At 38.7% G+C, this 144,179-nt stretch overlaps 1 protein-coding gene and 1 pseudogene across 2 annotated transcripts; both read right to left on the reverse strand.

The window, feature by feature from the left end:
• Window positions 1-14,859: 14,859 nt before the first annotated feature.
• LOC118705140 (CD2 associated protein) lies at window positions 14,860-119,647 on the reverse strand. Of its 2 annotated transcripts, XM_036413472.2 has the most exons (18): window positions 119,432-119,647; window positions 98,900-99,060; window positions 84,682-84,835; window positions 72,568-72,668; window positions 68,779-68,899; window positions 62,200-62,387; window positions 54,673-54,751; window positions 54,184-54,278; window positions 53,084-53,188; window positions 48,655-48,691; window positions 47,020-47,082; window positions 35,967-36,132; window positions 35,459-35,601; window positions 29,140-29,252; window positions 28,343-28,444; window positions 26,167-26,348; window positions 22,236-22,299; window positions 14,860-17,787 (listed from the first exon to the last, which is right to left on the reverse strand). In XM_036413472.2, exons 1-18 carry the CDS (start codon window positions 119,433-119,435, stop codon window positions 17,746-17,748), a joined length of 1,920 nt encoding a protein of 639 aa, XP_036269365.1. In that variant the 5' UTR covers window positions 119,436-119,647; the 3' UTR covers window positions 14,860-17,745. The 2 variants fall into 2 exon arrangements, with proteins under 2 accessions (XP_036269365.1, XP_036269366.1); XM_036413473.1 differs by lacking the exons at window positions 98,900-99,060; window positions 119,432-119,647 and adding an exon at window positions 92,050-92,337.
• Window positions 119,648-142,881: 23,234 nt separating this feature from the next.
• On the reverse strand, window positions 142,882-143,605 carry LOC118706005 (annotated as a pseudogene).
• Between the last annotated feature and the right edge of the window lie 574 nt (window positions 143,606-144,179).

Below are 144,179 nucleotides of genomic sequence, written 5' to 3' on the forward strand. Positions count from 1 at the left end.
TTTCTTCTCTAGTCTCAGTTTCCCTATTCCACTTGCCCAGGAATTGTCCTTGCTTCTTATTATCCCATCTCAGTACTGCAGGGTTGACAAATGTCTCCAACAAATTAATATATTTGAGCATGTTTCATTCTTAGTATAAAAATTTTATTGAAAAAATTACCTTTAATTTTACTTCAGTGTCTGATTCTGGTTATCTCCAGACTCAAAATTCTAGATCCTAGTGACTGTATGGTATGATTAAGGGCTAGAATAGAGGAGAATGAGATCAGCTATTTTAAGCTAGAATGAAGATAATACTGTTAAACAAAGTCTCCAATTACAGTTGTGCAGCTTTCCCTAGAGGTACTTAGGGCCAGATTAGTAATGAGACTGAAAACTCTTCCATGAAACAAAGATCTTAAAAGCGACCTAAATGATAGCTCAGAACGACCAACTTTTAAAACCTCCCAGTTTTATGACAGAAAATACTCTGATACCCATAACACATTACCCTAATTTTAGAGCCTCTAAAATAACAACAGCATTTGAAAACTTATGGGCCAATCCCTGAGCTAAGAACTTTACATTCAATATAACTTGGTCTGCAGAACACCCTGCATAAGGTAGACACTAACATTTATACCTTTTATGGACTAAGAAACAGTTACATAATCCAATCATGAGAAGAGTAATTTAGTAGAACCCAGACTGAAACCCAGAAAGTATAATTTTCTTTGGACAAAGAAAATGTGAAATAGAAACAGAAGCATAAAGCATCAGAGCTCCAAATGCAGCAGCAAACCGCTCCTTGCTGACAGACTACCACAGAAAGACTTGGAGATCAAACTTCTGGGAGGAAGACAGACAGAGCTTAGGAATTAGGTGCAGGAGCTGCAGTCAATATGACTTTTTATGTTTTAAAAAATGTGTAATGAGAAATGGAGTTAATCTAAGTAAAATTTATCAGTATTACATTTTCTGGTTTTTCTCTTCTGTTTCACTACTGGATGCTCTTGTCCTAAGTGTCACAGAGCCTTCTTTAAAAATATCTCCAAATCCAATCCCTCAAATTTTCTTTGGCTGTGTCACTGATCCAAGTGCAATTTCATTCCCATTCCCCTGAGACGGGAAAGACAAGGTGGGCCCAAAACAAACAGTTTCTGAAAGAATAACTTGTTTTTGTTTTTAATTAATCCTCACCAAAGATATTTTTTCCATTGACTTTTAGAGAGTGGAAGGGTAAGGAGAAAGAGAGAGAGAAAGAGAGAAACAGTGATGTGACACATTGATTGGTTGCCTTTTGCATGTACCCCAATCTGGGGCCAGGGTTGAGCGGAGTAAGTGTCCTTGATTGGAAGTGAACCCTGGACCCTTCAGTTTGCAGGCCAGCACTCTAGCCACGGAGCCAAACTGGCTAGGGTAATTTGTTTTTGAAGAATGACACCTAACATCCTGAAAATCTTGATACTCCCCCTTCCACAGTGTTTCTATTCTATGCCTCCTAATAAAAAATGTCAAATAAAAATAATAAATTAAATTAAATGAGTATTAACATATCCAAAAGAGTAAGATGTACTTTATACCAATGATTTTGTGGATGCTGTGTAAAACGAGAACAATTTAGGTATTTTTAATTAGTAAGTGCTAATTAAGAAATCCAAGAAGTCATAATATATAAGATCCTTATGGCAGCTGGTCCAATTTACAGCTTTGGACAAAGAAAATATGAAATAGGAGACTGAAGCATTAAAGAGGTAAAGTTGACCGTTTTAAGAAGTTGAATGACTCCATCTGATCAAAGTTAGGATGAGTTTCCAAATATGAGAACTGATAATATTAGCAAGTGTTTTTTTAATTTAGAAAGTCAACAGTTCAAGATCTGTCATTTTAAATCATGGATGAAGTGATGTAAGCCTACATTTGACGCAGTCCGTGAAATTTTACATTATAATGGTAAAAAATACTTCTAAAATCTGAACATTAGAGGAGTAAGACAGTTTTTTCTACCTGCTTCCTTAGTGTAAGGTTTGAGGCGCAGGAAACTGACCTCCAAGAAGTTTTAGAGTAAAGTTTATTCCCCAGTAATGAGCGGGACTCATTACGGAGGTAGAGAAATCAGAATTGAAGGAGTTGGGAGAAAGGATGGACCCAGCAGGGCTGCCACCTGGACGTGGAGGACCAGCAGCACTTGGCTGGTCTGGGGGTCTTTTTAAGGGGAGGAACAGGAAAGGGTTGGACCCAGGGCAGAACAAAAGGGGTGGGCTCCAGGACACTTTGGCATGAGCTGATTGATGGCTCAATGTCTTGGAGATGTCTCTGTGACAGATGCCAGTAATGTCATAACTCCGCCCACCAGTTGGGAAGAGGGAGAACCTTATATTCCAGACTCTTTGATTATATTTTTAAAAATTGAAAGTCTGGGCAGGTTTCAGGGGCTTTGCAGATGCTTGCATCGGCTCTGGGCTTCCCCCAGCCTCGACCTAACACTCAGTAGCAAAGGTTCTTATTCAGAGGCCTCCATGAGTCTATGAACAGCCCCAGGGAAAACTGTGTGGATATTTTTTTCAGTTTACTTTTTCTGTGTAAAAGCAGCACAGCTTGTACCAGATTCTCAAAGGGCCTTGAAATCTAAACAATTAAGTTATTGAGTAAATCATCCACAAAAAATTGCAATAACATTTCAAAGAGGGGGTGAGGAATGGGAAACATTACAGAATATCAATTCATTCAACTGAGAATCAGTTGAAGTTTATCAGTAAGAATAACAATGGGCAAGAATAAAAGCAGTACTGAAGTGAAGTCAGAGGAATGGCTGCATGAGAGAGCCCTTCGATTTTTCTTCTCAAAGTCTCAACAATTTGAACAGCTAGCTCCTCAACAAAAGCAACCCACAAAGGCACCCGGGGGATCAGAGAACCGCCTATGGAAACATTCACAGGTGGTCACATGGGAACAAATGGGGGCGGCAAGAAGGGAGAAGGGCTGAGAGTGGAGGTGAGAGGAGACAAGGCTGAGGTGATCCTGGGACGCAGCCCTATGGCGCAGAGCGCTCTGAGGGCCTCCGTCCGGAGAGGGCAGGAAATCGGTGGTGGCAGGGCTTCCTTCAGCAGGGAGGAGCAGAGAGATTCGGTGGGCACTCCTGCAGGAGTGAGCAGCCTGAGCTGCGGCTGAGCCCAGAGATTTGGGCAAAGACACAGCACAAAGGTGCAGCTGCGGTTGCTGGGGAGTGCGCATTCCAGAAAGAGGAACAGCGCCGATAGCTCTGCTGGCCTGCAGCCTCCTGGGATTGCAGCATGTTATCTGCAAACCTGAGAACTGGAACTACAGAATCACACGTCCCCCTGAATAAAGGGTGCACTCTGGGATGGTGCCAGGGTCGGGGCTCAGGGGGGACCCCAGGGAGGTCTGAGGTCACCATTACTGAAGGGCAAAATGACTAAGAAGCTGACCAGTTCTTCCAGCGTATCCCATCCCCAGACATCTCTGTTGCACCAATAGCAGCTTCTGGCTGCAGGGACTCACTGGGATTTCACAGAGCTAAAAACTTGTTATTTGGCGCCACCTACTGGAAGTTAATAGAAAGACAATTTTGTATTAATCTGCTAGAGAAGTGCCCAGACAAGTAATCCATCAATTACCAAAAATATAAAAAGGTAGCCAGGCAGCTCAGAAAGAATATGACTCTCCAGAGAACATGCTTAAGGACATGGAAATATGTAAGTGACAGAATTCAAGATCGCAGTTCTGAAAATACTCAAGATGAGGGAAAAAAAATACAGACAGGCAAGTTAATGTTTTCAGAAAACAAATTATTGAACAAAATGAGTACTTTACCAAACAAATTGAAACTTTAAAAAGAACAAAACAGAGCCCTGATTGGTATCCCCAATGGTTAGAGCGCCGGCCTGTGCACTGAAGGGTGGTGGTTCAATTCCCGGTCAAGGGCATGTACCTGGGTTGCAGGTTGGATCCCCAGAGTACGTGTGGGAGGCAACCAATTGATGTGTCTCTCTCATCTCTCTCTCTCTCTCTCTCTCTCTCTCTCTCTCTCTCTCTCTCTCTCTCTCTCCTCTCTCTCTGTCTCTCTCTCTCTCTTTCTCTTCCTCCTTCCCTCTCTCCCTCCGTCCCTTCCTCCCTCCCTCTCTCCTCCCCCCTTTCCCTCCCTTCTACATTCTCTAAAAATCAATGGAAAATATCCTAGGTTAGGATTTAAAAAGAAGAACCAAACAGAAATTCTGGAGGATAAATCAATATCCAAAGAGGCCTTCTCTAAGGCATATTGCATTAAAATTGTCAAAAATTAATGACAAAGAAAGAATTTTCAAGGTAGCCAGGGAAAAAAAGGAAGCAACCAACAAAGAAAAGCCAATCAGGTTATCATCAGTCTTCTCAATGGAAGTTCTACAAGTCAGAAGAGAGTGGAACCAAATATTCAAATTACTGAAAGAGAGAAATTACCAGCCACAAATAATATATCCAATAAGGTTACCTATAAGAATGTAGGACAAATAAAGACTTTTCCAGACATATAGAATTTGTCACCAGAATTTATCACCAGAAGACAAATTTGTCACCAAAAGACTTACATTGCAGGAAATACTCAAGGATGTTATTCTACTTGAAACAAAGAACAAAAGATCATAACACTATGAGTATGATTGCCATCAGACTTATAGCATAAACAGGGATAATTTCTGACAACAAAAACATAAACTGGGAGGGATAAAAGTCTGAATTTGCAAAGGAGGGTGGAGGTCAGATTATTCAAAATAAAAAGGACTGCTGAATATGTAACTTTCTTTTTTATAAATCTAATAGTAACCACATACACATATCGACACACACACAAACAAAACTGAGACATTTGGCATAGAAAAGAGGAAACAGAGAAAAGAAGTATGGAACACTATCAAACAAAAATAGCAGACAAAACACAAAGGAAAAGAACAAATCCTTTGTTTTCTGGAGGCACAAAGTTACCAGAAAACAAAAGACAAAATGGCTAGAGGAATCCTCATACATCAGTAATTACCCTAAATGTAAATGGACTGAATTCACCATTAAAGAGGCACAGAGAAGATTGGATAACAACAAAACAAAACACACAACAAAACCTCAAACATATGGCTGCCTTCAGGAGACACATCGAAGCTGCAAAGACAAAGGTAGATTCAAAGTAAAAGGGTGGAAAATGATTCACCAAGCAAATAACATCCACAGAAAAGCTGGTGTAGCCATACTTATATCTAACAAAACAGCTTTCACGATAACAAAATTAATAAGAGGCAAAGATGGACATTTTATAATGACAAAGGGAACACTACATCAAGAAGATATAACACTTCTTAAATATGCACCCAATCATGGAGCACCAAAATATGTAAAGCAACTACTAACAGAATTGAAAGGAGAAACAGACCAAAGCACAATCATAGTGGGGGACCTTAACACTCCATTGACTGCTCTTGACAGATCATCCAAACACAAAATCAACAAATATTGGCCTTAAATATGACAGTTAGGTCGAGGTGGGGGGTAGGGAGGGGGGGAGGGAAAGCCCAGAGCCCATGCAAGCATCTGCAAGGTGGATGGTGACAAAGATAGCTGGCTAGCTGGCACCTTCCTAGGGCCTTCCTAGACCCCTGGCCCAAGGCAGGAATTCCACACCTCTCATGCCCCTCACCCTCCCCTCACTAAACAGCTGTATAAAAGAAGTACCTATGCCACTTTTTGGCGCTAACTTCCCTGGCCCACCCTCGGACCAGTGAGTTTCGGATTAAAACCTCCCTCCTGCCAAAACCGGTTTGGCTCAGTGGTAGATCATCGGTCTGTGGACTGAAAGGTCCCCGGTTCAATTCCGGTCAAGGGCATGTACATTGGTTGCGGGCACATCCCCGGTGGGGGGTGTGCAAGAGGCAGCTGGTTGATGTTTCTCTCTCACCAACATTTCTAGCTCTCTATTCCTCTCTCCTCCTCTCTGTAAGAAATCAATAAAAATATATTTAAAAACAAACAAACAAAAAAAAAACCTCCCTCCTTTTTTAATCACCTGGACTCTGTGTCTTGCTTCTGCGTAGCAAACCTCTCAGGTGGAACCTTACAGACACACTAGACCAAGTGGACATGAGTGACATCTACAGAGCCTTTCATCCCAGAACATCGGATTATACACATGCTTCTCCCGTGCACATGGAACACTCCCAAGGACAGGCCATAAGCTAGGTCACAAAACTAGCCTCATCAAATTCAAGAGTTTTGAAATTATAGCATCAAACAAACAACCCGGCCAGGGCCCAATAAATTTAATTTCAAAATAAATACAATTTTTAAAAAATAACATTCATTAACCACTCTCCCCCCACCCCTTACCCCCAACACACACACACACACACACACACACACACACACACACACTCACACAGTACTTACCATGGCTGAAATGGCAGTGGCAGGCCTGGAGGTGACTGCACTGCTCCTCGGAGGAGTGGGGGTGTCTGTTCTGGCTGGTGTTGCCACAGCCCCCAGCGGTGTGCGGGGCAGTAGTTGTGGTCCATTGTGTGGGGCCTGGGGCTGAGGCACCTGGGGCTGCTGGAGTGGTCAATTCAGATAGATGACAACACCCACTCCGGGAAGGGGCCTCACTGCTCTGGGAAGAGCAGGACAGCACCTTGTCCCTGTCACAGCCGCAGCTCAATGGCAAGGAGCTGGGTCAGTTTTGGGACGTGGCCGCCCTGAATGGCCTGTGCTGTGACTGAGTCCACAGAGCTCTGGGGCCCCTGATGGCCCTGAAGCTGGGGCTAAGTCTCCTCTGGTCCCCACACCCTAGGATGGCAGCCTTCTCAGTGCCTGGAGATGGGGCAGGCGCAGAAGGCCAAGGACGCCAGGAGCAGAAGTCCTTCATCCTAAATAGTGGATGAACATCACTCCTATTCTCCTGTCCCTTATGATGGGGGAGGGACAGATCCCAGGGTCCAAGAGGGTGGAGGTGGTCTGTGCAGGGCTTGGTCCAGTCAATACTCTTTCATCAAGGGACTCCCTTCTGCCCAGAGCACTGAGTCCTGGGTCTTCCCAAGAGGGATTCCCTGTAGCCTCAAAGGCTTCCCAATGGATGGAATCTAAGCTCCTGGGCCCCATGGAACTTCTGTCCCGTCATCCCTACCCCCCGCCCCTCTTCACACACACACACACACACACACACACACACACACACACACAGCTCTGCAGTCTGGGAACATGCCAGCTCTCTCCAGCCTCTGGGCCTTTGTTCTCAGTTCTCACCTTGCCTTCCCAACCTGGCTAGCCAGTCCCCTGCCTCCTAGATGATCTAACTCCGTGGGCGGCAAAACCAAGGCTCACGAGCCACATTTGGCCCCTGGAGTGTGGCTCTTCCACAAAACACCACGGCCTGGGCGAGTCTATTTTGAAGAAGTGGCATTAGAAGAAGTTTAAGTTTAAAAAATGTGCTTCTCAAAAGAAATTTCAGCTGAAACCGGTTTGGCTCAGTGGTAGAGCGTCGGTCTGCGGACTAAAAGGTCCCGGGTTTGATTCCGGTCAAGGGCATGTACCTTGGTTGTGGGCACATTCCCAGTAGGGGGTGTGCAAGAGGCAGCTGATCGATGATTCTCTCTCATCGACGTTTCTAGCTCTCTATCTCTCTCCCTTCCTCACTGTAAAAAATCAATAAAAAGTATATATATATTAAAAAAGAAATTTCAATCGTTATACTGTTGATAGTTGGCTCTGTTGACTGAGTGTGCCAACCATAGATGTAACTCATCAGAAACACTCCTGTCTCCCTGTCCTGTGGTCACAGAGCAGGCCTGGGCTGGCCTGGCCCTGGACACTGGGCTCCACTCCTCCTAGAATCCTGCCCCCGGGCCCTGATCTGCCTTGTCTTTTCCCTGTTCAGGACGCCAGGGGCGCCGGAGGTTTCACTGTGTCATTTCACGTCTCTAGGCCCCTGCACACAGTATGCCTTACGCCTAGGTCAACCCTCCATCTCATTTGCTGGCCAACTCTTTGTCCTCAGTCATGGCTCAACCCAACTGTCTCCTGAGAAAGTCTCCTCCAAAGCCTGAGGTGAAACTGAGTAGCCCTCCTTCTGCACACATTCCCCTCGTGCTCATGCTGTAATGCTGGAAGCCGATTCTTCCCCTCTGACGTCATCTTCACCAGGGTGGAAACCTGCCCTGTCTTGTCCATCTTGCTCTAGCCTAATGTCAAATTGGTTCACGTCCCTTTTCTTTTCCATTGGCCTCCACTGCAGCCTGAATGGACTCCGCCCACCTCTACCCAGAGCCTCCCCTGGCTGACTCATCCTTGTCTCCAACTGTCTCCTCCACTGTCTCACCTTGCATGACCACCCTGGGCTAGACCACCATGATACATGGTACACAAGACTGACACCATCTCATCACTTATTTTTATTCCCTAACCCCCATCCCCACCCCTTTAGCAACTATCAGCTCATCTACACTAATAAAAGAGTAAGATGCAAATTGACTGTACCTTCAAGACGCCCATAGCCAATCAGGTGTATGCAAATTAACCTAACAAATATGGCAGGCTCATTTGCATATGCAGGCACTAAGAGGCTGAGGGTGGGGTGGGAAGCTTGTGTTGTTGCCATGGCGATGGCACAGGCATTCTGCACCACCCCAGCCGCTCTGGCCCTCTGGGCAGTGTGGGAAGGTGGAAAGGCGGCTTGGGCCAGAGCGAAGGCGGTGCCAGCAGCCAGGGGAAGGAAGGCCCATTCTTGCAGGAATCTCTGTGCCTCAGGCCTTTAGTCATTTAGAATTCAGTTCAAATGTCACCTCTTCAGAGAAGCATTCCCTAATTTGGCAGCCACCATTTACGTACCCACGGTCATTCTATCTTCTTTGTTGCCAAAAATCTACATTTGATAATTTAAAATGATTTTTTTTCACCCATTGTGGCCACTTTTCTTTTCTGGTCATCGACTTAGATATAGAAATATGACCATTTGTGTTCGATGAATTTTAGGCAGAAGTTGGCTGAAGAGGACTGAACTTCTAAGAAAATTTTTTCCCCTGATAAAATGAGAGACCAACTCTAGAAAAAAGGCTACCTTGACCCTCTTCTCCTTATTTCTTCCTCATTTCTGACTTTCAAATCTGTAAAGGAATGTAATATCTGCAGCTACAGCAACCATCTTGCAACCATGAAGCATCAAGCCTGAGGAAAAGGCCCAAATGTTGAGGGTAGGGGAGCAAAAGGATGAAAAGCCTTGGTTCTTAATGACACCACTAAATGACTGAGCCCACCTTGGGATCAATAACCTCTGGGCTTTTATTTTTTTATTTTTATTTTTTAAAAAAATATATTTTATTATTTTGTACAGAGAGGAAGGGAGAGAGATAGAGAGCTAGAAACATCGACGAGAGAGTCATCGACCAGCTGCCTCTTGCACACCCCCCACTGGGGATATGCCCGCAACCAAGGTACATGCCCTTGACCGGAATCGAACCCGGGACCTTTCAGTCCCCAAGCCAACGCTCTATCCACTGAGCCAAACCGGTCTCGGCAATAACCTCTGGGCTTTTAAAATAAAACATTAATGCTCCTAAGTCTTGTGCCCCCCGTGAGGTCTTCTACAATATTACTTGTCGCCAAAGTATTATAGTTTAATTGATACTTCTAACACCCTGTCAATGGCGGCATCCCCGTCATTCTCTCTCACATCCCACTTACTTTTTACCTATGTAACTGGTCAAAATGATCATGCTTGGAAAGGTTATTGGTTAATTTTATTCCCCAAGGATTATGGGGGCAGAAATTTAGTCAATTTCATTACTGCTGTATTTCTGTGACCTGACATAGTATTTCAGATTAATGCCTGACACCTTGAGGGAGCTCAATGAATGTGCTATAGAAGTGCTCAGAGGAATGAATACCTCTGGTGACAACTCTGCTTCTTGTCCATCTCACAACAGATTGTGAGTTCCTATAGGTCAGAGACCCAGATTTCATTATTTTATTTCCCCAAATCTAACAGACTGCTCGGCATATAGCAGGCAAATAATATTTTATGAATGGATACACATGCTTTCTGGATCCCTTCTTCAATAACCACCTTTCTACTGAAGATACAACTTCTGAGCATCCAATACTGAACACCTTGAATTCTAGACTATCATTTCATGAGAGTTGAACTTACAAGAAAATTTTATGATAGAGTCTTAAATTGGCAAAAAATCACAGAGATTGGCATTGTAGGCCAAACGTCTAAATGAAACACTTCCAGTAACACAGAGCTGATCACCTCAGGAGAAAGGGCTTACAATGAGGTTGGAAATACATAAAATGTGAGTGGGCTCAGAGAACCCAGATGGCAGCATAGCTAACCGCAGGTACTCACCACCTCCCACAACCACATCCATATTACAACTAAAAAACAGAACAATCATCACCAAGAACCACCTGACATCTGGCTGACTGGAAGTCCCACAATTAGAGAAGTAAAGAAGAAAGCATATTCTTCCTGGTAGGAGGGGCAAAGACCCCCAACGGGCTGGTCTGTCACCCACGTGCGACATTTTTTAATCGGGAGGGATATCACCAAAGCCCCCTGTAAGAAATGGGGGTGCCAGCTGCACACCAGCCCCCCAGCCCAGGGTTCCAGAGCTGGAAAGAGAAGTCCCTGTAAATGTGGGCTCTAAAAACCAGCGGGGATTGTGGCCGAGTGACATGTAAACTGGAGTCCCAGGTGCTCTTCTTAAAGGGTGGGTCCACGTATGAACTTATAGTTTCACTTTCCCTAAACTCCAGCTCCAGGTGGCGGCTTTGGGGGAGTTCAGGGACATACAGGCAGGAACTCAGGGGCAGCTTCCTCGCTATCAGGGATCGCACAGGGGTCATTTTTCCTGCGCTGGGACTTCCCCCACCAGAGGGCCGAGTGGTAGCCACATCTGAGCTTCCACCACCGTGGCCCACACTGATGGCTCCACCCTGGGGATACTTTCAACAATAAGTATTTTTTTTTAAAATGCGAGAGGGCTCAAATAGGCCTCTTTGTGATAGGCAGCTATTGTCAAGCTGTTATCTCTTCATCTTGTTTTTGAAACCTGACCCTGAAAGAAATGCCTTTTCCATGACTTCACACAGGCAGCTGAACTTGGCAAAGATACAATTACCATATTTCATTGATTATAAGATGCTCATTGTTTTATGGACCAATTGATTAAAAAAAAATGCTGACAAACTCTGAAACTGCTAGAAAACTATGGAACAATATTAGAAGGCATTCCAATGTCGGCGTACATCTTAGATTTGACCAACATAAAACATGGTCATTTGGGTGTTTTATAAAATTAATACAGAATTCCAGAGCCCTCCATGCAGTTGGGCAATCCTTCTGTGGTTCACCAGCAGGCTCGTTTTCCCATGATCCTGGATGACTGAAGGCATACGTTTGATCTCTTCAAAGTGCTGGTAGAACTTCTCCCCACCCCTCACATTATCAATGTCACCTCACATTTTGCAGAGAAAATAGAAACCATCCGATGTAAACCCTATCCACTCTCACCTTCAGGCCCACATACCTACCTGCATGCATCCCCACCTTCTCTGCCTTCCCTCCTGTCATCTTAGAGCAGTGTTTCCCAAAGTGTGGTACGCGTTCCTCAGGGGAACGGGAAGAGTTTGGTGGGGATATGCACTGCACCATGCTTAGCTGCGTGCGCCTAATTCTACGTTCTCATGCGTACGAGGGGTACTCAGCATTGCAAAAATTATAGAAGGGGTACACATATGTCAAAAGTTTGGGAAACACTGTCTTAGAGGAACTGTCTGTCTTGTCAAAACTCATCCCTTCCCAAGAGCTGTTCCCTTCTCCCCGCACTTCCCCGAGGACAGCATTCTTTAAGACTTGTACTCCCCGCTTCATCACTCTCTCCCTGACAAGGCATCATTCCATTAACATTCAAATATGTTCAAATAGCTTCCTTCTTCAAACAAAACCAAAACCAAAAGTAACCCTTAGTTTCTACTGACTCTGACCCGTCTTACTCCTTGCTAAGCTTCCCAATTCTAACCACCTATCTTCCAATCTGATGTCACCTGCAAGCGAAGCAAATGTTTACCAGTTTATCAACTCCTGGATCAGTGATCAGAGCGAGCCTCACACGCCCACCACAGGGACTGAGACGACTCTCACTAACGACAGCTCTGGAGCGGAGGGCAGAGGGCGTTATTGATGGCGATGGGAAGATTACCAGTGTGGACGTCCATGCAAAGGCGTGGGCACTAGCACAAAACGCGCCCACCTCTGCTCTAAACATGGGTGCGCATCACTGTGTGAACTCTCACATGTGAAATAAATGGGGCGTGAAGTCACAGGCTGCAGGACATGAGCTGTGTGACAAAGCCAAAGGCAAGGTGTGTTTTCTGGAACAGAGAGGCCCGCCGGGAGGTGTCACTGGAGAAGAGCCCCTCCCCAGGGGCCTCACCTGGAAGCCTCCACTCAGACGTTGCCTAGCAACAGCTCACCGGCATCTGATCCTTAGCTACTCCCCCATCGTGATTCCTAGACAATTGGCCGCATTGTCTGATGGCGCTGGACGCTTTGGGCAGAGCGACCAGGTCAGTCCTATGACCCGCAGGAATGGCCATTCCCTGGGGCAAGTGGGCGGCTGAGTGGCTTCTTTCACACACAGCTCTAACTTCACAGAGGGACTGATGGAGGATCAGAAAAAGAGCAAGACACCTGACTTGAAGGAGGTGGGAGCCACTCAGGCAATGCTAAGAGCAGAGAATGAGGGACCTGAAACTCTCTGTGGTGACCCAGAACAGAAGCATGAAGCGTCAGAGCTCCGAATGCAGCAGCAAACGGCTCATTGCTGACAGACTACAACAGAAAGACTTGGAGATCAAACTTCTGAGAGGAAGACAGAGCTAAGGCACAAGGTGCAGAAGCTGCAGTCAGCCTGTAGTCAGGAAATTCTGGAGCTGGGTTGTACCGTCACCCCGGCATCACCTTCACTGGTGATGACATCAACGCTAAGGCTACTGCTGCTTACAAAGACTTAGACATCAAACTTCTGAGAGGAAGACAGATGGTTCTAAAGAATAAGTTGTAGAAGCTGCAGTCAGCCACTCAGTCAGGAAATTCGTGGCGCAAGGGTGGGGCTGGGGTGGCTAGTGGGGGACTGGGGTAATGTAGCCGGTCAGCTGAGCACGTACTAGAGCAGGCACAGCACCGCACCGCACCGGACTCGTCCTGTGCTTCCACACCTGCACCTGTGTCCCTCCCCGCCCCCTCCGCCCTGAGCCCTGCCATCGTGTCTGGTCACTGGCAGGAGTCGGGCAACGGATGCTGGAGCAGGCATAGCACCGCCACCGCAGCGATGTCCCTGGCTCCACCACCTTCAGCCCGCCACACTCACCTGGCTCCCCTCCATGCTGCAGCTGTGGCTGGCATGTGCCCGCCTGAGAGCAGGGGCTAGTGGGGCGCACAGCACCAGGATGTGGCACAGAGGGCAGGCGGAACTCAGAGGCGCTCAGGATCACCTTTTGACTACCTCAGCAGGTACCAGAGCAGGCACAGCACCACTGCCCCCCACTTCTACCTCAGCTGCCAGCTATTCCAGTAATCTTGACTTTTGCCCCCAAACTGAGCTGAACCGTGTTGCACCAAGGCCTGAAAGCTTCACAGTGGCGTCTTACTCCTTTTCTGAGACTCAGGTCTCACAGTGGATTTCTAGAAAGCCTGGAGCCATGTACGTGGCACATTGTCAATAAGAGGACATAGTCCCAATGTCTTCCGGACTCTCCGTGTTGTATTTACCAGGATTTCCAGTTGTAAGTTCAGAAACCCACGTTGATGAGCATGTTTATGCTTAAGGAACCTAGCAATGCATGGGTAGTTGGGGCTCATGAATGATTTGTAATCAGTTTAAAAATCCTTGTGGATTGTTTGCATCTCTGTATGCTTTATTAATTCTTTCTAATCAGCTTTTTCCAGGTGGCAGAAGAATGTAACTGCAGAGAGCTCCCATGCTGAGTCTAACTCTTTATATTTCAAATGTTTTAAATCTCAAAGTCTCTAAGACAATAACACAATTTGGGCACAGCCCTCTCCCCCTTCTGCCAATCACTGGGTGGCCAGAAAGGTGGGATCTGTGAGATGGAAGCAGCTCTGTTGTGAAGATAATACAAATGAAAGGGGTATTTCCCCCCCAAAAGGCAGTACTAGGCCTCCTTTCCCTTAACTGTATCCATCTTTGTAAAATGCTTTTGAGAAGAGTTTTGAGAGGGTCCCATTAAAAAAACAAAAAACAAAAAAAAAACCTCCATGCCAAGCACTTTATAAGGTACTTTATATAAATCACTCAAATTCCCCCAATATTCCTGTGACATAGAAAACATCATCTCACAGTTCTAGGTGAAAAAACAGACTCACAAATGTTTAGTAAACACCACACAGATCTAGAACTCTTAATGCTTTCATTTTACTATTTATATGGTTTGTTTTATTTTTTTATTTTTATTTTTTAATATATTTTATTGATTTTGTACAGAGAGGAAGGGAGACAGAGAGTTAGAAACATCGATGAGTCATCGATCAGCCGCCTCCTGCACACCCCCCACCGGGGATATGCCTGCAACCAAGGCACATGCCCTTGACTGGAATCGAACCCGGGTCCCCTCAGTCCCCAAGCCGACACTCTATCCACTGAGCCAAACCGGCCTCGGCTATATGGTTTCTTTTATTTACAAAACTGAAATATAAAATAATTTTCACTGTACTCAACACTAAGCATATGCTGTTAATTAAAAAATAATCAAGAGACTACACGACTGGCAATAGTATTTTTTATTAATTTTTCTTTTTAAAGGAGAAGCACGCTTTTTTTTTTTTTCTTTACAGCACCTGGAAACAAGTCAATAAGTTTTGAGTTTCTGAGTTTATATATATATTTTTTTTCCACCCTCCACGGAATGTTAGCATATCACACCACCAAACAGCGTTACATAATAGTTATGTAAGCAATCATTACCAAAGGTAAGTTGGGCAAAAACAAGGGTAAAATTTCATGGTTAAAAATATTCATAGCAGCAACTTCTAAAAGATGATTTTATTAAATCAAGTCATTGCACTTGGTCATTTTATTGCTATAGCAAAACAAGGCCATGAAGTTTATAACACTTCTCATTTCTGGTTTCAACTGATTGTCTCATTCCGCTTGTGCATTTCAAGTTTAAATGCAAGCATAAAATGTTTACCAACACCCAGAGAGCACTTGAGCTTGGTTTCAATGATCACAGTAAGAAGCATATAAAAAAGAATTATCTGTTACTCCAGGCCCACTTTCCTTTCTCCTATCTTCAGACTTAGAATTTCTGAAGGAGCTTCAGAATTAAATTCTGTAAAGGAGCTTTGTGGCCACATATACGTGCACACACATACTACTTCTAATACTGAAGCACAATTAGGAAATTAGTAATATCATGTGTTTCAAAGAACAGCAACCTGAACGATACATTCACAAATAACTTGGCAATGACAGATTCTGTGCTACTCACCCGTCTGTCATTTATGCTCTCAGAGCAAATAATAATGTTTTACCCCCAAGTAAAGGCTGTTATTATTACACACCACTTTGTGTTATAAACTTTATGAATAGGCATTAACAAAATTCCCATATCAGGAACAAATACTGGTAGATTACTAGATTTAAGTAACCAGTTTTCCCTTTGAGTATGAGATTGTTTGGTTTTCTCTATTTTTTGGTCAAAGGTAGAAAAATAGAAAGCACTTTAATTGTTTTTCTATTCTGATTGAGGAAATTTATAAGCAAACATTTGAAATGTATTTCTGGACTCATGACCATCTTGCCTTTATGTGAGAAAATGAACAACAGAAACTTTAACAATAGCCTGAAGTCTGCTGGAAATTTCCCCACCCCATTATTAAGGGGAGGAGGAGTCACTTACAGACTTTTTTTCAGACAGAAAGCTGAGGATGATTTCTAGGACACACTGTTTATATTTCTACTTGAGGACTTTCATTAAAAGAAAATAAGGTGTAACTTATTTAACAAGAAGGAAGTCATCCATTTGACAAGTCATTTAAAAACTTTAGAACAGGAATAAACAATTTTGTTCAGTAATGAACCTCATCAGTAGAGCCCAAGGACTTTAAAGAGTTAAAACATACATATTCAACACAATTAGGTTTGCTCCAAACACTCATGTAAGTTGTGAATCTAATATGAAGTAATTATGAATTGGAATTTCTACTGTTTTCAGCTTTAGTTATTTTATTTGAAATGTGACAAAATTAATACAAGATTTCAGAATTATAAGATCAAAACTTTAAAGAAAAAATATTGGTTTGATGCTTTAAAATAACACAAAAAGGAAGCATGATAGAGGGTACTCAAAATCTAAGTCATTTGCAATAAAAAAATCTTAAAATCTAAATTATTTTGCAAATGAAGAATGTTAAATTTCTACTTTTATTACAAAAACGGACATTTTCAGACTACACATGTAATACTTTAAAATATCCAACTGTTCATAAATGACTTTGAAGGAACTGCTAATTCATCCATTTTGTGAAAATGCATTTTTGATATGGTCAACTATATTTGGTTTTAAATAAGCTACAATTTAATGATATATTAACTTCTTTTTATGAAGTTGCTTCCTAAATCACAGTCCAAAATATTTCCACCTCTTAGTTCAGTCTATTAGGTCAATTAAACATTGTAAAGATTTAGCATTTACATAATGATAACTTGTCAAAGTATGAAACCTCACACTGAACTTCTGAAAGTTTTGAGTTTTGTTTACAATAATTAACTATCAGAGGAAGGGGCAATAAAGGATTAAATCATAAGATTATGAAATGGGTAACAGAGAAGCCTGTAAAATAATCAGAAAAGCACAGTAATAAGGCTGGTGTTTGCATATCATGTATGTGCTATAGTTTCTAGGCACAACACGTTAAGGGTTAAATTGACATTTTTACTTCTTTACACCCAATGAATTTAAAATATAGCTCGTATTTTTCCAAATATATTTAACAATCCAATATACCTTAACTAAATTCCTTTTATAAATCCTATAGTGCAAGCAATATAAAATATTCTAAAAGCAGAAGAAATTGTTTTGATTGATTCATTAGATATTACTATATGCATGGGTGAGTAATCTGGATACAGCTAGAAAACTCCTATTACATCACCCAGAATATAAACAGCACTGCAAACAAACAGGCACAACAGTGTCTCCTGGGTAAGAAGCTAAAAGTGAAAGAAAAAAATACATATTTATATATATATATACACACACAAAGTACATATCCCCTAAGTATAATGTAGTTACTATCGTTACTATAAAGCTAATTTGTCCCTCTCAAATAGTATATTTTACAGATTATTTGTAAAGATATCACCATATTTATAGTATAGATCTCTTTAAAAATAATGTTTCAATAAAAAAAAAAAAAACTATTGTGAATTTTCCTTTTTATACAGATTCAGTAGTATTTTCAAGCAAACTAAAAAAGAAGTTTGCAATCCCAGCACGTAAGAAGTAAGGCCTCTTTTCCCCTCATATTGGCAAAGCAAAATATATAAAAAAATTCACCCTCCCTCTACTTTTCTCTAGATATTATAGTTCATATACTCATATTTCTTTACCACAACATTAGCATTTGTTATTTTTAAGTAACCAGTCAATTGAAGTTCATAGTGTTGCCTCTGAGTCCCATTTCATTATAAATACTGGGTCTGTGCCTCTTCAAGAAGTCAGGACAGCTTTTTTCAGCTTCTCTATTTCTACCTAAAATACAAAACATAAATTGAGCAGCAGAGACAATATTTTTACCCTAGTCAAGTTTTTTCATTTTATCATATGCCATTAAGATCTGGTCATACTTTCAAGTTTACAGATGCTGATTTCCAGTCTAAATCCAATTTCCAATGGTGTTTATAAAGTTCAACAGAAGAAAATATCACCATGCAAGTTCCTAAATGGCAGGCAATAACAACACAAAGGCAACTACAGTTGTTTCAGCCAGAAGGTTAAGCCATGTGAGTATTTAGAAGAACTGTAAGAAAATCAGCCCCACAAAGAACAAGGATTTTTGAAAACAAATTAAGAACTTATACACAGATCTTTAACTAAAGGGACAGTATAGAACAACAACAACAACAACAAAACAACAACAATATATATATATATATATGCATGCACTAGTTTAGTTCTCTTTTTCATGTACAACCAATGTGATGTTGGTAAAATCACTTAACCTCACTTGGTCTCAATTTCTGTATCTGCAAATAACATCTTCTAGATTGTTATCTTTAAACCCCAGAAATGCATTTAAGATTCAATGTATTGGAAATATTTTGACCTGTAGGCAGACTCTATCCTTCCATTAACAGAAGTTCACAATTGAGAAACTTAAGGAAATTTGAAAACTTCACTAAATTATCACAATAACTACAGTTATGTAATTTTGACATATTACAACCAACTAAATTGAGGCTCGAAGAGATTAAATACTATGCCAATGGTTCCATGCTAGTAAGTGACAGAGAACTTGTACTGATAAATTCTAAGGCCCTAAAGCACCATTTTTATATTCTCTTTACATTGATATATTTTGATCATCTTTGACCTTTCTTGGCATGTGGAAATATTTAGGCCTCACTATCTCCTGATAGCATCATCCCTCTACCCAAAAGTGCACGTCATAACGACTGGTTGACCAATGGACTGTCTGCCCCCTGGTTGTCACATTATAGTGAGCGGTTGAATGGCCTTAGCATGTCATTAGCATATTACATTTTGATTGGTTGGATGGCCAAACAGACAACAAGACACTTAGCATATTAAACTTTTATTATATATGATGAGCAATTTTTGTCAGTAAAAAACTGGAATTCAATATCTCCAAGGGATTCTAACCATTCAAGAATGGTTTGTTGCCCAGCCAATGTGGCTCAGTGGTTAAGCATCAGGAGGTCACAGTTTGATTCCCAGTTAGGGTGCATGCCTGGGTTGTGGGCTCAATCCCCAGTGGGGGATGGGATGGGCAGGAGGCAGTCAATTAACGATTCTCTCTCATCATTGATGTTTCTATCTCTCTCCCTCTCCCTTCCTCTCTAAAGTCAATAAAAATATGTTTAAAAGAAGAAAAGAAAAAGAATGGTTTGTTAATTCCAGGATCTTTCTTGATATTATTACTCAACTAATATGATTATTATACATTTTAGCAGTATTGGATTGGGAAAATTCTTAGTCTTTAGACTGGACGAAGACAACATTGCTCAATGGTCTGCCTAATGTGGTATTATTGTTTCTAGTCCAAAGATACATTAACCAACCATACCAATTTTAATGGGAGAGCATACACAGAAATGGGGGGGGGGGGGAACCAAAAAACAAACATTGATGGAAGAGAGTAGAGGGTGGAAAAAATAATCCCATATGCAGTCAGTAATATTCCTGAAAGACTGCATAAGTTTAGATATTAGGCAAATTCTTAAATTGCTGTAGTTTCTCTCATCTAGTTCCTTTATGTTCATTATTCATATATAGCGCTATATAATGCTAACTTCATAGTAGCTCAAAGTACTACTTTTAATTATCGGGGAAATAAAATTTCTCCTCTAAACAGATGATTCTAAAACTCAAATGCCTAAAGAAGAGTGCTTTTACAAATAGAAGTAAAAACTTTCCCCATTAGGGAAAAAACAAACAGCACAAGTCACTGAGTGGCTAATAGCTGATTTGGCTAAAAATATTGAGTCAAAGAACTTTCTTCAAAAAAACAAAGAGTTCAGGCCCTGGCTGGGTAGCTCAGTTGTTTAGAGCGTCGCTCCAATACACCAAGGTTGCAGGTTCGATTTCTGATCAGGGCACATACAAGAAGCAATAAATAAGTGAACAACAAATCAACATCTCTCTCTCTCAAATCAATTAAAAAAAACCACAGTTCATTTGACTTTGATTTTTGTAATTTTTTTTACATATCATATATTGAGACTCGATACTGTATTAGTTCCTCTTACCTATTATCTTATTTTCACATATGAATATAAATGTGTTTGTATAAAATGTAAGGAATAAAAATAAAAACAAAACATTTTAAAATTTCTCACTTTCTACATTTTACACACTGGGAATCTAAGACCTTTTTAGCATGTATCTTCTAACATCAATTTGACAAAAGTTGACTTGCTAATATAATATGTACATAGCACTGTGCTAGAAGCTATGGGCAAAGATGAAACAGACATAGATCCTGTCTCCAACAGTCTTCTAGCTAAAAGGTAGGCAAAAAGAAGTATATAATGCAATGATGATAAGATAAAATTAATCTAATAAAATTAAAGTATATGAACTTGGAGAAACATAAATTAATCTTAATCAGAAAAGACTGGTACCAACTTAAGGTGACTGAGCCGGGCCCTGAGAATCTGGAGAACTTGGGCATGAGAAGATGAGACCAAAGGAAAATACAACAGGCATAAAAATTCAGATGATTAACTGTAAGGGACTATGGAGGATCAGCAAGGATTAGATTTAGATGGCGATACACTAGAGCTAATCTCGCTATTCATGGGCTCAGAGAAGCAAGAGGTAATGTACAGAAAGGAGAATCAAGGACAGTCCTGAGGGAGCACCTCACTTAACAGCACAAGAAAGGAAGAGATGGAAAAGTTAAAGATAAAAATTCAAGATCATAAAAACACAAGCAAATCCTTGAAAGAGTGGCAATGTCAAAATGGGAAATGCCATGGAAACTGCAGACACTTTGGAATTGCCATTAGTAAACCAAAAATGCCAGGGGTGAATTCAATGCCAGGACTGAATTAAAGGTGAAGAATTAGAGACTGCTAATGCATGCATTTTCTTCTTCTTCTTCAATAAATGAATCCCAAATGAAAAGAGAAAACTACAGTGGATACAGAGGGTATCAGAACATGAAAGGGGGCTTTTCTTTGTTTTACTTAGACTGAAAAAAGAAAGAAAAAAAAAAGTGTTTTCATGAAGAGCCAGTAAAGGGAATATCTATATATATTTAAAAGCCTAATATGCTAAGTGTTTGACCATTCATTCAACTAGTCTTTAAGAAATGCACTGACCACCAGAGGACAGATGCTCCGATGGGTAGATTATCTTGCTGCTGGAGTTCAGCTGATTGGGATTGGGCGAGACAGGCTGAACACGCCCTGGAGTCCTCCGGTGGTCCCACCCCAATCCCAATTGTCTAGTATCATGTAAGAGTAAAAACAGAGTTTTGATAATTGACTAAATACCTTCACATATAATACCTCAACAACCAAAACCAAATAAAGCTAAGTGACTTCCTCAAGTTCAAACTGTATAACTTAATCCCTATGAGTGAAGATTCTGAAGTCTGGCTGCCTTTGTTAAAAATTTCAGCTCCACCAGTGACTTAATCATTCTAATCCTGTTTCTTCATCCTTAAAATGAGAACAATAATCCTACAAGTTGTTATGTGTGTTCAATGAGACAATGTACAGGAAGTGTTAAGCCTGACTGACCCATGGTTTAGAACTGGAAATCATGAGAAGCCAAAAGAGGAGCGCAAGTTTTTAATGGCAAGTCCACCTCCTCTCCATGTCTCAGTGCTAACAGAAGAAATGGGTAAGTATAATGAGGCAAGGAAAAAGTTGAGAAAAGTATGAACAGAGAATGGAATGAGCCTCTGAAAAAAGGCAGGACACACTTTCTCTGAAGAAGACAAATGAAGGCCAAAGTCAGTGAGGATGGGGAAAAAGTTACGGAAGACAAAGAAAACAAGTGAAATTGTCAGTCATCAGCACAGTGAAGATGATGACATTAACTCTCAGTGAGAAATTCAAGTCAGCAAATCAATAGCCATCCCATTACCATCACCACTACCAGCTTTGCCCCCAGCAAAAGCTGGGAGAAAAAAGAGAACTCAGCTCCAGTAAGAAGCAATGTTGAGTGCAAAAGATTTAGAAGTAGACACTCTTAAGAGGTCAGAACCATGCTCTACCCATGTGCCTCATGCTCCACCAATGAGAGGTAGTGCAAACAGCATGTGCTCCAACACAATGGGATGTGATAGGGAGTCAACAAGAGGTAAATTAAATGGCTACAAGCAGCAGGGAGTGTCCAGCTGAAGTAACATAGCATCACTGTAGTGGAAGCAATCACAAAGTTGGGATGGAAAAAAACACGTCTACTTTGTCCTGCCTGCAATCTTAAGGCTGGCAGAAATGAGTTACCTCTAGATTGCTTCTCATTGCCTTCTCTTCTTCCAAATCTTTTCGTAGTTTTTCCAGTTCTTTCCTAAAAACAAAGTCATTATTACTGTTGAGGCTTTCAATTAAAATATACATTTGACTAATGTTACCAGTCTCTGTGTTGCCTGACATCCCAAAACATGGGGAAACTTTTTAAAGTAAAGAGCCAAGTTAATTGAGAAAAATTTCAAAATCTCTATGTGGAATGGTTCAGTATAAGAGGTAATATTCAAAAAAACATGGCACAAGTACCTGAGAATAAAAATAAATTTTTAAGTGAATTCAGAACAGCTCATGACAAAATAAATAATAACTTGTTTTTAGAAGCAATCTCCCACATTCAGTTAACATGCATTTCCCAGGCCTAAACAATTTGGTAAAACAAATGTCAAAATGTGCCCCAGTATAAGGCAAATTATAGTTTATTAAATAAGATAACCTTTTCTCTTCTCTATTTTTTAAATTAAACATTATATTAAAATCCCAAAACCAAATATACAAAATAACTTCAGCCAACAATCCTTCTTCTTTAACTCATGTGTTCATTTTGCTATGTCCTATCTACCTTTTCATAGTCATTTTTCCTTCCACACATCTCAGTATATATTGTATATGTGTCTTTTTCACAAAGTATTTTACACAACATTTCCACGTTGCTAAAATTTTCATATTTCTGATGACTGCTGTTCATTATTCAAATATTCAAGTTTTTTATTTGGCTATAGTTGTTTTTTTGGGGGGAACAAAGGAAATAGGAGGAATAGAAACTTTATTTAACATCATGAACATATCAATAGATCAAATTTCTAAACCAAAAAGTGCAGATATTATCAGCTTCTTGATATACTAGGAAAATTATCTTTAAGAGTATTGTAGAAATAGCTTAAGAAAACTGAAAATTTTCATGAAGAATATATGAAAAAAAAGGAAGTTTTAAATTATATAATATCAAAACTAATTTCTTCTGTGGTTTCAATGATTATAAAGCTATATATATTGTGATTACATTTTCTAATTTTTAAAATATTTAATTCATATTTATCTAAAGTTAAGTTTGATATGTGATATAAAATGTACTTCTAAGCTATTTAACTTCCTATTTTGATAGTTTTCATTAAATAAAATAATGCTTCTTTTGTCCAACTATTCTGAATTTATTATACATTTAATTTATATCTAAGTTAGGATCTACTCCTAGAATACTTGTCCTGTTCTCTATATCTATACTTAAAATACTGTTACATTATTCTATTTGCTTTTTATTTTGATAATTTAGTACCACTTTCACATCTTGATTGCTTTTCAAAAACAGATTTACAAATATAAGCTTTTTACATAGCATTGTTTTCTTTTTACAAGAATAAGATCAAACTACACATTTTGTCCTGTAACTTTTCTACTGAAAAAATAAACTAGTGATGTATTCCTCCACCATCACTCTTTGCATGGCAATCTCCCTCAGTTTTTTAATGACTTTTTCTATGCATTTGTGGTTTTAATATTGAATGCATAAAGTCTATGTTTTTATAAACTATAAAGATATAATTAACAAAGCAAAAAGCTAAGAACTCCAAGTCAGCTTAGGAAATAAAATATATACCACCAGTACCTCTGAAACCCAAAAGTGCCACCCCCTCCTCAATCCCATTTCTCCCCTCCCCTTTATAGGATGAGTTTTATAGTATTTACTAGAGGCCCAGGGCACAAAATGTGTGCATGGGAGTGGGATGGTGGGGGCAGGGGCAGTGGGATCGGGCCCAAACGGGCAGCCAGACATCCCTCTAACAATCCAGGGCTGCTGGCTCCCAACCACTCACCTGCCTGCCTTCCTGATTGCCCCTAACTGCTTCTGCCTGCCAGCCTGATCATCCCCTAACCACTCCCCTGCCAGCCTAATCAATGCCCAACTGCTCCCCTACCAGCCTGGTTGCCCCAAACTGGCCTCCCCTGCCGGCTCAGTGTCAACCCTAAGTATCCTCCCCTGCAGGCCTGGTCCCTCCAACTGTCTTCCCCTGCTAACCTGGTTGCCCCCAAATGCCCTTCCTTGCAGGCCTGGTCCTTCCCAACTGCCCTCCCCTGCTGGCCTGATTGCCCATAACTTCCCTCCCGTGCAGGCCTGATTGCCCACAACTGCCCTGCCCTGCTGACCATCTGTAGTGGCCATCTTTGACCACACGGGGGCAACCATCTTGTTTATTGGAATGATGGTTAATTTGCATATTAGGCTTTTCTTATATAGGTTTGTTCTTTTCTTTCTAATTCTGTTACACATATAAATATATCATAAAACAAAATACTGTCTGACGCTGTATGTTTTTCAACTTTATGTAAATACTGTATGTATGTCTCTAAATTACTTCCCCCCCACAACATTTCTTAGATTAATTCATGTTGACACATGTAGCCATAATTCATTTATTTTGATCACTGTACATGGTACAGTACTTCTCTGTATCAATATACATACATATATGAGATATATCAATATACATACACACACATATATATATCCCATATTGATAGAGAAAAGTACTGTACAGTATACAGTGATATATTGATAGAGAAAAGTACTGTACAGTATACAGTGATATATTGATAGAGAAAAGTACTGTACAGTATACAGTGATAAAAAGAAATATATATATATATATATATATATATATATATATATACACACACACACACACACACTCTACTATGATGCTCTTCTTCAGTTTAAATCACTGCCATTCATTTCATTTTTCAAGTAGAAGACTTCTAAAATATATCATGTTTAAAAATAAATATACATCATAAATATTTTATTAATTTTAGAGCTTATTTAAGAGCACCTACAGGAAATTTGTATATGTAATTATGAGTTCATTAAGCACACCTGGTATCAAAAATATAAAATGTCAAAATCAACAAATCAGGAGGGCTCTTGGGTACATGGGTGGTACTCAGTAAGTATTTCCTAAATGAAATAACTTACAGTTAATAATGTGCATATTACAGAATCTGTGAAAAAATTGCTGAATTCAGAAGAGATAAACTGAAGGATTCAAGAAAGAGCCATAATATATCAAATTACAAATATTCTCTTTATATGATTATATATGCATAAAGTATTATTTAAGTAGATGCTCAAGATAAATTTTTATTTGTATCAAGAGATGTTTACAAAAATGCTCTGCAAACTACAAATACATCCTATTATTCATCTTAATATTGTTTTTATTAAAGAACCCAATGCCAGCTGAGTATTGGGGGAGAAATTGTACATTCAGGCTCAGAGGTAACATGGTTTCTGGAGGGGACTTTTACACCAGATTCCAGATTCAAGGAAATGGTTGTAGAGGCTACAGGAGACAGTGAGAAAGGAAAAGAGCACCTGACCTTTTATCCTCACTTCAGTTAGATAGCTGATCTTTGATCTAACTACTGGGCTTTTGCAGAAAATGTTCTTAACTTTCACTGAGGGTATGTGTCAACATATACCATTCTCAAAAACTTTCAGAGGTAACAGATGGGTCCTTAGAGACCACCTATCCCCACCCATTTCTTTTATAAACATGCAGTTTGACTCTAGCAGAAACAGCGATCAAAGTCTCTGAGAAATAAACATACAAAAAGATATACCCAGATCCAACATATAATATGGTTTTCCTAATTTTTTGTTTAATTAACTCCTGATTTGGGCCAGTAAATTTCTAGCTTTAAATGATAGGTAGGCTTGTACCTTTCTTATAATTGGGCTACTTGGACAAGTTTTCTAATTCAAGTTTGTTGTTTTTTTGCCAAGAGGAGATAAGCACTATTAATGGAAATTTCTTTGAAAATAATACTTGTTGATATCAATAACTTGGAATACTTCGTCTGATTTGGAAGAATTCTTTACACAAGTGTCAAGTAGTATCCAAAGGCTCCTTACCCGTGCTCTTTTTTCAGTGCTTCCACAATGCACAGCAGCTCAATCATCTCAGCTTTAATTTCATCCAGGGAATTTTTTTTCCCATCATCTGCTTCTAATTTAGCTTTGATTTCTAATGGAGTTAAAAAACTAGCTGCATTTGGTTTTGAAGGACTTGAAGGTGTTGAAAGGTACAGAGATGGCTGAAAATACAATAGAAATCATTGTGAATTTATTTGTATTCAGATTTAATATTACATTTAAATCCAAAAGGTTTTTATAGCAAGGAGACAAATAAAGCAATATGGCAAGATAAATAGTAAATTTGGAATACTAAAAGTAGTCTGGTATTCACAACTGGAAAACACTACACTAAAAAATGAACTTGCAAATCATTAAGGTATTTTTGTGAGAAATACCAAGGATTTTGTTTTCTTAAAAAAAAAATACATTAGATTTACATTATGAATAGTTTGCCTCGTGGACTATCTAGAAGCAAGAATATACAGTCCCTCCCTTCTGCAGTTTTCCATTATGCACTTTTTACCTGCAGTCAACCTCGGTCTGAAAATATTTCTTTTCCATCTTAAAATATTAAATAAGCAATTCCAGAGATAACAATTCCTGTTTTAAATTGTAGGCCATTCTGAGTAGTGTGATTAAATCTCGAGTTGTCTCATTCTGTCCTGCCCAGAATGTGAATTATCTGTTTGTCCTGGGGTCCAAGTGGCTTATAGACTACTTGACTGTTAGTCACTTGTCACTTAGTAGCCATCTTGGTTATCAGATCAACTTGTCCTGGCAATTGATATGCTAAAGAGAAGTCATTGATGCTTCCCCAAAGGAAAAAGATATGTATGCATGTACGTATTAAATATAAAATTATATATATTGGGGGGGGGGGAGATCTGGAAACAAAATCACCACAGATAATGGGAGAAAATGACCTTCTTAAATATGATTCCATAGTGGTAATACTCCTTTAAATAATAACGGGAGGCCCAGTACATGAAAATTCATGCACTGGAGGGGGCATCCCTCAGCCTGGCCTGCCCCCTCTCATAGTCCGGGAGCCCTCAGGAGACCAGGTGATCAGGGGAAGGTGATGCCCAATCACAGTTCTGCTGCTGCCACTGCCAGCAGCACAAGCCTTGGCTGGCCTGGTTATCTGAACCTTGGGCAACCCTGGGCAACTGAGCAGCCGCCATCCGAGGCTTGCCTGTGCCTTGGGCCAGTGCTGGGTGGCTAGGGTGCTGAGGGGTCTGGGGGACTCGAGGTAGGCATGGAGTGGCAGGGCCTGGCCTTGTTGTGTACCTGCTGCCCCAGTGGGGCTGAGGGGACTGGGTGCCACCATCTTGGAAGGTGTGGCAGTCAATTAGCATATCCCTCCTTATTGGCTATGAGCACTGCCATCTTTGTTTTATTTATTTACTTTTTAAATATTTTTATTGATTTTTTACAGAGAGGAAGGGAAAGGAATAGTTAGAAATATCAATGAGAGACATTGATCAGCTGCCTCCTGCACACCAGCCACTGGGGATGTGCCCACAACCAAGGTACATGTCCTTGACCAGAATTGAACCTAGGACCCTTCAGTCTGCAGGGTGACGTTCCATCCACTGAGCTAAACCAGTCAGGGCAGAACCACCGTCTTTGAGTGCAGGGAAGTCAATTAGCATATTCCCTCCTATTGGCTGTGAGTGCCACCATCTTTGTGATGGTATGTGGGTCCATTAGCATATTCCCTCTTTATTAGATAGGATATCTAGAGTTTAGAAAAAGGTCTTATCATAAAATAGATGGGAGAAACCATATATTCTACTACTCATTCCAGTGCTTATTATGGTACCAAGCATCAAGCTAGATAAGAAGCAAACATGTGAATGCTTCTCCCCTAATGAGTTTATGTTTCATGAAAGTAAAATAAATGTATAGATCTATGCCTTAACAAGTAGAAAACATATTCATTTAAAATAAATGTGAGGTCTTCTAAAAAAAAAAAAAAGATCTGCAGAGAATAGTGTGACAATTTAACAGTTCAATTTTTTTTTAGCAAGTATTATTTTATTTCTTGGCAGAAGAAATATTTCTTAAAGGACACTTCAAATTACACAGCTCTGATGTTTAAAAAGAATCTTACACAATATATAAACCTTAGACCACAACGACAGTATATAAATCTTGGACCACACCTCACCTTTGGAGAGTTGCAAGAATCCTTTTTAAATTCAGATGGCTTTATGTTGGCACTATCTTCTTCTTTGGGTGACTTCAAGATTTTTTCTGGGCTTTGAGTTGGCTAGATGATTTTTTTTTTTTTAATCAAGAAACAGAAAACACCAAAGTAGGAAAAGTTAGTACTTGATAATAAAATAAATAACTTTTATCTCTGTTCTCAGCACTAATGTTCCATTATTATTAACAGGATGTTACATAATTTCAAGCTGAAGAGTCACTTGCATAGCTTGAGGGAAAAACAGGTTCCCTCTCAGTGGTAAAAAGTTCTCTAGTTAAAGATATGTACTTAAAAACGATATATTAGCACTAAAGTATTACTAGTATCCCAAGTAATATATAAAAAGCATAAAAGGAAGTTCCACATTTATATACCAGGACTAGTACTATATAAATCACTTCCTACTTCAAGGAGAAAGATGTTTTCTATCTTTCCTAAAATGTATATATGTACCACTCAATTCTAATTATTGTTGTTGGTCAGGCAGATTATACAATACACCGTGTCCTTTTTTTGAGTGCTCTGTGGTTATGGTCTCAGGACTCTCTACTTCTGATTCTGGAACCTTCCATTCCCAGCTCTTTAAATGAGCAAGACACATTCCCCACATCTTAAATACAACATGTACCACTTGAGTACAACAGCTATCTTCCTGTTTTTCAAACTTTAGTAAAGCTATAGAGCCTCCCTCAATCTTATCTTCAGAAGGACTCTGGAGCTGCTAAATTCCTCGTTTTACAACAGTAAGTGTAACTCACAGAATGCCCGCCATTGAAGCGGCCAGGCAACCTTCTTCCAGGCATCTTCGGTCTGTTTGCAGTGAGATGTAGTAAGTTTTCTGAGGAAGCTATGTCATCAAAATTCACAATATCTGGAGAATAAAATTCAATGTATACAATAAGAGATAACTGTGCATTTTGAAAAGTAAAAAATATTTCTGGATTTTTAGCAAACTTTAAATGAAAGAACTCACAAGTTGACCTGTGCTTTTCATATGCATTTAGAAAACAACACTCACCCTTAGAAAACAAACATCCTCTTCACCTGATACATTTTATAGCATAAGGCTTTAGTAACAATATAAAGTTCATGCTTTTAACAGACTTAGACCAGAGCAAAAAGTTCTTGAAAGATATAAATCTGTACACAAGCTGTTGTTGCATTAAAAAAACCTATCATCTTAAGTTCTTCCTTATAAAAAATAATTTATTTCAACTCATAATTACTGTATCATATAATAAAAACAAAAGCTTTGTTTTAAACTTCAGGTAGTATCCTGATATTCAAATTTTAAGGACTCAACTATATCTGGGACCCACACTGCTATTTTCCAGTTGCTTTTTGTAAAGTGAAAACACAATTTAATGTGTTTGATATGTATGTATGTACACACTATATTAAAACTAGGATGCACACTGTTTATAGTTTACTGCATTTCTACAGAGACATCAGCATGTTTAGAAGTTACAAGGTAGTTATAAACATAAGGCAGATGGGAAATCAAGGAAAAATCCTACATAGATCATCCACTAGTTTCCCCACCTTCAAAGGCTAGCTGACCTTAGATCCAATAACAGGTGTAAAGAGAAATCTAGTAACTCATATTCCTGAAACAATAGTGTATAATGCCTTTTTCTAAATGATCCAGAAAACCTTCTTAAAGGAGCTGGTCTTTAATTTTGAAACACAGGTATCTATAAGTATACAAAAATCTTAAGGGTAATTCCAGATACTTCCACTGTCAATATTATTTTCCTTAAGACCAAATTATAAACTAGGGATATTAACCACAGTCAAGATTCTTGAAATGGCAGATTTCTTTGGCCTAGTCTTCCAGGTATAGAATCATTCTTCATGTTTTCGTTACCTGAATGTTTATACACTTCTGTAAAATATTTAGATGCCCCACCTCAGTTATACTATTTTATAATAGAATCTAAAGATTCTAATCATTACTGTCCTCAGCTTATTCATCAACTTTTATATTCAAAATAATTCATTTAGATTTTTTTTTAAAGAGATGAAGAAAAAAGGGATAAGGCAGAGAAAGTTAGGTATCACTTTTTGGCAATATGTAATTTATGACACCTAAACGTCTGTTGACCACTTTATTCTTCTCACCTTCACATTCTGGGATTCTATTCTGGATTCTATTTTACATCTAGTCACTAGGTCAATATGTCACAACAGGCAATCTAAAGTGCTTGGTTTAATTATTGTCTTGAGTAAAATAATTGTCTATAAGTATAAAATAAAATAAAACAAAACAAACAATAATAAACAGTGGTTTTAATGTAAAAGTCATTATACAGTGTGTGTGTGTGTGTGTGTGTGTGTGTGTATATCACTTTATCTGTAAATGTCACCCACAAAGCAAATATATATTTATTTTTATTTTTATTTTTTTAATATTTTTTAAATGTTAAAAATATACTGTAGTTTAAGGGGTGAAAAAATATTTTTTACACTGATGTATACTGATAACCTAAAAAAAACCCACCTTGAAAAGTACAATCTAATCATTTTGGTCCCTGGAGATTATTTTCAAATGCATATTGAAGCAACTTGCAGAAAGAAAAAGAAATAAACAGAAAACCATAGAAAGGGATGAAGATAAATGAAACTGAAAGAGTAAATAAAAGGTAAATTATACATCATGCTCATGTAAAAAAAAAAAAAATGGCCTTTTATGTGTCTAATTTTGGGCTACAACAGCAAGATAAATGATTTTACTATTCTAAAACTTTCTCAGGTCCTCCATTGAAGCCATTCGGTTAGTAAAATAAAATAGTGCACATCTTGGACTCATGATATATTAAACACTTTTCAATTTCCCTGAGTAATAACAATAGATTTAGACTGTCCATGTGGCATAAAAGGCATGACAACCACTTAATTCTTGCAATCACATTGTCACTCTGCCAGCCATTTAAATTTCTAAATACTGCCTAAGACGACATGGAGTTTTTAAAAATCTCAATGAAATATCAGATTGGGGGAGAAAGTAAACTGATTTTTATTGTTTTCAAGTAAACAAAAAACTTTTATCAAAAAATATCTTAAACTGACCAGGAAAATTTTTCTAACATGAATTTCATTTTATTTTAAAATGGAAAACCAAAGGGTTAGAATAGACAGACAAACATGTACACTTTTAGTAAAGTTACACAAAAAAAGAAAATTAATCAATGTGCACCACCTATTTATAGTGAATATAATATTTTGATTTCTTTTATAAATTGTTATCTTACCAAAATGGAGAAAGGTAGAATAATTTTCTGACACGTAAGAAGGGAAACATGGCAAACAGGCTAGGAAACAAAATCTGGAAAGAAAAGTCAAGGATAGAAATGTCTAGAAAAAAGACTAAACCAAAAATTTATTTTACAAAGCAGGAAAAAGAAACAGTTGCAGAACGAATAGAATTAGCTCAATATTTAGCACATACCTATTACAAATAATCTAAACTTACATAAGATTTGTCCTGGATTTTAGATTTTTTCTTTTGTTTTTCAAAGGGAAAATTATGATGGGTATAAATTTCTATATATATATTTAATATAGCTGTTACTAAAATTAAACTACCTTTTAGTCAAGGTTTAGTCTTCAGCATATAGTAAATATGAGAAAATTTTAATTCTATGATCTAATAAAAACTTTAAAATATTTCAATAAAAAATGCAACTTAGTATAACACTTGAAATCTCATATATATATAAATAAATGAAAATTCAATAATATCTTATATTCTCTAGAATGACATCAAGGAAATTATTAGAAGATACAAATTTTAACCCAAGAATTTACCACAGAAAAGCAATTTAAAAAGATAAAAAATACACCGTGGCCCGTGTATCTCATTGGTTAGAGAATGGCCCTGCATACAAAAGGGTTGCAGTTTCGATCCCCAGCCTCAGTTGGGGTGTGTGCAGGAGACAACCAATCACTGTGTCTCTCTTATATCTCTCTCTCCCTTTCTGTCTCTCTCTCACTCTATTTTATCCCTTCTCTTCCAGTGTATCGAAAAGTCAATGAAAAAAAATATCATGGGGTTCGGATTAATAACAACAAAAAAGATTAAAATGCTACACTCTTAAGAATACTTCATCATCTGTGCTTTTGACATAATTACTTTACCACTACATTTTCTATTTTAAAACTAATTGTAAACTGTCTGGAAAATTATTTAGATCACATAAAGTTTATGATTAACCAGTAGTGGCAGCGAGATTATCCAAACCAATTTTTTAATGAAGTGTTTGAAAAAGCAATTAAAACATGGTTGTAACAGCTCTACAATTTGTAGTACTATTTTATATCATATATGAGGATATATATATAAACTTTTCAAAAGAAAAATAAAACCTAATTGGCTGCTTTGGAATGTTTTTCTTACATGTACAAAAGTCAGAGTCTGTACTTATATACATACATGTGTTTTATATGCCTTTATATACAGGAAAATCCTATCTGAGAGGAGGATCAGGAATTTACATCCTTCCTAGATAGGAGCAGAAACAGAATGAGATGGGATTAACAATGGAAGAGGGGAGCAGAAAGGAAATAATTTTTTATACCAACTTCCATGTTAGGCATTCTAGTATCATAGAAATTTTGGGCTGTTCAATTGTTACTTAAGCAAGAAAATATATTTATAGAAGAAATATGCCAAAAATGACCATCAACTAATAATTTACAACCCACTTTCTACTCTGTCATTTCACTTGAAATTATTTATTACTTTACATCATAATGAAACTCTAAGATTTTTGTATTTTTTACAACTGTCTGAAACTTGTTAAAGGGCTGTATTTGATGCAGAACAGTTTCTGAAGAAGAGGTAAAACATCTTATTAAAAGAAAATAAGAAATAGCCTGAGTTATGGTCTGAGACCATAGGCTACTGTCACCAACTGTGCCTTTTATGTTGATACACTACTTATGCCTACAATAGTACTGCATAAGTAGTGTATCAAATACTACTTCTTAGTAAATATCTGCCACTTAAGATGAACTCAATTTCCAAAATTTATATTTTCTGAACTTTACAGGGTATAAGTGTGGTACACCTAGGGCAGCCTGATACTTTATCCCTGAAAGAATAAAGGACAGCAGCTTGAAAGTCAGCTCTTAGTTTCTTGACCATATACAAATCTCAGCATCTCTAAGTTACTCCCTTATTCATTTGATAAAGAAAGAAAACAGAAAATTTCAAACCCTGTTCCACAAAGCCTCTGGTTTTTAATGAAGGACTGAATAATGGCTATGGATGTAAGATAAGAATTGGGACCAAAAACAAGGCAAAAAGCAGAACTTTTCAACTACCAATACTTTCACACTGTTACACATAATTTTTATTAGAAATGTAGCAAAGGAAACAGAATTTACTGGTGATCATATATAGAAAAAGTTTGGAAAACTAAAAATGTTTTTTATTTACTTAAATTTTTTTTTGTGCAATTTTCATGACCTTGAGACAACCAAATGATGAAAAATATTCAAGAATGATACAAAGTAACAGAAAAATAGAGACTATAGAAGCTCTACATATTACTTCTTCAGCTCCCAAAATGACTCATTAAAATTTAAGACTTCTGATAAAGGTCGAAGATAATTGTGGAAATTAAAAAAGGTAATGTCCATGGAGTTTTGTTTTCCAGAGTTAAAACTGTGCACTTCATCTTTATTTCTCCAACTATGACTTTTGAAAACACATTTTTAGTTGTATTTTACATCAAACAGAAAACAAGTAAGAACTGATAGAATCATATTTTCACCACTAACCTCAACAGAAAGGAGTATTTTGAAAAACACAGAGAATTTTACTTTATTTAACTAACAGTGAATATGAATAATTTTCATCAGATAAACCATACTGAACATATTTGAGTAAATGGCTCTAAAATAGAACCAACATCTTAAATTCCAGAAATTATTAATGAATATGGCTTCATCCAGAGCAGGCAGGATCCAAAATACATGATAAAAGGATCGATAAGACACTTCCACAATTAAAAAACTGTGGGAGGCCATGTTAGGTCAGAGCTTTGGTATTGGCAAACTGAAGAGGAAAGACAAATAAAATCATCTGAAGAATTTTTAAAATTAATAAATAGTACATTTTCCAATATAGTGACAAAATAAAAATCTAAGTATAACTAACCTTCAGTTTATATTAACACTGAAACTAAAAATATATTTAAAATATTAAAATTTAAAAAAATATTTCACAGAGCATTTAGTATAAATATGATTTAAAAAGTTCCCTTCTGGTTTATGTGCTATTGAACATCTGATGTACCTTTAGCTTACTCTGTTTAGATGTACCATAGAAAAATTAGTATTTGCCTCTTACAATTACTGTAAAATAAGAACATATCTGAGAAAGTGCTTTGAAAATGTATAAAAACTAAAAACAAATTCAAAGTACTATACAAAAACCATTACCACAAGTGTACAATGTTTCAATAGTGACACTTTTGACTTGTATCAAGACTTCCTGTTCAAGTGTTCCATTTTAGAACTAAAATGGATAAAAGACTAGAAACTAATAAAGATGATTAATAGGCTGAAAAAGTCAGTCTAAAACTTAATGAACATCATTTACCTAAAGAAGTAAAGACTGCTGATATGTAGAGAGTAAGTCACAAAAAGCCTATTGGTCTGAATAGAAAAGTATATTGGTTTTAAGTAGAAAATAAAAAATATTTTAAAATGTGATCTAGTGCTAGCATTGAAGTCTTTATTTTTAAACTTCTAAAACTAAAACATTTTCAGATCTGTGTGACTTAAGTGGTGTGGTCATCTATTCTGAAGAGTCAGATGACAAATGAATGAACTCTTAATCGCCACCTCAGTCCTCTGGCCAATAAGAAAGTTTATGTGAATCATAAATATCCTGCCCATTTATCTTCTTTTATGTTTTTCTATTTTGGCTTCATAGATTTAAAACAAATTTTAATTAAATTCCACTGTATCTGTCCACACATAAATTGTGTATACAAATTTATTTAAATTGTTTCTGAAAATTATACTGGCAACTTTTAAAATGTACCACCTTTCTACATGTTAACTTACCTGTTTCTTTAAAGCTCCTAACTGTAAATGAATCTAGATCTACTGATTTTGGTCTAAGTGGTGACTGTTCAGAATCTAACTTTGGTTTTGATACTGGTTCAGTTTCAAATTTTGATGAAATGGTAGGCACTTCCCCATTAATTCTGAAATGAGAAAATCAAACAGAGGCAAAAATCACTTGTATGTAAAATATGACCATTTTTTAACATTTTAATTTAATGATATTAAGATGTTATAGCATAATACTGATTTTTCTTTCTGTTCTATAAAATGATTTCCATAAATATTGACTTCTACCTTAAAACTAATCCCAATAAATTCAGAAATGTAAAAACAGCTTAATATGAGTATATTCACTGAATATAAGTGTGAATATAAGATTAATATTTAATAGAGAATTATTAAAAATCTATAGAAAAATATGAAAACAAAATACTTTAAAATTTTCTTTGAGATTTAGAAAGGCATTGATGTTAAAGACAGGTAAATTAATTAGCTTAAATCGTACCTGGCTACAGGTGGTAGTGGAGGAACTGGTTTCTCAGGTCGCTTTGGGTACACTGTTCCAGAAGATCTCAATAAATTATTGGCTTTGGTGGGTGGAGTAGGCTTCTTGGGTGGAACTTGTGGAGCAGCTGGTTTAGAAGGTTTCTGGTCCAGAATGGATTTCTCATCTGATTATTTAAAAATAGTTAACAAGTTATTAACAATGGGAACTGTTTAGGTTTTTCTATGGCTTAAAGCTAATACCAGGCTGGGAAAGTGTGAAACAGAGCGCATGCACACTCTTTTATGTTTTAAAGGTATAATAAGCCTAAATAACTTTTAAAAAGTTTACTTTGCTGGGGTAAGGGCCCCCAAATAAGCTCTGATATATAAATGCTACCTGGTTCTTATTGTCTTCTCAGCATCCTTTGCTCTTAGGGGTGGTATTCCACTTAAATATAATTTTACGCTAAGCTGAGAACAAGATTATTAAGTCGATCAGATCACTTAGTAAAAATAAAGTAGGGGGAGCTGAAAATGAGTACGAATCCTAGTGCCATTTAACATAATTATTTTGAAATAATCACAATGACAAAGAAAAAAAATCAAATGTTAGAGAAACTGATGCTAGGCTGATTAAGCAAAGATAAGAAAATTACATGCTATATTTATAATTCTCGCTGTGGTATTAGAAATTTTATTGACATTTCATTTACTAACTCTATGAAATAAATGTGAAAATATTTATTGGACAAAACAGCATTGAGGGCATTTTTAAAGAACGTTAAGAAAAACAATTTTATCACTAAAAGTGCATAGTATTAACTCAATTCCTTGGATCATTTGAAATAAACTTAGTCTATTAAAGCCCTGGTCATCCAAACTTAAATTTCTATAAAAACAGTTAAATAGATGTTTAATAAAAAATGTTAAAGGATAGCAAATAGAAGTTCACTGATTAAGTGAATATACACACTTCTCTTAACAGATAATATTCATGGAAAGCAAATGTAACAAAAGTAAGACTCACTCATCATCCCTGGTATATCTGTGATTAAATCAACTATAGTATACTGATTTATTATACAGGGCATCCCAAAAATGTATTATAATTTGAATGATTATAAAGTCAGTGTTTATTAATATAAAGTCCATTTTTAAAATTTAAAAAAATCTACAGAAATTTTTTTGTCAATGCCTGTTTTGTTTCCTTTTTTAATTTTATTATTATTTTTAAATATATATATTTTATTGATTTTGTACAGAGAGGAAGGGAGAGAGATAGAGAGTTAGAAACATCGATGAGAGAGAATCATCGATCATCTGACTCTTGCATACCCCCCACTGGGGATGTGCCCGCATCCAAGGTATATGCCCTTGACCGGAATTGAACCCGGGACCCTTCAGTCCCCAAGCCGACGCTCTATCCATTGAGCCAAACTGGTTTCGGCTTAATGCCTGTTTTCAAACTGATGACCATTCTGATCCAGGAACTGCTGATAACACGAAGCAATGAAATCACAGACATTAAGAATAATTTCCTTTGGTATTTGTGCGCCCTCAATTCGTCGACTGTTGCTGGTTTTGTACCGTAACAAAACCAGTATGAGTATGATAGTTTGTATACATAAAAGGATACATACTATCTTTTATGTATCCCCATTAAAAAAAAAAAAAAAAGTCTAGTGGCACTTTAGGATAAATTGTCTTTGTTCAAAGCTTAGTCTGGCTTCACCCATTATTTCAAATTAAACCCTGAAAGGAATAAAAAGTGAGTTAGCTGCTTTTAAAATGTGTACACATTTTTTTGGGATCCCCTATATAATTAATATATGATGGCAATGTATTTGTGTACTCGATTTTAATTCAGGTAAAACTTACTTAAAATTAACCACATTAAAGTGAACAAGTCAGTGCCATTTAATATATTCACAATGTTTTACAACCACCATGTCTACCTACCTCTAAAACCCTCCCATCTCCCAAAAAGAAAACGTTGTTTTCCTTAATCATTCACTCCCTTTTCCCTCTACCCAGCCCCTAGAAACCACCAAGCTGCCTCCTACCTCTATAGATTTACTTGTTCTATATATACACGGAATCATACAGTACGTGACCTTTTTTGTCTGGCTTAATTCATGTAGCATAATAATGTTTTCGAGGTTCATCCTCACTATAGCAGGTATCACTATTTTCTTTCTTTTTCTGACTGAATAGTATCCATGAATATAGCATAATCCATTCATTTATAGAAAGACATTTGGGTTGTTTCCACCTTTTGGCTATTGTGAGCCGTGCTGCTATGAACATCTGTGTACAAGTATTTGTTTGAATACATGTTTCCAATTCTTTTTGGTATATATCTATGAGGAATGGCTAAAACATATGGTAATTTTGTTTAATTTTTTGAAGAACTACCAAAAATTTTCACAGCAACTGTAACATTTTATAGTTTTATCAGCAATATACGTGGTTTAATTTCAGCATATTCTTGCTAACATTGCTTTTTCCATTTTTTAATACTATAGTCATCCCTGCAAATGTGAAGTGGTAGCTCGTTGTGGTTTGGTTTTCATTTCCCTAATGACTAATGACATTGAACATCTTGTCATGTGCTTGTAAGCCATTTGTGTGTCTCCTTTAGAAAAATGTCATGTTACCTTGTCATTGTCAACATTGTTGTAACCACACAAGGGTAACCAATTTAGAAGATAAAGTAGACACGAAGGCAGGCAGAATGGCGAGAGAGAGAGAGAGAGAGAGAGAGAGAGAGAGAGAGAGAGAGAGAGAGATTATCCAAGTTTATCATAAATTATAGAGTTCAGGGTAAGGGAGGTCAGATGACCCCTACTTCTGGACTTCTAATTACCTAAGACTGTTTCCCTATTGTTTAAGTAAGTTTGAATGAGGATTTTTATTATCTTTACTTTTAAATTGTCCAACATTTTTTTAATCCATACCATCACTACATCTACCTAAATAGCATGAGAACAAAGTTTCAGAAAAACATATATCTAAACAGGTCATACCATTGTTTAAATTATACAATAAATATTGTACTGGGTATCTACATACATTATATACCTACTGTACAAGGAACTACAGAACCAATGTCAAATAAGATTTAGACACAAACACACACACACTCCCTAAACCTGTGTCCTTATGAAGTTTAGTCACGTGAGAAAAAAAACACAACAAACTAAACTAATAGGTGACATATGACAATGAGTTATACCTACTTTTAGATAAGAGTAATTAAAAAAATTAATTCAAGGTGACATAAGCTGGATATTATAACTGAAACCTGAAAAATAAAATAGCCATAAAAAGTTTCTGAAAGGAATATAAGAGAGAGAGGATTCCAGGGAAAGAGTACTATACCATGTAATTATGAAAAAAAGAAACTGGTATTCTCTACACATGATATAGTGGTGGACTGTACTACACTCAGTGATCAAGAAAATTCAACAGAAGCCCAAGTTCACTCAAAACTTGCAAGGCTAGGCTAAGGCTAAAGTAATCAAGAAAGTCTGCTTTTGAGGAAAAAAAATATTATACACTGGATATTTCTCCCAAATGCAATAGGAAGCATTCAAACACATTAAGTTGATGTGTTATATACAAAATACACATATTCGAGGGAAAATACACACACACTATTTATTTCCATAGTATAAATTCTGAAATCCTTATTACTACTTTAAATCCTTTTTGGAGCAGGGCAAAATATAAACAAACTAGAGGTTTGATGCATGAAATTTGTGCAAGAGGCTCAGCCCTTGCAGCCCCAGCTTCATCTGAAGGTTGTCTGGCTGTCAGTCTAATTAGCATATTACACTTTTATTATTATAGACCAGAGGCCCAGTGCACAAAATTCCTGCAGGGGTGTGTGTGAGCCCCTCAGCCTAGCCTGCACACTCTCCAATCTGGGACCCTGGTGGGACTGGGCCTAAATGGGCAGTTGGATATCCCTCTCACAATCCAGGACTGCTGGCTCCCAATCTCTCGCCTGCCTGCCTGATTGCCCCTAACTGCTGCTGCCTGCCAGCCTGATCACACCCTAACCACTACTCTGCCAGCCCGATCGATGCCTAACTGCTCCCCTGCCAGCCCAATTGCCCCTAACTGCCCTCCCTTGCCAGCCTGGTTGCCCCTAATTGTCTCCCCTGCAGTATGGTCGCTCCCAACTGCCCTCCCCTGCAGGCCTGGCCACTCCCAACTGCCCTCCTCTGTCAGCCCGGTCACCCCCAACTGCCCTCCCTTGCAGGCCTGGTCCCTCCCAACTGCCCTCCCCTGCTGGCCTGATCACCCACAACTGCCCTCCCCTGCCAACCATCTTGTGGCAATCATCTTGTATCTACATGGGGGTGGCCATCTTGTGTGTTGGAGTGATGGTCAATTTGCATCGTACCTCTTTATTCGATAGGATAGTTAATTACAGGCTCCATCCCATTCTTTCACGAACTACACAAATGGTTCTCAATTTTGTCTTCAGATTAAGAATCATGTTATATATGCTAATGATGGTACCTGAGCCCTACCATATAAAATTCTGTAGAGTAACCTAGGCATCAACATTTTTTCATTGAGAACAACTGTACCAAAGCTACCTTTCTAGCTTAGTTCCTCAAAATTCCTCCTAGGTGTCCGTAGCCATTTCCTGAATATGCTATGGTTTCTCTCATTCTTTTCATATTCTCTTTTTGTACAATCACCTTTGCTTTCCTAGCCAACACATTCTGCTCATTTTCCAAGTCTCTGCATAATCACAACACAGTAGTTAATGTCTATTAACTATTCAACTAGCAATGGTCAGAATATTTAAAAAAAGGAACTTTTAAATCTTCCTAGTACTTAGCAGAAGCAAATTGCCTCATACATAACTGATTGAATTTATGTTATATGTTTAGCACTTGTTAAGTCTGTTTCAGGTATGCTTATAAATGAAGAATATAGTTTGACATATCCTAAGAGGTCAAGATTATTTTTAAATTCAATCTGGAGAAAGAAATTAAGAGTTATCAAAATGTTCTTTGTATAACATTAGAGATAAGTATCATTTCCTTTTTGGTAAGCATGCTAAATATGTAATACAATAGAGTCCTGCCACAGCTCTCAACTCAATGTCTACTAGTATGTACTACAGATTGTGTTACAAATTAAAAGACACATCCAATAATAAATGACCTTAAATGAGTCTGGTAATGTTTTGTTTAGAATCAACTGAAAAATAAGAAGGCTGACCCCAACTTCTCAAACAGAGAAGAAATGCTCCTCAAGGAACAGTGAGCAGATTCACTGCCTCTAATAATAAAAATGTGGAAACAAGCGAGGGTTTAGCAGCGTATTCTGTTCTTGCTGTGAACGTGTCTGGGGCCTTGGGGAGGACATGCTAAAGGTTACCATTTAACTGATTTTTATAAGCCTGACTAGAGGCCTGGTGCATGACATTCATGCACTAGGAGGTGAGAGGGGTAGAGGAGCCCCTCAGCCTGGCCTGCACCCTTCAGTAGGGGATGTCCTACTGAGGGCTTATCGGACATCCTTAGCACTGCCGTGGAGGTGGGAGAGGCTCCCACGAGGCTCCCACCACTGCTGCTGTGCTCCGCAGCTCTCAGCCCAGCTTGTAACTGAGCGGTGCTCCCCCTGTGGAGCACACTGACCACCAGGGGGCAGCTCCTGCATTGAGCATCTGACCCTGGTGCTCAGTACGCATCATAGGGATCAGTCCTTCCACCATTTAGTCAATTTGCATATTACCCTTTTATTATATAGGATAGAGCTTTTGTTGTATCCTATCATATACCTCCCTGCCTAGCACCCCAAAATAACATCTGTTCATCCCTTCCTGTCATACATATTTCATGCCAACGATGAGACAGTACACCAAGAATGAAATAAACTACTGATAGGTATGTCTAGGAAAACTTTCCCAAAAAGTAAGAGAAAAACTTAAACTCCAAAGTGCTGACAGTACTAGTCTTCTGAGTCATAGTATTACTGGCATTCAAGGTACCTCTGAGAAAATCAACAGCATAAAACTGCTACGTAGGTCTGAGAAGATACACATGGAGTCTTGGGGTAAGGAGTAGACAGTGAAGATTTAAACTCCATTCTTAAGATTTGAAAAAGTATCTCAAGGAAAAAAGCATCCTCACTCAAGAGTCAAATGTAGGATGATCAGATGCATGTCTTCTAGTGGCTCCTTACCCCCACTCCCCATCACAGCAGAGCTTTTCAAAACATATCTTATCTGCAATTAGGATCATGAGAGATAAAAGTCAGGAACACACTTACTGGTGAAATATATTTTGTTGGAAAGCTAAGCCTTCTAACGTGGCACTTGACATGGCTTAAAAAGGCTTGCTCTGTTGACTGTGGAACAAGCACAGAACTTGCACGTATGCCTATTTTTATTTTAAAAGGGTTAAATTAATCTGTACCAATATTTAATATCAGATTGAAACCGGCTCTCTTCCCTAGTCCACTTCCCCTATTCTTTGCACCAGATCTATCAAAGTCATGTCAAGTTAATAAAAACATTTTGAAAAATATTGAGTTTTGTCCCTTGTTGTACATGTCGTTTCACTTATAAAACAATTTTTATATTTGCACTTAAACTTTAAAACCAACACATTAAAATAAGTTTTAAAATATTTTCAGTGAAGCCCTGACTGGTGTTGCACAGTGATTAGACTATCAATGAGCCATGGGTTCAATTCCCAGTCAAGGGCAAGTATTTTAGTTGCAGGCTTAATCCCGACACCAGTCGAAGTGTGTGCAAGAAGCAACCAATAAATGTATCTCTCACATAGATGTTTCTCTACCACCCTCTCTCCCTTTCACTCTCTTAAAAAAAGTCTTTTCAGTGAAATTTTGGTATTAAGACTCAAAACTAAGAGAACAAATTTATCTTTTCTATTTATTTACATACTAGAGGCCCAGTGCACGAAATTCATGCATGGGGTAGGGGTGTCCCTCAGCCGGCCTGCACCTTTCCATTCTGGGACCCCCTCGGGGGATGTCCGTCTCGCAATCTGGGAACCCTGGCTCCTAACTGCCTGCCTGCCTGCAAGATGGCCCCTACCCACTCTGCCTGCCTTCCTGATGGCCTCTAACTCCTCTGCCTGCCTGCCTGATCACCCCTAACTGCCTCTGCCTCAGCCCACAGCCTAAGCCGCAGTCTGGCCTCCTTCTGCTGGAGGCAAACTGGCCGATCAGGGTAAGGCGCCATCCCTATTACCCCGCTGCTGCTTCCACTGACTGCTACCATTGCTGCCTGAGCCTCGGCAGCTGCTAAGGACTTCCAGATGGTCGTCAGGAAAACATCCACTCTAATTAGCATATTATCCTTTTATTAGTATAGATTTACCATTTCTGGCTTCCCTCATCACTTGGTATACATCCAAATGCCTACATGACACCATTTTCCTTCTCCAAAAAATAACTTTTAATATTTTCTATGTAGCATATAGTCTGCTGGGTATGCGTTCCCTCAGATTTTGTGTGAAAGTTTTTATTTTGCCTTCATTTCCTGAAAGGTATTTTTGCTGGGCGACAACTCAAGGTTGACAGTTATTTTCTTTCCAATTTTATGTTCTTCTCTTTGTCACTGCTTTAATCAAATGTATTATGATATGTCTTAAGGTAGTTACTTTTATGTTTCTTCTGATTGGTATTCATTAAGCTTCTTAGATCTGAAGGATTATAGTTTTCTCCAGATCTAAAATTTTTTCAACTACTACTTCAAATATTTTTTCTGTCCCCACTTTCTCTCTATTACTTATTTTATCAATAAGTAAAACCAATTGATATTGTCTCCCAGGTCACTGATGCTCTGTTCATTTTTATCCCATAGTCTTTTCTATACATTTTAGATTGTTTCTATTGATTTATCTTCCAATTCATTAATATTTTCTTCTCTATTCTCCAACCTCCTGGTAATTCCATCCAGTGGTTTTCATTTCAGATATTGTACTCTTCACCCACAAAGTTCAATTTGAGGTTTCTTTTTATACTTTCCATTTCTGTCACCATCATGTTCAAATTTCTTCCACTTTCTTGAATACATAGGATACATTTACAATAGCTCTTTTAAGGTCCTTGCTCCTTTTTTCATTATGTCTTATCATTTCTGGGTCTCCTTAAATGGAATAATTTTTCTTTGAGTTATTGGTCACTATTTTCTCCTGTTTCCCCCCCATATCTGGTAAATTTTAAAAAAATCAGATAATGGACATTGTGAATTTTACTCTGATGATATTGTGGGTTCAGTTCCAAACTGCCACAATAAAGCAAGTATCACATAAAGCAAGCTGTAATCTTTGCTGGTGAAGGATTTTGCCTTCAGTTTGTAAAAGAACGCAACATCTGTAAAACATAATAAACCAAGCACAATAATAATTAAAAAAAAAAAAAAAGGTATGCCTGTACGTTTTTGTTTGTTTGTTTTTGTTTAACATTCTATTGAATTTTGTTCTAAAATTAGTTTCATCTGTTTCCAGGATAGGTACAGAGAAGCCTTAAGTCTAAGGTGAGATATTCTTTTAGAAATGCTATCCAGTGCCTTGTTAGTTCTTTCCACTATGACTTGTAAGAACAAAATTTTTTTGAGTTCCAGAAATTGCCTCACCAAACGCTTTTTAGCACTTATTTCTCCAGCTATCCAAGTTCTCTTACACATGTGTGTAATTCAGTACTCAGCCAAAGCAAGCCTCATGATAAGTTCTATAGGATCTCTGAGTGCTCTCTCTTGTGCAGTTACAGCCATCTGGCACTCTGCCCCACACATTGTAGCTGCCTTGGCCTATCTAAACCCCAATCTCAACTCTGCAGAAAAACTAAGCTCTGCTTCCTCTTTTCTGTTGCTTATAAAATGCTTCTAGACAATAAACTGGCAATAATTTCAGGACTTGCCTTACTTGTTTCAGTGGAAATTTCTCTCAGTATAACAATCCTATGCTACTTGTTGTTCAGTATCTGAAACTGTCAAATTAGCATATTATCATATGTCAAATATTTTGTCGTTTACTAGTTGTTTAACTCAGGAGGGAAAATTCAGTCTTTGCTACTTCATTGTGGTCAGGATTCTGAGAAAATAAATGTAAAAAAGCAATATCTTTGATTTATAAGATCAACTCACTGATCTCAGAAAATATGAGAAGTCAGTATTTGAATTTTAACAAACCGCTATTTGATTAAGAGGACTATAAAAGGAATTATTATAAAGCAGATGAAACAAGCAACACACTTCTACATATCTGTACATGAGTTTCATGAGGAACAGATATTATAACCAAGTACTATAATGAACTGATCCAAAAATCAGACCTAATAATAGTGACACCACAAAGAACTAATCTGAAATTAAGAAATGCTTTTATTGCCCTGGTTGGTTTGGCTCAATGGATAGAGCGTGGGCCTGCGGACTGAAGGGTGCCAGTTTTGATTCCAGGCAAGGGCACATGACTGGGTTGCAGGCTCGATCCCCAGTGGGGTGTGTGCAGGAAACAGCCGATCAATGATGTTTCTCTCTCTCTTCCTTTCCCTTCCTCTCTGAAGTCATTTTGAAAAAGGAAGGAAGGAAGGAAGGAAGGAAGGAAGGAAGGAAGGAAGGAAGGAAGGAAGGAAAGAAAGAGGGGGAGGGAGGGCAGGAGGGAGGGAAAGAGAAAGAAAGAGAGAAAGTTGAAGGAAGGAAGGAGGAAGGAAGGAAGGAAGGAAGGAAGGAAGGAAGGAAGGAAGGAAGGAAGGAAGCTTTTATTAAGTACTAGAGACCTGGTGCATGAACTTTGTGCACTACTCAGGGTGAGGAAGGGGGGTCCGTCAGCCTCTTAGTCCAGGAGCCTTTGAGGGATGTCCAGCTGATGGCTTAGGCCAGCTTCCCCTAAGCCATCAGTCGGACATCCTCAGCACTGCTGGGAAGTCAGGAGAGGCTCCTGCCACTGCCGTTGGGCTTGCCAGCTGTGAGCCCATCTTCTGGCTGAGAGGGACTCCCTCTGTGGGAACACACTGAATACTGGGGGCAGCTCCTGCATGGAGTGTCTGCCCCCAGGTGGTCAGTGGGCATCATAGCAACCAGTCATTGTGCTGCTTGGTCAATTTGCATATTAACCTTTTATTATATAGGATAAATTACTTTTACATCATAAATAAAATTCTCAAATGTAAAAAAAAAGGAATACAGAAATCATACATTATATGGTAAATGGGAACATGGGCCCCTTTCCATGTTCCCCCTCCCCCTCTCACCCTGTGGGGAACGTAGGGAAGGTCAACCAGTAAGTGGACTATGAGACCTGGGGAGATGAGCCGGCTCTTCAATCAAGAAAACAACTAATATTTTTATCTCACAGTGGCTATCCTCCTTCCCTTGCAGGCTCTGTTTTTCTCTTTTTCCTTTACTCTATAAAATCTTTTGTTGGGGAAGTCTGGTTGGCAGCAAAACAACAGTACTGGCTGCCCACCTCCTGTGTGGCCTTATCTGTAGGCTAGATGGGACTTAATGGCTCAACTTCACAAGTGGTAGCTGGTGCAGTGGGAAAAACTTTACCGCATGGCCACCCCCGGTGTGCATGTACCAGTAGTCCTAATAAATCAGTTTCTTTCACAGCCAGTCATCAGGTTATTTCTTTGGAATCGGCAAGCATTACCCTGAGGTTTTGCCAAACCTCAGCTCTTTGCATTACACACACAGAACTCAATTACTGAGTAAGAGATAAAGTTAGGAAGGTGTATAATATATTCAGGGAAAAGATTGCGGTTGTTGCATTTAGTGAGAGAAAACAGTAGTAGAAGATGGTAACAAAAATATAATTTGGAATCAGTTTCCAACAATACCAAATACAGGATTTTTAGGGCAGCGAGACTATTTTGTATGATATTAAAAACGTACATTTACCAAATTACACATTTCTCCAAATTTGTAAAATGTACACCAGGAATGAACCCTAATGAAAACACTACACATCGCAAAGTATATACTAAACATTTATTAAATATCAATGTAAATGGCTCAGTGTGGAGCGACAACAAAAGAAAGCTATATTTTTTTAAAGTAGAAATATTAAGCATACCTCTTTCTTCAGGCTTTACAGGAAAATACTTTTTCTCTGTAGATATCAACTCAGGCTTTGGGGCTAAGGAAAAAAATAAAGTTCATACCTTTAAAAAAATCATTTTAGAGCATAAAAAACAATTTTAGTAAAGTAAGGGTTCATTTAAAAATAACATCAGATAAAAACATGGTTCAACAGAAAGAACAATAAAGCAGAATCACTAGGCTCACTTTAATGCTAAACATCCCACTGTTAGCATGAGTAAGTAATAACTCTGTAATCTCAGTTCTTTTTTTTTTTTTTGGCAAATGAAGGTATTCATGTCCTCTACATCACCATTGTTCAGAGAACTACAATGATGGAAATATTCTATTGCTGTGCTGATATTGACTGTTGAGACTTGAAATACTGCTATTGCAACTGTGGAATGAAGTGTTTTATACTAGGAGCCCGCGCGTGATTCGAAATTGTGCGATGTCACCCACCCTCAGGTCGCTGGTCAGGCCCTGCCTCGCTCTCCGGGCCCTACAGCATCCGTGGCCACTGCCGGTCTGGTCCTGCCTCCCCCTCCTGCCTTGGAAGCAGCCACAGCTGCTGCTGAGCAGGCCCCTGCCACCCCACTCCTAATGCTGTGCAAGCAACCTCCTCCTGTCCGGTTGACCTGTTACGGTGTCCTGGTTAATTAGCATATTTCTCTATTATATCCATAGATAATTAGAAGTGCGGTGCACAAAACTTGTGCACAGGTAGGTTCCCTAGCCTGGCTGGCAATCAAGGCCAATCGGGGTCTTCCAGCTGCCAGCCAGGCCCTTCCTTCATTCCGCACCACCCCCTGGTGGTCAGTGAAAGTCATAGGAAATGATCCAACTCCTGATTGAAATCCAGAGGGGACACTTTGCATATTAATAGAGGATTTTAATTAATTTTGTAGGACCAATATAACTAGTGTCTAAAAAGCCTCCAACACTATCTTATATAAAAGTTATTTTTAACTTGTGTTTTTCACGGTCTGGGATTAGGTCAGCAGATACAAAGCTAAAACTATTGAGCAGGAAAGGACTTTCATTATTCTAAAAAGAGGAAATCTTTCAGAAAAAACTGTACTGTATTTATCAACATCAAAAATTGGATGCTTTGAAATTCCTAGACATAGACAAAGAACCAGATTATAAAACATTAACTCTGGAAAATTCTTCTAGGTTTGTTTAATTCAACCGTTTAAAAAAATAAACTCTTCTAGTTCCTTTAATCCCTAACACACTCTCTTAAGGAAGAGTACATAAAAAATTAGTATTTGTTTGAGAGTTAAAAAAATGGATTTCATCTGGACATAAAAAATAATTTGTCAGGTCAATATATTTTTTCTAGCAGATCTTAACTTAGTCAATTCTCTAATAAAAATGACATAGAACTACACTATATAAATTATTTTTCAACATTCCTATTTTATATACCCTGTTTTAATATCTGTTGAAAAATACTAACAGATATTAATGCATGTGAACACCCAGTTTCTATATATTTCTAAAAATTGATACAGAGCACATACTTTTTTTGCTAATAAAAATAAATGATGTACATAAAACCAAATTTCACTATTTAAGAATTTAAAGATATGAAAACAGCAAACTGAAAAACAGTTTTCTTACATACCTGGTCCCTTGGCAGGAGGTGGTGGTTTCTTTGGTTTCTATTAAAATAATAATGGTGAAAACAGTTCAATACTTACATATTAAATATACTTAAAATAAATTCTGATCATTAAAAATCAAAATTATATGAACATCTCTAAACCCCTACCTGCTAAAAATTATAAAATAAAATCCTAACGCCAAAAAAGGTCACGGAGAAAATTTTATTCTATTATAATACCTCCTTGATCAAAATTCGAAATTTATCAGTATTAGATAAACCTACAAATTCTTGAAGAGCAAAACTGTTCTGTCCTGCCTCCCGTAATTTAAGAGTCCTATGTACCATTTCACTGTGTGTAACAGTTGACACTTGGGTGGGGAGGGATGGCAAGGGAAGGAAAAGAAATACTCATTGTTTAAACAACAAAAAAGAGCAGCTAGTAAATATATGTAGCTTTCATTCTTGATTCTTTAGAATGCTCAAAAAGAAGATAACAGCAAAGGTATGTATTTCTTTAATTTATTAAAATTCTCTTATTTAAAAGGATTTACCTAATAAGTTAAAAAAAACTTGAGGCACCTTTCTAAGTATGTGAATTGTTTTTTCCAAATTTAAAATAACTAATAATCAATAGGTTATAAGCATCCAATAAAGACCCCCCCCAAAAAAGGGTATTCATTAAGAAAAGGCCCTGGCTAGGTAGGTCAGTGGATTAGAGCATTATCTCCATACACTAAGGTTGTAAGTTCAATCCCCAATTAGGGCACATACAAGGATCAAGCAATAAATGCATAAATTAATCGAACAACAAATTGATGTTTCTTTCTCTCCCTAAATTCAATAAGCAGGAAAAATATATATAAAAGTAAAGCACACTGAAGGCTGAATCAATAGTGAATAAAATCTAGCTAAAGAAGGGCCTCAGACAGTGTGAGCCTCCACAGAGTAACCTCTGGTAATTTACTTAACTAAATAAAAGACTGAGAACATCAGCGAGTTCTGCATTGCTTAAATCAAATGTGGTAGACTGCCTTGCTGTGTAACTGCAATCTAACTCCCTTTTTCCCTATATGTTTTTAAAACTCAGTTAGGTCCATCACTCCACAGGGAAAAAGGGATGAAGGTGCACAAAAACAAAAGATTACTGATGAAACTCAGATTCACTTTATTCACCGTGAGAAGTAAAACAGATATATTAAATCCTATAAGGAGGCAAAGAGTGATTTTTATCCTACAAAAAAATGAACTGACATAGTAACAGCAAGGTCTACAGTGCCTTATTTTCAACAAATTAAATAAAAGTACAATGTCTTCCAGCTAAGTGCTAATTTATCTAACTAGTATGGCCAGCTTTTTTTTCTTTTTCTTTTTTTACTGCATGTAGTATTTCATTTTTAAATAATTTATTAAAGGTATCTGTTTCCATATTAAAAGATGTGTGTGTGTGTGAAGAATCCAAGATGGCTGCTCGGGAAGGCAACTAGCCGCAGCTGCACACAACAATTTCAACAAAATACAACTAAAATATAAAATGGACATTATCCAGAACTACAGGAAAGTCGACTGACTGGAAATTCTACAACAAGAAGCAAGGAGAAAACCAGAAGGAAGCGCGGAGGAGCTGTAAAAGCCCAAGGTACGGAGACACGCGGCGCGCACGGAGAGGACAGAGCCGGAGAGGAGGGAGGCCGAGTGCCTGGCTGGCGGTCCCAAGCGGGAAGGAGAGAAAAGCTCCAACTGTGCTGGGTCCAGCTCCAACTGCTCTGAACCCCAATTCTAGGCCAGACCCCGGGGACCCAGGCCCATCCATAGGGAGCCGGGCTGTAAGGCGGGACTCCGGGGAAGCGGCAAAAGGAGGTCCTGGAGGCATGCACACTGCGCGCAGAGAAGGGCCGGCCGGCTGTGCCGCCGGATTGCCCTGACGGGAAGGAGACAGGGGCTCCAGACTGCTCTGAACGCCACCTCCAATCCCACTACCAACTGAACTGAACCCAATACCGGACTCATTGGGGGAGAGCATAGACAGTTTGGCAGCAGGCGAAAATCGAGGGCACCTTTCTCTCAGAGGCGCTCGCAACAAGTACTGAAGGACCCTGAGTCTCAGGAGTCGCATAGGGCGGGGCTGACGGAAGCCAAGGCTGTAGGCTCCACCCTGAAACCCCGCCTCATCAGGAAAGCTGCCTGCGAAAATGCCTAAACCAAATAGATCACAAACGAAAGAAATGGAGGACAAAAAGCGACTGGATATAGAGTTCAAAACCACACTTATAAGGTTGTTCAAGAATCTCCTAGAAAAGGCCGATAAAATAAACAAGACCTATGAGGATATGAAAAGGGATCAACTAGAAATAATAAGGGATCAACAAGAAATAAAGAACACATTGTCTGAAATAAAAAATATTTTATGGAGTCCTAAAAACAGAATAGAAGATCGCAAGAATCAAGTCAAAGATTTGGAACATAAAGAGCCAGAAGACACTCCTCCGCAGACGCAAGAAGGCCAGAGAATCCAGAAAGTTGAAGATAATGTAAGAAACCTCTGGGACAACTTCAAGCGAACCAACATCAGAATTATGGGGGTCCCAGAAGATGAGAGACAGCAAGATATCGAAAACATACTGAAAGAAATAGTGACAGAAAACTTTCCCCACCTGGTGAAAGAATTAGACTTACAAGTCCAGGAAGCGCACAGAACTCCAAACAAAAGGAATCCAAAGAGGACCACACCAAGACAAATCATAATTAAGATTCCAAGAGCAAAAGACAAAGACAGAATATTAAAAGAAGCAAGAGCAAAGAAGGTAGTTACCTATAAAGGAGCATCTATACCACATGTGTCAAACACAAGGCCCAAGGGCCAAATCCGTCCCGCCAGGCCTTGCAATGTGGCCCGCACCGCGCTGTCATCACTGCACTCCGCTGCATTTCCATCACAATGACAGTTTATGACTGTTCAGTAAACCATTCGGCCCGCGATTTAGGCTGGATTTTAGATTTTGGCCCCTTCTCTGATTGAGTTCGACACCCCTAATCTATACGATTGTCAGCTGATTTCTCAACAGAAACCATGCAGGCCAGATGGGAATGGCAAGAAATATTCAAGGTGATGAATAGCAAGAACCTACAGCCAAAGATAATCTATCCAGCAAAGCTATCACTCAGATTCGAAGGTCAGATAAAGAGCTTCACTAATAAAAAAAAGCTAAAGGAGTTCATCACCACCAAACCAGAATTATATGAATTGCTGAAGGGGGTTCTTTCAGAAGAGAAAGTAAATAAAGATAAAAATTATGAACAACAAATACGTAACTATCAACAAGTGAATCTAAAAACCAAGGAAACTAAAAAAAAAATCTGAGGAACAATATTAACTGTTGAATATAATAGAATCAGAGGTATGGAAGGGGAGTGAACTGTTTATTCTTGGGGAAAGGGGGAGAGGGGGATGTGGGAAGAGACTGAACATAAACTGTGCACCTATGGATGAGGACAATGGGGGGTGGGGAAAGGGCAGAGGGTGGGGTGAGAAGGGGGGGGAAAGGAACATTTGTAATAATATGAACAATAAAAATTTATTAAAAAAAAAAAAAAAAAAAGATGTGTGTGTGTGTGTGCTGGTGTTACTTTTCTGACCTTTAAAGAAAACTTTTAATGTTAACATTATTACAGTATCCCTCTTCCCCTAATGCTTTTCTCATCTCCACCACCTGATTCCCTTTCCACTTAATTATAATAAAGTAATAAGCCCAGCTGGTATGGCTCAAAGGTTGAGCATTCACCTATGAACGAGGAAGTCTTGGTTTGATTCCCAGTTGTGGTACATGCCTATGTTGCAGGCTCAATCCCTAGCTGGGGGCATGCAGGAGGCGGCCGATCAATTCTCTCTCATCATTAATGTTTCTATTTCTCTCTCCCTCTCTCTTCCCCTCCGAAACCAATAGAAAATATTTAAAAAAAGGAAAAAAGTAATGAGTCAAAGGTTATTCTTCAATATTATCAGTGGGGAAAGAAAACCAGTAATAAAGCACAGAGCTGAAATATTGTTTTGTTTTTACTATTGTATAATTCAAATAAAGTTACTTGAAAATATGAATCTAAAACATCCTCATAAGAGTATTCAGTAACAATGTGAAAATCCTGTTTTTCAAAAAATACTGCCGAAACAGATTTGGCTCAGTGGTAGAGCTTCGGTCTGTGGACTGAAGGGTCCCAGGTTCGGTTCCAGTCAAGGGTATGTACATTGGCTGGAGGCACATCCCCAGTAAGGGGTGTGCAGGAGGCAGCTGGTCGATGTTTCTCTCTCATCGACGTTTCTAGCTCTCTTTCTCTCTCCCTTCCTCTCTGTGAAAAATCAATAATACACACACACACACACACACACACACACACACATATATACTGTTAAGACGTTCTTTATACTATATCATCATTGAAAAATAAAGCTTACTGGAAAGTCCTTATCCAGTTCATTTATCTGAACAGCAAAATTGTCCGGAAATACTCCTTCTTTACCATTAAGTTCACCCTTCCACCAGCCAGCTTCTCCAGTCTCCTAAAATGCAACATGAAGAATAATTAAGATAATAAGGGTTATCTTTAAGTAAGCAAAAAATTATAGAAATTATTGAATTCCATTATTTTTGCAAGAGAAAAAATACCTTAACACATCATGAGATCATCCTAACAAAAAATATTCCTCAATATTGCTTCTAGCATTAGTTATAAGTTAGGTTTATAAGTTAAATGTTTTAAATTTAATTTACAAGGATAAAAAGTTTTTGGGGAGGAGAAAGGAAAAAGAAAAGTAGGAGAGGGGGGTGAAAAGAGAATATGACTTTCCAAACTGTATCTTACTAAACATTCTTCCCAACATTATAATACTCAATATCAATCACATTATTCATTTCGTTTAGAAATTAACAAGCTCTTCTTCAATTCCTTCCAAATGCCATCCTTCCATGAGAAATTAGTTCATACTGTATGAATATTCAAAATGGCATACAGTGAACCAGCTGGTCATTAATTTAAAACAATAGAAATAAATTTCAAAAATGATTCAAAGGGATGAAAAACAAAATATTTATAATTTTGCTCTCTTACAAATACTAATTATAGAATTTTGATAGATCCCAACAATACTGTTTAGTTGCACTATTTTTCACTGTATAATTTTTACATGTTGAGGGACAGACATTTAAATTGTTTCCTCATTATTCCTTGTGGGTTTTTTTTTTTTTTAATATACATTAAAAACAATACAACAAACAGTAGGTTCAAATAAAAGGGGATAAGGTAAAAAAATAAAGTAAGAACAGAAACCTGAAGGCGGGTTAAGGTTAAAGAAAAACACAATATGACAGTAAAAATAAATCCCAATAATATCAATTATAACAAAGACAAAGTTGCCTAAACACACATACACATGCAAGCGCACATGACAAGTCCCAGCACTTCCAGGGCTCAGGTGCCAGGGGGAATATAGGAATACTGAAAAAATGTTTCTGTGAATAAATTACACATGATTTTCAAAGCAGAGAAAGATTTTACCTTACTTATCAAGTGGATTATGTCCCCCTCTTTAAAAGTAAGTTCATCTTCATTAGTACCTTCATAGGCAAATAATGCTCTGCAATAGTCTTTAGCTAAAATAAAGAATGTAAATAATATAACATATACATTGATTCTTTCCACAAATACTTAAGTTTCTATCTAGTGCAAAGAAATGCATACTAGAAACTATTAAAGTGAATTTAATAATTTTAGCTAATACCATATGTGAAATTAAGTAACAATTTCATTAATCATTCATTAACTGCTTACGAAGTTCCTGCTATGCTCTAGGCACAGTTCTATCTGTCAGGGTAGAACATCAGTGAACAAAGCATATTAAAATCTTTGACCTCATGATACCTATAGCTAGCAGGATTTAATACACTGATCAAGTGGTATACTGTTGACAAATGCCTTCAACAAATATAATAATAAAATTCTGAATATGTTTCATTCCTAGTATGAAAGTTTTATTGAAACACTTACCTTTTGTTTTACCTTCAGTGTCTGCTTTTGTTATCTCTGTGTTCTGAGTTCTGGATCCTAGTGATTGTATGATTGAGGGCTACAATAGAAAAGGATGAAATCAACTATTTTAAGTTAGAATAAAGAAAATGCTGTTAAACAAAATTTCCATTTACAGGTATCCAGTTTTCACTAATAGTACTCAGTAACGTGACTGAAAATTCTGCCATATGAAAGAGACAGATTTCAAAAGTAACTGAAATGATAGCTCAGAACATCTAACTTTTTAAACTTCCTGGTTTTATGATAAAAAATATTCTGATACCCATACATTACCTTAATTTTAGAACCTCTAAAATAACAATAGAATTTAAAACTTACTATGGGCCAATCCTTGAGCTAAGAACTTGAAATTCATTATAACTTAGTCTGCAGAACACCCTGTATAAGGCAAGCACTATCATTTATTCTTTTTACAGTTAATAATCCAACCATGAGAAGAGTAATTTAGTAGAACCCAGATTGAAAACCCAAAAGTATAACTCCAGAAAGTGAGCCCTTAAACATCATTAAACGTCCTTACGAGACAGAGGTTAAAAAAAAAAGTCTTGGTACTTCATTGCTCCTATTGAAATGAAAATACCATTAAGGTCATTATAACTATAGTCAATATAACTATAGTCTAGTAGACAATTTTCCACTGTAATTTATTACAGTTAAGTCCTTTGCCATTTTATACCATTTCCTTGAGTCCTATTCCCAGAAATAATATTCTATTTGAACTTAGATTTCATTGCCTCAGTTAAAAATCTGAACACACTGCTAACTTACTCACTGACTTTAGAGAGAGTAAGGGGGAGGGAGGCAGAGAGAGAAAGATGTATGTGAGACAAAAACATCAATAGGTTTGCCTTGCTCTAGCTGGTTTTGCTCAGTGGAAAGAGCGTCAGCCTGCAGACTGAAGGGTCCCAGGTTCAATTCCAGTCAGGGGCACATGTCTGGTTTGCGGGCTTGATCCCCAGGTAGAGGATATGCAGGAGGCAGCCAATCAGTGCCTCTCTCTCATCATTGATGTTTCTATCTCTCTTTTCCCCTCTCCCTACCTCTCTGAAATCAATAAAGATATATTTTTTAAAATGTAAAAATAAAAAAAGGGTTTGCCTCCCATGCATGCCCTGACCAGAAATTGAACCAACAATCTAGGTATGTGCCCTGAATGAGAATCAAACTCAACTGGCCAGGCCTGTCCTGTTTAAATTTTAAGACAATCACTCTAATTCCTCCGAATTCTAACCACCATATCTTCCAATTTGGTGTCATCTACAAACATAGCAAATGTGCTCTACTTTATCAATTCCTAGGTCAGTGATCTAAGCAAGTCTCGAAAGCCCACCATGAAGGGTGAACTGAGACTACTTTTATAAGCACAACTCTGGAGTAGTGGACATTATAAATGGCAATTAAAACATCAATAATGTAGGATTCAATACACAGGCACAGATATCTATCTAATATCACTCATCTGTGTTCTTAAGATGAATGTGTCACTGTGAATTCAAACCCAAAAAGGGGGTCGGGGAGGATGGTGGTGTGGAAATCACAAGCTGCAGGACAACATGAGCTGTGTGACAAAAAAGTCAAAGGGAATGTGTATTTCCTGTTTGCCTAAGATAGGGAGTGTTTGAAAGCAATGCCTTCATAGTGGCCATAGTGGCAGTGGAGTCTATGTTTGTGGAGTGGAAATAGTCACTGGGACAGAAGAGTCCCCTTTGACAGGTTCAGGCCAGATCTTTCAGCTCTCAGGTGTCCCCCTTCCATTACTCAGGCGTGGACTAGAAATGGATCATTGTGATTTGATCCTTAACCCCACCCATGCCACAATTCCTGGACAGTTGGTGGGATTGTCCTGGGCACAGGATGCATTTGGCAGGCGGATCAGGTCAGTCCTATGTTTGGTGGCTTTGGCTCTGGCTAAGGCTATTCCCTGGGGCAAGTGTGCAGCACTGTGGCTCCTTTCAGAGACATATCTCTAATAGCACAAAAGAGGTGCTGATGAAATAATAAAATAAAATAAAATAAAATAATAAAATAAAATAAAATAAAAAATAAAATAAAATAAATAAAATAAAATAAATAAAATAAAATAAAATAAAATAAAATAAAATAAAGAGGAAGAGCCTGAGGCGTGGCTCAGATGGTCAAACTGTGAGCCAGGAGGTCATGGTTCGATTCCCAGTTAGGGCATATGCCCAGGTTTCGGGTTAGATCCCCAGTGTGGGGCATGCAGGAGGCAGCCAATCAATGATTCTCTCTTACCATTGATGTTTCCATCTCTCTCTTCTTCTTTAAAGGTAATAAAAATATATTTTTTAAAAAGAGAGGAAGAAACACTTGACTCTAAGAAGGAGGTGGAAGCCATTCGGGCAATTTCAAGAGCAGAGAATGAGAGACCTGAAACTGTGATGACTAGACCAGGAGTATGAAAAATCAGCCGAAACTGGCTTGGCTCAATGGATAGAGCGTCGGCTTGGGGACTGAAAGGTCCCGGGTTCGATTCCGGTCAAGGGCATGTACCTTGGTTGCGGGCATATCCCCAGTAGGGAGTGTGCAAGAGGCAACTGATCGATGACTCTCTCTCATTGATGTTTGTAACTCTCTATCTCTCTCCATTCCTCTCTGTACAAAATCAATAAAATATATTTAAAAAAAAAAAAAGAAAAAAAGAAAAGAAACATCAGAACTTCAAATAAAGCAACAAAAATGCTCCTTTCTGCTTCAACTGTAACAAAAAGACTTGGAAATAAAACTTTTGGAAGGAAGACAGATTGTTTTAAAGAACAAGGTGCAAATGCTACAGTCAGACACTCAGTGAGAAATTCTGGAGCTGGCCTTGTACCATCACCCCTGCATCACCTTCAGTGGTGATGACATCAACATTCACGGTTCAGCTTACAATGGAAGTGACATGGACTTTCCTAACCTGATTTCATCGTAAGGAAATAAACTGTCAAATAAAACTGAAATACTTGAGGCTGAAGTTAGCCATTGGAGGTGCTTTGTTCAGACTTCCACAGCCAACAGCTATGATGGTTAGTTCCAATAAACCATCAAAAAACTTAAACAGAAGCAAAACAAGTATACTGATGAACATCAATTTGAAATGGCAATACTTCAGAATGTTCAAAAACAAAAACTAGAAAAGTAAGGGATAGGTATCCTACCTAATAAAAGAGTAATATGCAAATTAACCATCACTCTGCTATACCCACTGTAATGCCCAACAGCCAATCAGAGCGAGTATGCAAATAAACCCAACCAAGATGGCTACAGCCACAAAGAGCAGGAAGGGAGGCTTGGGTTTCCCAGGCAATGGAGGAAGCCAAGCTTTCCGCCTGCCCTTGCCAGCCTAGGTCTCCACAAGGCTACAAAGTTACAATTATGGAAGGTAAACAAATCCAAACAAAAATGGTTGCTGGCCTCGGAGTGAGCAGAAGGCTTGGCTCTGCTCCAGGCTCCAATGGTTCAATTGTAGAAGGTAAATAAATTCCAGATACCAGGGCCTCCACTTGGGTCGCCAGGAGGCGTGACTGGCCTGCAAACCACCATAGGCCCTTGGATCAGGCTGCCCTACTCCCAAAGGGAACCCCCATCCTGATCCGAGATACCCTTCAGGGCAAATAGGTTGGCAGGGGAACAGTTAGACATCAATCAGGCTGGCATGGGAGTGATTAGGGGGTGATCAACTGGCAGGCAGAAGCGGTTAGGGGCAATCAGGCAGGAGAGCAGTTGGGAGCCAGCAGTCCTGGATTGTGAGAGGGATGTTGGACATCCCTCAAGGGTCCCAAATTGGAAAGGGTGCAGGCTGGGCTGAGGGACTCCCTCCCCTTCCCCGTGCACAAATTTTGTGCACTGAGCCTCTAGTAATAAATAAATGAATATGAAGAAAAAATTGAATAACTTGAAAATCTGTTACAGCAAGGTTGCTCGGGAATCTGAGAAAGTTCTCTAAATATCACGAAATCTAAAATACATGATATGCAAAAATCTCTTCAAATTCTACAAACAGAAAAAAAACAAAAAACAAAACACCAACAAAACAGTTAACAAAAAAGACCAAAGTACTTTAAATCAGAATTAAATCCCTCAAGAAAAAATTACTTTCTGTACAAAATGAGAGATATTTCAAGATGAGAACAAAATGAGAAGAATGAGGAAAAGGAAAACAGCTAAAGAATGTGAATTGAAGCGTGATGTTACAAAGCAAAATAGCATGACAAAAAAGAAAAGTTTTTCCCCAAAATACATTCGTGGGAGAATCATTGAGTGCAACATACTGTCTGCTGCTGAAAATAAAATAATGAGATGGAGTAGCTTAAACCAAGGTAACAATCTCATTGAAAACAACCAACGTTCAGAAAAGAAACCAGCATTAATTCAGCTCAGTGTAAGGTAGCTCTGCTCTTTCAGGTCAGTCTGAGCTTATTTCACCACAGTTCTCCAACGGGTCAATGACTGTAGAATGCAGTCTCTCTGAAGGCAATGAAATCTGATGAACTCAGTGAGTCTTCTAAATTTCTCCCAGAAGGGCTTCAAGGGCTGAGAAAATCAATGTAGGGAAAAGGAGCTACAATTGGAACCATAGAGGAGAGAGAAAGGTCACCAGAGATTGATTCAATTGCTGCCACCTCTGGACCAGAAAGAAAATGTGAACAAACTGATTCAGAAATTAAGCAGCGAAAGGAGAAACAAGATGTTTTACAAAATCTATTAAGAAAAAAAGAGGGGTGAGGCAAATTAAAAAAAAAAAAAGGGAGAGAGAGAGCGAGCTTATTCAGAGCAATATGTGATAAATTTCTTTCTTCAAGTGAAAATTTCACTAAGTGAGTGAAAATAAACTTTTGAGGTAGATGGTAACCAACCTAAAGGATGAGACTACTGAATCTTGAAGTCAACATATGGAAAATCAAACAGGGAAATGAAAAAATAGTAGAAATTTCACAGGAAAAGCAAACAGAAAATCAAGCACTACAAGAGACAAAGGTGTGGCTTTTTATGGTGGGGGGAAAAAAAGAATTGGAATATGTCGCAATGACAAAAAAGACCCTTGTTTTAGAATAATTATTAAAAGTAAATAAAAAAGAACAGGGCAAGATGAGGGATTAAATCAGCTCTTAAAGGCAGTCACATTACTCAAAGAGAGAGTTATGTTTCATCAGGAGGGAAATGAAGTCCTGTTTGCACTGAAACAGAAACAAATGGAAAAGTGTGCTTTATGAGAAGGAGGTTCAGTATTTTTGTGTCAAAGAATTATACTTAAACCAGGAGCTAGAGAGATCCCTTAACCATGCTTTAGGATCACAATATTTCCCTTTGCCAGAAGCCTACAAGATGGAGCAGCTAATCTGAGAAGGAAAGTCACAGTGTTATAGGAAAAGCCAGATTCACCTTCGAATGCAAGCCATGGAGTCAGTCAGTAGGTAGAGTCATTGCAGGAACAATGGAGTGTTGTCACCAAGGAGAAAGATGAAAGTGCGTTACAGCTTTCTGTCTCAAGAACAAGAAAAGCAGTGTGCTCACACAGTAGCTAACATAAAGTTGTTACTAGCTGAATGGATACAGAAGACAGATAGTCTAGATGGAAAACTGAGGCGTTACAGGGGTATCTAGATAAAACGAATGCTGGCTTGTATCAGAAGGAAGAACAAATTAAAGAATTTATCAAAATGAGGTCCAACAGGAAGTACTGGGGAACATTAAAAAAAAATTAATTAACTTACTAAGTAACACAGAAGGAAAGTCGACAGAGTCCAAATGAGAAATCTCTTTAGAGACTATTTTCGAACACCTAAACATGAACATCATGAAGTGTTACAATTGATGGGAAGCACCCTGCATATCAAAAGCGAAGAAAGGGAACAGTTGTTCAATAAAGAGCAAGGCATGTTACTAGGTGGGTGATCAAGCGGCTTAGATAAAAAAGTATCCCCACTCAGCTCTCACACCAACACAGCAGTTGTGCATGAAGGTTCTTTTTCAGAACTTTTTGCTAAATATCTAGAAGCAAAATTTCATTCAGCTTTTCCAACAGCAAAAAAACACTCTACTTTGTGATATGAAGCCGTGAGATTCAACAGGAAAGACAAAACAAGCTTACAACGTGCCACTATTCAACCTTCCTGAGGAGCCACACCCAAAAACAGGTGTGAATCCCTGTTCCACAGCTGTTTCTCTTAATCCACCTGGACCTGCAACTGGTGGTCCAGGGCATCATCTTCTAAATGTCACTGCTAAAGTTGTCCTGAAAACCTTCCAAAGCAAAATAGAGGATTCTCAAGCCAGGGATAAAAGGGCACTTTGAAACAGTGGCCTTTAGGGAAAAGGCACGTATTTATTTTTGAAGTTTTACTTTGTTTAATAAAAATATTTTTAATAATTAAAAAATGTTAGGGTCATCATTAATCAAATGAAGTGTTTCAATATAATCCTAAACTGGAGAGTTGGAAAGAAGCCCCTATATCATCTGTTCTAATGGCTCTCCAATGCAGACATTGCCTCTCCAACATTCCAACTGTTATGGCTACAGCAACACTCCAAAATCCACAAGAATTCCAATCTTTATCTTGAAAACCAAGAATCAATTAGGCCCCATAATCTTAAGGCTAGAAGTCTCATAGCTAGGAAAAGATAAGATACAAAATACAAGTTTTCTTTCCTGAACCCAAATCACAATTAGATGAGAAAATATGTAGCAAGTTAAGGGGGGGGGGGGGGGGGGGGGAGAGTTGAAACTAAACAAGTTAGGAGAAAACTTAAATATATATTTCATCAACCAAAAGAGTCTTAAAGCGAAATACAGCTAAACAAGGCAAGTAAATACTGAAATATTTTAAACTCTTAAGAGTTAAATGACAACATACATATGAGAACTAAAAAGGAAACATTGCCGTAAACATCACAGAAAGCTTCCTATCTGAAACAAGTATTTGATCTGAGCTCCCAGATATTAATTTAATTAATGCCAGGAACAACAGCTTTGAAATAAATGCCCTTCAGATTGTAGCTATTTTCCCCCCAAAATAAAGATTTCGTTTTAAATCTATTAGAATTTATAATGTATGGTACAATCACTGTGTCCTATTTTTACAATGCCAGAGAAAAGTTAAGCCGTGCCTAATACACTTCATATCTCATTTTAAAGCCATTTTAAAATGGTCCATTTGAGGACTACTTCAAATTAAATATATAATTTTAGTTTTAAAAGGAAAAAAAAGACTTGCCTTTTCTATTTTTAAACTGTGATAACTAAAACTCTAAGGCTTTTACTAAGGAGAGTTTGTGTTAAATTTACCACAAAACATTCTAATTTTATAAAAATCAAATGTAAACATTAATCACTGTAAACCTGAAGAGTCTCTCAGTCTTTTAACCAATGACCAGCAATATCAAACAACAACAAAAAAACATCTACGAGTTGTGATTTTTACATTTTAAAAAATGCTTAATGAGAGAAATGATGATATTAATCTAAGTAAAGTTTATGGATATTACCTTTTCTGATTTTTTCTCTTCTGTTTCACTACTAGATGCTCTTGTCCTAAGTTTCACAGAGCCTTCTTTAAAAATATCTCCAAATCCAATCCCTCGAATTTTCTTTGGCTGTGTCACTGATCCAGGTGAAGTTTCATTCCCATTCCCCTGAGATGGGAAAGACAAGGTGGGCCCAGTCCAAACAGTTTCTGAAAGAATAATTCATTTTTTGAAGAATGACATGAAAATCTTGATACTCCCCTTCCATAGTGTTTACATTCTATATCTCCTAATAAAAAATGTCAAATAAAAATAAGTTAAATTACTGAGTACTAACGTATTCAAAGAGCAATATGTACTTAATCCTGATATTTTTCTGGATTTGTGTGAAACTTTAACAATTTAGGTATTTTCAATTAGTGAAATGCTAATTAAGAAATCCAAGAAATCATAATATACAAAATCCTTAACAAGAGGATGTCAAATTTACAGCTCTGTGCCCAGCCAGTTTGGCTTAGTGCTTGAGCATTATCCATGAACCAGGAGGTCAGGGTTTGATTGCCAGGCAGGGCACATGTCAGAGTTATGGGCTCAATCCCCAGGCAGGGGTATGCAGGAGGCAGCCAAGCAATGATTCTCTCTCACCATTAATGTTCCCATCTCTCTCTCTGTCTCCCTTCCTCTCTGAAATCAACAAAAATATATATAGTTTTTTAAATTTACAGCTTTGGGCAAATATATGAAATGTAAGACTGAAGCATTAAAAGAGATAAAGTTAATAATCATTATTAAAAGTTGTATTAGTCTAATCAAAGTTAGGGTAAGTTTCCAAATATAAAAACTGGTAATATTAGAAAATTTTTATCTTAAAGAGTCAACAGTTCAAGATCTGTCCTTTTAACTCATGGATAAAGTAATGTAAGTCCATGAAATTTTACATTATAATGGTAAAACTATTAAAGAAAGCCTAATGTTACATGGGTAAGAAAGTTGTTTCTACATGCTTCCTCAGCAGCAAAGGTTCTTATTCAGAGGCCTCAATGAGTCCATTACCAAACCCAAGGAAAACTGTGTGGATATTTTTTCAGTTCATTTTTCTGGGTAAAAGCACAGCTTATAACAGATTCTCAAAGGGCCTTATAATCTAAGAAATTAAGTTCTAAAGTAAATCATCAAAGAAAATTCAAGAATCATTTCCCTAAAAATCTGTGATTATCAGCTCATTGATATTTAACCGTAAGAAAGAAATGAGTAATAATTACAATGGTAGTACCATTTATTCCTGGCTTAATCTGTACCAGGCACTTTCCAAGCACTATACATGAATTATATCTAATTTGTCTTTCCCAAGGCCACGGTAATAAAGCCAACATTTGAATGTAATTCTAGATGGCCCCAAAACCATTTTAAACATTTTAATATAATTTAATAACAAAGCTTCTTGAACCCCAAACCTGGTAGCCACTGGCTTTTCCTTCTCAATCATTCACATTTCCCATCAACACAGTGCAGCTCTTTATATCACCTATTTAGCTCCTATGGGTAGAAACCCATGTTTCTTCATTCCTATGATCACTACTCTAGTTTAAGCTAATACTATTTCTACCTTAATTATCAAAACATTCTCAGCTCATCTCCTTAACTAGTCTTTACTCTTCTCTAAACCACTTTCAACAATGCAACCAAACCAATCTATCTAAAAACAATCTAATCATTTCACTATTGGTGTCTGGATTTAGCATTTTTGCAATGCTTTCTTAAACCTGACCCAATAATTTCTCCAGTCTCAACATTCACCACATCCAACTATACTCTCTACAATCCCTCTGAATTGAATCTCTTTCAGGATCTTGAAAATACTATGCTCTTTATCCTCTGACACAAACTTGCCTAAGGGTCTCCCACCTATTTTGAGATCTTAATCTGTAACTTCCTCTAGGGCACATTCCCTCATATCCTGCTAAATTTGGTTTCTCTAACATACTCTATAGCAGCCTAAAGTTTCCTGTCACAAACATTTCTCATGTGGAATTATAATCATTTGTTTAAGTCTTCTTTCCCAAAGGACCAAAAGCTTCAAATATGGAGAAGAATCATGCCTATGTTGCTCACTACTGTATTCTCAGAACCTTGCATAATATGCTCATCAATAAGCACTCAATATATTGATAAACAAATATATGAATTTTGAATTAATTAAATAGTATTTATATTAGGAATTTTCCTTCACTGGCTTTGACTTTCAAATATAGATTTAAGAATACATTGACTCCATAGGAAATGCTACTGATATCACTGCCCATAACTTGCATAGGAATAAAAGTACACGAGAAGACAATTCTATGATTTTTTTAAAATTAAAAGACAGCTGGCAAACAAAAGTGGTAAAATAGTGAGAATCATCTAATATCCATACCCTCACATGTTAAAATAGCATAGTAATTAAAAAGATCAGAACAGAATTCCAATTGTGATTTTTATCACTCCATGGATAAATTATCTCAGAGTTACAATACCTCCATGGATAAATTATCTCAGAGTTACAATACCTTCACCGTTAAAACAGGAGTGAACTAATCCCCTCCAAAGTTATGAGACTTTAACATGACAAAGTGTTTGAAAAGTTCTCTGTAAACCACAAAAGACCATTCATTCATTGAGCTGTCAATGAATGTTCTAGAAATTGGGCATGCAGCAATGAACAAAACAAAATGTATATTTAACATAGGGGTAGACAGGCAATAAGAAAATTAATAAGGACCAATAACAAATATCAAAGAAGAAAAGGAAATTAAGAGTGGAGGATGGGAGCTTCTGGCTATTTTATCCAGAGCTATCAGGAAAGGCCTAACTGAAAAGGTGACTTCTGAGCAGACTGCTGAAGTCAGATCTAAAGCCATAAGGAGATCTCAAAGAACATTCCCAAAGATATACAGCAAATATAAAGGCTGTGAGACCAAATTGTTCCTGACTTCTTGAAATGCGTAACTACTGGGGGTGAGCACTTGAACTTTCAAAAGGGAAGAAATGGCATATAACAGGCCACTACAATTACACAGCAAAATAAAACTTACACCAGGGTAGCAGCAGTGGAGATAGTAAATGAAAACAGATTCCGCACATTTATTTAGTAGGTGACAAGTAAGGGGTGAGATTAAAAAGAAGAGTAAAAGGTGAATCCAAGTCTTTGGTCTAAGTCAGTGGTCGGCAAACTTATTAGTCAACAGAGCCAAGTATCAACAAGGTGACCAGGGCCAGCCCAGCCCAGGCCTGCTCTGTGACCACAAGGACAAGGAAACAGGAGTGTGTCTGATGAGTCAAATCATTGGTCGGCAAACTCATTAGTCAACAGAGCCAAATATCAACAGTACAACAGTTGAAATTTCTTTTGAGAGACAATTTTTTAAAACTTAAACTTCTTCTAATGCCACTTCTTCAAAATAGACTCGCGAGGCCATGGTATTTTGTGGAAGAGCACAATGAAGGGGCCGAAGAGCCGCATGTTTGCCGACCACTGGTCTAAGTAAAAGAGAGATGGAGCTGTCATTAACTTGAATAAAAAAATTGTATAGAGCAGATTTGGCTGCAAGAAAAAAAACAGATGTCCAGTTTTGACCATCTTAAGTTTAAGATACTTTAGATATAAATGGAGATTTTGATAGGTTTAGGATGGGGAAAAGATTATAGAAGGGAGAAAAATTCCAGCAGATATAGTCACAGGCTTTATAGAATAAGGGGAAAAATTGAAAGCAAATGTTAGCAAATAAGTGGAATCTTTAAGTGGCAAAAGAGCACTCTAAACAAAATAGGTTACATATATTCATTATAAAATGGAAATATAACACTTCCCTTGAGAATTTAATTTTCATGAAAATACTAAAAAATATTTTTATCTTGAGATTTTATATAGAAACCAATCAGAACAGAACAAATTATGAACTTACCATATTCCTATAAAAATGTAATAGTAGCTCTTATAACTTTTATTCTATGGTCCTTCAATAAAAACTGAGGGTATAAAAATAAATTACCCTGAAGGATCAGAAAATATTGTCTAATTTTTGTTTAGAATCAGAATTATCTCAACATGACAGCCAGAGTTTAACTGGTGAAACCAAGAATATTACCCCATTTATTTTAGTTAATTGATTAAAAGAACAGAAGAGCTCTACTAAATGAAAAGAGAGTAAGGAGAAACTATATAAAATAATCAAATTGTGGTGAATATAGCATTACAATATAAGTAAAAAATAATATTTCATAATATATAGTCGACTATATTTCCTATAACAGTTACTAGAAATACACACTACTATCTAAAAAGACTGTCAAAATACCAATTATAAATAAAGGATATTACACTTTGTTAGGACACAGGAAGAGTGAAGGTCAATTCTTTAATGAATAAGATCAAACTCTTAAAACTTAAAGAATTATATACTTTTATCAATAAAGTTCTAAAATCTTTATATTTATAGCACATTCGTTTCCTGGCATTTAAATCAATATTCAAACAAATACTCTCTGCTTAAAACTTAAAGTTTAAAAAAAGGAATTATGGTGCACTTAAACCGCTGACTTACCACCCCATAATCACAAAGCTCCATATTTAGAATGCTTGTTATTGTAAACAGGTTAAATAAGCAAGGAAGTGTATTTTTAACAGATATAACTGCAAGGTTACTAAAATTCAAATAAGGCTAAACAATGCGAGAAAAATGCCCAAAATATTTACAATTATTTACACCCAAATTTAAATTTGATTTTTTTTGCTAGTGGTCCCACATAAACTTTAAGTTTTGTACATATTTTAAGAGCTCAATTTATATAGCATTATAAAAATAATTTCATAAGTTTTAATACCAAATTCTAATGTTAAGAACAAATATCAGCCAAAACTGGTTTGGCTCAGTGGATGGAGGGTCCGTCTGCGGACTGAGGGGTCCTGGGTTCGATTCCGGTCAGGGGCATGTACATTGGTTGCAGGCACATCCCCGGGGTTGTGTGCAGGAGGCAGCTGGTCGATGTTTCTCTCTCATCGACATTTCTGGCTCTCTCTCTCCTTTCCTCTCTGTAAAAAATCAATAAGATATATTAAAAAAGAAAAAGAAAAGAAAAAAAGAACAAATATCAGAGAACCCAATACCTATAAAACATAAGAAATACCAATATGGAATAGAAGTAAATCAGGAGACAGTCTGCTAAGGAGTTAAATGTACCATTAAATTTAAGCCAGATGTTTTTAGTACTTGTTTGTTCTCTAATGGTTACTATACATCCTTAAAACATAAGTTTTGACTTCAGAACTGGTACTAAACATCTTCAAATAAATGTAACATAAAATACTAAGTCTAGTTGTTATGACTCCTCTATTTATTCCTATCTTAATGATTTTCTATCTTTCAATGAAATCAGTATCTGCACTGAAGATTGACTTCAGCATCTTTGACTTGAGGAATTTCTAAAATTGTGGATAGGATATTTGCAAAATCAGATCAAAGCTGTATGTAAAACCTGGCCAGTGTGACTCAGTGATTGAGCATCCACCAATGAACCAGGAGGTCTTGGTTTAATTCATCCATCAGGGCACCTACTTGGGTTACAGACTCGATCCCCAATGAGGGGCATGCAGGAGGCAGGTAATCAATGATTCTTTTCATTGATGTTTCTTTCTCTCCTTCTCCCTCTCTAAAATCAATAAAAATATGTATTTAAAAAAACTGTATGTAAGCATATCTTAAGTGGGAAGAAATATAATAAGTATTATCACTTCACAATCAGAGTACAGTACTAAAGGTTTACTTCAGGCTAAAGCAGACATCAGAGGAAAAAAACGTTGTTATTTTGCCTACTTAGCTCATTTTGAGACCCTGTCATAAGTTGTTGGTTGGGTTTTTTCTTAAAGTAGATAAACCAAAGCTCACAGTTCAAAAATAAGAAAAGAGTTTCAAAAAGTCCTATATAATAAAGAGGTAATATGCAAATTGACCATCACTCGAACACACAAGATGGCCAGCAGGGGAGGGCAATTGTGGGAGATTAAACTGGCAGAAGAGGACAGTTGGAAGGGACCAGGCCTACAGAGGAGGGCAGTTTGGGGGACCAGGCCTGCAGGGGAAGGGAAGTGGGGGCAACCCGGGCTGCAGGGGAGGGCAGTTGGGGGGAACCATACCTACAGGGGAAGCCATTTGGGGGCAACCAGGCCAGCAGGGGGGAGCAGTTAGGGGCGACCAGACTGTCAGGGGAGGGCAGTTGGGGGTGACCAGGCCTGCTGGGAAGGACAGTTAGGGAAAATTGGGCCATCAGAGGAGCAGTTAGGCATCAAACAGGCTGGCAGGGGAGTAGTTAGGGGGTGATCAGGCTGGTAGGCAGAAGTGGTTAGGGACAATCAGGAAGGCAGGCAGGCAAGCGGTTGGGAGCCAGCAGTTCTGGATTGTGAGATGGATGTCTGACTGACCTTAACGAGTCCCAGACTGGAGAGGGTGAGGGACACTCCTGCACCCCTTCCTCAGTGCACAAATTTTGTGCACCGGGCCTCTAGTATAAACACTAGATGATATATAAGTTTATTTAAATCTATTAACCATTTTTAGAGTTTACCTGAATCCTCCTGGGCTTCATGAGTTTCACCATCATCTGTTATCTCTAATTCTTTCACAAAATTTGAGGGAAACAGTCCCAACTTATTGTTCAGGGTTCCACTCCACCAGCCTTCTTCTACCTGAAAGAGTTCACAACTCAAAAATTAAAAAAAAAAAAAAATTTCTCCTAAATGAAAATCTTTTCCCTATGGGAAAATTTAAGCTACATAAATGAATGAGCATAAAGTTAGTAATGCAAAATAATTCCTTTAAACCTATAAAAAAAATACAATGGGAAAACATATTTAAGTAGATTAAATTTAAGTGGGTTGGATTAACCATATCAACAGCACTTTGAAACATTTGCTATGAGAACTTGTAATTGTAATCTATAAAGAAATAATTTTCATTTAAGTATCAGATAACCAAAAATAATGTATTAATAGCAAGAAAATAGTTTTCTTCTGGAATGTTACTCTTAAAGACTACTGAGCCTTGGTTTGTAATTATGACATAATATTTAAGTATAATATTTGTAAATTTTTGTTTGGAAAAAGTTTGATGAATATTAGAATATACCCTCCTAATTGACACATGAAATTCCTCAGCCTTTTACTTGAATAGCAAGTCTTAACCCAAGTATGAAAAAAAATCATTTACTTGTAAAAAGTCAAGATTTCAGGCTCTACTAATAACTCCCTCCACCACAACCAAAAATATCTTCAGAAACCAAACTCTTTAGAAAAATGTATATTCACTAACAAGGATACTAAATTTTCATGAAGTTACTTAATAGTATTTTATTCAGGTTAATTTTTTTAAATTAAATTATCTGTGTACATATTTTAACATTACCCACCCCCCTATACATACCCTCCCTCCCCAGAGTTTTGTGTCCATTGGTTGTACTTATATGCATGTATATAAGTCATTCGGTTGATCTCTTATCTCCCCCAGATCTCCCTAACCTCCCCGCTGTAATTTGACAGTCTTCTTGTTGCTACTGTCTTTATATCTGTCTTTTGGATCATCAGTTTATAATGTTCTTTAATATCCATAAATGAGTGAGGTCATGTGGTATTTCTCTTTCATTGACTGGCTTATTTCACTCAGCATGATGTTCTCTAATTCTATCCAGGTATTCAGGTTAATTTTTAATATTATGTATAGGAACACATTAAAGGGAATATCACTACCCTGCTTCCCTGAAAATAAGACAGTGTCTTATATTAATTTTTGCTCCCAAAGATGCGCTAGGTCTTATTTTCAGGGCATGTCTTATTTTTCCATGAAGAAGAATACAGTACACATTTATTGTTAAATGAAAATAAAGGAAATTTGTTACCTGTATACAGTATGGTAGTACAGTAGTTGTCAACACAAACCAGACAAATTGTGAATCCTACAGTATCAAGAAATTTACTCATTTATTCAATGACAATCATGTCATCAACTTCTGGAACATCATCATAACAATCCAATTCCTGAATTTCCTGGTGAATTTCTTGAGACTCCATTTCTTTCAGAATCAGTGGACCAAATCTCTCATGTTTATTCGGGGGGAGGAGGGGTGCTTATTTTCGGGGGGATGCCTTATATTTCACTCAGAAGGAAACCTGTAAGTAGGTCTTATTTTGGGGAAACACGGTAGTAAAATCAATCCCCCATTTGATTTTGAAACAAGTTGTTTGGTTAAAGTGATCCCTTTTCTTTACTATAATTAGATTTTTTTAAAAGTCCAGAAAAAAAATAACAACAATAAAGGCACTTGATTTTGTTGATGAATCATTTTGAATAGCCGATCTCTTAACTGGTTGCAGGAGTGAGTGCTGAAAGATTAACTTGAGATCCCTGCTCAAAGGCATCCATACAATCAAAAGTAGGGACAACTGGTTTGGTGCATTATAACTACAAGGTACTAAGAGGCACATAAGGAGAAGAAAACGCTCTGAAATAAACTAAAATCTAAAACCTGAGCATTTTCAGGGGGACTCAATTATGAAAATGGACCAAACTGAACAGGCACAACAAAGAGGAAAACATAAAAAAAACACTATTATCTACACCTGGAATCTCATATTGGCAGCAACTGGGTAGTTAGGTAAATAACCCTATAATAGTTCCTATTGATTAAGGAATTCTTAAGAGGTAGGGAGTGGTAAAGAACACTCATTCAAAAACAGTGTGGATTCAGATTCAAGCTCCTCTGCATGCCAAGCATATGAACTTGGGCACAGATGTCTGAAACAAGATCTACCCCATATGCTCACCTACAAAATAAACTTGACACACTCCTCCCACCAAGAAGTGGTGGCCTTTGTCCCACCTCCTTCAATCTTGTTTGTAACCAACAGAATGTAGTGAAAGTTAGATTATAAAAGGTTATGTTTGCTGAAATGCTTGCACTTTAATAAGTCCAACTATCATGAGACCTCCCCCAACTACAGTAAAAAAGCCAAGCCTGATGGAGAAGCTACATAAAGGCTCTCCACATAGGCAGTCCTAACCTTCAAGTCTTCTAAGCACCAGACATGTGAGTGAAAAGGCCTTCTCATGATTCTCTAAGCACTCAACCTTGAATCTTTCCAGGAGGCCCCGAGACATCAAGGAACAGACACAGTCATCCTTATTGTGCCCTATCTGAATTCCAGATCACACACACATTTACCACAACAGTAAATGGACCAGCCAATCGATTATCTTCTATGACTCAATCTCTTCATATGTAAAACTGGGATAAAAATTCCTATCTCTAGTTTGTTTAAAAATTTAAAGGAAATAATACATATAAAACATTTTTCAGGCATAATATAGGTTTAATAAATATTATCATTGCCAACTAGTAGAAATAAAACAAAAATGCCCTTTGTATAAACACACTGAACTTAACATAAACCTAAGTGATAAACTACATTACATATTAGGACACAATATCAATCCCTGTGGCACTATATGATATGAAAACATACTCTGAAAATGAGAATTTCAACTGACAAGTAAAACTTTAATATCCCTTTAATGGTAAAAGCAGAAATGTGAAATTATTATTTTTGTTGTTGTCGTTAAACCTCCCCTGAGGGTATTTTTCCACTGAATTTTTGTGGAAGGAAGGGGGAAGAGACAGAGAGAGAAACATCGACGTTAGACACATCAACTGGTTGCCTCTCGCACGTGCCCCTGACCAGGGCCAGGGATAAAGCCTGCAACCGAGGTACGTGCCCTTGACCGGAATCCAACCTGGGACCCTTAGGTCCAAGGGGCCAAGGCTATATCCACTGAGCCAAACTGGCTAGGGCTAAAATATTTTAAAATATCATTCTAAAACATTAAAATGAGGGAAACATGTTTTTGGGCAATATTTCAATGTGATAATTCAAACAATGCAAAGCTTTTTAAAGATTCTACTTTAGTATTCCTTTGCTATGTAAATGGCAAAATTCCTTCTATTTTACTGCTTTGAACCTAAAGTGGATTCAGAATCAAAGGAAAGGTTTATTTACATTCTTAACCACTCATATTACATTAATTTTTAGTTTAATAAGGTTTGACTTCCTAAAGTCAACGAATACAGTACACAAACATTAGATATAGCGAGGATGAGTGAAATTTTATTTCTACATATAAGATAATGAGATATTAAGTCATTAAAGATTCATTTTGAAGTCTGTATCTTAAAATTTTTATTAAAAAAGAAAACCAATAAACTTGCAAAAAATTGAAACAAAAAATTAATATCCTTACAAGCATTTTTCTGATATCCACAGCATCAATTCCTATTGCTGCTTTATCTCTAACATGTTTTCCTTACCTCGTCATTAATATCAATAATATCTCCCACTTTCAACTCCAGTTCATCATCATTTTGTGGAATGTACTCAAAGAGAACCTTACATTGCCGCTTCTTGATCTCTAAAAAGAATTAACATTAAAAGTTTGGTTAAGAAAGATCATTAAAATAAGCAATAGCACCTTTATTTACATACTATGTTCACTGTTAGAGTATTTATATACATGTACAAAAAGAGAATATTAAGCATTCTAAGCAACTAACCACAATCAGTTCTTATTGGCTTTCTACCTTGCCCCCATGTTGCAATCTATTCAGCCCAAATAAATTCAAACCAACTACAAATAATATATAAGGATCACAGCAATGAAATCATTTATACAATTGATACCACTGATTACACAAAAGTAAAATGCCAATTACCACTTTTGAGGCTAAAAAACCTATTTAATAAAGAAGGAATATACAAGTTGACTATCACGCCCTCACAAAAATGGTGGCTCCCACAGCCAATAAGGAAGAAATATGCTAATTCCTGCCGTGCCCTCAGAGATGGTGGTACCCACAGCCACAAGATGGCAGCATCCAGTCACCTCATTCTGTGGGGGCAGCAGGCACATGGCACGGCTGGGTCTGCCCCCAGACAGGCCCGGCTGCTTGGAGTGCCTGCCTCTGAAGTCCCCCAATCCCCTTCAGACCCTGGCTACCCAGGACCTGCCCTAAGCACAGGCAAGCCTCGGATGGCAGCTGCCCAACCAACACCCAAGGAACAGATAAGCCTCAGATGACAGCTGCACAGCTGCCCAGGGCCGCCCAAGGCTCAAGTAACCAGGACCAGCCAAGTCTTGCGCTGCCGGCAGTGACAGCAGCAAAAGTGTGATGGGGGCATTGCCTTCCTCGGGTTGCCTCCCACCCATGAAGGCTCCTGGACTGTGAGAGGGGGCAGCCAGGCTGAGGGAGCTCTCTCCAGTGCATGAATTTTCATGCACCAGGCCTTTAGTACAAATAATAAAAAACACTATTGGCACAAAAAATGTATCACATGCAAGTCCTCCAAGCCAGTGATTTCCAGACTACATCCTGATCAAATCCTAGGAATACTTAAAATGCACTAATTTACGAATACCTATTTAAACAGAGATAAAATACACAAGTCTACAATGTAGTTTATCTTCTTTAATAGCCCTGTTTTCTGACAGATAAAAATCAAACTCGTATAGGAAAAGATAAAAATAGTTTTATTTTTAGCCCAGCTAGTGTGGCTCAGTGGTGGAGCACTGACCTATGAACCAAGAGGTCACTGGTTAATTCAAGTAGGACGGACACATGCAGGCTCAATCCCCGGTAGCAGGTGTGCAGGAGGCAGCTGATCAATGATGTTTCTCTCTCATTGATAATTTTATCTCTCCCTCTCACTTCCTCTCTCTAAAAATCATTAAAACATATGTATTTTTAATTTTTTTGCATTAGCTTTTCAGATAAAGTTCACTTATTCAGACAAGTAATGATCATTTATAACCATCCAGGTTTGTGGTTCTCAACTTCTTTCAAACTCTTAATAACTGGGAATTCAGAATCACTCTCATCTTTAACAATGAATCATTAAAGCAGTTATGGGTAGGTGACCAGGTATTAAAGGATTGCTTCTTGCTATTCAAAGAAATCGAGATGAGGCTAAGATTTGTAAGAGTTGTAATGGAAGAATTCAGCGAAATCATGAAAAACAAGTGGTAGTGAGGATGTGGAGAAAAGGGAACCCTAGTACACCACTGGAGGGAATGCAGAGTGGTGCAGCCACTATGGAAAACAGTATGGAGTTTCCTCAGAAATTTAAAAATGGGTCAGGCATTTGACCCAGTGGTCCTACTTCTAGAAATATATCCTAAAAAACCCAAAACACCAATCAGACAGAATACATGCACCTCTATGTTCATAGCAGTGCAATGAGCAAGAGTTAAGAGCTGGAAAGAGCCCACGTGTCCATCAGCGGATGAGTGGATAAAAAAGCTAAGCTACATTTACACCATGGATTACTATGCTGGGGGCAAAAATGACAAAGCTGAAGCTGTACTACTTTGGGCACATCATGAGAAGGCAGTTACTTCAGCTCTCATATTCTACGTATCTGTGAAATTATCAACATAAAAAGTAAATCCAATTGAACCATCAAAACAACAAAAGAACATCATAACCAACATTGTGAAGAGGTGCAAAACAAACATGACAATCAGGAAGATAGAAGAATCTATACTCTCAAATAAGAAACAGTTACAACAACAAGTGCTGGAGAGGATATAGAGGAAAAGGAACCCTCTTGCCTGTTCTTGTGCACTGCTGGTGGGAATGCACACTGGTGCAGCCATTGTGGAAAACAGTATGGCATTTCCTCAGAAAATTAAAAATGAAACTTCCATTTGACCCAGTAATCCTACTTCTAGGAATATATCCCAAGAAAACAGAAACACCAATCAGAAAGGATATATGCACCACTATAGTCTTAGCAGCACAATTTACAATAGCTAAGATTTGGAAACAGCCTAAGTGACCATTGGCAGATGAGTGGATCAGAAAACTGTGGTACATCTACACAATGGAATACTACGCTGCTATAAAAAAGAAGGAATTCTTTCCATTTGCAACAGCATGGATGGAACTGGAGAGCATTATGCTAAGTGAAATAAGCCAGTCAGAGAAATATCTGGTATTGTGATTCCCTCCAACTTTGCTGTTATTTCTTAAGATTGCTGTGGCTACTGGGAATCTTTTTCGGTTCCAGGTAAATTTTTTAGAGTATTTGTTCTCAATCTGTGAAATATGCTGTTGGTATTTAAATTAGAATTGCACTGAATCTATAGACTGCTTTGGGTAGTATGGACATTTTAATCATGTTAATTCTACCAATCCAAGAACACAGTAATTTTTCTTCCTCTATCCCTTTTTTCAATATCCTGTAGTTTTCCCTATAGAGGTCTTTTACCTACTTGGTTAAGTTTATTCCTAAAAATCTTTTTTTTGTTGTTGTTGTTGCAATGGTAAATGGGATTTTTTTTTTAAGTTTTTATTATAAGAGTATATTATTAGTATATAAAAATGCCACCTGGAACCCAGGGTGATGGCTGCACACAAAATTTTGTACAATGGCCCTTTAAGAGGGTGCCTGCATTTGTAACCATCTCTCTCTGGCAGATAGAAACCCCACTGCTTTTCACAACCAGATGTTATGTGGGCACATTTCTCAGTTCTGGTGCTGTGGGCCCATCTTGGGGTTTAGACCCCAGAGTTCTCAATACAGAACCCCCATAACCTCCTGCAGCTGAAATATCCCGCCGAAACTTCAGCTGCTGTCTATTGAAGCCCAGCCAGCCCTCAAACGCCTCTGCCCTTTTTACCAGTCTTTATGTGGTCTCTACTTTCCATCTTTGGTTAGTGAGGTGACCAGACATTCCGATTTTTAACAATTTGTCCTGTGGCGTTTTTAAAAAGTCCCAATTTTTGGAAAGAATCGTTGGGAGTTTTTTAAAACACTGCGGGGAAGCGGGGCAAATTGTTAAGAAACGGGACTGTCCGGTCACCAAAAGCAGGCCTTCTGGTCACCATAGTTATAAGGGTTCTTCCCAGCTAGATTTCAATTGGTAATTCAGGATATTTTTTCTATATTTTACTTGTAATTCCAGTTTGGTACTGGAGGTGAGGGGGAGATATCAGTGTAGCCTCCACTTAATCTGCTGCCATCTTGGAATTCCCACTGGTGGATTCTTATATGTATTATGACCAGGGATCAAACTAGCAATCTTGGCATATTGGCGCAACATTATAACCAACTGAGCTAACCAGCCAGTGCCCCCTTTTTTTAAAATTGAATTTATTGGGGTGACATTGGTTAGTGAAATTAGATAGGTTTCAGGTATACAATACATTAATTTGTATACTATTGTATGTTTACCATGCCAAGTCAAGTCTCCTTTCATCACCATTTATCCCCTCTTTTACCTCCTTTCTCTCCCACTTCCGTCTGGCAATCTCTATACTGTTGTCTGTGTCCATGAGTCTTCTTTCTTATTTTTTGCTTTGCTTAATCCCTTGGCCCTTCTCACCCAGCCCCCAACCCCTCCCCTCTGAGAGCTGCCAGTCTGTTTTCTGTATACATGAGTTCATCTCCATTTTCTTAGTTTATTTTGTTCATTAGATTCTACATATAAGTGATATCATATGCTACTTTTCTTTCTTTAACTGGCTTATTTTACTTTCATAATACTATCTGAAAGTAGTAACCAGTATTTTCTTATCACAAGTAATTTCCACATAGCTTTTCATATCTATAAACAATGCCAAGAAAGTTTTTTAAATTGACAATCCTATCTAATAAAGACAGAATATGCTAATTGACCATCACTCTGTCACAAAAATGACTGCACCCACAGCTGAGGCCACATTCCCATAAGCTTTAACAAGCAATCAGCAGGGCTTGACAGGGGACCTTAGGCTGTGCCCACTGCCCTGCGCCAGGCTGGGGGACCTCAGGCGGCACTCCCCCACCCCAGTGCCAGGCCAGGGGACCTCAGGCCACACCCCCACACCCAGCAGGGCTTGGCATGGGACCTCAAGGTGCACTTCCCATCTTGATGCTGGGCTAGGGGACCTCAGGCTGCTCCCCTTACCCCAGCATCAGGCTGGGGACTTCAGGCTGCATACCCCACCTGCAGAGCTTGAAAGGGGACCTCAGGCCACGTTCCTCACCCAGTGGGGCTTGATGGGGGACCTGAAGGTGCACCCCCAGTGCTGGGTTGGGGGAACTCAGGCCAGGCCCCTGCCCAGCAGGGCATGACAGGGAGCCTAAGGCTGTGCCCCTCTGCTGGTGCTGGGCCGGGGGCCTGAGGCTGCGCCCCGCCCCCTCCTGTCTGGCAGGGCTTGACAGGGGCCCTCATGGCCATGCCCCCCACCCAGCGGGGCTTGACAGGGGAATTCAGGCCATGCCACACACCTGGCGGAGGCTTGACGAAGAACCTGAAGGCACACTCCCTGCCCCAGTCTGGGCTGGGGGACCTCCGGCCACGCCCCCATCCTGGCATTGGGCCAGGGGATCTGAAGCTATGCCACATGCCCAGCAGGGTTTGACAAGGGTGGGATTGGCCAGGTCTGGATTTAGCCCAATGAGGCGGGAAAGGGGGTTGGGGGGAAGCTGGCCGGGTCTGCGTCTCATGCAATTTTGAGGTGCATGTGGGTGGGCAGGTACTTGACTCTGGGTCCCGTGGTGAGCCCCAGTCTCTGACAGGAGGCAAGTTTTCATATACATTTTACTAATTTTCTTTCATCTCTGACACTTCTATTATACAGAAAGGGCAAATAGCAATATTAAATTATTTCCTCTAATTAATTCCCTTTTAATCTACTGCTTACTCACTATTTATAAATAAAACTATTAACAAGGAAAGAGGATAAAGGTAATACAACAAGGCAGGGACATATTCCATGTCTTTTATGTACCACTACTATTCTAAGTCTTTCATAGACATCTTCCACACAGCAGACATAAAAAATGTATTATCAGCCCTGGCCAGTTTGGCTCAGTGTATAGTGCATTGGCCTGCGGACTGCAGGGTCTCGGGTTCTATTCCATTCAAAGGCATGTACCTCAGCTGCAGACTCCTCCAGGGCCTGGTTGGGGCATGCATAGGAGGCAACTAGTTCATGCGTTTCTCTCACATCAATGTTTCTCTCTGTCCTTCCCTCTCTCTTCCATTCTCTCTAAAAATCAATGGATAAAGTGTCCTCGAATGAAGATAAAAAAAAAAAAAAAAAAAAAAACATAAGAAGAAAATGTATTATCATCATTTTACCAATGAGAAACAGAAACTCAGAAATGAACCTGTCCAAGACCGCAGAGCTAGAGAGGCAAAACTAGAATTACATCTAGTTCTGACTCAAGTATTTTATCTTTCTACTGTATCATTATGTTGTCTTCTTTACAGACAATAGTTCTTTAACATAGTTCATGCTGTCCAGTCATGTTGGATCCTTATTCCCTAAAAATACTATGTACTTGCTTCTCTCCAGAGGTTTAACAAAGGTAGCAATTCTACCTGGAACTCCATAACCCCCAAAGAAAACCATCAAAAGTTAAGAAACACATTGAGTTATTCGTTATGTATATGGTGAATCTTCTGCAAAATTCTTTCTTACCCTCATCTAATAAAAAATTACAACACCTAGACCAGTGGTCGCCAAACTCATTAGTCAACAGAGCTAAATATCAACAGTACAACGATTGAAATTTCTTTTGAGAGCCAAATTTTTTAAACTTAAACTTCTTCTAATGACACTTCTTCAAAATAGACTCGCCTAGGCCACGGTATTGGAAGAGCCACACTCAACGGGCCAAAGAGCTACATGTGGCTCATGAGCCGTGGTTTGCCAATCACTGACTTAGGCCATTAAAGAAAGATTCAAGCTGTTCAAGATCCTAGCTATATTGCTGAGATATACCACTTTATTTAACACAATCAAAATCTTAGAAAATATTATCATTATCACCATTATGAAGCAAAAACTCATATGATTAGGAATGCAGTATCTTGTCTACAATATATTTTCAACTGACTCAGTTGAAAATATGTATCTGTTTATTTATATATAGAGATATAAAGCTAATTTGACAAAATGTAAACAGCAAACTTAGGTGCAGAACATACCATGTTCATCGCACAATTATTCTTTCAACATTTCCATAAAATTAAAAAAATTTCAAAATAAAATAGAAAGTTGGGAGGGAGGGTAGGGAAACGATTAACCAAGTAACTTATATGTATATATGCATAACCCATGGACACAGATAATAGTGCAACATAACTCATGGACACAGACAATAGTGCAGTGAAGGCCTGGGGAGAGGGTAAGAGCAGGGTGGAAGGGTTCAGTGAGAGATAAATAAATAAAATAAAATATGTTGTCAAAAAGAGACAGAACACCCTACCCCATTTGTCTGAGCGGCTATAGCTGGGGAGGAGTCATCTGAATGGGTCTTTTTCCCCTTATGGGTCAGAATATTTTAGTATCAAAGAGCAAAGCCTGAACTAATATGCTCATTTTTTTTTTTAAATGTAAACTGCAAGATGTATTGTCAGTGACCATATTTTGATAGTATTCAGAATTTTCATTACTTTCTCCAGTGCTTCCTCAAAATCAGGAGGCATACCATTTACTACCAACTGTTTACTGGGAATGAAACAATGTGTAGATTGGCATTCTAGTCAACTAATTTTTCATTTAGCAACATCATTTCTTTCAGCACAGATACATACTAGTGATCTATCACTATCAACCTCAATGTATCTGTTTACATGCAAAGAAAGCACTTCTGTAGCATGAGTTCCCATTAATAAGGAACAGAAATTTACAAGCACTGATAACCTTTCCTCACACATGCTAAGTGTAGATCCTCATCTGATATCCATTTCTTCCACATATAAAGTGAAATATCTATTAATATCCCACAATTAATGTTATATAGAATTGTGATGCTCACAGATTTTTACTCTCTAAGTAAAATACTCTACACCATCCATTATCTTTGTGCCTGATTTTACAAGGATCTAAGAAGTAATGTGAGACTTGTATCTGTTTTGCTATTCTATAACTTCAGCAACCTCCAACAGTCAACTTTGTCCTGGAAAACATTATTCAATACTAGTTATAGAAAATACCTATTTGTTTGACTGAACAAGTTATCAAGCTTAACTTACACACAGTTTCTTTCTATTTTTAAATATGTTTTTTTAATTTAATTTAATTTATTTATTTATTTAATTTTTTTGGAGGGAGAGGAAGACAGAGAGAGAAAAATTGATGCGAGAGAAACATCAACCAGCTGTCTTCTGCAGGCCCCTACTGGGGATAGAGCGCACAACCCTGACATGTGCCATGACCAGAATCAAACTGACAACCTCTTGGTGCATAAGATGACACTCAACCAAGTGAGCCACACCAGGCAGGGCACAAAGAAAAGTTTCAATGGCTTCATGACTAGACTTCACAAAAAAGCCAACACTTTTTTGGCTTTAGTGGTTAAAAAAAAAAAAAAAATAGTAGCTGACAAGTAGCATTCAGATATTTAACATCATATTATCTATTTGAGCTTGTCCTTTGTTGCTTATTCAAAATTCAACACATCCAATTCACTTGTCTTGGCACACAGATTTAAATTGAATATTCACTCTGCAATGTTTATCACTATAAACTTTTACAAAATGGTTTTAAGGGTTGTTTTTTTGTTATCCTCACAGGAGATATTTTTTCCATTGATTTTTCTTGTTGTTGTTAATGCTCACTCAAGGATACTTTTCCATTGATTTTCAGAGAGAGTGGAAAGGAGGAGGAGGGGGAAAAGGGGAGAGAGAGAGAAACATTCAAGTTAAAGAGACACATTGATTGGTTGCTTCCCAAACATGCCCTGACCAAGGCCAGGATTCAGGCCTGCAAATGAGGTAAGGGCCCTTAACTGGAATCAAACCTTTGACTCTTTGGTGCGCAGTTCAACTATCCACTGAGCCAAACTGACCAGGGTTCCATTGCTTTTCAGAAAGTGAAGGGGAGGAGTGCAGGGAGAGAACATCGATGTGAGAGAGACAGAGCAACTGGTTGCCTTTTGCATATGCCCAGACCAGAGATAGTGAACCCAAAACCCAGGTATGTACCCTTGACCAGGAATCAAATGTACAACTTTTTGGTGTGCAGGTCAACACCCTAACCATTTAACCACAGTGGCCAGGGCTTAAGGTGTGATTTTTAAAAACTGCATTCTATTGGTTAGCAACGTGAAGTATTATTTAACACTAGAGGCCCAGTGCATGAAATTCATGTGTGTGTGGGGGGGAGGGGGGAGGAGAGTATTTGGGGGGTGTCTCTCAGCCTGGCCTGTGCCCTCTCACAATCCAGTACTCCTCAGGGGATGTCTAATGGCCAGTTTAGAGGTTAGAAAAAAAAGTTGAGAAAAAAACAAAACAAAACAGAGGCTACTTCAGCAAGGGTGGGTTCTGAGGAGCTAGAATTAACTTTGTGTGAAGATTTGCCATGCCATAAAAGAGGGGTGGAAAAAGTGACTGTGTGTGTGTGTGTGTGTGTGTGTGTGTGTGTGTGTGTATGAGAGAGAGAGAGAGAGAGAGAGAGAGAGAGAGAGAGAGAGAGTGTGTGTGTGTGTGTGTGTGTGTGTGTGTGTGTGTGTGAGAGAGAGAGAGAGAGAGAGAGAGAGAGAGAGAGAGAGAGAGAGGTGCACACACACATCCCCCCCAAAGACTCCAGACTCTTTTGTTCTAAAGCACAAAACTTAGCTTCCCCCATATTTATCACATGTCTAAATACAAACTATCATTTACTTTAAGCAACTTGTATTGGGAAGAAGAATGCAGCTTTTAAAGCAAAGGTGGAGGTGTAAGAAGTGAGTAACTCCTCTCATCCCTGCAGCTGAAGCTCCTCAGGGGCTTGCCTCTTTGTGAACACACATTTAACTCTTGGCACATGGGAAGTCAGGGAGCGCAGCATTATCTTGGGAGGGGAAGGTCATGGGGACTGCACCCATGGTATCACCCCAAGTTTCATTTCCTCACCCTCCTGGGTTGCTTTCCACCCCACCACTGATCCAGTTAATGGGGTCAGAGGTCTGAGACTGGATGCCTCCAGGTGGAGAGCGTGCTGTGGGCCGGGTAGTCCAGCTCTGAGGCTGCCTGTGGGCAGCAGCTCAAGGTATTCTGCCCCGCTGCGCCAGACTCAATCCAACTAGGTGTAGGGAGAGATTGGGTGGCTCTGCAGCAGGCAGCTCCACGGCTAGCACCTTTGAATTGTGTGCTGCTGGGGGGGAAAGAAAAGCCTCCCCAGAAAGAGGTTTTTTAAAAGCCATCAGGGCCAGGTGGTTAGCTGGCCTCCGGCCACACCCACCTTAGCATGGTGCCTCCTGCTACCCACCCCCGATTCCCCATTCCCCTTCAGGAGGTTGGCCAGCAGGCCCTGATCAGGCAATTGAGGTGGTCAGTGTGAGTCAGCAACCAGTCGTTCTGGTCGTTTGGTCATTCAGCTGTAACAATTGCTTAACGTTTTATATATATATATATATATATAGAGAGAGAGAGACATTGCAATGAACCACTTTTTAAAACTACAATAGCCTATTTTGTGATTGAAGGATATGATGCAAACTAACAATAACAAAAATCAGATTAAAAAAAACACACATAAGCTTGCTTTTCCTGGGAAAGTAATCTGAAAGCAAAAATAACCTGCATCCTGTTTTAAATGTTAGCTAGCACCAAATGACCAATTTAGTCCTTCTGGCACAGGAACTTAAAAACTAGTTATAGAAGATCCTTAGGAAAAAAACTAAGCTTCTTGGCACCAATAACATATGGGTGTTTTTTTTTCTTTCTTACAAAAAAAAAAAAAAAAGGAATTATGACCCATATGAGGAAGATAAAATTTAATGTGTCTTTTCCTATTAGGAGATAAAATAAAATACTCATAACCTTAAAGCCCTTTGTCTAGCCTTCTCTTAGAAGAAACTTGTCTCTTTATAACTCAGTAAAGCTAAAGAAAGTGGTAGGTGAATTTTAGAGGCAGAAGTCATAAATAGTTCTTCTGTGGGCCTAAAAATCCTCCTTGTGCACAGAAATTCTACATAGAGCTTCACCTGTAGGATGTGGACACTCTGCTAATTGTCCCCAATCTCCAAACAAACAGAATTCCAGAATTCAGGACAATTAAAACTACTGAAACTCTCCATCTTCAGCCAGTGCACTGAAAAGAGTAAAGATAATATCTAAATATGGCTTGTATGTTGCGTTTACTGGGATACTCGGAACACATAGAATGCTTTTATTGCTCTGTCTAGTGCAATAAAATCTATTGCATTTTTATGAAAATCTGCTTTTATTTTATGAAAGTAATCAAAGGGTAATATGACCCAGAAAGTACAGGTTTCCCTAAACTTCAGACAGTAGCATAGAAAGTAAAAGGTTGAAATATAAGGAGACTATAAAAGTCATACATTTTTCTTACATTTGTGAAATGTATGTAAATAAAATGTTTACAGTAGAGTACTTGGAACTGCAAGAGACTTGAAGATCACAATATCAAAGACACTAATCTAAGATAAAAGTGGTCGAACACTAATTTACTACTTATTAAATTAAATTGAACAAAGTAATTAGTAATCAATCTCTCAAGGAGTTTCCAGTTTTACTACATTAAAATGTGCTATCTGCTCCCATAAATGTTGCACTTCTTTGTACATATTTAATATTTTGGTACAATCTTTCTCAAGATGTCAAGCTTTTTAAGAACAGCAATATTATCCATCTTTTCCTAATACTTTCTCACTAGCAACAAAATAAAACTCTAGTTTTAGGGTAGGGAATGTCTTGGGCTGTATAAGGCCCAAGAAATCACTTGGTCTGGCCCTACCAACGCATTAGGGGTGAGTTAATTAAATGTTTGACCAAATATAACAGGCTAATTTTTAAGTTGATAATTCTGTATGGCCTGCAAATGATATTATAAATATCCAAATGGCCCTGGGCAAAAAAAGGGTTCCCCACCACTGGTTTAAATGATCTATTCTAAGGTATTAAGATGGACTCCAACTCATATCTGATTTCAAATGGGGTGCTTTCCTCTGTGCTAAACTGTTCTAACATTTGCAGAGTACCAAATATTTAAAAGGCACTTTCTTGGAGCAATCACCTTGGAAAACTGAATGTTTCTGTTCAGATGTCTAACCACTAAAGAAACATACTATCAAAATTCTTGCATCTACCTATACTGCTTAAGGATAAGAAGACACTTATGCATTTCAGTAAATAAATATTATTAAAATAAATTTAAGGCAAAGTGTTAACAAGTCAACAGAGTTTATAATAATAATAATAATAATAATAATAATAATAATAAAACAATTCCCACACATAGTTGTCAGCAACTGATATAAAGAATTGAATATACATGGGCCAGTAATTGGTAACATGAGAGTAAGTAGGAAGTTTCTCCACTCAGCTACAAAAGGTTGAGCTAATTTTTCATAACATAATTTATAAACAGATACAAGACATCCTTCTATTTTGATTCAATTTAAAAGTAAAGGAATTATTTACATACTTTTCTTAATGTTTTTAGTTGGTGGATGTGGCTGAATTCCTCCAGCTGGAAGTCCATAGGTGCTTATTCGTTGTACAAGACTTGCTACATTCCCATGCCTTTCCCGTCTAATGGGCAAATTGTCATCCTTGGATTCTGTTTCTCTCTTAATTTCCTATAAAAGGGAAAATTAGGAAATAGGCAAATTAAGTTATATTTTATTAAATTCTCTATTGTAAAATGCCAAAACACAGTAAGTGATCTATAATAATATAAGTGTCATATGCTGATTAGACTGGGCAGCCAAACGACTTTCGGGACGTCCTTCTGGATGAAACCGCCATGCCGGGGGCTGAAGAAGGCAGTCAAAATGGTTAGGGGTGATCAGGCAGGCAGAGTAGTTAGGGGTGATCAGGCAGGCAGGCAGAGTGGTTAGGGGCAATCAGGCAGAGGTGGGTAGGGGCGATCAGGCAGGCATGCAAAGTGGTTAGGGGTGATCAAGCAGGCAGGCAGATGAGTGGTTAGGAGCCAACAGTCCTGGATTGCGAGAAGGTGCTTGCCGGGCTGAGGGGACTCATCACCTCGTGCATGAATTTCATGCTCCAGGCCTCTAGTTATTATATAAAACATGATATCAAAAGTTTTCAAACCTTTTCTATACCCACACAAATTTAAAGAATGCAATGCACTTCAGTGGCTTACTATGAGTGTAGGTCTAATCAGAATTGGAGATATAGGTAAAGAAAAGGAGGCTGAAACCCCACCTCCACCCCAACATATACTTGGCACCCTGAAATACATTAATAAATTATGACAAACAATAATTCTAAGTCAGGGGTGGACAAACTTTTTCTAAAAGGATTAAATAAAATATTTTAGATTTGTGAGCCATTCAATCTCTGTTGAAACAATGGACTCTGCTATTTGAAGGGCAGAAGCAGCCACATTCTTAAATGAATGAACATAACTATGCACCAACAAAATTTTATTTATGAATACTAAAGTTTTTATTTTATTTAACTTTATAATGTCATTAAATGTCATGCTTCCTTTGGTTCTCCCTCACCCGCCATTTATAAAATTTTTAGCTAGCATTCTTGGTCCATGGACTTTACAAAAACAGGAGGCATTCAGATTTGGCCAATGGGCCATAGTTTAATGAACCATGTTCTAAGTCAGAGGCTAACAGAAGATATGCAAACCTTCATGAAAAGAAGTATAAGAGAAAAGGGAAGTTATGTCATGTTCAATGATTTTAAAAACTCAATGTAACAAAAATATCAAATCTTCCTAAAACTGATGTAATGATTCAATGCAATTTCAAAAACATCACACAGATTTAGGAGAGCAATTTAATAAACAGGTTCTAAATTTGTACAGAACAAAAGGTCAAGAACAGCCAGAATACTTCAGGGAAAAGAAAGTGAGGGGATTTTTTCTTTTTTACTAGGATATAGAGAAAAACTATGACACACTATAAATTTGTACAGTACTGGCATAAAGACAGACATGCTAATAAATGAAACAAAATAAAAACCCATAAAAAAAAAAAACACCACAACTTGATTTATGATAGACAAAAAGTTCCCTATTTAGGGTGTAGGGAATGAAATTGGACTCCTAACCTCACACATTAAATATTAAAATCAACAGTTTCTGTTCATTACAATTAAGCATTTTAAAAAGTGAATCACAAACCCAAAGATATGTTTCACATACAAAGTTAACAAAATTTCTATCTCTAGGTGTTTGTGTCTACCACAATGTTAACCAGTTGTTGCTCTCCAACTCAGTGGTTCTCAACCTGTCTAATGGCGCGACCCTTTAATACAGTTCCTTATGTTGTGGTGATCCCCAACCATAAAATTATTTTCGTTACTACTTCATAACTGCAATTTCGCTACTGTTAATGAATCGTAATGTCGATATCTGTGTTTTCCGATGGTCTTAGGTGACAGCTGCTAGCGGTTGAGACCCACAGGTTGACACCCACAGGTTGACACCCACAGGTTGAGAACCACTGCTGTATTAAAAGGGTCGCGGCATTAGACAGTTGAGAACCATTGCTCTAACTACCGTAGTAGGATTTCAGGTGATTTTGACTCCATTGTACTATATAAGAGTGTTTGATGCTTGCTTTTGTTTTCTTTTAAACAATGAATATTGTCTTTCAATCAAAATAAAAGTTTTTCATTTTGGGAAAACTGTTAAAGTTGGTGGAGAATTGTGAAAAATTATTAAAGTACAAATTAAAGAAGACGAAATGCTTTATAATATAGTCGCCTCATTTTTATGGTAATTCGTTTAAGGAAAAATACTTCAATTTACTATTAATAGCACATGAGATATCAATATTTGAAAACATTACAGTTTTCAGGCTACACTAAGTATTTTTCAAACATAAAATCTATGTGAAAACTGGTAGTTTACAAACTCAACATGCCAAATAGTATTCATTTTGAATTCTCCAATCTCATGAGCTATCTAGGTTTTAAACAAATAAAAACCATACCTCTGAGAGCTATTGTTGTTTTTTAGTATAAAATTCTAAGAACTTAGATTGACATCCAAATCTGTTCTTCTAGGAACGTAAAGCTAGTTTAACTTAATGTGATTAAGTACAAAATCAGGCCCTAGCCAGTTTGGCTCAGTGAATAAAACACCACCTGCAGACTGAAGGGTCCCGGGTTTACTCTGATCAAGAGCACAAGCCCAGGTTGCAGGCTCAATCCCCAGTATGGAGCATGCAGGAGACAGTAGATCAATGATTCTCTCTCATCCTTGAGGTTTCTATCTCTCTCCCTCTCCTTTCCTCTCTGAAATCAATAAATATATATAAAAATAAGTAAATAAAAGTACAGGATCAGGAGACACCTGACTTGGGTACAAATACTGGCATTATCCTGTTTACTAGTTATATAACTTTGGATACTTAAGTTATTTTTTAAAAGAAATTATGTGAATAAATATATTTGAGACAATGTTTTCCATTTCTAAAAAATTAATTTACAACATATTGCTCAAGATCTAGAAACATTTTAAGGACCTTCAAAATTCTTTGAAACATAATCACATCCATTAATATTAGATATAATAAATTTGAGGGCAAACGATATAAAATGAAAGGGAGAAGCAAACTAGTACATATATAGTCTACCCTATACAGGGAAAACTCAGTTTCCAAATACAAAATGACAATGAAGTACCAAGTGGCCTCCAGGCTATAAGCAAAATTACCAAAAAAAGTTTACACTGGCTTCTCCTCCACCTCTTCCTGATTCTATCTACCACCAGGCACCTACTTTCTTTCTCTCTTTATCCCTTCCTCCCTTTCTTCCCTTCCTCCTCCTTTCTCACCAACCTACTAACCCAGTGGTCAGCAAACTCATTAGCCAACAGAGCCAAATATCAACAGTACAATCCAGTGGTTGGCAAACTCATTAGTCAACAGAGCCAAATATCAGCAGTACAATGATTGAAATTTCTTTTGAGAGCCAAATTTTTTAAACTTAAACTTCTTCTAACACCACTTCTTCAAAATAGACTTGCCTAGGCCATGGTATTTTGTGGAAGAGCCACACTCAAGGGGCCAAAGAGACGCATCTGGCTTGCCAACCACTGTACTAATCTAACTCTCTTTTCTAGTTCCTGGACACCTAGTGCCCCCAAATTACTCTTTGGCTACCATCTTCAATAGCAGTTTTATTGAGTACTTATTCTAGTGTTTCTTCCTTCTTTCCCTTTTACTGTTTTTACTTAATTAGCCAGTAAATAAAATAAACATTAATCCGTAGCATCTGATGTCTACCAACTTCACTTTTCCCCCCCGATTTTGAAAATGACTTTAGGAGATACAGTTAAAAAAAAAAAAAGGGGGGGGGGGAAGTCCTCACTGAAAAAGTATCATGTCTTGACAAAGCAGATTCAGAAAAACTATGAATCTCATTCTACAAATAAGGAAAGCCTCTTACATAACAAGTAATCCAGTTTTTCAGTCCAAAATTGGCCAAGAAAAAATACACGATAGGGATAATTTCCAAATAGATAAGAATGTATTATTGATTTACTTTATTTCATAAGGGGTAAAAAGTAACAAAAAGGAAGTAAAAAGCAGAACAAAAAGAACATGAGAAATATAAGCAAATAAGGAAGCTAAAAAGATGGGAGAGAATATAGTTATTCTTCACCTATTAAGGTAATCAAAGATACTTAACTCTGATTACACTAAGCAAAACCAGGTAACTTGAAAGATTATCAATCCAAAATTCACAATCTCACCTTTACGTTGTAATATATCTATACAATTTGGTTTTCTGATCATGGCCAGTCCCATGATCATGATTTGAAAACAGAAATCACTTAAGTTCCATATTATAAAATCAAAGGTCACAAAGAATAAAAACCAGGTAAGAGGTTCTTTTTTCTAAATTGAAGAGAGGATATCTAATCATTAAACTCCTAAAGAGAGCTACAGATCTGTTTATGTTAATTAAAATTAAGGAATATACATAATTATTTTAAAGTTTACATTCAGGATTTGCAAAAAGTGTTGGGAATCCTAAATGTGACCTCCAACTTTACAGAGGCATAAGTCAGAATGTATGGAAAAGTGACATTAATAATAAGAAAAATAAGATTAAATGTTTATTTGGTACCTTATGCTATTCCAGCTAAGATAATTAACCCCATTCTTAAAAATCTTACTATGAAATCTATATGTACTTCTGAATGCTAGCATATCAGAATCATCAAGGGAAACAGTAAAAATATAATGTAGGAAGGCCATTTTGAAAGTTTCTAAACTTACTTTTCTTCTTTCCCAAATAAGCTATTCTCCATGAAACCACTGTCTCTTCAATTTGGACAAAGGGCCTCCCTATTTCAATTGTCCCTCACCCATTTGTAAAAGGGAAGAGTAGGAAAAGGGGTGGAGGATCTATGTAGATTTATTGGCATCCTACTCCTTTCCTTTTCCTATCACAAGAATGTTAATGACAGCCAAGTGAAGTAGATTAGAAAAAACACTAAGTAAAGAACTCTTCTCCTACCCATATTCTTTCAGACATACCACACTGATCAAAACGAACTGAAAATACCGCAATAATTTATAATGGTCATCCTTTTTATTAATTTTTTTAAAATGCTATTTGTGTTTTCAGCGCTAGGATAAAGGAGTTTGGGGATAAGAACAGCAGGGGATGATAGCTAGTCTATGACTCAAAAGACACCAAGCCTACATGTAGATCCTTTTCTCAAAACTCATAGACTCCCTTGAGGCCACAGATGACAGTGACAAGCAGGCAATGAGTACTGACCTAATAAAAAGCAAAACCAGGAGATATCCCAAAAGCTCACCTTCTGCCAATCAAACTTTCCTGGTTTAAATCATTACAGCCTGAAATACTTTTTGCAGAAACAAAATATATTAACTGTTTAAGGGGGAGGGGTGAGGGGGATTAGATTTTAACTTTCCAGGTAAGTCCCAGGTAAACACTAACATGATTTATATCACAATGTCTCAACTTGAAATTTATGGTGTGAAAAATAGGGGATAGAGGGGATGAAGATAATAATTTAATTTAAAAGAGTTTCTATAGAAAACAGTCTATAAAATAAATATCTACCAAATTCCTAAATGTAAAAGGAGGTTTTTAAAGGAGGGTTTTAAGAAATGTCAATAAATACTTCTATATTGCTTGAATTTTGTTTCAGGATATATTACTTTTTCCCCCATTTATTTCTTTTATTGATTTCGGAGAGGAAGGAAGAGGAAGAGAAAGAGAAACATCAATGATCAGAGAGAATCATTGATTGGCTGTCTCCTGCATATCCCCCACTGGGGATTGAGCCAGCAACCTGGCCATGTGCCATTGGCCGGAATCAAACCTGAGATCCTTCAGTCCATAGGCCATCGCTCTATCCACTGAGCCAAACCGACTAGGGCTGTACTACTTATCCTATATAACAGAAGGCTAATGTGCAAATTGTCTCCTCAGGAGTTCTACCGGTAGACTGGGAGTTCGATCACTCTCTATGATGGGCACTGACCACCAGGGATTTGGCCCAGAACATGGCAGGTGACCAGCAGCAGTGGTACAGCGCTGAGGGAGCGAGGGAAGGAGCAGGCAGGGAGGCTGGGAACTGCGTGGTGGCAGTGCATGGGCAGCAAGGGAAGTAGGAGGAACCTGATTTGCCCTAATCACTGGCCAGGTCTAGGGACCCTATCTGTGCATGAATTTTCATGCACCAGGCCTCTAGTTTTTAATTAAAAAAAAAAAAAAAAAAAAAAAGTTGATGTGCCCACAAATAATAGCACTGTAAGTCAAATTGTTTTAGCGCATTTAGAAAGATCTTAGGTGTGTGAACACACCTTACAAAATCTAAACCCTTATACCTCTTTTCTAACATTTACCTGTATTAAACGATTTCTCTCACTAAATATAGTACATATGGGATTCAAAATATTATCAAAAGTAACTCAAGTCACAAAACAAATTGCTGTAATCAGTGTCTAAAGTATAGTTAATGTTTTACATATGTAACAGAAAATGTACTGTCAGGTATCACGAATAACTATACACAACTTTTGCATTTATATCTCCTATTTTTATTGTAATTCCCAATAAGCAAATAAAAGTTGTCTTCCATTTAATACTCTATTATCTACAGAGATGTTTTCTCCTCTCCTGTGTTTGATTTATTTTCATAATGTTCTTCTCCTGATTTAAAGCTAGGTTTCTGAACGATTTTATTAAAGCTACCAACAAATCTTCTATTGCTCAACAAGATCACTGAGGTTTATCTAAGCAAATTAATAGTTTTCACAAAGTAAGGATTTAAAAAATAAAATAAAATTGTCACTTCCTTCACTCAAATAATAATTCCTCTTGTTGAAACAGTGGAATACCACAAGATATAAACACAATAACAGCACTCTTCCAGAAAAAGAAGTTATATTTAAAAACAAAAAAACTTTAAGATCCTTTCCCAAGAAGCCATGTATCGATATATCAGATAATCTTATTCCCCATTTTGCTACTTACTATTTTGAAGGAAGCCTTTTAAAAGATTTCTAAATACATTTGTAACCTATATAATATAGAAATAAAATGACATTTTAAAATGTAAGATAAGTTATCAAACTATTTTTTAATCTAAAAAAAAGCAGATTCGATAATTTAAATCTTTTTCCTAAATGTGAAAAAAAAAAACCTGCTAAAAATGTAAAAATATCCAAATGATTTTTATTTATTTGTCAGCTTCCTGTAACACAGGTGAATGACTTTTGTTTCTTATATCAAAAAGCCTAAAATACTTCATAAAGTTCCAAGGACTCTTCAAAGAGGATCAAACTTTCATTAAAAATTTTAAATATAATAATTCACTTACCAACTCCTGAGACATCTTCTGTAAACATATCCACTTGTTTTTTAAAACAGTAAAGTAAAATCACCGTAGCAGTAACAGATCCTATAAAAACTTGTAGCACCTCCAAGATCAGTATAAAGCCAAGAAAGCTGCTTGGAAGCTGGCATCCCCAATCCAAAACTACTTTCCTAACCTACTTTAAATACAACTAATGTTTCTGCTGACCTCTTTTGATCTTATTTCACTGATATTTCTCTGCTTTCCTTCCCCATGACCTTCTGTGCTTCAATACTTGTAAAACTATCCAATGTGCCTTCTACATTGATGCCCAACCCTCTTCCCTCCCCAACTTCCTCTGACTCATTCACTCAGGTCATCAGATTATGCACTCTATCATATATGAAACTCGGTGAGCAGAGTTCACTAACATTTATTAAATGCCTATAAATAGTAAACTGCACTACTACCTACTTTCATGTGTTATCTTAATCTTCAGAAGCAAGTCATAAAAGAAAATAAAGGTATAAACTATGCTTATTACCTTTTTACTGAATGCTAATCTATTCTTGTGTTTAATAGCTAATATTAAATTTTTCTTAGCACTTTATAACAATGGCTTAAGGCATCATCATCTTGCTTTCCCCTCACAGATCAGAGGTATTTTTCCCTATTCTTCCCATTAAGTACAGTTAAAAAAAAACTCTAGATAGTACATATTTTTAAAAATAGATAAAAGTATTGTGAAAAATGGAGGAAAGAAGGTAACACAAGCCAAAGAGACCAGGTTCCTCTGAACCTGCTGAGTTTTCTTTTTGCCTCATATATTCCAGACTGTGTACTGGAGAAGCTGGCAACCTGGAAATGCCAATAGGCAGAGAGAGAAAAAGCTCCAAGAAAAGCTTTATCTCTTTAGCCAAAGAACCAAGGAAAGGATAGTTTAGCAAGACAGAAAGCTCTTAGACAATAGCCACTACACTGCAGTCAAATAATCACAGGGGGGGAAAAGATAGTCCCTGCCTCACCCATACCAGCAAAGGCCTTGTAAGGACACATTTCCATCCTTAGCAGGCTGTAAACTATCACCCCTCCTCCATATTCCCACCAGGGTAGCCTGAACTCCTACTCACTCAGAATTAACAAGAAGCTCCATCCCCTCCAAGTGTCAATGGAGACCAAGCAGGAAATCAGTATTGGAGGTAACTTGTTTTTTCCCCAGCACAAGTTCCCCTTTAGTTAAATAAATTTAAATTTTGATCCCAGGTCCTCAAACAATATTCTGATTTTTAAAAAAATATTTTACCACTGATGTCTGCTTTCTCGTCTTATAACTGAGGCAACCTTCTAAAGGCATTTTATCTTAGCCCCCTCATCTTCAAAGAATGACCCCCCCCCCCAAAGGGCTCAATAACAACAACAAAAGATAATTTCCACCAGGTAATTTTTCTATAAATGTAAGACTAACTACACACAAAAAAACCTGTCACAATTAGTGTTATCCTAAGGAACTAAAGCTTACCCAAATCCTAACACACCAAAAAGCTTTTTTTAGTGTCTAGTTTTTTATCCACTTGGTCCACTTTTTAAAAAAAAATATATTTTATTGATTTTCTACAGAGAGTAAGGGAGAGGAATAGAAAGTTAGAAACGTCGATGACAGAGAATCATCGACCAGCTGCCTCCTGCACAACCCCCACTGGGGATGTGCCCGCAACCAATGTACATGCCCTTGACCGGAATCAAACCTGGGACCTTTCAGTCCGCAGTCCGAAGCTCTATCCACTGAGCCAAACCGGTTTCGGCCACTTGGTTCACTTTTAAATAAACTTAAACTGTTCTATCGCTACTACCACCAATGAGACAAGATGATTTCCCTAGGCCAGTGGTCAGCAAGCTCATTAGTCAACAGAGCCAAATATCAACAGTACGATTGAAATTTCTTTTGAGAGCCAAATTTTTATTTTTTAATTATTTTTTAATTATTTTAAATATATTTTATTGATTTTTTTACAGAGAGGAAGAGAAAGTGATGGAGAATTAAAAACACTGATAAGAGAGAATCATTGATCAGCTGCTTCTTGCCCATTCCCTACTGGGGATGTGCCTGCAACCAAGGTACATGCCCTTGACCGGAATCAAACCTGGGACCTTTCAGTCCGCAGGCTGATGCACTATCCACTGAGCCAAACCGGTTTCGGCGAGAGCCAAATTTTTTAAACTTAAACTTCTTCTAACGCCACTTCTTCAAAACAGACTCGCATAGGCTGTGGAATTTTGTGGAAGAGCCACACTCAAAAATCCAAAGAGCCACATGTGGCTGCAACCCGAAGTTTGCTGACCAAGGCCCTAGGCACATAGGCTAGCCAGGCTAACTGCTTCTTCCATATTTTTTCATTTTAATTATTTTCTTCTTTAATTTTGTCCTTCCTTTAAAACTATTCACTTTTTCTAAAGGGCAATTAGTAAAGTTCTACCTTATTCACCTTCTTTTATTATTAACATTTAATAGTACCTGAACTATTACAGGCACACAAAACAAACAAAAAACAAAAACAAAAACACAAAGCACAAAAAACCTACATATATGTTGACTAAGTTAACAATTAAGCTGATTTTCTTCTCCCATTTCCCGTTTCCAAAATGGATGAAATAATAAATTCCATCATATATCTACATGCAAGACACATAATCAAATTCCTACCAATAACCCAAACAGGTGAAATATCCCACTCTTACATAGGAAGAAATGAATGCTCTAGACTAGGGGTGTCGAACTCAATCAGAGAAGGGGCCAAAATCTAAAATCCAGCCTAAATCGCGGGCCGAATGGTTTACTGAACAGTCATAAACTGTCATTGTGATGGAAACGCAGCGGAGTGCAGTGATGACAGCGCGGTGCGGGCCACATTGCAAGGCCTGGCGGGACGGATTTGGCCCGCGGGCCTTGTGTTTGACACATGTGCTCTAGACTAGCAACCATGTCAAACTCGCAACAAATATTTCTGTGGCCCAGCCAGTGTCTTGTTATGAAAAACTAGTGGCCTGGTGCATGAAATTCATGCACGGAGTAGAGGGAAATCCCTTCAGCCCAGCCTACACCCTGTCCAATCCTGGACCCCCCGGCCCCTCGGGAGATCTCTGACTGTGGACATCCCTCTCACAATCCTGGACCGCTGGCTCCTAATCACTCACCTGCCTGCCTGCCTGCCTGGTTCCCCCTAACTGCCCCGCCCCTCCTGCCAGCCTGATTGCCCCTCACTGCCTCTGCATGCCTGATTGTCCCTAACTGCACCCCCCTTGCTGGCCTGATCGCCCCTCACAGCCCATTCACCAGCCTGGTTGCCCCACACAGCTTGCTGTTCAGTCCTTTAGTCATCCCTCACTAACCCCCCGCATCTTGGTCACCCCAGGCAGCCTGCTTATTCAGTTGTTTGGTTGTTCCTCAATAACCCCCCCTGCTGGCCTGGTCCTAGGCAGTCATCTTATGAGAGCATGAGGGTTAATTTGCATATTTCCTCTTTATTATATCCCACTTATTTCACAAGACTTTTGAAGGCTCAAATAAGAATTTAATGGTATCATATAGTCATATCAATTGATACAGAAATAGCATTTGATAAAATCCAACACCCTCTCCTGATAAAAACTCTCAACAACATGGGAATAGAAGGATCATACCTCAACATAATAAAAACTATATATGATAAACCCACAGCAAACATCATACTCAATGGGCAAAAACTAAAACCATTCCCTCTAAGAACAGGAACAAGACAGGGATGCCCACTGTCACCACTCCTGTTTGCATAGTACTGAAAGTACTAGCTATTGCAATTAGACAAGAAGAAGAAATAAAAGGCATCCAAATTGGAAAAGAAGAAGTAAAATTGTCCTTATTTGCAGATGACATGACATTGTACATAAAAAAAACCAAAAGACTCCATCAAAAAACTAATAGACTTAATAAATGAATTTGGCAATGTAGCAGGATACAAAATTAACGTCAAGAAATCTATGGCATTTCTATACACCAATAGTGAACTTACAGAAACAGAGACTAAAAAAGCAATCCCATTTACCATGACACCAAAAAAATTAAGATACCTTGGAATCAACAAACTTAGAACTAAGGAGGTAAAAGACCTATACGCAGAAAACTACATGACACTGAAAAAAGAGATAGAGAAAGACATAAACAGATGGAAGAACATACCATGTTCATGGATTGGTAGAATCAACATCATCAAAATGGCCATACTTCCCAAAGCAATTTATAAGTTCAATGCACTCCCCATTAAAATACCATTAAAATGCCAATGGCATACTTCACAGTATGCCATTGAACTCTCCAAAAATTCATCTGGAACAAAAAAAAGACCCCAAAAAGCCACAGCAGTCCTGAGAAAGAAGAATAAAGTAGGAGGGATCTCAATACCAGATTTCAAGCTGTATTACAAAACCACTGTTCTCAAAACAGCCTGGTACTGGCACAAGAACAGACATATAGATCAATGGAATAGAACAGAGAATCCAGATATCGACCCAAACCTCTATACTAAATTAATATTTGACAAAGGAGGCATGAACATACAATGCAGTCAAGACAGTCTTTTCAATGAATGATGTTGGGAAAATTGGACAGATACATGCAAAAAATAAATAAATAAATAAATAAAAGAAAGAAACTAGATCACCAACTTACACCATACACAAAAATAAACTCAAAATGGATACAGGACTTAAACATAAGATGGGAAACCATAAAAATACTAGAGGCATCCACAGGCAGAAAAATCTCAGACATATGCCAAAAGAACTTCTTCACTGATACTGCCCCTAGGGCAATGGAAGCTAAAGAGAAAATAAACAAACGGGACTACATCAAAATAAAAAGCTTTTTTACTGCAAAAGAAACCATCAACAAAACAACAAGAAAGCCCACTATATGGGAGAACATATTTGCAAATGTTATCACAGATAAAAGTTTAATCTCCAACATCTACAGACAGCTTATACAACTTAATAAAAGGAAGATAAATGATCCAATAAAAAAAATGGGGAATGGGCCGGGACCAGTTTGGCTCAGTGGATAGAGCATCGGCCTACGGACTGAAAGGTCCTGGGTTCGATTCCAGTCAAGGGCATGTATCTTGGTTGCGGGCACATCCCCAGTAGGGGGTGTGCAAGAGGCAGCTGATCGATGATTCTCTCTCATTGATGTTTCTAACTCTCTATCCCTCTCTCTTCCTCTCTATGAAAAATCAATAAAATATATTTTTAAAAAAATGGGGAATGGACCTAAATAGAATATGTTCAAAAGAAGACAGAAGGAAGGCCAAGAGGCACATGAAAACATGCTCAAAATCACTAATTATCTGAGAGATGCAAATCAAAATGACAATGCAGTACCATCTCACACCTGTCAGAATGGCTATCATCAACAAATCAGCAAACGACAAGTGATGGTGAGGATGCGAAGAAAAATGAATCCTCGTGCACTGCTGGTGGGAATGCAGACTGGTGCAAGAACAGTATGGAGATTCCTCAAAAAACTGAAAATGGAACTCCCATTTGACCCAATAATCCCACTCCTAGGAATATATCCTAAGAAACTAGAAACACCAATCAAAAAGGATATATGCACCCCTATGTTCATAGCAGCACAATTTACAATTGCTAGGATTTAGAAACAGCCTAGGTGCCCATCAACAGATACTGAATAAAAAATCCATGGTACATCTACACAATGGAATACTATGCTGCCATAAAAAAGAATTCTTATCATTTGCAACCACCTGGATGGAATTGGAGAACATTATGCTGAGTGAAATAAGCCAGTCAATGAAAGAAAAACACCACATGATCTCACTCATTTATGGATAATAAAGAACATTATAAACTGATGACCAAAAAGATAAATACAGAGACAGTAAAGCAACAAACAGACTGTCAAATTACAGCGGGTAGGGTAGGGAGATATGGAGGAGGTAAGAGATCAACCGAAGGACTTGTATGCATGCATATAAGCATAACCAATGGATGCAAAACTCTGGAGAGGAAGGGCATGTATGGGAGTGGGGGGAGGGGGGCAATGGTAAGATATGTACGTATAATACCTTAATTAAAAAAAATGAAGAAAAAAAAAAAGAATTTCATAGTAACACTTCTTTGTAAATTATGAAGTGCTACCCAAATGCAAACTACTATTTATTTAAAAAGACAGCCAGGCAGATACATACAGATAACCACAAACACAGAGTCTTATCATCTACAAGGACACTAAGAAACAAGGACATCCATTATAGAGGTAGTTGTTTTCTAAATTCTGCAGAGTAAAAATTTATCCAAAACATTGTGGTTATATTTATATGTTTATTTATATATATATATATATATATATATATATATATATATATATATATATATATATATATATATATATATGTATATATAAAAGCCCAAGCAACTTTTATATATTGACTGTTCAAACCTGTCGACTGATCAACTGGTCGCTCTGATGTGCACTGATCACCAAGGGGCAGACGCTCAACACAAGAGCAAGCTTACTGAGCAGCAGCAGCAGGCACAGCAGAGCCAGGATGAACTGGAGCAGCACAGCACCGGGCCTGGGCTCCAGCTCCTCCCCAGTTGCCTTCCACTTGGCACACTACTACATTCCTCAGGGGATGTTGGACTGCTGGGAAATCAGGCTGAAACTGGCAGTCTGACATCCCCTGAGGGGTCCCGGATTACGAAGAGGGTACAGGGACCCCACCAGTGCACGAGTTCATGCACCAGGCCTCTAGTTAAGATAGAATGCTAACGGTTAAATCCTATAAAGCAACAGATAGATGTTTTAACTGAAAATACTTACCTTAACAAAATTATCAGGAAACATTCCTCTTCTCCCATTTAGTTCTCCTTCTAGCCATCCTTCCTCCTGTAGTTTTTTCACATTCCGGATGATCTCCCCAACTCGAATAGTTAATTCATCATCATGTACAGCATCATAGTCATACTCCACAATATAGTCAACTAAAAAAAGAAACAATAGATTAATGTCTAAAACTTACCTCATAAAACACTATTAAACCTATTACTAAACTAAGAAATCTGTTTAGCAACAACAATGACTATTACAAAGATATAAATAAGGCTTACTTCGGTGATTTTAAATATTTGGCTATATTCATAAATTTCTTGGTTACCTTTAAACATAGTATGAGTTTTAAGTAGTAGATACAATACAATATATAATTCATGCCATCAGTTTTTCTTACAGTCAGACTAGAGGCATGGTACATGGACTCGGGCACCGGTGGAGTCCCTTGTCCTGGCCTGCAGGGATCCGGTTGAAACTGGCTCTCTGAGATCCCCAGAGGGGTTCCAGATTGTGACAGGGTGGTTCTCAGGTAACATAGTACAGAATTGGGCTCCCTCGCAGGGAACTAATTCCAGCATGTAATAATTACAAGAATTTCATTAAAAGATTGGTGAAGATTGGTGAACTCAACAAGGGCTGAGCCACATATGTAGTTTACCTGTTGGAAAGGCTAAACAGCACTTCCCCCAAACCTGAACAGGATAATCGTTTGCTGCCAGACAGCTCAGGGCATTTTATTGCCTCCTGTAGGCCAAACACCTGAACAGCTGTAGGCTATTCCCCAACCTTGACAATGCTTTTGTACCCTGCCCAAGTGTATTATCTCCACCCTGCCTTGGGACAAATTGTGTTAATAAAAGCATGGGTCCTTAGTCAAGAGTAGTCTTCTAACTCCTTTAACTGAAGAAACTATGATCCCCCACTGCCTTTCAAAATTATCTTTCGTCTTTGGATTCTTTAAACATCTGCGCATAGCCTTTCTCCAGAATGCTGAACCCTTTGTAAGGCTGGGACAAGAACCCTGCCACTCCTTACTCTCTGGTCTGGGTGCATCACCTGAGAACTGCAGCTGCCAAGTCACTGCAGCTCAGCAGCTCCTGCATTGAGTGTCTACCCCCTGGTGGTCAGCGTGCATCATAGCTACCAGTCAGATGTTTGCTTAGACTTTTATATATTTAGATATTTCACCCTTCATGTTCAGGGGCAGACAACTCTAAGTTGTCCCCAAAATCCCATCTCTTGATAATCATACTCTTGTAGAATTCCTTCTCCTTGAATATGAATGTAACCAATAACTGACTTCTAACCAACAGAATCTGACAAACATGATGGACTGTATATGACAATGTAAGATTATAATATCCATCTTCCCAGGACACTCAGTTGCTGACATTGAAGATACAAGCTGCCATGCTGTGAACTGGCAAATGGAGAGGACCACATTCAAGCACCTGAGGGAGGTTTAGAGCTGATAGCCCACAGTCCAGCAGCCCACAGAGAACTGAATGACACCAATAATCATGTCAGTTTGGATCCTCCCTGGGTTGAAAACCCAAGCCCTGGCCAACACCTTAATTGCAGCCTTCCAGAGGACCCCATTAGACATGCGCAGACTGCTGAACCACAAAATCAGAGATAATAAATGTATATTGTTTTAAAGTTCTAAGTTTATCGTGATATTGTTATAGAACCAAATAAAATGAGTATACCCTAAAATGAAGGTAAGGATCCATATTTCATCTCCTTTAAGTATGATTTTAGATTATAGAACATGACTTATGCATGCTATTAATAATTTATATGGCTCAATAAAAGAAAAGCAATAACAGATTTCCTATTCAAGTGGCAGACTAACATACCACCATTCATCTTTCTTCCTCCCATGTACAGCATCATATCTTTTTGTTATTTTGAGACCCTGTACTCTAACAAGTGAGGTTTGTCTCAGTCCCAAGGGGGTGATAATTGACTAGTCCAAACCAGTACTTCCCAAATACTAATGTACAATCAAACCATCTTATTTACTTCCAGAAGTCATCTTGTTGACTTGAGAATTGTGTTTAAATGCATACTCTGAATAAGTAGGTCCCAGGATACCTAATGTTACTGGTCAAAGAAGCAAAGGTCTAAAGCACATGTGTCAAACACAAGGCCCGTGGGCCAAATCCGTCCCGCCAGGCCTTGCAATGTGGCCCGCACCGCGCTGTCATCGCTGCACTCCGCTGCGTTTCCATCACAATGACAGTTTATGACTGTTCAGTAAACCATTCGGCCCGCGATTTAGGCTGGATTTTAGATTTTGGCCCCTTCTCTGATTGAGTTCGACACCCCTAGAGTTGATTTAAAATAATTTCATATGCACACACTCCAATGGGTTTTCAAATATGCATGTGACGGATGGATTCTGATCATTCAAGATGTGAGAAAGAGTTCTGGAAAGGTTTAGTTAACTTTAAATACAAAACACAAAGAAGGAATGACCTACTGCAGACTTTGGATGTTCCTTGGTGAGAATGTAATGCCCAAAATTGTCACAATTATTTGAGACAAGTTAAAGAGTGGTCAGGGTTAGGATGAAAAAGAAGAAAGATGAAAGTAACCTGGATCTCTGCTAAAGTAACCAATCTCAGAATTACAGTGAAAGGTTGCGGGCTCTATTCCCAGTTGGGGCAGGTTCAATCTGGTCCGGGTTGGGGAGCATTTGGGAAGCAACCAATTGATGTTTCTTTTCCCTCTTCTCTTTTCTCTCTCTCTCCCTCCCTCTCTCTCTCTCTCTCTCTCTCTCTGAAACCAATACCCTAGCTTAGGGGTGTCGAACTCAATCAGAGAAGGGGCCAAAATCTAAAATCCAGCCTAAATCGCGGGCCAAATGGTTTACTGAACAGTCATAAACTGTCATTGTGATGGAAACGCAGCGGAGTGCAGTGATGACAGCGCGGTGCGGGCCACATTGCAAGGCCTGGCGGGACGGATTTGGCCCGCGGGCCTTGTGTTTGACACATGTGCCCCTAGCTAATAAAAGAGTAATATGCAAGTTAACCATCACTCCACTACACCCACCAGCCAATCAGAGCGAGTATGCAAATAAACCAAACCAAGATGGTTACAGCCACAGAGAGCAGGAGGGAGACTTGGGTTTTGCCTGCCCTTGCCAGCCTAGGCCTCCACTCAAGGCTACAGAGTTTCAATTATAGAAGGTAAACAAATCCATACAGAAATGGCGGCAGCCATGGAGCTGGAAAGAGGAAGGCTAGGGTTGCCCCCGGCAATGGAAGAAGCAAAGCTTTCCACACACCCTGGCCCACCCAGGCCTCTGCTTAAGGCTACAAAGTTTTAATTATAGAAGGTACACAAACCCCAAAATAAATGGCTGCCCACCATGAAGTGAGCGGGAGGCTTGGCTCTGCTCCAGGCTACAAAGTTCCAATTGTAGAAGGTAAATTCCAGATACCAGGGCCTCCACTTGGGTCACCAGAGGGCGTGGTTGGCCTACAAACCACCACAGGCCCCTCTCTCAGTCCACCCCATGCTCCAAGGAAACCCCCACCCTGATCCAGGACGTTCTTCAGGGCAAACCAGCTGGCCCCCACCCACGTACTAGGCCTCTATCCTATTTAATAAAAGAGTAATATGCAGATTGGCCATCACTCCAACACACAAGATGGCTGCCCCCATGTGGTCAAAGATCCTGGCCCCATGTGGACACAAGATGGCCAGCAGGGAAGGGCAGTTGGAGGCAATCAAGCCTGCAGGGGAGGGCAGTTAGGGGTGACCAGGTCGGCAGAGGAGGGAAGTTGGGTGCAAACAGGCTGGCAGGGGAGCAGTTAGACATCAATCAGGCTGGCATGGGAGTGGTTGGGGGTGATCAGGCTGGCAGGCAGAAGCGGATAGGGGCAATCAAGAAGGAAGGCAGGCAAGCAGTTGAGAGCCAGCAGTCCTGGATTGTGAGAGGAATGTCCGACTGCCCGGTGGGATTGGGCCTAAACGGGCAGTTGAATATCCCTCGAGGGCTCTAAGATTGGAGAGGGTGCAGGCTGGGCTGAGGGATATCCCCCCAGCCCCTGTGCATGAATTTCATGCACTGGGCCTCTAGTTTTAAATAATTTTAAAAAACATTTTCTTTGTTCATCCCTAAGAAATAACTCCTCATCTATTACAGTTTCTCACGACATTGCAGCAATCAAGTCACACTTTCAGTCTCCACTTCTAATTCTAGCTCTCTTACTATTTCCACCACATCTACAGTTACTTCCTCCACTGAAGTCTTGAACTCATCAAAGTCACCCATATTGATTGTAATCAACTTTTTTCAAACTCCTGCTAATATTGATATTTTGACCTCTTTCCATGAGTCTAGAATGTTCTTAATGACATCTAAAATGGTGAATTCTTTCCAAAAGGTTTTAAAACTTCCTTTGCCCAGTTCCATCAAAGGAATCACTATCCATGGCCGCTATAGCCTTTTAAAATGTATTTCTTAAATAAGACTTGAGGCCGGGACCGGTTTGGCTCAATGGATAGAGCGTCGGCTTGGGGACTGAAGGGTCCCGGGTTCGATTCCGGTCAAGGGCATGTACCTTGGTTGCGGGCATATCCCCAGTAGGGGGTGTGCAAGAGGCAACTGATCGATGACTCTCTCTCATCGATGTTTCTGGCTCTCTATCTCTCTCCCTTTCTCTCTGTACAAAATCAATAAAATATATATATTAAAAAAAAAAAAAAGACTTGAAAGTCAAAATGACTCTTTGACCACAGGCTACAGGGTGTATGTTGTATTGAGAGGCATAAAAACATTAATGTCTTCATACATCTCAATCAGAAGTCTTGGGTGATGAGGTGCATTGTCAATAGTTTAAAAGGAATCTTTTTTTCTAAGCAGTAAGTTTCAGCAGTGGGCTGAAAAAATTCAGTAAAACGTATTGTAAAAAGAATATGCTGTCATGCAGGTTTTGTTGTTCCTTTTATACAGCATGGGCAGAATAGATTTGGCATAATTCTTAGGGGCCCTAGCATTTTCATAGCAGTAAAGGAGCACTGATTCAACTTAAAGTTACCAGCTACTCTTAGCCCCTAATAAGACAGTCCTTTAAAGCCAGGCAAGGACTTCTCTCTAGCTATTAAAATCCTAGATGGCATCTTCTTCCAATATAAGACTGCTTCATGTACATTAAAAATATTGTTTATATAATCACCCTTCATTAATTATCTTAGTTAGATTTCTGGATAATTTGCTGAAGCTTCTACATCAGATGGCTTCTTTCCTTAAACCTCATGAACCTCTGCTAGTATCAAACTTTTCTTCTGCAGCCTCCTCTACTCTCAGCCTTCAGATCCTGGTCAACCACTGAGCCATACCAGTTTATTTTTAAAGTGTGAAGAAAGCAATCCAAATTGTGCACTGTTGGTAGGAATATAAATTGGTACAGCCACTATGGAAAACAGTAGAGTTACTAAAAAATTAAATACATAACTACCTATCATATGACTGAACAAATCCACTTTTGGGAATTTATCCAAGGAAGACAAAAAACTTAAAAAGATACATGCACAACCATGTTCAATGCTGCATTATTTACAATAGCTAAGATATGAAAACAACCTAACCTTCCATTGAATAAATGAATTTTTTAAAAGTGATATATATATATATACACACAACAGAATACTATTCAAACATAAACAGAAGGATATATTGCTATCTGCATCAACATGGATAGAACTTGAGGGCATTATGCTAAGTGAGATAAATCAGACAGAGAAAGACAAATACCCAAATATCATAAGATCTCACATGTGAAATCTTAAAAAAATAAACAAAAAATAACTTTTAAACAATAGCTCATAGAGGGAGAACAGATTGATGGTAGCTGGGGGAAGAGGGAATGGGTGAAGGTGTTCAAAAGGTACAAATTTCCAACTATAAAATAATTAAATAATATACAACGCGGTGACTAAAGTTAGTAATACTGTACTGCATATTTAAAAGATGCTAAGAGAGTAAAACTTAAAAATTCTCATTACAAGAAAAAATTTTGTAACTAAGTATATAGGTTAACAAATACCCTAGACTTACTGTGGTGGTTATTTTGCAATATATACAAATATCAAATCATGTACAACTGAAAGTATTATGTTATAACGTATAACATAATAATAGAAAGAAAATTAAAATATAAAAAGATTAAAATAACAGCAGCAGTACAAAAGTCCAGAGAAAAGGTATTATAAGATGGCCCAGGCCAATGAGGCTCAGTTGGTTGGAACATCATCCTGTACACCAAAACGTTGCAAGTCAATTCCCAGTAGGGGTGCATACAGAAGGCAACTGATAAATGTTTCTCATATCGATGTCTCTTTCTCTCTCTCCCTTCCTAAGTCAATAAATATATTTTTTAAAATACGTGACTTATTTTAGCTCCAATATGTAAAAAGCTTGGAAGGTGTCACTCTCATCCTTATCCTTACAAGGCAAAAAGCTAAACAAACTGAAAATCAATGACTTTCTTGGAACCCATCAGAGAAATGAGGACACAGAGCAAACCACCACTTCAAGATATAGAAGGATAGACATATTCAGAGAATCACAGCCATCATCTACTAGATCACATTCAGTAGAAACCATTAGAGCCATAAACTGGGAGAAACACTGTTACCAAGTCTCCCAAAGCTGTTGTAACAAACTGACACAAACTAGGCAACTTAAAATACAACACTGTTCTCTCAGTTACTGCTCTGGAAGCCAGAGCACAAAATCAGGGTATCCAGCAGGGCTGGAACTTTCTTAAGACTCTATGGGAGAACGGCTCCATACCTCTATCTTGGCTTCTGGGAGCTGCATGCAATCTCTGGAATTCCTTGGTTTGCCTAATTCCAACCTCTGCCTCCAGCTGCATATGGCCTTTCCCTAATATATCTCTGTCTGGGATCTCCCTCTCCTCTTAATAAGGGCATCAGTCTTTGGATTAACCGCCAATCCTAAACCTAGGATGACATCATGTTCAGATCCTTAGTTACATCTTTAAAGATTCTATTTTCTAATAATGTCGCATTCATACTTACCAAGAATTAGAACTTAACCATTACTATTTGAGGGACAAAAAAAAAAAAAAAAAAAAAAAAAAGTCACAATGAATTCCTGGAGGCTGAGTGTGGAATATCATGAGAGTGGGAAACTCCTGGGGATTGTAGTCTTAGGAGAACCCCACACTTTTGTGGGCTTTACTTCCAGGAACCCCATCCTTTTCTCACCCTGAAGAGCCCATAGATATGTCTTTGTAGGCAAAGGGGAAGGAAAAAGTAATCATGTGAAATAACCAAGAACCAAAGCATTCTCCAAAACAAAGACCTATTCTCCAAGGAAAAGACCTTATCAGAGACTTTCCCACCTGTGGAATGGGCATTTCTCAGATTCCAGTCCCTTCTCTTCTGTGTTGGGGTAGAAGGGAACAACAACTAAGAAAGGCTTGTAATGGTCACAGTCCCAGAACAGAGATCCAGTAAGTTTGAGATTTAATTCTAAGATTATAGGATGCTTCCTCTCTCCTAGACCTTACCACCATACCAATGGAGTTCCAGTATGAGTTAATTAATGCTGAAATAGCTGCACAATGCAGATACTATCTAGAAAGAGTTCTTAGGGAAACTCAAATACAGCAAGAGAAACAATAACAAGGACACTAAAGGAATCTGAAGCCTCTGGCACCTATAGCTAAAGCAAATATTAAAGTATAATCCCTAACTAAATTAATATAAAACCTTACACTAAAGACCTACTTACTTCAGCAATTACTGTCTAATACATCATGTCCAACTGTCAACAGAAAATTATACATCATGCTTTTTATTTATTTTTATTGAATTCAAAGGAAGGGAGAGGGAGAGAGAGAAACATCAATGATTAGAGACAATCATTGTTTGGCTGTCTCTTGCATGCCCCATACTGGGGATCGAATCCATAACCTGGGCATGGGACCTGACGGGGATTGAACTGCGAATTCCTGGTTCAGAGGTAGACACTCAACCACTGAGTCATACTGGTCGTGCCACATCATGCTTTTAAGAGGCAAGAAAAGACACAAATGCCTCAGAGCTGGACTCAAATAATTTTTGGAATCAGACAGGTGATTTATTATTTTTTTAAATATGTTTTTGTTGATTTTAGAGAGAGGAAGGGAAAGGGAGAGAGAAAAATCAATGAGAGAAACATCGATTGGCTGCCTCCTGCATACCCCCTACTAGGGATCAAACCCAAAACTTGGGAATGTGTTCTGACCAGAAATTCAAACAGCAGCCTTTTGGTGGATGGGATGACACTCAACCAACTGAGCCACACCAGCCAAGGCCAGACAGGGAATATAATACAACTATGTTAATATGTTACTAGTGATAATGAAAAAAAAAAAAAAACAATATGCAAGCACAGTTAGTAAGGTAAGCAGATGAATAATCACGAGGAAATACAAGAAACAAAAATCTCTGTAACAGAAATAAAGGATGCCATTGGTAGGTTCAACAGCAGACTAGACACTACCATGTACAGAACCAGTAAGCTTGAAGATAGGTCAATAGAAATTTCCCCAAAAAATGCAGAGAGAAAAAAAATTAAAAAAGCAAACAACTACAATAGCAAAAAAACTAAAACTAAAACATAACAGAACATCCAAGAACTGCAATTTCAAAAGATATAACATATCTGTAATTGGAATAACAGGAAATTTTCCAAAATTAATAACATACACCAAGCTACATATCCAGGAAGCTCAGAGAACACAAAATAGATAGGATAAATGTAGGAAAGTCTACACCTATGTATACCATATTCAAACTACAGAAAACCCAAGACAAAGAAAATCTTAAAAGAAACCGCAAGATAAAAGCCTATAGAGGAACAAGGATAAAAATTCCATCAGCTTCTTTCTCTTCAGACACTCAGGCAAGAAGGGAGTGAAGTAAACTATTTAAAGCACTGAAAGAAAAATAACTACAAATTTAGCTATTTCCAGTAAAATTAGCCTTCAAAAGTGAAAGAGAAATAAATATTTTTCTCAAACAAAAACTCATTGCCAGCAGACCTTCCATGAAAGAAGTATTAATAGAAGTTCTTCAAGAATCTTGCCCACCTTTTAAGTGCTTTTGTCTTTGCTAAAGACTTAAATAAACATTTACCAAATTCAAACCAAAGTATTTACTAAGAAGATAAAATTCTAACTATTTTTCTGGAGAAAAACCAATATGGGCTATGACTGATTAAAAAGTAGAAGTGTAAAAAAATAAAAATAAAAATAAATAAATAAAAAGTAGAAGTGTTTGTGGAGAAGAAATCACGTAATAGCTATTAAAAGTCCTTCAGAATTTTTTCATGTCATAGAGCTCACTGGAAAGCTAAAAAAAGATACAAACCCTTTAGCTTTAACAATTCCATCAGAAAAATCTATTCAAAAATTCTTAAATATATTTTTATTGATTTTAGAGAGGTAAGGAAAGGGAAAGAGAGAAACACCAATGAAGAGAGAGAACCATGGATCTGCTGCCTCCTACACACCCCACAATGGGGATTGAGGCTGCAACCTGGGCATTTAGCCTGACCGAAATCAAACAGTGACCTGCTGGGTCATAGATCAACACTCAACCACGGAGCCATGCTGGCTGGACCAAAATTTTATGTTTATAATTGATAGGCTTCTGACATGTTTTCTCCATATCATTTCTGAGGACTAACATATTCCAATAATTATTTGTGTTCTCCTTTTGAGCTTTTGATCAACAGCATTCATTTATTTGTAAAATGTGACTCTTAATCTTATTTATTTCTAAAGATACGCAATCTAAACTGAAAGAACAGCTCTCTTATTTTTAAGGCTAAATTATACTTTCAAGTAACAATCCAAATGCCAAAGGCCTCAAATTCTCTTACCCAAGTAGGCCAAGTGCCCAAAACCACATTTTATTTAGAAAACAGAATGAGCCGAAACCGGTCTGGCTCAGCGGTAGAGCATCAGTCTGCAGACCGAAAGGTCCCAGGTTCGATTCCGGTCAAGGGCATGTACCTTGGTTGCGGGCACATCCCCGGTAGGGTGTGTGTAAGAGGCAGCTGGTCGATGTTTCTCTCTCATCGACGTTTCTAGCTCTCTATCTCTCTCCCTTTCTCTCTGTAAAAAAAAATCAATAAAATGTATTTAAAACAAACAAACAAACAAACAAAAAAACAGAATGAAACTCCAGGCACATTATATATAATACACTAAGTTGAACCTTTTTTTCCCATTAAAAATATACTTGCTATCCTATATAATAAAAAGTAATATGCAAATTGACTATACCTCCGCTACACCCACAAGCCATGCCCACCAATCAGAGTGAGCATGCAAATAAACTCAACCAAGATGGTTACAGCCACAGAGAGCAGGAGGGAGACTTGGGTTTCCCCAGCAAGAGAAGAAGTCAAGCTTTCCGCCTGCCCTTGCGAGCCTAAGCCTCCACTGAAGGCTACAAAGCTTTAATTATAGAAGGTAAACAAATTCCAATAGAAATGGCTGCACAGAGCCGGGACCGGTTTGGCTCAATGGATAGAGCGTCGGCTTGGGGACTGAAGGGTCCCGGGTTCGATTCCGGTCAAGGGCATGTACCTTGGTTGCAGGCATATCCCCAGTAGGGGGTGTGCAAGAGGCAGCTGATTGATGACTCTCTCTCATCGATGTTTCTAACTCTCTATCTCTCTCTCCCTTCCTCTCTGTACGAAATCAATAAAATATATTTTAAAAAAAAGAAAATTAAAAAAAGAAAAAAAAAGAAAAAGAAATGGCTGCACAGAGAAAGCAGGAGGCTTGGCTCCACTCCAGGCTACAAAGTTTCTATTGTAGAAGATACATAAATCCCTGATACCAGGGCCTCTGCTTGGGTCGCCAGGGGGTGTGGCCGGCCTGCAAATCACCACAGGCCACCCCACATCCCAAGGGAACCCCCACCCTGATCCGGGACACCCTTCAGGACAAACCAGCTGACCCCCACCCATGTACTAGGCCTCTATCCTAACTAATAGAAGTAATATGCAGATTGACCATCTCTCCAACACACAAGATGGCTGCCCCTATGTGGACACAAGATGGCCACCACAAGATGGCCAGCAGGGGAGGGCAGTTGGGAGGGACCAGGCCTGCAAGGGAGGGGCAGTTGGGGGCAATTAAGCCTGCAGGGGAAGGCAGTTAGGGGTGACCAGGCCGGCAGAGGAGGGAAGTTGGGGGTGACTGGGCCTGCAGGGAAGGGCAGTTAGGGGCAAATAGGCTGACAGGGGAGCAGTTAGGCATCAATCAGGCTGTCATGGGAGTAGTTAGGGGGTGATCAGGCTGGCAGGCAGAAGTGGTTAGGAGCAACCAGGAAGGCAGGCAAGCGAGCAGTTGGGAACCAGCAGTCCTGGATTGTGAAAGGGATGTCCGACTGCTAGTTTAGGCAGTAGGATCATCTTGGTAGGATCGGGCCTAAACAGGCAGCCGGACATCCCTAGAAGGGTCCCAGATTGGAGAGGGTGCAGGCTAGGCTGAGGGATACCCTTTACCTCATGCACGAATTTCGTGCACCAGGCCTCTAGTTTAATTATAATAAATTATCATTAAGTATTTAATTCAGGATTAATCAAATAAGGACAAAAATGACTTATCAACAAACCCTAAAATAGTACAATTCCTTATAATATATAATTGTATAATACTTTAAAAATATTTTCATAAATGCTCCTTAGATTCACAACAAACTTATAAAATTTATACTCTAAAACTAAAACTGCACTGTTCAGCTGCTAACCACCAGCACAGGTGTTTACTGAGCACCTGAATTGTGAATAGTCCAAACCAAGATGTTCTTTAAAATACACACCAGATTTCAAAATCGGGGGGGAAAGTAAACTATCTCAATAACATGTTACATATATTTTGAAATAATGTACTAATTTCACCTATTCCTTCTTTAACATAGCTACTAGCAAACTTATGGGTATGTAATTTATCAATTTAGAATACTTCAAAGAATATGTACACTTGCTTTGCAGCACCCACTGAAGATAATATAATTTTACAGTTCAACCAATACTATTTAAGTTATTAAACAAACATTTTTAAGCAAATTAATTCTTAATGCCTAAATTTGTTTAACATGATAAAATAGTCATACAGAAATGTCTCATCTGCAAAATCAGTAATTTTTACTTTATTTACTAGAAGTATATAACATTAATGTAACATACATGGAGTAGGCAGATCCACCTGACAAGATACTTAATATCCCAGATCGGTGGTCGGCAAACTCATTAGTCAACAGAGCCAAATATCAACAGTACAACGACTGAAATTTCTTATGAGAGCCAAATTTTTTAAACGTAAACTTCTAACGCCAGTTCTTCAAAATAGACTCACCCAGGCTGTGGTATTTTGTGGAAGAGCAACACTCAAGGGGCCAAACAGCCGCATGTGGCTTGCGAGCCGCAGTTTACCTACCACTGTCCCAGATCATTGACTTTCTACCAAATAGACTTAAGAGCCACAATGAGTCAGACAGAAAGGATTAAAGAGTTTCTTTTTAAAATGACAGACCTCGTCTACGTACTAACTTGAAACAGGAGCTCCAGTTATGCAGCATTCTGTTAATCTGGTTTAGATGGGCATATTTCTATATATTTAAATTTTGTATTATTCATTAAATTGAACCCCTCTCCCCAATTATTCTAAATTAAAGTACTATTGAACCTAGTGAAAATAATATTGACTTAGTGAACACATAATAGGCTCCCAATTTTCTATTATTTTTTAAGAGTGTTAAATATTTTAAATAGAATAAAACAAGTGATGTAGTTTCTGGCATCAATGAGTTCAGGGCAAGTAAGGTCATTACATATGAAATGAAGAGAATAACAGGAGTTTCTTTTTTAGCCTAGCTAGCATGGCTCAGTGGTTGAGCATTGACATATAGACCAGGAGGTCACGGATTCACAATTTCTGGTCAGGGTACATGCCCAGGTTGCAGGACTCAATCCCCAGTATGGAGTGTGCAGGAAGCAGCTGATCAATGATTCTTTCTCATCACTAATGTTCCTATGTTTCTCTCCCTCTCCCTTCCTCTGAAATCAATAAAAATATATATACATATTTTTTTTAAAAAGTTTTTATTTTGGCTTTAAACTATGGGCTTCCAAATTATCAATTCAGTTGGGTTTTGGTCCCTTTCTTTCCAGCTCTGGCCCCAAACGCTACAGTCACTGCAAAATTAATGCCAAAAAAACAAAACAAAACAAAACAAAATAGCCAGGACCGGTTTGGCTCAGTGGATAGAGCCTCAGACTGCGGACTGAAAGGTCCCGGGTTCGATTCCGGGCAAGGGCATGTACCTTGGTTGCGGGCACATCCCCAGTCGGGGTGTGCAAGAGGCAGCTGATCGATGATTCTCTCATCGATGTTTCTAACTCTCTATCCCTCTCTCTTCCTCTCTGTGAAAAATCAATTAAAAAAAAAACAGAAAAAAAAACAAATTGCCATTTATGAACTCCTTTTTAAAAAAATATATATTTTTTTATTTTATTTTATTTTTTAACCATCACCTGAGGATATTTTTTCCATTGATTTTTAGGGAAAGTGGAAGAGGGGAAGAAAGAGAGAAATATCGATGTGAGAGAAACATATCAATTGGTTGCCTCCTGTACACGCTCCAACCAGGGCTGGGCTGGGGAGAAGCCTGCAACTGAGGTACGTGCCCTTGACAGGAATCAAACTCAGGAACCTTCATTGCACAGGCCAACACTCTATCCACTGACCCAAACCAGCTAGGACTATGAACTCCTTTTTAAGGATGAAATGATGGTGGCGAAGAATGATATTCACATGCTTAAATACTCCCAGCTTGCAGACAAGAATGTGCCTTATCTTCATGTCATGAAGGTCATGCAGTCTCTCAAATCACAATGTTTGCCTGGTGACATTATTACTGCTACCTTAGCAATGAGGGCATCCAGTATTTCCCTAGTTATCTCCACCTGCCCCCTGAGATTTTGCCTGCCACTTTGCCTATAGCTGGCCTGAGACTGACAGGCCAAAACTCAAAGGTCTGTAGGGCATGCAACCTGCAAGAGTCACAGGAGAGGAAGCCAACAGAGACATCTACAGACTACAAAAGGAGTGCTGTGCCTGCTGGTGCTAACAAGAAAGCTGAGGCTGGGGCTGGGTTAGCAGCCAAATTCCAGGATTTCATTGTGGACATGGTCAATCACCTCAGTAAAGTTGGAGGGATTATTTTGTGAATATTTTTAAAATTTTAAAAGTTAAATTAAAAAATAAATAAGTTCAACTGAATTTTATGGAATAACTAGAGGCTCAATGCACCTAGTGCCCAGATTCACGCACCAGTGGAATCCCCCTACCTGGCCTGTGGGGATCAGGCCGGAACTGGCTCTCTGACATCCTCTGAGGGGTCCAGATTGCAGGAGGGCACAGGCCAGGCCAAGGGACCACACCGGTGCACAATTGGGGCAGGGAAGGGACTGCGGGAGGGCTCCAGGGCACGTCCAGCCTGTTTTGCCCAGTCCCGATTGGCCGGACCCCAGCAGCAAGCTAACCTATTGGTCAAATCATCTGCTCCTTGGTGGTCAGTGCCCATCATAGCAACTGGTCAAATGGATTGTCGGACATTTAGCATATTAGGCTGTTATTATATAGAATTATATACTAGAATAGAAATTTAGGAAATTTTCATGGCAAAGGTTTTACATTTCCATTTGACATTCATTCTGAAAATTCTGAACTCTCAACAGACCTGTTTCATTATTTAAAATAATTTTCTTAAATTGCTTCAGAATGTGTGCTTATAAGAATGTTCTAATTTAGTAAGTAAAATGGAATCTTCATCTTAAATAGCATGTACAACTGCACAAACACACATACACACTCCAATATAGCAAGATAAAATACTCATCAGAGCACAACCCACTGCAGCAGAGCAGAAATTTTAATGGAAATCGAATGCAAAAACTTTGATATCAGTAAAACACATTTCTCAATAAACTAAGTTACAAAATACAGAAAAATTATACATTAATTTCACAAATATATAAACTTCTAAACTTATGATCCAAAACAAATAATTTGGCACTTGATTATAATGATCATGATAAATAAATACTCTATGAATGACACTGTTATAGTTAATAAATTCAGTCTAGATGTTGGGTAAATTTTTGGCTTCAGTTCTGGGGTACTGATAGATACTAAGAAAGTTAAGACAGTTTGAATAGTTAAGTATAAGAATCTTAAAGACATCAGTTCAACACTGTAAACTATCCCCGTACATTCATGACACTCATCAACAAATGGAGGAAAAAAGAGGCAAAAGCATTTATACCAGTTTTCAGGGGTTGTGGAAATTTTTTTTTTTTTTAAATCTAGATGATTCTAATAATATACCCAACCCCCCAATACTTCTGTAAATCATTTGATGCACCAAAAATTTAAATTTGTCCTAAGTCCCTTAATGTCTAGCATGGCATTAATTACATTGTTCATAATAACACAAATTCTTCTTCATTAATCTCTCATTGAATGCTCCTTTCCTTAATGATGTGATAGAAACTTTCTCTTAGTGTTGGTGGTAACTGTTTGTTATGTTACTATGTTTAAAGTATTTTTCTACTAGAAACTCCTAGTGGTTAGTTAGATGCCATAAAGTCACTCCCTTGCAATTACCTGAACACTGAACCATCAAAAAAGAACCTGAACTAAGTGGCTCTAAAATAGACACTGGAATTTAGGGTCCCATCTCAGTCATCTGTCTTATAAATAAGTTGAGAAATAGAATGTGATCATGATGGCAAGTATAAAAAATCTGAAAGATTATGAGATGCAAATCTACTTGGAGGCATTGTGAAGGACTGACATAGCACAAGTAGGTTTTAGAAAAGAATAAATCCATAACATTGCCATAGCTGACACTAGATCAACATCTTAGGCTATATGTAAATTTAGAATAATTACTTTTTTTAAAAAGAGAGTTTCTTCTTAGAGTAATAGCTCCTTATATACAAACAACTAGCCAAAACCAGTTGGGTTCAGTGGATAGAGTGACCTGAATCGAACCTGAAAGGTCCTAGGTTCGATTCGGGTCAAGGGCATGTACCTTGGTTGCAATGTGTACCGTATTCTTCTTCATGGAAAAATAAGACATGCCCTGAAAATAAGACCTAGCGCATCTTTGGGAGCAAAAATTAATATAAGACACTGTCTTATCTTCGGGAAAACAGAGTACTAATATAGACAACTAATTTGGTACCAAGACAAAAAAATACAGGGATCCAAATCATGTCAGTTTTACTGCTTGGCTCATCCTATATAATAAAAGCCTAGCCGGGACAGGTTTGACTCAGTGGATAGAGCATCGGCCTGCGGATTGAAAGGTCCCAGGTTCGATTCCAGTCAAGGGCATGTACCTTGGTTGCGGGCACATCCCCAGTAGGGGGTGTGCAAGAGGCAGCTGATCGATGATTCTCTCTCATCAATGTTTCTAACTCTCTATCCCTCTCTCTTCCTCTCTGTGAAAAATCAATAAAATGTATATTAAAAAAAAAAAAAAGCTTAATATGCTAAGTGTCCGGTTGTCAGTTCAACCAATCAAAGCATAATATGCTATTGATATGCTAAGGCCACTCAACCGCTCGCTACGACATGCACTGACCACCAGGGGGCAGATGCTTCAACCAGTAGGTTAGCTTGCTGCTGGGATCTGGCTGATTGGGACTTAGCAAGATATGCCAGACAGGCCTTGGAGCCCTCCTGTGGTCCCTCCCTTTTTGGCCAACTTCTTTGTCCCTCCCTGGCCCTGATCGTGCACCAGTGGGGTCCCTCGGCCTGGCCTGTGCCTTCTCACAATCCGGACCTCTCGGGGAATGTCAGAGAGCCAGTTTCAGCTTAATTCTGCAGGCCAAGCCGAGGGACCCCACTGGTGAAAGAATTCGTGCACAGGGCCTCTATCTTAAATAATTCCAATAGCCAAGCTCATCCTGGAAACAAATATCTACCTTCTATCTCTCACAAAAAACCTGGACACTCTGGTTTCGCTTCCCTGTGGCTAGGTCTTCAAGATCTACATACTACTAAAACCCACATCCTTCCCTTTCCCCCAAGATACCAATCAGAACTACTACTTAGTGCCTGCTACCAACAACCATCCCACTCCCACACCTGTCTACACCCTACCTTTTGCTTGACATATCCCTCATGCTGACAAGCTGACTGTAGATATATATGGACAAACCTCCGTCCAGACTTCCCAGACCAGTTTTCTCCCCCATCTAAAAAGACATAAGTTCTATTTGAGGTCAATCTGCCTAGTAGTAGTGGATATCAAATTCTACAACTAAGCAAGTCATAGCTCAATCATCATGATTACCCAATTTACCTAACTTTCAATCATATATAAGGTTTTATTCACCCTTTCTTTTCAGAACACAAACTGAAACGTTCAGATCTCTCACAACTTGCTTTACCAGTTTACTTAGAAAGCGATTTGCAGTTCTGTCCTATTTTCATCCAAATCAACAATCATTACAGCTCTTTCCTTGCCTACCATCAGGCCCTTGGCAAAACACCATTTCTTCATACACATTAGAAAATTAAACAGTTATCACACTTAAAATACAATTAATAGGGGAGGATGTTCCATGATTAAGGAGGGGAGAAAAAACAAAACAAATTTGGATTATGTAGCAATAAAAATTTGAAGGTATTTTTTAAAAAACAACAACACATGCTGTATTATTTAATTTTGAGAACACTGGCATTGTTTTATTTTTAAAAATATGTTTTTGTTAATTTTAGAGATGAAGGGAAAAAGAGAGAATTCCATGAGAAAAACATCGGCGGGCTGCTTCCTGGACGCAGGCATCTTGGTGGTGATGCTCAACCAGCTGAGCCACACATGCTAGAGCTTGTACATATTTTTGATTGGTAATATGGAAAGAACCAAAAGCAATTCATGTTTTATAATTTTTTATATTAAATGTTTTCAAATTCAAAACAAAGAAATTAAAAAAAATTTCATTTTGTGACAAACGAAATAAAATATCATGTAAATATTTTAAGTTGTCATCTGAAAGCATAAGAAATAAAGACCTCTGCCCTAATAGGCATGTTCAATGGTTAGAGCATCAACCTGAGGCTTCTCTTTCCCATCAAGGGCATGTACCAGGGTTGCAGGTCCAATCCCGCCCCCATCAGGGTGTGTAGGAGGTGCATATGGAAGGCAGCCAATGGACATATCTCTGTCACATCAATGTTTCGCTCTCTCCCTCCCTTCTCTTTTACCCCTCCCTCTTCCTTCCATCCTCTTTAGAATGTAAAAAATATCCTCAATGCTGAGGAATAAAAAAAGAAAGACTGATAACCAAGCAAATGAGATTTCTATTATAAGAGGAAACACCCTTTAAATGATTTTAATAATTTCAATATGATTACTATAGGACCAATAAATTGAAAGTATACATTCATATGGAAATGTCTGACAAATACCTTTCAAAAATTAACAACACATGCCCCAAAAAATCAACCTTCGAGAAACACATTCTGGGTAGTCAAAGTGAAAGTATGCAGCAATCACACTTTACCAAGATAATTTGGCAACTCATCTAACCAGAACACAATGAAAAAGCCACTAAGAAAAGCCCTCTGGACAATCAAAACAGATACTCCAATACCCAAGAATTGATTCATTTCCTTTTCTCAAGAGAGGACCTCGCACACTAAGGGTCTGCTTTATTTTTCCTTTATACAGAACTACAAATATGAGCATGATCTCCACACTTGTAGAAAATTTAAGAGAACAGAGTTGGAAAGGGGGGCATTGATCTCCCTGACAAGCACACCCAACAGCAAAGCAGAAAAGTACTTAACATCAAAATGCAAAGGAATCTGATTAACACTCCCATATACAATCAACAGATACTCAGGCATGACAGTACCTGACAGACCTGAAATTATGACCCTAAGTCATCAGGAAGATTAATTACAATACATTCTGCATTTCCCACTCAAGACAGAAAAGAATTACATATTTTGACTTCAGTATGCTTTTCATTCAAAGCAATTAAAGTGATTTGATAATTTGGTGCTTAAAGGAATAATCCCTCAACGACCCAATAAGCTCAACCGATCAATTCGAAAGGAATTCACCTGGAAGTTCCAAATACCAAAGGTTTTACTGTTTCTGAGCTGAAGAGCACTCTGTGTACAAAAGCCACCTGCAAGTCGGAGGGAGGCGGGGGACGCGTGAAAGCAGCAAGCCTCGAAAACGCAGAAGAGCAAGGTGAGCGTCTATCAACACTCCGCTTACAGCATTTCCCACAGAGCAATGTGTGGGCAAGGAGGAGCCACATCAGCAGTTTTTTCTACGTATCCTGCTCCTAAATCACTTGCTCGTTTCATACATTATTCATTTGGGTTAATAGTGTGTCCGTAGGAAGCAGCTTCCAACTCTAACAGCAAGCAAGAAGTGATAGAGCGCTCACTTCATTTACTGTCCAAGACCAACGTCAAGATTGCCTTATGGCGACGCAAACTTATGCTTTAAGGTGGCACACTTTGCTTTGCTTTCTTTCTTTCTTTCTTTCTTTCTTTTTTTTTTTTTTTTAAGCAGCTCTTTTTCCAATTGCTTTTGATTTTTAAAGGGCTGCGGGAGATCGTGCCTAGTCCCACGCGGCACACCTCGTTATCAGCAGAGCAGCAACCTTCCCTTACCCTCCCGGCTGCACCACTCACTGCTCTCCCTAGATTCCCAACAAAACTTTTTAAGCACAAAAAAAGTATAAATAACATATAAGGCCCGGCACTTTTCCCTCTTCTAGCGAGGAAGTCTAAATTCCCAAACAGGAAACTGCTTCTCAAAGGGCTCCACGCAAGAAACCCTACCAAACCCCAACCCAGTCCTCGGGGATTTAATGTTTAAATGCCAACAGACTCGCTTAGGTAGAAAGGGAGTCCATACTCCGGCTTCCCTGTCCCGGAGGCATCCCCTTGCGAGTTGTTTGCTTTTGTGTGTTTTTTTTTACCGAGGGGATTGCCTTTCCTAGCCAAAAATAAAACTTTAAAAGCCTCGCCGGAGATAAAGAAGTTGGAAGTGTAACTTTGTCAGGTTTTTCGATCACCCTTCCCCATGGTGGGGTGGGGGGAGAGGAAAGGGCCGGGGAGAGAGAGCAGCTCGGGCTGAGCATAAAGCGGGGTCCCGGTGGGCGAGGAGACGCGGCCGGGCGCCCCGTGCCCCCCTCGGCTTCCCCGGAGCGGGAAAAGGCGGGAAGGGGGGCGCCAGGCGCACCCGCGAGCCCTCCGGCCACCCTCTCCCCGGGGAGAGCCAGGTGGCCGGGGGCTGGCAGGGCGCAGGGGCGGAGGAAGGGCTCGGGGTGGCCGCCCCCCGTCCCTTCCGCGCGGAGACCGAGCCCGGACACCGCCCTCCCGAATGGGCCGGGCCGGCTGGGCCGGCGGCCGCGGGGAGCGCCCCGTTTCTTACCCATGCTGGGGGCCCCCGCGGGGAGAAGCCCGGCGCCGCCGCTCCTCCTCCAGCTGCTCGCGCCGCCGCTCTGGCGGCCGGAGGCGGGCCCTGCGCCCCGAGCTTGCCCCTCCTGAGCTCAGGCGGGGCGAGGAGGTGCCTCCATCTGCCCGCGGCGCTGCCCGGACAGTCCCGTCGGCGCGGCCGGCGAGGGGGAGGCGGCGGCGGCGGCTCCTGGCGCCCGGCCCGCCCACACAGCGGCTTTCCCACCCGGCGTGGCTCCCGCAGGGGGATGGGACCGGCCGGCTCCTCTAGGCCGCTGGCTCCCCCGCGCCGAGCCGAGGAGCCCGCCCCGCGCCTCCCCTTCGATGTGCGCCGTTCACAGGGCGAGCGCGACGCCAGGGACTGAGGTGGAGACGCGGACCGAGGCCGGGAAGGTGCCGGGAGCAGGGCCCGGGAGGAGGCAAATCTCGCGAGATCCCCTCGCACTCCCCGGCCCTCCCGCCCCGCCGGGTGTCGGCTCGCCACCACCCGGCCCGCGGGCCCGTGCCAGGTGCGGTGACGTCACGGCCGGAGGCCGCGCGCCGCCCGCATCCAGGTGCAGCGGGCGGATGTTGGAGGGAGGCGGAGGGACTGTGGTTAGCCCTCCGCGCCCGAGTTGGGAGCAGCTGGGAGGGGGTTTGTTTGGTTGGTTGGGCGCCTCGGATGAACACAAAGAGTTTGCTGACCGGCAAAGTGAGGCTAGCTGCCCCACTTTCCGCGGCGGCGAGACGGGGCTGCAGAGCGGAGGCTCTGGGGGACCTAAAGGGAAAGAGGCAGCGAGGCAGCGACCCCCCTGGCTTTCCACCCACCGAGGCCCGGCTGCTGCCAGGACTCCGCAATTTACCTGTCAAAGTTCCTTGCGAAGCCGCATTTCTTCATGGGGGAAAAAAAACTGAAGCACAAAATAAATTGTATTTTACAGGAATAAATTATGGACTTCGTATAAGACAATTTTTAAATCCCTTTTGTCTTTTATAAGTACGATTACAGGATATTCATAATTTGAAATATTGCCAGGTATTATTTTTCTATCCTCAGCATGAAGAAGGGCAAAAGATTATTGTAATCAAATAGTGTTTCTTTTCTTTTCTTTTTTAAGTGAAATATTGGTTGCAGTTACACCTTCTATTGTATAAATCCCAGTGTGTTTTTTTGTTTGTTTTTGTGTTTATGAAAGATTTTTGTTGATTTCAGAGAGAGTAAGGGAGAGGGAGAAAGAAACACCCATTGGCTGCCTCCTGCATGCCCCCCAGCATGCTCTCATGCAGTCGGGGCTTGTGTCCTGACCAGAATCCAAGCACAACCCCTGATTAACCTGCTTCATGGGTCCAAGCTCAATTCTTAACTACCGAGCCACACAGGCTCAAACAGTCTTTCTTAGAATTAGAAACTGAATAGAGGTTAAGGAAAGTATAATTAATTCAGCCAGCTTTCCCCCCTTCTTGTTTAAGTATACCCAATCCCCAGAAAGAAGTGTGTGACGGCAACATTTGTTGAATGTCAACTATTGTGCATAGTACTTTAAAAAAAATAATGTCATTTATTCTAACAATCATCCAATAGTAAAACCGCCTTGCCCTTTGAAACCAGACAGACCTAGGTTTCTGAAACTCAGCAGAGCCATTTACTTTTTGTGGAATCTTGGATAAATTAACTAACCTCCCTGGACTTCAGTTTCTTGAGTCTTTTGAAAAAAATCTTCACAATGCAAAGCAGTGTCTGGCACAATGTAGCAGCCTTGTAAATATCTATTCCCGCTGTTTCCTATAGACCTGCTTTTGCAAACTTTTAATTCCATTATGACTTCTCAAATGTTGCATATGGTACCTTTATTAAAAGAATTGCCAGTTATAATCAGATGTATGCATTGGTTGTGTTGTATTGAAATCATAGAATATATTGTGCCTTTTTCAATCAAATAATTGTCCCTACCAGGCAAACCAAAAACAAAACAAAACAAAACCTGAAGTACAGCCCTTATCCTCAAAGATTTTGCACTCTAACTAGGAAGTGAGACATTAACACAGTTTATTAATAGTATGGGGTAGGGAGGGTCAAATGCCTGAGACTTTAAAGGAAAATAAATTACTATGGGCAAGGCAAGTTTCAGGAAGAAGGTATAAATAGAACTAAAGCTTGGGAGAAGGCAATAATTTCGGCCTGGAGGAGTCCTAGAAGTAAGACGAAGTGGACATACAAAAAGAACATTCCTGAGCCTTAAAGAAATCTATGTGGCTCCAGCTGCCCCTAAGAAAGTAAACAATTTCAGATTTAGAAGAATAAGGATGGTGGGAGGCAAAAGAAAATTCATGAAAGGAGAAAGAATAATAGTATATTGGAAAAGAACTAAATTCCCAGGTCTCTAGAATCCTAGACATTTCAAGAAGAAAACCCAATAGAATAGAATTGAATAGAGCTTAATGAAAACTAACCTCTGGAAAAAAGACCACTGGATTTGACAATAAATTGCACTTTAAAAGTGCAATTTCAGAATATAATATATAACTATATATTCTGCAACAGAAAAATTAAAAGTCAGTTAAAGGTTTTAGTGACTGAGAGGTAAAGAGTGGAGGCCACAAAGAGATAAGGTGACCATATTTTCTTAACCAGAAGTCAGGTCATATGATCTGACAACCAGATAAAACATTTAGTCCTGTCCCCAGCTGCCATGGCTCAGTGGTTGAGCCTTGACTTATGAACCCAGGAGGTAACAGTTGGATTATGATGCCCGGGTTGCAGGCTGGATCCCCAGTGTGCCATGTGCAGAAGGCAGCTGATCAATGATCCTCTCTCATCATTGATGTTTCTATCTCTCTCCCTCTTCTCCCTCTCTGAAATCAATGAAAATATTTTTTTAAAAAACAAACAAACAAACACACACACACACACACACACACACACACACACACAACCAAAAAAAAGCAACAACAAAAAACATTTAGCCTTGGCCAAGTGTCTCCTGTACAACAAAAGGTAATTGGTTCAATTCACAGTCAGGGCACATATCTAGGTTTCAGGTTCAATCCTCAGTTGGGATGTGTTCAAGAGACAACTAATCTCTCTTTCTCTCCCTCCCTCCTTCCCTCCCTAAAGCATATCTTGTGTGAGGATTTTAAAAAGAAAAGATAAAACATTTACAATCAGTTCTAGCCTAGAAATGTCAGAATCTCTATTATTTCCTTAATAAGTCATGTACTTTAGATGTTAGAAAATTAAAATAAGCAAAATCATTGCAAATTCAGAGGACAGTATCCTATGAGGTATTGCTGAAATATTGGGTCATAAAACAATTGAAAGGATCAGGGGAATTGGACCCATAAGAAAGGTTGAGAAAACTGAAGTAAAGTGCACTAGCTGGGTTGCGGGGTCCTTCCTGGCCTGGCCCTGGCCTTGTTGGAACACCTGCAGGAGGCAACCAATCAATGTGTTTCTCTCACATCCAGGTTTCTCTCTGTCTTTCCCTCCTTCCACTCTCCCTAAAATAAAATAAAATAAAATAAAATAAAATAAAATAAAATAAAATAAAATAAAATAATAAATCAATGGTAAAATATCCTTGGGTGAAGATTAACAGAAAAGAAAAACAAAAAACAAAAAACAAACAAACCTGAAGTAAAGCTATAAAATAATCACAACCCTAGAGTTACTCCTATCTTCTACAGGTAAAGTCAAAGGAAACCCCAATAGAAGATCAGAAATGTATTTTTTAAACTTACAAAATGGTATGTAAAACTACATTCCAAATTCTAAGTACTAGGCAATATTACTTATTAATTACTCCATGAAGTTCTTTTCATCTTGTCTTACCTCCCCAGTGAGACCTTTAAAGTTTGCACTATCTATATATATAAAAGCCTGAGCAACCGAATGACCAAATGACCAATGACTGGTTGCTATGATGCACACTGGCCACCAGGGAGCAGATGCTCAACGCAGGAGCTGCCCTAGTGGTCAGTGCACTCCCACAGTGGAACGCTGCTCAGCTGACCAACAGGTGCTAGATGCAGGGCTCACTGCTGGTGAGTGCTGCTGCAGCAGTGCGAACCTCTAGATCTGAACTGATGGGCACCAGCACACAGCAAGTGAAGTGGGGTCCGGGTGAGCGGAAGTGGGAGTGGGAGCAGCAGGCAAGAGTGGCAGGCAGCATTGGATTGCGGTCTAGCCCGAGCCTCACAAGCCACACCAAGGGACCCCACTTTGAGGGACATTGGAGTTGCCCAATGAGGATAAGGAAGTGTATTCAGACAGCCAGGACAATAGGCAGGTGTACCATAAAAACCCTAGCCTTTTGGAGGGCTAGGCTCAGGGAACGAGAGTCTAGCACAGAGGGCCCCATATGTTATGGGAATGACTTGAGATGTTATTCTACAAGTTATAGGTAGTTAATGAAAAATTTTAAGTAGGTAATGGATTTACTCTTTCAACCATGTCTACAGTCATAGAAAAAAAAAATCAGACCTCTCAAAAATTTAGTTATAAAACATTTGGTTCAATAAGCATTGACTAAACACCCATACTCTTGATCAATTAGTAAATATGTTTTTACTAATATAAAAATATTTAAGCCGAAACCGGTTTGGCTCAGCGGTAGAGTGTCGATCTGCGGACTGAAAGGTCCCAGGTTTGATTCTGGTCAAGGGCATGTACTTTGGTTGCGGGCACATCCCCCATAGGGGGTGTGCAAGAGGCAGCTGGTCAGTGTTTCTCTCTCATCGACATTTCTGGCTCTCTATCTCTCTCCCTTCCTCTCTGTAAAAAATCAATAAAATAAAATAAAATATTTAAGCTAATATAATATACAAGGCACTATGTATTCTGAGATTCAACACAGCAAACACAACCTCTGCTTTTAAGGAATGTGATTTCCAGCTAAGAAGTTTAAGATCTGATTAACTGTTTTGAACTTATGCTTATTGAAATAAAATTCACCTCATTGCAGAGAGACTGCATTTAGAATCATCATGGCACACCTACCAAACTAGGCACATTCTCATTTTAGTCATGAATTTTCACTCTTCTTATTTAGATCACTTTGCAAATTTTAAGCTGTAAATACAAATGATCTGTTGCCCAATATTCAGAAGATATTTGAACATATCACAAGTTAATAGCCTAAAGTAGCCTTTTTAAAAGCAATATTAGTAATATGTGCTTTCTTCCTTTGTGAATTTGTATGTGACAAAAAAAAGAAATTAAAAAAAAAAAATAACTCAAGAGAATACTCAACAGAGGATTCCATCTATAATCATTAACCTTTAGGCACTATCATTTCTACATCTGGCCTAACGTGACACTAAAAGGCACTCATCAAATTATTATATTTCTGTGCTTCTGAAACAAGAAGTGGAAACTTTATTACAAATCCCTGTAACTTCCTCAGCTGCACAGATGACAATGGGGGTTATGTTCCATCTGGAGCCTTTTAAACTGCGTGCTCTGCCACTATTTTCATGCCTCAAATTAAATGCCTGCAAAAGCAAAAGAAGCTCCTAACCCAAGATGTTCTTCTCTGCATATTCCTGAGACTTCACATTCTGTTCTGCTGGTTCCGGGCCACATCTCACCACTCCCTCTACGAACCACGTTGTATAATATATGTGGCTCCTAAGCAGGTCTCCTCAATCTCACAGTCAGCCCACACCTTCTTGTCCAGTTTTGCCTTTTCTCTGATCTCCTTAAATATCTGAGGGTGAGTTCAAGTGAAACTTAGTATAGTACAGCTTCCTTATTCCTGAAGCTTATGCTAATACCTCTGGTTCTCTGGTTTACAACCAAGTAAACGGAAACATTTTAAATGATCTTCTGCATACTCTGTCTACAACAGGAATGCAGAACCTTTTTTTCTGTCAAGAGCCATTTGAATATATAACAACATTCAAGGCCCATACAAATTTATCAACTTAAAAGTTAGCCTGCTATTTGATCAAATATTTAATTAACTCGCCCCTAATGACTTGGCAGGGCCAGACCAAATGATTTTACAGTCCTCAGGCTGGACGTTCCCCACAACCTGGTCTACACAATTGATTGTTCTTCAACATCAAGATGGCTCCTTTTGTTCTCTGAACAGTCATATCTCTTATTTTGGGCCCTCATAACTTTATTGGTTATACTTTATTCCTTTTCTTCACTCTTAATTTCCTAGATTGTATCCTCTTCCTCCTTTTTTCATTCTTCCTTCCCACCCTTTTTTGCTATCTGACAGCATGTCTCTACTAACTCTTTAATACTGTCCTTTGATCCTCAATCCAGTTTGCCCTGTCTAGTAACCTCTACACTTGCAGCCTCTTTGATCTCCTAACTCTCCTTCGCCACCACAAATCTTCTCACAGAATAATCTTGGACCTTACTGAATGTATTATAAGGTAACAACCGTTTTTACACATTAATAGCACATAATCTCAATGTAGACCTTAAAGTAAACCAGTGAAGTAGCTCGTACTACTTCTTGCTTTACGTTAGCATCAAAACAGTGCGATTAACAACTAACAGGATCTCACCATTTTAAGTCTTGAGCACTGACCTAAACACTTCATAGACCTCATCTAATATGATCCTCATTACAATTCTAAGAGTCGTTTTTTGCATTATTGTGTGTGTGTTTTTTAATGACTTTTTAAAGACCAGAAAACTGAAATCAGTAATTACCCTGCCTAAGATCACACAACTATTAAGTAGCAGAGCCTATGCTTGAATGGAGCACTAATTCTACAGCTAATGTTCCAGCTGAACTCAAGTCCATTTGCTCCTTGAGCCATGATTTCAGCTCCCTCTTCATTTTGTTTAAAGAGAACTTGGGGGAAAGAGAGAAAGGCGTAGGAGGAGCACCTAAAGGAATTCTCCTTCAGTGTCTTGTTATGAAGATCAACCAGAAAAAGACCTAACAGAGTAGATACTTGAGGCGAGGCTAATTTCTTTCCCATCATTAAGCATTCATTGAGGACCTACTCTGTGCCAGGTACTGTAGAAGGTGGGTGTATAAAGGAGACATGGTCCCTATCTTCATAGAGCTTATGGTCTGAAGGAGGAAGTTGTATTTCTCAAGTACACATTATAAATCATCTATGTTACTTCTCACATACCTTCTTTGGCTTCTTTCCTCATAAACACTATATTTATACCTCTCCTAGGAGAGGTATAAATATACTTCTTGATGCATTTTCTCTCGTAGTAGAGTCAATATCATATAACTTTCATTTCTTGTCATGATGGTGATGGCCTTGAAAATTGGGACTATGTCCTCCCTATATTTGCATTTTTGTCAGTTATTAAGATGTAAGAGGCTCTCGATAATTATGTATCACATTTATCAATAGAAAGACATTGTAAAATAATTTCTCAGTGTCCTCAAGATTTCAAATAAAAGAATGATTATTTCAGTGCTTGGATCAGATTCTTCTCATGAATGCTGTCTTATAAATGAAATATTTGTCACCTTGTGGCAAACTCTTCTTGGAGTGATAAGCCAAGATGTGATTGCCTAAGACATATGCTTAGCTAAGTGCCCCCTTATCTTTTATAGTGAAGACAGACCTTCATAAACAATTAAATAATAATTTTAAGTTAATTTTTGTATACCTGAATTTGATTAGAAATATCATGTCAAAAAAGCTGAAGAAATATGTTTAGAGAAACACATTCATTTATTACATCTTTTTTCCCCCCTAAGAATTATGGGGTAGAAGGTGGGAGAAAGTAGTGAAATAAACACTGATAGAAAGAAATGCTGGAACAATCTTATCTATTTTACGGTCACTCCTGACAGATGATACCTCAGTTTAATAATCCTCAGGTGAGGATTAAAAGAAAAGATAAAGGATTTATAATCAGTTCTAACCTAAAAATGTCAGGGTCCGACCTCAGTGTAGACACATCCTAGTGTTTCTAAACATGTGCATGTTCTCTTTCCACCGTGGAATGCCCCCTTGTTCTTCAAACGTCACCTCCCATCCTTAAAAAGTATATAAAGGATGTAAAACTCCAGGTTATTATAACACTAAAAACTTGTGTTCAAAATATACTAGAGAGTTCTGACTTGCCAGTAAGGAAGTTAGTTACTCAGTGTGCACTGTTTTTACCTCAGCTCAGGTAACAAACGAGAATCCAGGATTAAGAGGTGAGTTCAATGTTTCAGAATCCAATTAAACAATTAAATAAAACATTTGCAACAGAGAAAGATGCAGTGATCACCACACAGCAGAGTTTCGTTAAAAGGCCAGCAGGTTTCCAAGGCCCAGGAAAGGGATACTTTACCAAGAGAAACAGTCTTAGAGGAATGACCATTTCTTTTTTTTTTTTTTGGACCCCATATGAAATTTTATTTTCTGCTTAATGGGAAGCAAAAGTATATTTGCATCTTTATTTTATTTTATTTTATTTTATTTTTTCAATGAGTGTTTAAATCAGCTTTATTGAAGTATAATTAATGTGCAGTAAGCTACCTGCATTGAAAATGTACATTCTCCTAAGTTTTAACACATGTGTATACCCATGAACCTATTACAATTAAGATAATTACTATATCCATCGTTCTCAAATGTCCTTATACTCTTCATAATCCTTTGTCTCACCCTTCCCCATCCCCACTACCATACACAGGCAACCACCAACTTATTTTTTATTGGTATAGCATGTTATATAAATGGAATGATGCAGTATATACTCTTTTTGTCTGTCTGGCTTCTGTGCCCAGATTCTATGGAATGACCATTTCTAATATAGGCTCACATACAGATCTCTTTCCCAAATGAAAGTTTTAATTAATGATTACATTTGAATATCGCTTAAACCAAAGGAATGAAAGGGAAAGGAACTTCACGACAGACACTTTTAGAGACAGGAATTGAAAGCACATAGGGACAGTTTCATCTATGGGGTGAGAACCCTGAGAAAGAGGAACTTTCGAAATAAATTTATTGAGAGAAATGCCAGCCACAAGATTTTGAGGGAAAATCTCTATTTATTCATTCATTCATTTTGGAAGGAGAATTTTTAACTATGACTCAGGACAAATTGTCTCTTCTCTTCTTTTCTCTTCTCTTCTTTTCTTTTTTAAAAATATGTTTTGATTGATTTTCAGAGAGGATGGAAGAGGGAGATAGATAGAAATATCAATGATGAGAGAGAATTATTAATCAGCTGCCTCCTGTATGCTCTACACTGGGGATTGAGCTAGAAACCTGAGCAAGCTGATGGTGAATTAAACTGTGATTTTCTGGTTCATAGGTTGATGCTCAACTACTGAACCAAACCAGCTGGGCTTTTGTGTGTGTGTTTTTATGGTGCTTTTATGCCATTTAGAAAGTTTAAATTTGCATGTAATTAAACTTTTAAATAGTTTAAAAATGTTTACTGATAAATAATATACAATCACAAAAGTATATATAAGAGGTGTTCTGCTAGCTGAATTTTTTAAAAATATATATTTTATTGATTTTTTACAGAGAAGGAGAGGGAGAGAGAGTTAGAAACATTGATGAGAGAGAAACATCAATCAGCTGCCTCCTGCACAACCCCTACTAGGGATGTGCCCACAACTAAGGTAAATGCCTTTGACTGTAATTGAACCTGGGACCCTTGAGTCTGCAGGCCGACACTCTATCCACCGAACCAAACTAGTTAGGGCCTAAATTTTTATAAACTATAAATTTCTAGTCATGCTATAATTTCACATTTTATATTTAGGGTGATATTGATTTGGGGTGTATAGAGTAAAATTGAAATTTAGATTCATTTTCCCTTCAATAATTAGCTATTCATAATTGAGATCAGTCAGCTATATTTCTCCTATGGAATTGCAATGCCATCTTTATCAAGTCTTAATTCTGCATGTATTTGATCAATTTCTGGACTCTGATCTATCTTACCTATGTTAGTATTTCACTATTTCTTTTATTAAAATATGTTTTTATTGATTTTTTAGAGAGAGGAAGGAAGAAACATTGATATAGAGAAACATCAGTATCAATTGACTGCCTCCTGCAGGCCCCCTAGTGAGGATTGAGCCTGAAACCCAAGAATGTGCCCTGACCAGGAATTGAACCGATGGTCTCTTGGTTTATGGGTCAACACTCAACCACTGAGCCACACCAGCTGGGCCTATTTCACTATTTCTTAATGTTTTATTGTAAAATTGTGCTAAATAAACCCCCTCACCCTCAGAATGTGAACTGTTTTAAATGTTTACAGAAGGGCTTTGCCCCTGCAAGAAAGAATGAGTCAATATCAAACACAAGCTTCAGACCAGCTAACATAGTTAATAAATTGTCTGGTATAACTATTCAGATATTTATCTTTCTACTGCCCATTTAGCCAGGACTTGGTACATGTAAATATTAAGTGAATAAGTGGTTTCCAAACCTGGCTGAGCAGAAAAAAGTACAACAAATGTACATTTTAGCTAAATTCCAACTGATTGAGTATTAAAATCAATCATTATCAGAACTTGTGATCAGAGCTGGTCACAGACTAAATTTCTGGCATATAAGAATAAATCTGAATTTTTCATTAAAAATTATTATCTTATTTAAAAATTTAGAAGTCAGATTTTTAAGTTTGACCTTATAGAGAAGGAACAATAATGTATCAGTGCTCGTGCCAGCTCAGTTGCTCCTGTGGTCATTGTTATGCATATTTTATGATGCTAAATATATGCTCATTTTAACAGTAGTCAGTGGGTAGGCAAGTTACTTTTAGCCAACCACAACATTTTCAAGTATTCTTTCTTTTCTATTGGTAATGGACTAGGACAATCTCTCCATAGCTTTAAAGTACATGGAATTATCTCCTCAGAGCATTTTTAAAATCTTGTTTTATTGTTTGATTAGTGGCAAAATTGTGTTTGTTATTTTTCATTTTCCCCCCAAAGTCTTCGCTATGAATGAAGATAATTTAATATGGATACCATTGTATGTGATTTTGAAGTTTTTCTTCTTCATAAAACATTGAAATGGTGGAAGTGACAGCCTGACTTGAATTTCTTTTCACACAAAGGAAAGGGTTCCCAAACAAGAATTTATCCTGAAAGATCAATTGTTTAATTGCAAATAAATGAATAAAAATTAATATACTTCATAAACATTTTCTTTAATGCTGTGACTGTCAGCATTTCCAACACTTATACAAAAATTGTAATTTAAAAAGACTCTCTTTTTTATTCCTCCTATTGCTATTTAAAACTTTATGAACATTTATGGCACCCAAAGGATACAGTGTTCTTCCCAAAGTCTTTCATTATATATATATATAGTTGTTGTTGTTAATCCTTACCCAAGGATATTTTTTCCATTGATTTTTAAAGATATCGGAAGGGAGGGAGAGAGACACACAGAGAGAAACATGGATGTGAGAGAGACACATTGATTGTGGTAGGCCACAAAGGAGGCCAGGAATGGAGCCTGCAGTCAAGGTACATGTCCTTGTTTGGCATCAAACGTGGGACCCTACAGTCCACAGGCCGATGCTTTATCCACTGAGCCAAACCGACCAGGGTCCAAAGTCTTTCTTGATATTAATTTTTACTCTCAATTTAGCTCATTCCTTGACTAGTGGTTCCTATCTCTATCCTCAAATCCAGCAACTTTGCATCTCTCTGATCATTCTTCAGTAGTCATATCTCCTCTGACTATTTTCTTTGCCTCTCTCTCTTACTTTTAAGAATCCTTGTAATTACATTGGGCCCACTGAATAAATTTAAAACACTCTCCCACATCATGCTGAGTGAAATAAGCCAGTCAATGAAAGAGAAACACCACATGACCTCACCAATTTATGGGTAATAAAGGACATTATAAACTGATGAACAAAAAGATAGATACAGAGACAGTAAAGCAACAAACAAACTGTCAAATTACAGCGGGTAGGGTAGGGAGATATGGAGGAGATAAGAGATCAACCGAAGGACTTGTATACATGCATATAAGTACAACCAATGGACAAAAAACTCTGGGGGGAAGGGCATATATGGGAGTGGGAGGGCAATGGAAAGATATGTATACATATATCAATAATATCTTAATAAAAAATAAATCCTAAAAAAAAGATTAAAAATAAATAAAGCACTCTCCCTATTTTAGTATCAGTTGATTAGCAACATTAATTCCATCCAATTCCCTTTGGTCTAAGCACAGATGCCAAAGATTAAGACATGGACATTTTGGAGTGGCCATTATTCTGCCTACTGCAGCATATACATTTACAGACATGTTACAAATCAACATTCAGTTGCAGAGAGCATAATCTACTCTAGCTAGGTTAAGCAGAAAATAACCTATTTCAATGGCATTAGAACTGTTGGTTGAATAACTCACTAGACTTCATTTAAACTTCCAGGAGTCATTTCCAAAGAGCACAGTGCAGAACGAGGCCACCAGAGAGCTGACATGTAATCAGGTACACGTGTCTATGGAATCTGGAAGCTGTGGGTGGGGTCGTTGTCTGTAAAAGCCACTACAATTAGAAAGCTGCCTCTGCTAAATTGGGAACCCAGACTGCACTGCTGATCTTGCAGCGTCTGCCATAATTCGACCAGCACAGTGATTGTCTCTTGCCCTGTCTCTCTACTCATATAGCTCCTTTTCAAAATCGAGTGTCATACAGTGTATCTGTTAAGAGGAACCTAAATCACTGCAGGAACTCTGGTTATAATGGAGTCTGGGAGATGTTATTTTTAGCTTTCTAGTGTCTGCAACACCAGAAGGCATACTGACAAGAAGTTGAGAATGGGCATTAAACAAATGAACCAAATATCTGCTGGAAGTACCCCAGTATATTTCTATAAGGAAACACAAGAAGCCAGTATAATGGATGTAGCTCAGGAGGGCAGCTGAGTGGCTGCAGGATGGAATGGGAGGAACCCTTTATATCTATTGTATATCCTTTGTAACCATTGAAGTTGGTACTTTGCACATGTTGGTTATGCACAATTAAATAATTTTTAAATGGTATAGGGCAAAATGAAGCCAAGTGGACTAAAAGAAATAAAGATATCTCTGATCATGCTGATACAGCTGATCCACAGACCAGGGTAACCACATCAGTAGTTGGTGAAATAAATGTTTTCTATTTGGCCTAGTGGAGTAAGTACATAGGTGAAGCAGTCACTGATCATTATTGGAATTTAGTTTTATATTATTTTTTACATGAGTGATAGGTAAAAAGTAATGTCTATATATTTTATAGACCTTGCATTTTGCTCTCACTTGTTACTTAACCCTTTCTTAGTGTGTGACTCGTTAAAAAATATGTACACAAAAGAATTACTTTCAGTTATCTAGCACTTGAATAAGGCTAACCATTTGAGCTGAACTCCACAGCCAAGGACCACAATTCCACTGTTAGTACCTGTGAAAGATTACAGGCATGATGCCAAAACCGAACAGTTCTCTAGTTCCATAGGATCATCTCACAAAAATAAAACCTATTAAACTTTCATAAAAATGTTTTGGGGAGTAAATTACATATAATGCAGAGCTTGAAAGAGTATAAAAAGGATTTATTAAAGTAGTGGGGACCGAAATGGGGAATCCAGAGGAAGTGGTATTTTTGTCTGGGGAAGAAAAATGAGTTGATTTATGCAGCATTGGGGTTGGTAGTTGGAGATGTAGCAGAGTCTGGGCAGTCTGCTGAAATGAAGAACTGAAATTTAAGAGAGGGCAAGACTGCTGGACATATGCATTCAATAATCACCCAAACCATCATGAAGGTCTTGTTGAAATCTGTTGAAAACAGGTTTCCAACATACATAGTGATCTGTGCTCATTCTTAGTAATATTAAATGAACACATGTGACTTCAGTAGGAAGTGAGTAGCTATGGTAACCTGAGGCTTCCTCTCTTAGAAATGTGGCAGACGGCCATAACTGCAATCAGATTGTTGAACCTTCTGGGTTGTATTGGCCTGTGGCCTCCCATAGGCTACATAGATAGTTTTGTCAGCCCGACAGCACTCAGGGCCCCATCAGGGAAACCGTATGCCAATTCCCTTCTGTGGCAAATGAGAGATTTCCAAGAGAACGGGACTTTATTATTTCCCCATTCCCAGCTTTATGGAGGTATAATTGGCATACAAAAACAAAACAACACACACAAAAAAAACAACAACAAACAAACAACAAAAACAAAACAAAACAACAACAAACACACACACACACACACACACACAAAAAAAAAAAAAAAAAACCTGCACATAATACATGTATATAATTTAATGGTGAGTCTGGACATACATACACACTCGTGTTATTATCACTACAATCCAGGTAATACACATATGAATTGACTCCAAGTTTCCTTATGTCCCTTCTTTTTTTTTTCCCCCCCTTGTGGTAACATCTATGGTCTCAACACATTTTTAAGTACATAATACCTTATTGTTAACTACACAGGCACTAATTTGTACAGAAGATCCCTGGAATTTACTCATATTACTACTGTCTCAATGATAGTAGTCACAACCCTTTGAAACTGGGCCATTGATAAGGAAAAGGGGAGTGTAACTCTGTGTGAAAACACTTAAAGCAGGTCCTCCAAGGCTTACACACACACACACACACACACACACACACACACACACCACTCACACACTTAGGCTAGCTGTAGAAGAGTTGCCCTCAAATGTTAATCACTACAAAAAAAGAAAAAAGAAAAAAGAAAAAGTTAATCACTGACCAGAACCAGGAAGACAATTCTCTGCTGATCTCATTATTTCCAATACAAGCAGGCGGGTCCCAGGAATCTGCATGGCCCCTCCACACCTCCACCGACTCCCTGGAGAATTCTCGGGGTGTGGCGGAAGAAACTGCTCCAAGCAGTGAGCTGACCTGTGACCAGAAATCTGATTCCACCAAGGACAACATTGCACACCCTGTCAGATGCGATCTCAAACGTTTAGCAGGAAGAACTGTGGGAAACAGGAGAAGGGCCACTCACCTGGGACCACGGTGTCCAGACCTCCAGATGGCTCAGGCCTTTTCTCAGGGGGACCAGAGAAATGGCGCTGTGGGACTATGCATAGAGGGCGACTGTAACGCCCAGAACAAAAGTAAAAAGTACTGGGGGGATATTACTGAAACGCAGACTCTGACTCAGCAGCTGGGGGAAGGGCAGCTGAGACTGTGCATTTCTACCAAGTGTCCAGGTGATGCCAATGCTGGTTCACCCACAGGGGAGTGAGTCCAGAGCCAGGGGGAGAATGAGGAATAACAACATTAAACTGGTTCCTAGAGGGAAACTATAGGGGAAAACTATAAAGCTCCAGATACAGACCACATAATATATTAGTATAACCTACCTGTTTCCTTGTTTTATTTCAGTCCCTGGACTGTGTGCCTACCTGGCAGGCATGAAATGCTACTATCAACAACACAAAACAAAGACTCATTCATACCTCAAATCCATCTGTCCCCTATCTAAAAATGCACCACCCATGGAAACATTACTTGGGTTTTGTGAAGCTGTAAAAGCTGGGGTTATGTGTAAACAAACACCAACGAAAAAAGATAGGTCTCCAAATGGCAGGTGGAGAGGAAAAGCTAACAGAAAGGAATCAGAGAACATTTTATAACTGGAAAAAATCTTATATAATAACTCATATTTGCATTTGGGTTCAGATGGGGTTCTCTGTTTAAGAAATGTTTATATATTTTCTACACTTGTAATTAAAAAAGTCATATGTGCCCGGCCAGTGTGGCTAAGTGGTTGAGTATCGACCTATGAACTAGGAGGTCAGGGTTCAATTCCCAGTCAGGGCACACGCCCGGGTTGGGCATGCAGGAGGCAGCTGATCAATGATTCTCTTTCATCATTGATGTGTCTAACTCTCTCTCCCTCTCCCTTCCTCTTTCTTTGAACTCAATAAAACTAACTAAAAAAATAAAAGGAAGGGTTTTTTACAAAAGAAAAGAAAAAAATGATCTGAATCAATGAATTCATAAACTACCTTTTATTGTTGGGGTGGGAATGGGGGTTAGGGTGGATAAAATGGCTAAAAACCATTATTGAACATCTACTACACAAAACTGATTTACATGCATCGTATTATTTAATATCCACTCAACCTTGAGAACTAAGTACAGAATCAAAGTACCCATCACATAGTCGATCCATCTGAGGCTCAGAGGTTATAGAACTTGCCTAAATTTATACATTGGCAGAGCCAGACTTTCAAATCCATTTTTGTATTATAAGAATTTAGAACACCAGTCCAATATATTGAAAGCTACAGATAGAAGCTTGTTTGGGTAGGTATTTTTAGTACCTAGAAGAACTAGAACCACTAGCAGTGGGGTTTGGCCAGGAAAGGCCACATTGAGCACAAATGCTTTTCAAATTAAGTTTTAAAATAAAAAATCAATAGAAGCATGGAAACACTGAAACAGAATATAAAAGTTACAAAATGAAAGTGAAATCTCTTCTGCCTTCCTTTCAGAAGTGGGATTGTTGGATCAATGATTTAGAGTCTCTAGGGATGGAGCTCAGCAGCAGTTTGTAGTAGGAACACTCCATTTTGAGGAACAAAGAAGGTAAGAACTATGACCTAAATCACCCCTAAAAGAAAACCCTTCACCTAAGGCTCCCGTCACACAACTTATTTGATTTTAAGGTTTATTCTCTTCCTTTTTCAAAGTTACTTGGAGGCTACAAGCATTTGTTAAAAAAAAAAAAAAAAAAAGCAGATGGAATCATTTTCCCACCAACTAGTGGGCGATCTATTTGAAATCTCAGAACAAAGTTGGTGAACAGGTGAGGTCTGTATCCACCTGTCAGTGCTCCCAAGCAGAAGCATCATGTGTCTGTGAGTCATAAGACCTGGCTGGCAGCTTCTGGCATGTTCACTCAATCCTAAATCAGCAGCCAGTAAGGAGGCCACAGATGAAAAGCTGTTTGCTTGTGCTTTCATTCTCCTGGATGGAAATTTCTTTTCAAGTGCTATTTTCTAGAGTCTATAGGAAAATTAATACCCCATACAAGGACTTCTAGTGGCCCATTGTTGGGTTCCCAAATGTCATTGACACTCTTCTGGTCTCATTTAACATCTTGGAGCTCAGTGAGCAGAAACAACAATGGTGGTTTGAGCAGAAAATCATTGCCCTGGGAAAACAAGTGGAATACGCAATAACTTGTCAGTCTCCTTGATAACCTAAAATGGAAGATAATTTGTTTACCGTGTAATTTAGTAAGGAAATGATTCCATGACTATGGTTCTTAGAACAGCAAAGGTCAGAAAGAGCTCACCACCGCAGTTAGCAAAACTTGGCTAGGAGATTAAATTCACCTTGTTATGTGAACACTGAACATGAAAGGGGTGGGGGAGGGAAATGATAGGTGATTGGCTGCCAAGTGGCACACTTTTTAATCCTTGCTAGCTTCTCTTAAAAAACAGGACACTTTTTAAAAAAAATGTTTTTGTAAACCTTGTCTTCAAATATCTGTGCAAATGTGGCTCTGGATACACAAAATTAGGGAAAGCAGGCAGAGCGAGGGGCAGTGAAGCATGGACACAGTTGAATGAGACTTAGATGCATTTTCCTTTTCAGCCTTTGATCAAGTGATTAACATTCGTTTCAGGGATGATTTTGTTTCTTTCATGAAAAAAGAAGGCAAAGTATGTTAAAATATGAAATCAACTTGTGCATCCGTAACCACTCATGGCTTACTTCAAAGGTTGGTGTTCTGGATACTTAGGATTTTAAATTATGAATGAAGAAATTCTGGACTATAGTTTCTAGGATAGTCAAGTTTTAGACTAGAGTTTCTAGAAAGGTATAATTGGACACGAATAAAATGATGCTTTTTCCATTTTTTCCTGAATAATGAGGATATGGCCATACATTTAGATATAATCCCAATTGTACTTTAAGGTAGAAGGCAATTTAAAGTTTGAAATCATTAAAAGAAGAACAACAACAACAAAAAGAATTAACCATGAGAATATAAACTATCAAAATGAAAACAGCAGCAGGATTTTGACTATGTCTGATTTATTAAAAGACAAACAAAATTTCTCATATTTTTCTAATATAGAACTGTACTTTCAACTTCTGCTTCCCTTAAATACTCAATAGTGTGACCCCACAGCAAAGTGGAAACATTCAGAAGATGAAGGTATCATGCTCCATCCATGACAGCTGTAAAAACCAAGATCGATGTTATTGATTTGAGATACAGCATACAGATAAGTGGCAAGAAAGTGACATACCCACGTGTGGATGAGGACATGTAGCAATTTACTAGCAGATGAATTATAACACTAATTGTTATGCACCTCCCAGGGAGGAAAGTCTACCTTCTATGGTTCTTGCATAATCATATCCTGTTAAATCAAGGCTTTCTGTGATGTCTAACTCTATCACTATTTGACAGGTTCAAATAACAACATCACATGTATAGCCTAACTACCTGATAGCACAGCTTACCAACTCCTAGCATATATATTGAGAGAAACTTTAAAGATTTGATATTAAAATGACCCAAGAGGTAATATTTAAAATTAAATTATTCAGCAACTTGAAATACATAAATATATCACAAAATTGTGTCAAATCATTTGTTTGGGTCAAGGGAGTAAATATAAAAGCAAACACAAAAATTAAAAACAAAAACGAAAAGGAACAAAAAGAAATCATTCATTCAAATATTTATTCAATGAATATTTATTTGTCACGTACTATATGCAGGCACAGTTCTAAGCTCTGAAGAGATTTTCCTGCTCTCATAATTATAGTATGCTGTTACAAATAAAATTTAAAATTGATTGATAATCCCAATTCATAATTTAATTTGCAAAGACTTAAAAGAAAAAAACTTTAATCACAAAAGCATGACCTAGAATGTAAAAATTGATAGTATCTCAGTGTGACATTACCCACTTTCTGGAATAGAAATGTTAATCTCAGTGAGACAGAGCAGCTTGAAATTGCCACGAAGTTTAAAGTGGTCAAATATGGCCTTGGCCGGATAGCTCAGTTGGTTAGTTAGAGCATCATCCCAATACACCAACCTTTTAGGGTCTATCCCTAATCAGGGAACATACAAGAAGCAACTAATGAATGCATAAATAAATGAAACAACAAATCAATATTTCTCCCTCTCTCTCTCAACAATAAAATGAAATTTAAAGGGACCAAATATGGTAAAATTTCTACTTATCAACTGTTAATAAGACTTCTTTATATAGATTTTTTAAAATATATTTTTATTGATTTTTTTTTTTTTTACAGAGAGGAAGAGAGAGGGACAGAGAGTTAGAAACATCGACGAAAGAGAATCATCGATCAGCTGCCTCTTGCACTTCTCCTACTGGGGATGTACATGCCCTTGACCGGAATCAAACCTGGCACCTTTCAGTACGCAGGCCGAGGCTCTATCCACTGAGCCAAACCGGTTTCTGCTCTTTATATAGATTAATACAGTACATTTTCATAAAACATATGTCTTAACCACTTAAAAATATGGGAACTACTTTGAAAATGTAATTATGATTTACAGGTCCCGGGAGAGAATACAAATATAGGAGCTCATATTCCCACAATTGGGCAGAGGTGGAGGAGGGTTATGGCTAGGTGGGAAAATGTTTGGAGCAGCACAGAAATCCTGAGACCCATAATCAGGAGGGCAATGAAAGAAATAGAGGGGGTCAGTGTTGGGTAAGGCAGAGTCCCTACTAAAGAGACTAAAGTTGAGGCGGGAGGGAAGGACATAAGAGTTGGCTTACTAATAAAAAAGGCTTGTTTTATTTATTTTTATTTTTTAATTAATCCTCACCCGAGGGTATTTTTTCCATTGAATTTTAGAGAGAGTATAAGGGAATGGGAGAGACACAGAGATAAATATCAATGTGGGAGACACATTTATTGGTTGGCTCCTGCAAGCGCCCTGACCAGAGCTGGGATATAGCCGGCATCCAAGGGTATGTGCTCTGGACCAGAATCAAACCTGGGTCCCTTCAGCTCGTGGGCCCACGCTCTATGCACTGAGCCAAACCAGCTAGGGCAAAAGGCTCATTTTTAGATCTCTTTTCTCCTTTCTGATACTTCCCATTCTCTCTTTAGCCTTCCTGGATTGATCAGATAAGTGGGAATATTTTCTTCATCCTGATCATGAAACACTTTACTTGTATACTTCTTAATGTTTCTATCAATTATGTATGCATCCTTAATATTTAATCTGGCTGTGGTAAGGAAATAAAATTGTTTTGAGTTACTGTATTTTCCGGCGTATAAGACGACCCCCTAATTTTACAGTTAAAACATAGGTTTATCCGGGACCCGTTTGGCTCAATGGATAGAGCGTCGGCTTGGGGACTGAAGGGTCCCGGGTTCGATTCCTGTCAAGGGCATGTACCTTGGTTGCGGGCATATCCCCAGTAGGGGTGTGCAAGAGGCAGCTGATCGATGACTCTCTCTCATCGATGTTTCTAACTCTCTATCTCTTTCTCTCCCTTTCTGATGAGATCGGGCGCGTTCAGGGTGGTATGGCCGTAGACTCTCTTCCTTTCTGTATAAAATCAATAAAATATATTAAAAAACAAAAACAAAAAACATAGGTTTAGGCCTATATTCGCTGTATAAGACTACCCCCCACTTCCGAGGGAACACCAGTTCTTTTTTTAATAGACCGCCTCTCTGACTCTGGCCAATCTGAGCAGGCTTTTTACTAGAACACAGTGTACATGTTCTGTACCCGAAGCTACACTGTGTTCTAGTAAAAAGCCTGCTCAGATTGGCCAGAGTCAGAGAGGCGGTCTATTAAAAAAAGAACTGGTGTTCCCTCGGGAGTGGGGGGTAGTCTTATACAGCGAATATAGGCCTAAACCTATGTTTTAATTGTAAAATTAGGGGATCGTCTTATACGCTGGAAAATACGGTATTTAATCTATGTTTTTTTTTTAAAAAAATTCTTTATTGTTGAAAATATTACATATGTCCTGCTTTCCCCCCCTCCCCCTCATTGTCTCTCACCTCCATCCCCTCTCACCTCCCCAACTCCCAGGCCTTCTAATCTATGTTCTGCTTCATCAGACAAGTCACTTAAATTCAAAGAGGATGTAGTCTCTCTCTGTAAAATGAAGGGGTGGGTCACATAGCTCAGATTTATTGGCTCACATAACTGAAGTACAGGGGCTGAGCAGGCTCTGAGGTTGATTTAATTAAGTAACGTGCAGCTCCTGTTTTCACAATCCTCCTGGCTATGCTCATCTCTGAGTACTGGCTCATGCTCAAGGTAGCATCCCTCTTGATGACAGAATGGACGCAGAATGCATAAGCTTCACAACCCTGTTTTCCAACGTTGTCCAGAAGAAAAAAGAGTATCTCTCCTGCTGCTCTCTTTAGACAAGAACTATTCTTTTCCTAGAGGTTACCCAAAACCCTCTCTCCGTGGCTCAAATGGGTCCCATTTCAATGCCCAGTCCCACCTTCCCTATCTTCTAACTTTATTGGCACTGAAATTCCAAGACTGATTTCATGAGTTATTTTTGTTTGGACCTTGGGTTAGAATTTTTTAAAAAATATTTTAAGTATAAATTCAATGCCCTAGCCTAGATAGTCCTTAATGTTAAAAAAATATTGGCCCTAGACTCCATGAATCCCATAAGCTTCTTATAATATTCTTGTGGTTTAGGCTTTAATCTCATTTCCTTGTAAAATGTGACAGAGATTTCAAAATAAATTTTATCAGAATTTTTCTTCTTCACTCTACTAAAGTTATTTCACTTTATAGAAATTGTGTTGAAGAAGTTTCTCTTTATCTTTAATATCTTTCACTCTAAACACACATTTGGTGTATGAAGGATTTACATTGATAAGGGAAATTGGAAGCCTCCCAAGAATATTTCCTATAAATTTCCAATAATAAAAGCATTACTAATGGCTTCCCTATGGAATAGTTTTCCAGAAGAATCTCAGTTAAAGGTTTTAAACTTATATTGTTTTGTTTATTTTACATGTTCTCAAAGAAATATATAATTTTATCTGCACAGACTGAAATTTTAAATTTCTTAAATTTGTGCAATAGAGCAAGAATATTGTTGATAATCAAGTTTGGGGGCAGTGCTGATGGTGAAAGAATACAGTGTTTAATTCAAACACAGGAGAATTTCTTCTATTTGAGAAATTAAAGGAATGTCATCTTTTTAATTTCCCTTAAGTTGACCTCTAAAAAATATATTTCTATTATTCAATTACTTTGTTGAAGTTTGATTCCTTACATGGCTATGATTAGCAGAGGCAAAGCATAGAAGTTAATTTTTTTCTCCACATACTCACAAATGTTGGCCTCCATTAGAGAGCACTGTGGGAGGTGTTTATTTTGCAATTAAATAAGATTAAGGAGAATGTTCTAAAGTTATTGCATAGGGTCACTCCCATTACCCCCCCCCCCCCCATGCCTTTTTAAAAATTATTAAAACCAAGGCCGAAAGTTGTTTTTGGTAAAGTAAAATTCTGGGCTTAAATAAATTAGTTGAAACATAACAGAGATAAGTGTAAGCATTTGCATTTACCTTCGAGTATGAAAGGGACTTGTGACCTGAAGGTAGCTTGTTCTTTAAAAACGCTGAAGATTTTAGTTAATCACAAGCTTAAAATTAGTCAAAGTCTGATATGGCTATCCTGTAGTGTAAAAATAGCCATATAGGTTCCAGGTCATGCCAAGTACAATAATATTCTCACTGTGCTATGAACTGGTCAGGTCACACTTGAGGTATCCTATTATAGTAGGGAGTCAGATAGGTGTGAGCAGAGTAGGAAGGATAAGTCAGGTGCAGAGGGTTACCAGGGCAGAGAGCTCCGGGTGCCTAGCAACAGGCAGAAGGACAAGCCCTTGCATGACCATGCCCTTAAGCATTCACCCCTGTGTTTCAGCTCCAGACCCAGAGAAGCAGCAACATCAGACAGAGCTATGCAGGCGGACAGACCAGCTGCATTGACTGATGAACCCCCTGTTCTGGTGCCAACCAATCAGTGGAGACCACAACCTTGAGGTGGCACACCTGGGAGGCTGATGAATATTCTATTGAAATACTCCCCTGAGCCGAAACCGGTTTGGCTCAGTGGATAGAGCGTCAGCCTGTGGACTGAAAGGTCCCCGGTTTGATTCCAGTCAAGGGCATGTACCTTGGTTGCGGGCAGTAGGGAGTGTGCAAGAGGCAGCTGATTGATGATTTTCTCTCATCGATGTTTCTAACTCTTTATCCCTCTCTCTTTCTCTCTGTAAAAAAAATCAATAATATATTAAAAAGAGAAAAAAAGAAAAAAAAAGAAATACTTGCTGAAACTCCCAGATAAAAGCCCCTAAGCTAGGAACCCTACACCTGCTCTCTCCCTTTTACTGGAGCGTGCCAAGCCTTTCCTCTCACTTTTGTCTCTCTTCCAGCCCAGCAAATGGAATCTTGACCTACCTTTCTTTGTCTTTTTTTTTTTTTTTAACTTGTGGACATTTTAATGAACTTCCTTCCACGTGGTGTCAAGCTGCCAGCACACAGGCCCCATAACACCCTTCATCTTCTCCTCAGCTCCTCTGCCGGAGAACTTGGCCTTCACAGCGACAGGCTGCCTTGGGAGCTTTCCCTTCCCCAGAACTCTGCAGTAGCCGGATGGCACCTCATCCATGGAAAGAGCAGCTCTAGGCTGGTTTTTGGCAGCCTTTCCCCGTGTCTGCTCACTGACCAGGGTGCACAGATTATCAAGGTTGACAGTTGGGCAGAAGCTCTGTCTCCTCTTTACCAGTAAGCGGCGATGCCTCCCACCAGCTTCCCCAAAGTAGCCTGGGTGGTATTTGTCGAAGTTCATCTTGGGGTGGTGGAAGCCGCCAGTATTACCCGCCCCCTCACCCTCCTCCCTGTGCTTGCAATAAGGCAATGGCTGTGGCTCACGTGGCCCAGAAGTTTCCGGGTCTTCCTCAGTCTAGATGGTATGTCTGTGGCCCAGATGCAAGACCTCTTTGCTTCCCCTCCAATCTTCTTTGCCTCACCTCTTCTCATCAATTAAGATTCTTGGCTCCCTGACTTTTACCTTCAACGCCAGGGCCAAGTATTTGGCCTTCATCTTTATTTCTTTGGTGTTTGGACCCTAGTTTTCTCCTGTGCACTCTGCTCTGATTCATGTCTCCATCCTCGGGTTATTCCATCATCTCCCGAGGCCTCAGCCCTGTCAAGTCTGAGAGCCACTCCTACATGGTATCAGCCAGGATTCGCGGTTGCAAACAGAAACTACTCTAGCTAGTTTTGGCAGGAAAACAAAATGTTAATTTAATAAAGGATGTCTGGTATCTCCTGGAATCTCCTGGAGGGCTGGGGAGTCAGGGAGAGGCTCTGCAGCCAGAATCACGCCCACAACATGTGTGAGGGCTGCGGAGGGGAGAGAGCAGTACTGTGGCTCAGCAGGGCACCACAGCCCCTGCCAGTGGGGACTCCACCCAAGCAATGTCTCCAAGGAGGTTCTGGAAGAGTGAGCCCTGTGGTCGTTCTTGTGAAATGGGAGTTTGTAAGGCCCTGGTCAGTGTGGCTCAGTTCGTTGGGTCTCGTCCTGTGCACTGAGGAGTCACTGGTTGGAATCCTCGTTGGAGCACATGCCCAGGTTGTGGGTTCGATCCCTGGTGGGGGTTGTGCAAGAGGCAGCAGATCAATGTTCTGCTCTCACATTGTTTCTCTCTCTCCCTCTCTCCCCTTCCTCTTTCTCTCAAGAAAAAAATAAATCAATAAAAATTATTTTTAAAATACTCACTAGAGG

The sequence above is a fragment of the Pipistrellus kuhlii genome, unplaced genomic scaffold (genome assembly GCF_014108245.1).
Source record: "Pipistrellus kuhlii isolate mPipKuh1 unplaced genomic scaffold, mPipKuh1.p scaffold_m20_p_5, whole genome shotgun sequence".
Lineage (NCBI taxonomy): Eukaryota > Metazoa > Chordata > Mammalia > Chiroptera > Vespertilionidae > Pipistrellus > Pipistrellus kuhlii.

Excerpts from the sequence above, each read along its gene's own strand:
- LOC118705140 (XM_036413472.2), bottom strand. Across the intron at positions 84,836-98,899 it reads TTCCTGATAATTTTGTTAAG|GAAATTAAGAGAGAAACAGA; the intron begins GTAAGTATTTTC and ends TCCCTTTTATAG. Across the intron at positions 17,788-22,235 it reads CAATGAGAAGCAATCTAGAG|GTAGAAATAGAGAAGCTGAA; the intron begins GTAACTCATTTC and ends TTTGTATTTTAG.